This window comes from Phoenix dactylifera, unplaced genomic scaffold (genome assembly GCF_009389715.1).
Source record: "Phoenix dactylifera cultivar Barhee BC4 unplaced genomic scaffold, palm_55x_up_171113_PBpolish2nd_filt_p 000416F, whole genome shotgun sequence".
NCBI classification, from domain to species: domain Eukaryota; kingdom Viridiplantae; phylum Streptophyta; class Magnoliopsida; order Arecales; family Arecaceae; genus Phoenix; species Phoenix dactylifera.
In genome coordinates, this window is record NW_024067856.1 from 181,145 (window position 1) to 325,323 (window position 144,179).

General features: G+C 39.0%; 2 protein-coding genes and 1 non-coding gene across 5 annotated transcripts in view; 1 reads left to right on the top strand and 2 right to left on the bottom strand.

The window, feature by feature from the left end:
- LOC103723430 (zinc finger CCCH domain-containing protein 19-like) overlaps positions 1-10,819 on the top strand; it is a 15,684-nt gene extending 4,865 nt beyond the window's left edge. Inside the window, exons 4-10 of one of the 2 annotated variants that reach the window (XM_026800080.2) lie at positions 710-1,655; positions 1,769-1,896; positions 3,981-4,040; positions 4,130-4,180; positions 4,277-4,347; positions 6,751-6,905; positions 7,017-10,819. In XM_026800080.2, coding sequence (XP_026655881.1) covers positions 710-1,655; positions 1,769-1,896; positions 3,981-4,040; positions 4,130-4,180; positions 4,277-4,347; positions 6,751-6,905; positions 7,017-10,138 — 4,533 coding nt within the window. In that variant the 3' untranslated portion in view covers positions 10,139-10,819. Of the gene's footprint in view, positions 1-709; positions 1,656-1,768; positions 1,897-3,980; positions 4,041-4,129; positions 4,181-4,276; positions 4,348-6,750; positions 6,906-7,007 lie in introns of both variants that reach the window. The other variant, XM_008814339.4, reaches the window with a different exon arrangement.
- An 8,204-nt stretch (positions 10,820-19,023) lies between these two features.
- LOC113461204 (transmembrane and coiled-coil domain-containing protein 4-like) lies at positions 19,024-100,347 on the bottom strand. Of its 2 annotated transcripts, XR_005508244.1 has the most exons (17): positions 99,901-100,347; positions 99,664-99,804; positions 99,481-99,562; positions 96,498-96,992; positions 76,545-76,707; positions 76,311-76,463; positions 73,327-73,424; positions 73,063-73,154; positions 43,960-44,030; positions 43,738-43,873; positions 43,571-43,630; positions 43,398-43,480; positions 43,239-43,315; positions 20,663-21,285; positions 19,675-19,745; positions 19,543-19,600; positions 19,024-19,457 (listed from the first exon to the last, which is right to left on the bottom strand). XR_005508244.1 is itself a non-coding variant. In XM_039118808.1 (16 exons), the coding sequence occupies exons 1-16, from the start codon at positions 100,152-100,154 to the stop codon at positions 19,377-19,379; spliced, it is 2,115 nt and encodes a 704-aa protein (XP_038974736.1). In that variant the 5' UTR covers positions 100,155-100,347; the 3' UTR covers positions 19,024-19,376. The 2 variants fall into 2 exon arrangements, 1 of the variants encoding a protein (XP_038974736.1); XM_039118808.1 differs by lacking the exon at positions 20,663-21,285.
- Positions 100,348-122,024: 21,677 nt separating this feature from the next.
- LOC120105995 lies at positions 122,025-122,130 on the bottom strand. The gene has a single exon (XR_005508245.1). It is a non-coding gene; the product is annotated as a small nucleolar RNA R71 (small nucleolar RNA).
- Between the last annotated feature and the right edge of the window lie 22,049 nt (positions 122,131-144,179).

Genomic DNA, 144,179 nt, shown 5'->3' on the forward strand with positions numbered 1-144,179 from the left:
GCAAACTTGTTGTAGATTCACTTTATCAGAAACTTTTAAAGTATTACTTTTTTCTATTCTTTTAGTATTGTTCTATTGCTATTGTATTCTTTGATAATATTCTTCTGCTTTAGATACTAAAGTTTGTGTAATTTCTCACTTTATGTTGTTATTACTTATCCTCTGCACAACCTGCCTCATGTGACATTGTTCTTCTATTTTTGGACATTAAGATTCTGTAAATTCTCATTTTACATAGTTATTACTTGTCCTCTGCACAACCTGCCTCATGGAAATAGCAAATTTACTTTTCCAAAAGCACAGTTCATTGTGTTTCAGAGTTAGAATAGTTCTGGAGTATCTTGATTGTTCAAAAAATAGGGAACAGGAAATAGAAGGAAGATGCAAAGTGGCGGTTACGAAATGTCTTTGGATATCTAGTTGAGTGTAAATCAATCCCTGGTAACTAGTGATAAATGGAAAAGGCATGCCACTGGTCGCAACTAACAATAAATTCTTGAACTGTACTTTTTATGGGTGTGGAGCATTATATCAGGATTCTTTTGGGTATAATTTGATATCAGATTGTTATGGTAAAAGATGATGTTCGTGTTAATAGATATGTTATGGTATTTTCTGTAGCAAAACTGGTTGATGCTTGCTAGTCTCATGATTCTTTAGTATGTCATGACTAATCCTGTTATCTTGTTTGCTTGAATTTCATTTACAGGATAGAGTAGATTTTGATGATAGAAGCAGCTGGGAATTCTTGTTCAAGGACTACTGGTTAGATCTGAAAGGAAAGTTGTCCTTGACATTAGAAGAACTGAAGGGAGCTAGAAGTCCACAGAAGGATTCTAATTTAATCTCTCTCAAGGAGGAATCCTCTGATGATCTCTGTGATGCTAAAAATGAGCAACAAGCTAGTTCTGACAGCTCTTCGGGGCACCCTGAAGAAAGAATTTCTCCTGGGAAGAAGATTGAAGAAAACATCTTTGCAAAGAAAAAGGGGAAAAAACGATCTCGGAAAACCACTAACAAGGAAACCTTAATGAAAGAACCTGAAAATACAGGGACGTCTACCTCCAAGGACATTAGTTGGGCTTCAGAGGAGCTGTTAGAATTTGTGGCGCACATGAAGGATGGTGATATATCTGAGCTATCCCAATTTGATGTTCAGGCACTTTTACTTGAATATATAAAAAGGAACAATCTTCGTGATCGCCGCAGAAAAAGCCAAATTATCTGTGATTCAAGGCTTGAAAATCTGTTTGGGAAGTCACGTGTGGGACATTTTGAAATGCTTAAACTTCTTGAATCACACTTTCTGATGAAAGAGGCTTCACCACTTGATACAGATGACAATCAAGGAGGGGTTGTAGATCCTGATCCAATGGATGTTGAAGGAATTAGTGATGCCTCAATTATGACGACTTCAGATAATAGACGGAAATCACGTAGAAAGGTTGAAGAAAAAGAACCACAGACCAATATTGATGATTATGCTGCAATTGATGTTCACAACATCAGTTTAATATACTTGCGTCGTAACCTGATGGAGGATTTGCTTGATGATATTGATGCATTCAATGAGAAGGTTGTTGGATCATTTGTCAGAATACGGATTTGTGGTGTTGGTCAAAGACAAGATGTATATCGCCTGGTGCAAGTTAAAGGTAGGATACCCTTGTTACTAATTCTTTTTGATTTTTTTCCTTTCAAATAGTATGGACAAAAATTGAGCACTGTGATCTTTTAAGATATAAAATATCCATCTTTTCTTATTCAGGGACATGCAAAGCAGCAGAGAAATATAAAAGTGGAAAGAAGACAACAGATGTAATGCTGGAGATACTAAATTTAGACAAGACGGAGGTAATAACCATTGATATCATTTCAAATCAGGAGTTCACTGAGGTGAGTAATTGTCAATATTCATGATCACATGCTTATATTGCCCCTGTTCAGTTGCTCTTACCGTTATCTTTTCTGTACATGTGTGCTTTCTTCTTTCTATTTCACTATTTAAGCCTATATGAATTGCTTATAAGGTTGTAATGGTTCATTTCACTACACTTTATTCAGGTTACAGACTCGCAAGTGAACATGTTTAAGGTTCTTTGGTTCTTTTATGCACACATGTTGCAAAACATGCAAACTCCTGCTTATCAATATTGTGATCTAGTTTTAAATCATAGAGGGGGTCAGATCTAATTGGTTTGTGGATTGAATTGTGAGTTGCGAGACTCTTTCGGAATGTTTTCAAAAAGTTTAGATATGAATAAGTAAAAAGATTGAAATATAGTCAATTCTAATGGAGTAATGGCTCTTGCATATATGTATTATGAATTTTATTTCCATGACCATTAACCCATAAGTAACGTGATAAAAAATGTCTACTTAATTGAACCACTATATAAAGTCCACAAGGTATCGTAATTAGACAAATAACATATGAAGGCCGAGACTAATATAACAGATATTGTAGATATAGGATGCTTTCATTTGTCATTATAATTATCTGATTCAATACTTACAGGGTGATGCCCTGATGTTCATGCTATCCTATCCAAGACATGCTGTCTTGACTGCAATATTTGTTAGTTAATTTTTTGATATACTTCTCACTGCTTTTCCTTGATGTCAAGTGCCTTGCCTTGATACACATTCCAAAAGAATCATGTGCCCCACCAATGCGACTATACCATAGTTGGCACATGCTGATCAATCCAATACGTATGTCGCTTTATGGAAACTCTCACAAAGTCTCATCCCGCTTGCATAGCGAGGTAAGCAATCAAAGGGCTGACATTAGCGAGTGCTCATAGTGTCCTTGCTTTCTCGATATCAGTAGGATGTGACATGCTGATAATGTCGTTGGGCTGATTTTATCGAAAGAGGGGTCCATGCCTGTTGTTATGGTCTGGCATGGACGAATACAGGCCAATGGACACTGTTATTGTGTACAGTTACAATGCCACTGTACCATGCCTCCATTCTGCCAGCAGAATACCTACAAAATTGTACAAACTTAAAATTACTGGGACCTAAATCCATGGTTCCACTTTTGCTATCTTTCATCTCGGGTGACATGAATAATTAAGTGGAACAGTTCAATGATATTCTTATTTGCTAAAATTAGGTTCTTAAATCTGTTGCTGAGTAATTCAGCTTGGAGCCAATTTATATGCTTTTTTTTGGGTAAAATCAGGTTAATATGAGGAGTTAGAATGTGTTGCATGAAAAAAAATTATTATTTTTGCAAATACTTTGAAATTCTCAATAAATTTCTTTCCACATGTATTGTTATACATTGAAGTCATGAAGATGCAAACAGCCTTATCTAATTATTTGGTACCTTTTTTACCTTTTTAATGAATTTTATTGATGCTCTTATGAACTGAAGTTCAAAACGTAGCAGACATGTCTGTGTTTAATTGCTTTAGGGGCTTAATGATGGAACTATTAAATACCTAGGTGAATACAATCCATGACATTGTTAAACAAATTGTTCCTTTAATGAACATTATCAACAAGATCAAGACATGGTCATGCTCCAGCACTTGCGAGCTTTAAGCAATAAATTCACCTACTTGGGTGTGATGTGGAAGAAAATTTATGATCAAATTTGATGGTTTCTTCTGGGGGCTCTTTTGGTGGTTGTGTGTGAGAGATTCTTTAAAGATGAAACAGATGATTTTCTTTCTTTCTTTGTTTTTTCTGGTGGGGGATTGAGAGAGTAAGTGAGTGAGAGAGAGAGAAGTGATCCATACATGGGTTCCTGTAATTAGTACCAAAAAGTTCACACTGATGCATTATCCTTAATAACTCATGAAAATGATAACGAATAGATAGGTATCTTTTGTTTCTCTATGTATACCATGATGACATTAGTAATGACAGAATATTTTAGGATTCTCAAAGTTACTAAAATCTCCTTGAATTGTAAAAGATGCTTCTAAATTGTCCTTTGCTCTAACTGGCTACTATGCCGTTTCTAGGAGGAATGTAAACGCCTCAGGCAAAGCATAAAATGTGGATTTATTGGTCGACTGACTGTGGTATACTATTTTTAACTTCAACTCTTACACCTCAGCTTGATCTAATTTCAAGAAAATACCTGAAAGGGCTACCATTTCAATGTTCGTAGGGAGAAGTTCAGGAGAAAGCTCGGGTTTTACAGGCTGTCAGAGTCAATGATGTGAGTATTATACCATTGAAGTATATTTACTTCTATGGAAAAGTTACAGCTTTCCAGGATGCTTTCTTTACTTAAATGCCTGAAATTATCATGCAGTGGTTGGAAAGCGAGAAGTTACGACTTGCTCATCTTCGTGATCGTGCCAGCGAAAAGGGTCGCAGGAAAGAATATCCTTTCACCCTAAAACACAAAATGGTATTATTTGTAATTTTACATCAATCTTGTCATGCTATGCTGGTTATTTGGGTGGTTGATATTTCCATGAATTTTTATATTCATAAGAATTACTGGCTTAATTAGCTGTCTTTTGCCTGTCAAACATATGCCCACAGCATCCTGAAGGAGTTTTATGTACCGATTGATCTTTTATTGACAATAGTTATGCATTTACAGTGTCTATGTGCTCTAGGGTGCATACAAGCTAATATGTGAGTGGGTGGTGGGTGAGTTTGTGTATGCGTGCGCATGCTTTTGATGCATTTATATGGGCAGGCAACTCTGCAGAATTGTGCTGTTGCATTTGCTTGCTGCCATGCTCAAACAAAATTAAGATCATCTCTCTCTCTCTCTGTGTGTGTGTGTGTGTGTGCGTGTGTCTCCACCCGCCTCCTCCCCACCCACCTGCCTCCCTCCCTCCCTCCCTCCCGTTCTCTCTTCTCACACTTTTCTGGTGGATAAAGCACATTTTCTGATGGCCTTGGAATTTCTAATCAGGCTATGAAACTGATGTTCATTCCTATCTGTTCACATATCTTGTCATTCCACCATTTTGAGTTTTTGGTGCGATTGCTTGGGAATTGCGGCACTTGAATTTTACTAAAATAGTTAGAGGAGGATAAGTGATGTAAGGCACAGGTAGAGATGAAGATTTGTTCAGGGGCCAGGTAGAAAAGGTCGGGCCTCCATGTGTGTATTCCTTGTGGGCCATCCACTCCTGGTTTCCGTCCCTTATGACTATCGTTCTTTTCTAGGTTGCCTCCTACTTCCTTTTGTACAGGCTGCATTTCTTCATTGCTTTTAGAAATCTTTATCTTAGACATACGATATAAAAGGATATTAGTTCCTAATAGATCTGCCTGCTAAATTAAATTTTAAACTTGCTTTAGCAGATTCTGTCTTGACTATTCTTCATTCTCTATGCTTCCCACATTTTATTGAGATTTCAGTAACATACAATTTTACTATTGTTCTGATTGGATCTTAAAGTTTTGTGGAGGAAGCTCTTTCCCGGTTCAAGTATGGAGATTTAAGACACTCCAAAAAAGATATTTAGTAAAATTTTATTCGTCTTCATCATGCATTTTTCAAGGTCTCAATGCAAAACATTTTATTTGATTTTTTGTTCTTAGATAATTATCTATGAAATCAATGAAAGATAAAGTGCTTCAAGTGATGATATGCTGTTATCTTTGATGCTACATCTCTTGGTGGGACTGCTGGAACATGACCAGCTGCTTCCTTTAGTGACTTTTAATGCTGCCAAAAAAGGGCATGTGCAGAGTTAAATCTGGCATGTAATAGGGACATGAAATTGGTAATCAGTAGAGTGATGAAATCAAAGTTCTATTCAGAATTTTTTTCCTGATAAAAGACTTCTGATTCATAGTTAGCTGAAAATATATCTATGCATAAACTTAGCATGCTTTTATATACTATTAGCCAAAATGGTACTCTTCGTTATTATATATTGGCTTAACATTCAGGTTGGAATATATTCTCATGTCATTTCAGCTAAGGATGACCTGAGTTCTCCTACTCTAAGTATCATGGCCCATTTTGCAAGGAAGTTCCAGCGGCAATTGGGAGCATTGCCATGATCCACCATCGGATGATGCGATGAGGCTTTAAGTTTCCAAAAAAGTTTGGGGGAAAGGATATTTCAGCATACAGAAGAATCTTTTGCATGTTCTTTTGTGAAATAATGTTTAAGATTCACAAACCAAATAAGTACGGGAAATTGTTCATTACTAAACTGCATGAGTCATTCAAATCAGGTCTGGACAACTTTCAAACCAAAGGATTTGGACACTATTATATAAAGCTTTTCAAAACTGGCATGTAATTGTTTGAGTCCTTTCTTTAGTTTGCCACGTTGTTCACTAGTAAATTATTGGCCATTGTTATCATTAATTTGCGAATATTATACTAGTCTGCTAAATTTGATGGTATTTTAAGGTGGATGTACTATGCATATTACAAGTGTTGTGCAAGATTTTTCTTTCATGTCTATCAAAAAAGAACAGAGTCAAGAAATCAATAATATTAGTCCTTTTGGAAAGATTGATTGTTGATAGTGTAACTCCTATTACCTCCATGTGTCAAGGAGCCAAAGTTGATATGCTTTGGTGCTTTTGTGAATATATTTGCTAGGTCATGGTAACTCTAGCAAAGCAGACTTTTATTAAATGTTATTCTGCTTCTTTATGCCACATAAATTCTAGTTGCTGGCAAAAGAATTAGTTTTCATAGTTCTTTTGCATGTAGCCCGGTTATGTACCACTAACGTGTTCAATTGTTCACATTGAAATGACAATAAACCAATTCTCGAGCACTCCTTAACTGTGACTTACGCTTAGAGAATGCGTGGAAAAGTTGGGGCTTCTGAATATGCCTGAAGAGCGCAACCGTAGGCTAAATGGAGTTCCTGAAATACATGCTGACCCAAATATGAGTCCAGATTATGAAACAGCTGAGGAAGAGGAAGAGCCAGATAGTAAAAGACAAGGTCTATAGCAATTTGAAATTTTGACTGTCTTATTTGTGTAGCTTTTATGCTTTGCCTGTGTTTTGTTTTAATTATATAATTCTTATGATAAATTGCTTGCAGAACATGCAGATCACTATAGTAGATCAAGGGCCTCTGCCCTCCTTAGGAAAGGAAGGGAAGTAACATCTCCTGGGAGAGGAATTTCCATTTCAGGTGATAACTGGAATGGTTCACGGAAAAATTCAAACATCATGGAGTCAAATAGGAGTATACTGAGAGAAGGTGCTTCTTCTAAATCTGCTAGTATGGTTGGTATAACAAATGAGTTATCTTGGAAACAAGGAAATGATGTGCACGAGACAAGAAGTTGGGAACCTCCAAAAATGCCAACAAATGCAACTGGTTTGGAGACTGGTGCTTGGAATAATAACCAGCACGGTTTAAGACCCGCACAGTCATCTGGTGTTCAACCAGAAACTCCAACAGCATCTCTATCAACTGGTGTTGTGGTACCATCTAATGCAAATGAGTCCGAGAAGATCTGGCGCTATCAAGATCCGTCTGGAAAAACCCAAGGGCCCTTTTCGATGATGCAGTTGCGAAAGTGGAGTACAACTGGATACTTCCCGACTAACTTGAGGATTTGGAGAACTTTTGAGAAGCAAGAAGACTCTATATTGTTGACTGATGCACTGATTGGGAAGTTCCGAAATGACTTACCACAGCATGAACCTGCACATAATAATTTAACAGACAACAAGCAGAACATAGCAAATTGGAAAGCCAGTCAGAATGATGCTAATTTATCTACCCCTGGTATAAATGAGTCGGCGAAAGCTGATAGGTTGGTTACTCGGCCATCAGCTTGGTCTGCACCAAAGACAGAAGTTGTCAATCCTAATGAGGGAGGTCTTGGAACCTCTTTGAGAGACCAGGGATCATCAAAGGGTATCAATGCTTGGCCAGGGCAAATGCAAGGTTGGAATGGTGAAAGAACAGCAGCATCGTTCACTGGGAGCCCTTATCAACCATTATCCCATCCAAGTAGGGGCAGTCGAGGAGGAAATTCTGGTAGATGGAATAGGAGTCAGGACCATGGAAGTAATTGGGGTTCAAACACACCCATGGGGTCACAGCCTACTGGTCAGGTTTATGACAAGCCACATCCTCACTGGAGCTCTTCAAGCCAACAGTCTTCTGAAGATATGTCTAAGGTCCAAACAAGTGAATTTCCAAATCAGTGGAAAAATGATTCATATAATCTTCCTACTGCACCACAGTCGGGCAGCAGAGACTCGACAGGTGATCAAGGTGCTTTAAACAAATCTTTTCCTTCAAGTGCTTCTGTTCAACCCATGATCTATGGCTGGGGTACCACTCCAAGTAGCAGCGAAGCACACCGGTCTTTCTATGCAAGTGGGATGTCCAATAAAATTACTATGTTAGATTCTGTTGGGGAATGGGGTTCAAGTGCTGTAACTCCTATGCTTAAGCAAAGTGTCACTGCAGATGGTGGTAATCCTTATCCTGCTGCAATGTCCTCAATGCCAAATGCAGCTGAAGTGGTAGAAACCATGGGGTCTTCCCAGCTTCCAGATAAGGTAGATGATAGGGGAAATTTTCAGATATCCAGTCAGCAGAAAATTCCTCCTGTGCATGAGTCATCGATGACTTTGGAAAACCAATCATCTCTTGAATTGCCTTGTAGGGATGAAGTTATTTCCCCAACTACTGACACTCAGCTTGCTGGTGGCTTGGACAAGAACCAGTGCCCACAGAGTGATGACGCACGTCCAGCTCCAAGAAGTGAGCAGGTATCAGGTGACATCTTGTCTTCTGGATGTGGTGAGACAGTCCCTTCCCAATTGAATGACAGGCAGGACAATCGTGTAGTCTGGCAAGGTCAACCTGATCTTGGCAAAAAGTGGGCTGAAGCACATGACAGATTGGCTGATAAAAGAAAGTCATTGGTAGATGGCAGGGGGTCGGATCCTGGCTCTGTTGTTGATGCACATGATACTAATCTGATCACTGAATCCTATGCATTGGAGCCCAAATCAGCTCAGCAATCAGAAATTTCTTCAGGCCCTAATTTAGGGTCTGAATCTCTAGGCTGGACATCTCATTCAGCTCCAAAACAAAAGCCTGACAGTTCATGTCCCATTCCTGCATTTGCTGAGAATAGATCAGAACAAAATCAATCCCAAAGGCCAGAGTCAAGCCTCGCAGGTCCTGAGTGCATCAATTCTCATAATTCGGGAATACCATCAGATGGGAAGAGCACTGAGCATTTGATGCCTGCTCCGGCAATTAAAATGATTTCCTCTGAATGGAGTGGTAGTGGTGTCAATTCTAACGTTGGTAACAATCAAAATGTTCAATTTGTCTCATTGGATGGTTCTAAGCCTTTGGCATCTTCTCAGTGCGAGGCATCTGCTGAACTTGCTCAACCATCAAATGCAGGCCTCAGTGCTGCAGCGCATGGTCAGAGCAATTTCTGGGGAGTGGCCCCACAAAATCCAAACACGGGTACAGTATCACAGGGAAATGCAAATATGAATTGGGCAACAACAATACAAGGCAACATGAACATGGGCTGGGGTTTGGTTGCACAGAGCAATATTAACGTATCTCAGGGAACACCAGCTCAAGGGTTTGCAAATTTGAACATGGGTTTGGGGACCCCACCTCAGGCAAATATGGTTGTGAATGCAGGTTGGGTACCAGCAGCGCCGGGAAATACAATTGGAAATCCAGCTTGGGGAACACCATTTCAGGGAAACCCAAACCCTGGTACTGGCTGGGCGGCGCATGTGCAGGGAAGTATGTCAGTAAATCCTGGTTGGGGCACGGTCCCACAGGGCAATACAAACTCAAATCCAAGATTGGTAACACTGCCATCAGGAAATACAAACCAGAATGCTAGCTGGGGAACGCCGACGCAGGGAAATATGGATATGAACTCAAATTCTACTTGGGGATCAGGACAAGGAAATATGAATCCGACCTGGGATCCATCAGTTGGAGACCCGAACAGCTGGAACACTCCTCAAGCACAAGCTGGAGATAGGCATTCTGGTCAGAGTGGCAGCGACACAGGGAATGCTGCTGGGAGGCCTATGTGGAATAGGATTCAGTCTGGTGGTGGGGGAGGGTCATCCCGACCTCCAAGAGGGCAAAGAGGAATATGCAGATTCCATGAGAATGGGCACTGCAAGAAAGGAGCATCCTGCAACTACATTCATTCATGATCGAGTAAGGTGGAGAAAAACAGTATGGTTTCTTTTTTCTTTTTTGTACATAGTCTCTCTTTTAGTTGGTTTGAAAGCTATATTGGCTTGGAAGCTGGTTTTGTCTTGCCATTTGAAAGTTTGTGCAGTTAAAATAGTATTTTTGTAACCTTTTTATTGGTATACCCTACCCACAAACGGTAGAAATAAGCCATCCAGACAGATCTGCAGTTGATGTAACTGAGATGGTAGCCTGTTCCTTCTTGGAGGCACAATGTTGCGGCTGCCCATATGGTCCACAAGCTAAACACGGGGATTTTGTCCTGACAGAGTAAGGTGATCCATGTCCTAATATTTTGTGTTTATACATGTGCTTGTGTACTGGCAATCGTCTTCCAGCTGAGAAGTCAAAACAGATTCGAGTTAAGCTCCGAAGCCAATGGTTAGCTTGATGATTAATAAGGGCCTTGAAACAGAATCAATTTCTCTGAATCATGAACTAGTAGCTCTTACAAGTGTGTTGTGCTATTCTATAATTTCTCCCCTGGTAATGCAAAATTTTGGTCCTATTTTACATAATTCTCTCATGTTTTGAAGGGTTGCAAAAAGTTTATTGCGTTTCCAGAAGTTCCAAGAATTGTAATTAAGCATCAGCTGTCTATAGAAATTCTCAAAAGCTTCTGTAATGACCAGTTTGATTCATGTGAGTGTGTGGCGATCTCTCTGTCCTTATCAGTTTTTATCATCAACAGGCGAAAATATCAGCTACAATGGAGGACTGATGAATAGATAGCTTCAGTCACCAGGTAGTTTGTTACTTCAGCTATTTTTTTCTTCCCCTTTTCTTCGTCCTTGTTTATATCCAATCTTTGAAGGCAGCATGACAGTTCAGTGTGGAGCCTAGAGTTAAATGTTAAAAAAATCTAGTGCAATTCCTGTCCCTCTTTACCTAATTACCTCCTGGTATCAAAAGATAAAGACAGTATGATAACTCTCTATCAGATTGATGCATCAACAATTTGGAAGATTTCCAGTGGGAGAAATCTTTTTCCTGTCGTCCTGTAGAAGACTTGAATGCAAGCAGCTTTTGTGGATGGAACTTTATGTTATTGGTGGCGCATTAGACAATAAGCTTCTAATGCAGTGCCAACAATGGGAGAAATTATATCCTTCATATATGCTGCCAATCATAACCATTCGTTTTTGTGGGCTCATTCATCAAGCACTCATTTTGGTGTGCTGCTGCAAGAACAAGTGGCTGTGATTGGTGGCGTGCATGGCTATGTGCAGATATAATTTTCTCCCGCATTCGTGACTGAAGCAAGCATTATATGTCATACATATTATACTCTAAGCCACTCTTGGAAGCATACAATAGGCAAAATCGGGAGTTAAGGAAAAGTTAATGCCGGTAGTGTAGTTTATACTAGGTTTAGCGGGTATATGCTTTGTTTGCTGTGTGGAAAAATAAAGCTATTCCATGTAATGATTGAAATAGTCCTGTACTTGGACCTTTGAATGCAAAGGATAACAAGATGTTTGAATGCTATTTGAAGGTAAGGTTGGCTTTTTGGGAAACTAGAAAAGTTTGCCCTTTGGGTCTGGTTCGCTGTATTGGAGAATAAATTTGGATAATTTTCTGAGGTGATGGATTATATTAACATTGTTAACTATAGTTAAATTATAATAAACATTGTATTACATTATTGATTTTGAGTAATATTTGCGTAGCTATAATATAATACTAAATATGACATCATATACACAGTTGGCGAATGTTGATAAATAATACTATAGTTTATTGCATACTGGATTAATCATTTTTATATTATCAATATAATAAAAATTATATTATACTATTAATATTTGTATAGGATAATATAATATTAAAACATGATATACAATATTTTTGACGAGGTATGGTGTAGCAATGTTACAATAGGTGATATATTATCTACAATTAAAATATTATAATATTTTATATTCTAATATTACTTTTTAGTTAATATCTATGCAGCAGAATGTTATGCTAAAATTGACACACAATATAACAGGCTATGGTTGATATAATGATGGTATAACAAAAAAATATATTATATTATATATTATCAGCTAATATTTGTATATGATAATATAATATTAAAATATACAATATTTTTGGCGATGTATGGCCTAATAATAGTTTAGTGATATATTTGTTTATATTATTATCCATTACTAAGATATTATAACATTTCATATGATAATATTAATTTTTTAGTTAATATTTGTGTGGCGGAATATTATATTAAATGACATAGAATATGGCAGGCAAAGGTTGATATAATGATGCTATAATATATCGTAATATTGAATATTGGATTGTAATGTCAAATATGACATGTGAGCATTATTTTAAGTTTCAGGATAATTTAAAATATGTGATATGGTGACCGTGCATATTACATACAATACTGTTATTACTATGGAAAAATAAGTGGAATACTAAACTATATTACAATATATTATATAATGTACACGTAAAGTTGGATGGGTGTTGAACGGGAAAAATCAGCTAAATCCCGTGGCAATATATGATGACCGTTGTGAGATTATCGAATGATATGATATCTCAACAAACCTCAAGGAGCTTGGTCATGGTGGAAAAGTTGTCCCAGTCTGAACATGTTCAAAATGTCGATGTAAAGCCTTATGTTGAAGCATTTGTATATAAAAAATTCCATCCTTGAGGCCTTTGGATATGCTGAAGATTTGAAGGCTAAGTATCATAAGCATTAAGTAGGTTTTCCATGTAAAGAACTACCAAGTTGGCTAACGGCCAAAGGCAAATAATTATTTTTAGTCATACTATTGACGTATTGACTGAGATGGTAGTTTTTCTTTTTTTTTTTCCTTTTGTTAAATTAGATATGAGAGGCTAAGTGTAGGCTATGGTTTGAGGAACCCAACTATTGAATATTTGGTGGTGATATCATATACACGAAATTGTGAGGGGATACTCTAAGTAACTATCATAATGATGGAAACAAATAATATTTCCAATTGATTGATAAATCTACCACTTTCATAAAAGAGCTTATTATTTTGTTTCTTCTATTCGAAAATGAAATATTCCAAATGTTTTTGAAAATTTTCCTTTCGATCACGAGAGAGTTTGATTGTGTGTGATGTGGATGACCGATAAGGATCAACACTTTGCTTTGAGAGGCCGTGATCTTCCCTTCCGGATGTCCCTGACCTATCCACGTGGTTAGCTGGCTTTGGTCAACGTCACTGGGGAGTCTGAAACTTCTTGTTCAAAAGGGAATGTCAGATCCAATTTCACAGCCAAAAAAAGCGGAGGCGGAGATTGGGATCATCCTGTGGTTACCGGATGATGGGAATAACAAAGCAGAAATTTTGAAATGAGCACGAAATGTCTATAAATGAATTCTTTCATTATTCGTTATTTCTGGGTTTTTCCGAACAAAGAGAGGCATCAGTTGACTCCACTTTCGGCGTTCAGCCTACTTCTTTCTCGGCTTTCCTTATTCATTAGGTGGGGTATATGTGCCATTTCAGAGCCGCTAAACCGAGTCAATTCAAGAGAAGCTAAAGCGTGAGTGATGGAACGGAATTCACTTTCTTTCGCCCAGTTGCAAGCTACTCAACCTATGGAATAACCTATCTTGCAGATCCTGTTACGTCGAGTCTCTGTCTCTATTGCATATCCTTCGGCTAAATAAGCTCTTTTATACACCTCCAGTTAGTATCTATATGCACATTTTTAGATCTCTCATTTTGAAAAGTAGGAGGATCGAACCATTTTTTCTGACTCATTAAAGTTACAAATATGATTTAAGATGTGCATGAAATTATCCACACGAATGGATAGCTTGCAATGCCGAAATATCAGTTAAGAAATAGGATGCATAATTAAGGTTATGGATCGTCGAGATCATATTTGTTTTAAAAGGTAGCATCATGAAGTCCACAACATGCAGTCTGCTAGAGGTAATCCATAATCTGAGAGGTTATATTAGACAATTGTGTTAAAATTGAGACAACCAATGCATGCACAAAACGTAAATGTTGACAAAATAAGGAAGCATTATACCTATCTCCATATAATTGGCATCATCATTTGGTCCCACCAAACACAAATAAGAGTCTATAGTCCCCACATGTCAAAAGTCAACAAAGTCAAAACATCTTGCCGACTCCGGCACTCGAGAGTCATGTATCTTTTGCATGAAAAAAGAATTTAGCTATCTTTGTACGAATCTATTATTGGATCACTCACTGTGCAAATCTCAAAGCTCTCCAAACTTTGTTATTCATCCATGCATAGATCTCAAATCAATTAGTGGGTGATCCACTATGTAAGGGTTAAATGGAATGCTTTGGTTCTATCTTGTGACGATACTTTGATTCTACCTTGCTGGAGATAAATATAGTGCTTTGAACCCATTTAGAGTGATAATTTGGCCAATCACAAAGACCAAAGTAGATTATGGATCCTGCAAGAAATTTTTGTATCTATGTGAAATGTTAAATTCAAAAAAAGGGTTTACAAATTTCCTCTTAAACTCATGATTTCATAGTTGAAAGATGCCCATTGTTGCCACTACGAATTAGCTCGACCAAGGCACCGAGCTGGCTGAGTTGCTGGAGGGCTTGGATGATTAGCCAGCCAAAAGATGGCTCAAGGTCGTGTTGTTCCTCCGAGGCAGCGAGGAGGTGGTCGTTGTGCTCGAATGGCGATAACTCTAATGCTAGATGCTTCCGAGGTGGTGATGAAAGAGGAGATCATGCTCGAACCTAGATCCAATACAAGATCCAACCAAAAATAACAAAGATGAAAAAGTCCTCTGGTTAAAGAGTGTTTGGTGGGGGACCCTCCGATGCCTAATTCAGATGGACTCTAAGAAAACAATGGAGGTGTTGTGAGAGTAGGAAAGCAATAGCATGAAGGCGTAAGAAGGCTCGAGAGCATTTACCTATAGGGTCCTCCAGAAATGGATTGTATAGGTAAGGGTTGGTGCCCATCGCTGAGGGATTCGGGTATACGGATCAACCATTTTTTGTAGCCTATTGCATATTCTGAAGGTTATGTGGGAGCATTTCTCCCGCACATTGCGCTTTATCTCGCCCATGAGGTTATAGAAATTGCTCACGATCATGGCCGGAGTGTCACCAGTTGGGGAGAGAATTTGAAACTTAAAGGACTCTTCGCACGCGTCTAGGTTGGCCACATGGCAGGCTTTGACCAGTTGATCAAGGGCTTTCTGGCAAGCTCTAATTGGTCGGTCTTCCATTTCGGCTATCGTCATCTCTAAGGTGTATCGCTTGCCCTCCACTGCGAGGCTAAGCTAACTTGTTGGTTTAGGTGATGAAAGTAAACTTGTTGGTGAGGTCAACCAACCAAGATGAGCTATCAAGCTATGAGGTCAAGCTGTGAAGCCGTGCTACCCTAGTCATCCCTTTAGTTTTGCCACAAAGGTATTCTAGATATTGCATTTATGAAGGATGTGCCATCGTTTGCACTTTCTGAAGCAGTATCATTCACAACAGGAATATCGACGCAAATAATTAGACATTTGGGTTGATGGCGATATGAGTGATCGTTAGGGGGCGAATGTTTGAAAGACACATGGTAAAGATTAGCTGGGGTACGTGAACCGTTGTGCCGATCCGAGTCATCTAAGGCTCTATAAGGTAGGAGACCAATGTGTCTCCCTCATTTCGAACTCTTATGCTCTAGAGCTTAGAGAGAGACAAACCACGATCAAGCATCTGTAGTTGTTATCAAGCATCCGTGGTCATTTTTCTTTCCATGTTTCTGCCGGACTTTCGCTACCTCATTGGAGTTTTTCTAGCTTTGTAGGTCTTTGATAGGTTCTTCTTAAGCTTTCCTTCCAAACTTTTCTTCAGCCTTCTCGAGACCTTTCATTCTTCTTCCCCCATTTTCTTTCATTCTCCCATGATGGATCCATCTTTGGAGGAATGGTCCACGAACAATAAGAGATTGGGTTAGGGCTCTCCTAACTGAGCTTCCATAGCTTCAGGCAGAATCTAGTTCGAGATTGTCTCGGGTCAGGATACTGAAAATAGTATCTGGAAGAGTCCGACCTTGATCGGATCTGGAAACTTCTCCTTGGAGTTGCCTAGTCCTCCTGATTGAATGATGTCACCTCAGGAGAATCATCTCACCCTCTATGTGGAAACTCTAAGGGTGGGGATGAGCGATTCCTTTTATCATTGTTGATCTACTAAGCTCCATACCAGCTTGTCTCCAATGCTTGAAAAATGATAGTTGGGTTTTTCTATTTTTTGAGGCTCCATGGGTTTGTCCTGACCGTGGGATCATTCGGAGCCTTCTTTCAAGTGAAGATGCATCCCGAGAACAAGGAGTGGTGGTACTTTTCCTACATAAAAGGTTACAACATTCTTACATCCGGCCCTTCATCTCTCTATGGTTGAAAGGACCAATTATTCTTCTTAACCTCAATAGATTCGTGGCTACAAGCCTGCACTTGAAAAGATCCAAACCCTCCACCTTGGCTATATAGTGCTAAAAATGGGGGGCAAGTATCTCTATCCAGCAAGCCAAAGAGTGGACCTTCACAGCTCTCAACACAAAAAGCCAACCCTAGTGGCTTTTATAACAAAAGAAGGGTTCAATGAACAGTCGAGATTTGTGCACCTGATTGTACTCTCGACTCATGATTTTAAAAGATAGGTGCGGCAAAATAAGTTTAAACCTACCGACAGTTGGTTAACTTGACTACTTCCTTCAACCAAGCTAGAAAAAAGGGCATGGACTTAGAAGTTGGGGTTGGGGATGGGGGGGGGGAGGCAAGTGATGCAACTTAAATCTAATCTGCCTATCACAGGTCGACATATGGCGAGCATTTTAAAAAAAAATTGAATTCAAAAAAAATTAAATTCTTGGTGGGATCCAAATAAGAAAGGTGGTTACGACAATCCCCTGTTTTTGCCTCCAGATCATTAGGCCATGATCGAGTAGGATTTCGGCATCAACGCTCATCTAATTAAGTGATCCTTAGATTGGAATTTAATTTCAATCTAGATCATAGTACTATAAGTGCTGTAATTTTATAACGTATTTATCCAGGCTTAACCCACCCACCAGCCTTCATATCTCTCCAGAATGATTAACTCTTGTCAATATAGCTGGATCCTTCCAAGGCCCCTGACTAAGGCATCTAAGTCCTCTTTCTATCCTAGTCTCGCCATATCTAGTAGTGTTTCATTTGAGCCTTACAGATTTGTTGTGCCTAAATCCTACCCATGCACCTAGGTTCAGTCTCCCCCTGCCATCCTATTTATTTTATGCAGCTTTACTATACTGGAAATCATTTTTATCTTTATTTTGAGTATGTACTAGGCTTCAAACTCACTATTTGCCTACATTTCTTATTAGCATGGCAATTCTTATCTAATTGATATTGCTTAGAATGTGAGCTTAGATAGTTAGCTTGTGTTATTATTAGTTATGGTTATTTTATTAGTTATGGTTATTTTAAAGCTGGTATATGGCCAACCCAAGATATTAAAAACATAGATAATTTGAAAACTTACAATATCTATGTTTGTTGGGCAGTTGTTGAAATTGAACTATAGTAGTTGTTTAGGTCTAAGATCCATGAGTTTATGAGACATTCCTTGTAAAAATTACATGTGTTGCAACTAGTGCTCCAATGAGCCATATTGGCTGTTATACATATACGTATATTTGTATGCTTTGGCTTCATATTTTCCTGACGCAACCCTTTAAATTATATCTCGCCAGAACTAGTTCTATTATTCACAAAGCCCTCGTGCCTTGCACAGTATTTTCTAAATCAAAATGAAATAAGAATCATAGACCTTGAAAAAGCAACAAAAAAGAAGCCCTCATACTAATAAAAATTCATGATCTTTTTCCAAACCCTTATTGTAGAAGTCACGACCATAGTTGGCCCAAAAAAAGATAAAACAGATACAAGGATTAGAAAAATAAATCAGTGGAAAAGCAAACATTGGCCTTGTCGCAGATCTCGGCATCATCAGCTTGGGAAAATTTGCCAAACAATAATAATGAGAGGAACTACGATGCCGAATGCCCATGGAAATCAAAAAGCATCACAATTATTTTCCAAACCCCACAAGCAATCTTGGGTAACAAAATAGGCTAGAAAAAAGTAGTAAATTGATAGTCAATCATCCTATTAACCAGACTATAACTTTTAACCGGACTATAACTTCTAGTCGCTGTGGACCGGAACTTTAAGACCATCCTAAGTTTCAAAGTTTTTTTAATTACCCGTCCCTAACGGCTGCACACACCCATTTTTCAATATGTACACCCGGTTACCAATATATGCTTACACACAGATATAACTGTATCCAGGACACTATAATTGTATATAGAGAGAATATAACTGTGTATAAAAACTAGTATCAGTGTATAATATAAGTGTAAGTATGTGCAAATTTTGCATAAATATGTCCAGGACTAGAATTTAAATGATAATGGATCAGGGACCGAGTGTTGTAGTCCAGTCAAAAAACGACTGGATATTAAGTTCCCCACAAAAGGATACCAGCCAGGAAATCCAGGGCCTCATTACACAACTCAGCATCACCTCAGCAAATTTGCAGAACCACAACAATGGGAGCAGCTGCGAAGCTGCTCAGCCATCAAAAAGCCAGAAACCAGCATTTTTCGAAACCGCTGATCCCCAAACGGCTCACTCAAAAGACCAAACGAGTGACAGCTACAAAGCCCATGAAGGGCAATAGCACATCTGAATAGCAATATCATCAACCGGAAATTTTTTTAAAAAAAGAAATTACAAAAGAGAGCTATCCAAAACATTTGATCGAACATATATATAACAGGCAGAGCAAACCACCCAAAATGGGCCTCATCACAACAATTGCAGACCACAATTTTTTCCGTTTGATAATCATCTTACATGTAACTAACGCTTACAAGAGCCATCCATAATTTTATTTTCAGATGTTCATATTTTTAGGAGTCAACCTTTATTATAATATCAGCATTCAAGATAATTTTTTGCCATACAACCATCTTCTGAAGTTATAGTTAACAGGAAGGCCTTACTTCATTGAATAAAAAAAAAGAAGACTTTCACCAGAAATATCCGGACATGCAATTATGTCAGGAAGTGGCACATCTTCGTTTAACAACAAAAGCTGCAAAGAGCTAAGAACTGAATTTATTTTTGGCAGGATACTAGAAAATAGGGTATCAAGCATCAAACTTTCGCAGGATTTCGCTTGCAGCCCAAAGATATGAAGAGTGGCCATCAATGATATCAGTAACATCAACCTAACAATCACAAAACACTCATTTCATTAACATAACAAAACTAGCATGAATAAGCTAGGGCAAGGATAGCGAGTATTGTCCATACATTTTCAATTCCAGGCACATTGATGGCTTGAATTCCTGCCAAACCTTGGGTCATCAAGCTGCATAATAGGAATTGAGCAAAATTAACCCATCATGAAGGGGGTGAAGATTCTTCTCTCGCAAATTAATATACCTTGCACGGAAAGTAATTCCAAGTATCCAGTCATTTGTGGAGAAAACATTCACAAATCTCCCAGCAACCATCTGTGAAAGCAGCAACTATGAAAAGGTATCCCAAGTTCATAGAAATACATGAAAAAAAAAATAACATGCTTGTTGAGAAAGTTTGAAGAATTTGAAATAATTTTCTAAAATGAATATGCTATTCCATTTATAAGAGCCAGAGAAATGAATGAGTTAATAGGTCTGATTTCTGATTAGTTTATTGGAAAGATCAAAGTGACATTCACAATACTGAATTGGAAAGATAAGGAAAATTTTGAAGAGTTGCAAATAAGATAACAATGCCAGACGCTAAATATCTGATATATCAAGAGCCCCAGGAAAAATTAGATGCAGAAAATTAAGAATTTGATCTAAAATATTCTATAAAAATTGGTAAAATATGTAAGAAGTAAAATGGTTGGTCTAGGATTGATATTGGCTTGCTGTTGCAAAGTTGCTGACAACTCCCTTCATGGAGGTACTATAAGTGTTGGTTACTCCAAGATACGATAGCTTAGCAAGTTTGCATCCAGCTCCTCTGTATGCATGTCCATAGGGAGTGAAGGAATAGCTTCTCACCATCTTTGGGTTGCCAGGAAAAGGAGAAAAACGAAGGGAAGAAGAAACCTATCTTGATTTGGAAACAAGAATGAGCAAAACATACTAGGAAATTGAGAGAGTGGGGAGATTTTGATAGTTTTATCCGTTGGTCTCCCAGTCACAAAGGGTCTTTCAAACATATAAACCCATGTGAAGCAATTTTTTTTTTTTTTGGTAGACAATGTGAAGCAATATTAGGCCATGGTTTCCTTAACTGATATTGGGTGCCATACTAGTTAGAAACTGGGTCAGTACCATACAGACAAATGGTACGCATCATCAAACCCGTACCTCCACACTTCACCCAAGAGTGAGAGAGAGAGAAAAAGGAGAAAGAGAGGGAGGAATGGGGTTACCTGATGGCGGTGGTGGATGTTTCAGACCTCGATCTATGACCTCCAGCTCCTGATAGACAAGTTCTAACCCTGAGGATTTGGAGGTCCTGGAGTGGAAGACAGGAGGGTGGGGAGCTGGGATTGAGTAGGGAGAGGGGGTAGGGCGACCAGCGGTAGCAATTGAGGGTGACCAAAGTGGCAGCAAGGAGATAAAAGAGAGAGGTGACTCAGGAGATCAATGGTGCTGGTTGATCAGGGAGAGGGGGAGGGGAGGGTGATAGGAAGCAGTGGCCTAGGGTGATCAAAAAGAAAGGCGAGGAGAGAAGAGAGATTGGATTGGGATTGAGGGCAGCTGAGAAGCCGAGACGGAGGATTATATGGGGTCAGTTCAAGTTCAACCTAGGCGAATTGGGTTACATCATCTGAAATTGGCTAGAATTGGTTGGTTTGGCCCAATTTCCCCCAATATGGCCTGGTTATCCCATTTAGAAGGCCCAAACTTCAAGATGATTTGAGAATCCTTGATTAGGCCTCAAAGAAGTGGAGAAAGATTTTCTCCTACTGACCCTGCTTTTGCAACATACCCATAAATCTCTCAATGGACTCTTCAGCACTAAACATCTCACAAGTCACAACTAACCTGTCTGATATAAGAACGCCATCAAAGGAAAAGACTTTAAATTTTAGGAATTTGAGAATATAAGAAACTTGGAAATTTAGAAAAAGTGGATAAACATATAGAAAGCTCAAATATCAACAATTAGTACATCTAATATTGCCTCTTTATTCCTGAAAAATGAGATAACCATGCATTCTCTGACTTTCAGAGGGATCTACAGAAAAAAGAATATAGGAGACTAAGATTTTCCCTAAAGTTCTCTGCTTTCTTATGATATGATATATTATTGCTATGGAATTGGGCTATTGAAAGTTGGCAAATCTCCATCTAAGATACTTCCTTTTTCATAGTTATGATAAAATATTCTCGATAGTCTATACATTTTCTTTCTTAATTTTTTTTAGCTTTGCTCCCAAAGATCAGCTTTATCTAAAACAGATGTAAGAGATGAACACAATATCCAATTGAATTTATAATCCAAAGAATGATATTTTTCTTAGAGAATATGACGTATAGGATTCATATAATAAAAGAGTATCAAACCATTGTTTTTGATCATACTTATGACATCTCATCTTCACTATGATTTACAACACAGACACCAAATAGTCACTCTTGACACATTTGATGACATGTAGTACAGAGCCTCCTTGAATTTTGTGTGAACATAATGTTCTAAATTTAGCCCCCTTATAAATTAATGAATCTAACTTTTTTTTGGCAAAAGGAGGGATTTCTTGTTCCTTTTAATAAACACTGACCGTTCATTGTTATCATATGGAATATGGATTGTGGTCCATGAATCTGAATAATGAGTAAATGTTACATTTTACGGATAGTAATGTTTTCATATGATGTATAAATTATATTATTGTGATAACCCATTATAGCCTCTTTGAGTCCAAGTTGAGAGGGGTTGGGGCTGAAATTCCTTAAAGGTACAGAAAAGAAATTTTGAAAATTTCAATACATTTGTTTTCATTCTAACAGGGAATCTTTTACCTTTGGATGCATCTTGTGATTTTCATATGAAATTTGTCACAATTAGCAAAATAGCTACAAATAAATTTTTCACAAGAAATATTTCTTCATAGCAAGCTTTTTTAATAATTCTTGATGACTAAACACTTATCGTATTACTTTTAGAGGCATCAGAAAATCTGAAATGACAGTGTATAGATTACTAGAAATGTAATCTTTACTTAAACAAACCAATATCAGTAACTCAAATAGTTGTGCTCTAAATCAATGGTTCGAATCAAGAAATGCCGAACCAGGCTGAACCGGACCAGTAATTCAAACAGTTATGCTCTAAATCAATGGTTTGAATCAAGAAATGTCGATCTGGGCCTAAATCAGTGGTTTGAATCAAGAAATGCCGAACCGGGCCAAACCGCCCGGTTCAGCCCATACCGAGCTGACTCGGTGGAAAACCAAGTCGGCTCGGCCTTTGGATTCAGTTCCATCCCCGAACCGACCGAAACTGGCCAAAAAAGGTATGAACCAAACCTTACCAGTGAAAACCGGCCTAGAACCAGCCGGAACCATCCGAAACCAGCCGGTTTCATTTGAACTCCATGCGAACCGGCCGATTCGCACCAAGTCGATCCGGTTCTAAACCAGGCCCCTCTCTTTTCTTTGTCTGGTGTTAAAATGATGTTGCCTTCCCAACAACATTTGTAAGCGGCAGAGAACTCCATGCCTTCCCTTTTCTCTTTCCTACTAAGTCAAAAATCACGCAGATTCAGCACTTCGAAAGAAAGATCCAAGACTAAATAAAGTGTGCTTCCTCTCTCCTATCTCATTCTCCTATTTTTTTGGAGCTTAAAAAAATAGCTCAAAAATTATAAAATAAGAGATCCTGCCAAAATTTTCGATTTGGGCTTAATTTTATTATATGTTGTAGATCGATAGATGATCTACATGATGACATAAAAATTTAAATATATTTTTAGATTAAAAAATATTTTTAATAGATAATAATTAAAAACTCAATAAAATCATAAGCGTATTTAGGGGCCTGCAAGCTACTCTCTAAAGAATTTGGTATTCATTCATTCAAGTTTTGATGCGATCATGCACACAATGGCTTAAGCCTAAATTTGAAAAAAATTGAGAAATAAGTAACACTTAATGCATACACAAGGGCCTAAAAAAATATATGTAGTATCCATTGTTGGATTCTCCATATATCTGAGCTGAAATTAATTTTTTAAAATATTACTATTTAAAAAATATTTTTTAAATTTTAATTTAAAATATATAAATAATACCATAAATTATGAAAATAGTAGTACGTATTACATAATTCAGAAGTAAGTTTTGAAGTAGAAATTTTTTTTCTGAATTTATGATATTTAAACATATTTTTAAATTTAAAAATTATTAAAAATATATTAATAAATAATATAATATAAAAAATTAGTATTATGTATTAGATAAAACAGATGTATTTTTTGGTGTAAAAAATATTTTTTTCATCGTAACAAAATTTTGCTATTTTTAAAAAATTGATAAACTGACGTAGTTGATAAACCTGCAAGAATGGAGCCATCAAGAAAAAAGAAGTCAGAGTGCGACATTGGTTAGGATAATGGACACCATTGGAAGTGCAACTGGTGCAACACAAAGTTCAAGGAATGAGAAATAACCAGGTTGAAGCAGCACTTAGCAGGTGGTTACCCTGATGTATCTATATGCTGAAATGCCCACAGGAGGTTCGACAGCTGATGAAGAAGCGCTTCGCTGATTTCAGAGTAGCAAAGAAGAGGATTTTCAAAAAGGAGGTGGACCGCCGAGCGGCAGAGCCACCTTCCTATCACTCCAGAGAGTTAGAGACGTTTGCTCCAAATGATGAGGCACAAATTTAGGTTGCCATATAGGCGAGTTTAGATTAGCAGCAGGATGAGATGGCCAAGCATAGGGCTCGATTTGGGCCCTTGTACTGTGAGTCAGGCTCTGGTTCTGTGAGCAGCAGGGCAGATCCAAAGTTCATGAAGACCTTCTTAGTCAGAGAGGCCATCAGCAAAGGCGGTGGCCGAATTGCATCTATGTTGGAGGCTTTTGGTAGCAAAAAGAAGCCATCCAGAGAGATTCCACTAGAAAAAGCAATCCATGATTTAGATCCACATGCCTTCTCCAGAAGAGATTCAAAATAGTAGAGAGTTGACTGAATGCTAAAGAAAGATAAGAAGAAGGATATGTGGCGAGCTATTGGATCCTGATTTTACTTCAGCCACATCCCAGCGAATATGGCAGACAATACGTACTATAGGTCTGTTATTTCTACCATACAGCCTGCCGGTCCCGTTGTAGGTCCTCCAAGCTCGAAGAATATCTACGGTGAGCTTCTTGACAATAATAAGCTAGAGAAATGGATTGCCTTATATAAAAGCAAGTGGACCACATACGGACTAACCATGATGTATGATGGTTGGACTGGTCCTACTAGGCAAAGCATTATCAATTTGCTGACATATTGTGATACAAAGACTTTCTTCCACAAGTTGGTTGATGCTTCTGATCAGTTGCAGGACGCCACGTACATCCTCAAACTGATGGAGGTCATTGATCAGATAGGAGAGATATGCAGGTCATCACTAATAATGGGCCACAATATAAAGTTGGCGAAGAGATCTTAATGGAGCGATAGCCATATATTTTCTGGACCTCATGTACTATATATTGTATCGACCTCATGTTGATGGACATTATGAAGATTCGTAAAGTACAGTAGACAATGGAGACAGCCCAAACCATCACTAGACATATTAATAACTATACGTAGGTCCTTTCACTGATGAGGAGGTATGCAGATAGAGATCTTGAGACTAGGAGTCACACGATATGCTACCAACTATATTGCACTTGATAGCCTTTTTGAGAAGAAAGCAACTCTACGTCGGATGTTTGTCAGTCTCGAGTGACAAAAAAGTATACATGCAAAGGTCGACACTGAAGGGAGTAGTGTCGAGGATTTGGTGACGCGGCAGACATTCTGGCAGCAGACCACTACGATGGTGAAGGCTATCAGACCATTGTATGAAGTGCTTTGGGCCGTAGATAGTAAGAGATATCTCCAGATGGACTTCTTGTATCACATGATGGAGAGGGCAAAAATTCAGATCATGGAGGCAGATCCAACGTGTGCTCATAAGTACATCGACATCATTGAGCGACGGTGAGACTACCAGATGGGTAAAGACTTGCATCTAGCAGGTAAGCAAGAACATTAAAAATTAGTATGCTTCTGTACTTATACAATTTTACTAAGATAATAACAAACTCTATCTGTAGCATACTACCTTAACCCTCGGTTTTAGTATACCGTAGCTAGAATGGATATGGATGACTAACTTCTAGCTACTCTGAGCAATGTGATTTACAAAATGAAGCCAGATTCAGAAGTCACGGCCCTATGTATCGAAGAAATAAGTTAACTTAAGTGACATGTGTAGTTAACTCGTATCTTCAATTCTTAACATAGTATAACACGATTTTTTTTCATGGACCAAAATATTTAAAGAGGGCACCGACAGCTTTGGAGTCTCGGCAGTTGTTGTAAGTAAAAAGTATGAATCCAGAAATGTTACACATCAGGAGGACATTCACCTGGCGATAGATGGTTACTAATATGATACTATCTTATATCCATTTTTCTTCAATATTTTTGTAGCTGAATGATGAATTCATTTTGAGTTGTCCACGAAAAATCTTAAGCGGTTTGCTATCCGGATCCTCTTCCAAATAGTCTCCTCAAGTGGCTATGGGCGCAACTGATCCACCTTCTCCTCATACATAGCAAGAAGAGAAACTGTTTGACACAGAAGCGCCTTAACGATCTTGTATATATCCAATTCCACTACAATTTGAGGTTGAGGCTAAAGTGCATTCAAGAGGAAGTGAACCGTATGCAATCCGATCCATAGTGTTTTCGTTGATGATGACCATGATTCTATGATCGGATGGCTTGTGAGCCAGCAGCAGGGGCCGGAGCTTGATGAGCCAGAATTGCCTCCACGATCGGCCATCTTCGTAGCCAGTGAGGCTAGGATCGATACAGGGCAATGGAAGAGAGCAATATTCTATGCATCCTTCTAGCTGATCAGCCACAACAACAAGGTAGCTAGTTCCATATGCCTCCTTGTCTGACATATCCTCTTAGAGATACAATCGAGAGATGCTTAGACGAGGCCACTACGCTATCCAGACGACCCGGTCATGAAGGCAACATACATCCTTCCAACATAGCCAGGCAGAAGGGCACAAAGGGTAAGTAGGCAGCGAGTGGCACGAAGGGTAAGAAACCAGCTGCACAGTACATTAAAAAAAAGGCACCTACAATCCTAATGGAGTGTCGAGAAGTCAGTTCACTGAGACCAAGAGCAGCAGTTTTGGTAGTCATGGATCTGCTGGCCAAGGAGGGAGTGGAGGACAGAAAACCACAGTTTATTAGACAGTCGCATGATGGTCTTCAATTCACCGGTGAGTTACAGTTTATGCATGTTACACAGGATAGGGACCACAATGCATGATCTGGTGGAGCCCGCCAAAATTCGATTGCATATAGGAGGTGGGCTTCTCGAGGTCATTCAGGACATGATGCAGCAGCAGATATGGATATCGATTTGGTGCGTCTGAGGCATCTTTCGATGGCTACTACCCTACGCAGTCCGGAGAATTTTATGGGTAAGATTTTGCTACTGGCTTATTCGGATGGGCCCCTTCACAACCGTTTTATCAACTAGTTTATCAACCAGAGGACACCTCTTAGAGCTAGAGCTTAAATGAGAGATTCGAGAGTGCTTATAACTTGAAGCGCATTTCTTATGGAATGAACATACAAGACCACAATGCCGCTTGATTAAAGAGATGGGCTGATGTACCTCTTGACTGTACTGATGATCCAGACATCTACTAGAAGTGAGGATGATAGTGTTATTTTGATGATTAACAAGCAATTATCTAGAGCATGCTATAAGTTAAATTGATACTTCATTTATAAGTTCATTACTCTCAGTATATTTGTTTAATTGAAAATGGATAAATGGCCTTGTTCATTTGGATGAATCTAACCTTGAGAATGCAGCAAAGTGTGGTTTGAGTCGACCCATAGGTTGATTGGGTCGACCCCGGCACATCAAGAAGTCATCTGGCACACTCCTGCAAAAATGGCACAAATGAACAGTGAGTTGGGTCGACCCAAGGTAAGCATGAGTCGACCCAACCTCCAAAGAACCTCAAAACACAACAGAAGAATGCTCTCTGGATTTACTGAGAGGGTCGACCCACACAGTGGTTGAGTCGACCCAATCTTGAGTCGACCCAAACCCTGAGAGGGTCGACCCAAAGGCAAGACAGAAAGACAGACAGAAAATGGTTCTCTGGAATTACTGAGAGGGTCGACCCAAGAAGAAGTTGAGTCGACCCAAGTGAACTTTGAGTCGACCCAAAGAATGGTTGGGTCGACCCATGGGAAGGAAGGCTGAAATTGAGGTTTCTGTGGTTTCTGAGAGGGTCGACCCAAGGAATGTTTGAGTCGACCCAAGTGAAGGTTGGGTCGACCCAAGGACAGGTTGAGCCGACCCAAACACGGGCTGAACATAACGGCTAGTTGTGCAGAAATGCTTTTTGGACTCCCAACGGCTATAAACGGCTAGTTTCTTCAATCCAACGGTCAGAAAGGACTATTTGAAGGTTGGAGAAGTATTTAAGAGGGAGTATTCATCAGAGGAAGCAAGCTTTTGGAAAAATACATCAAGTGCATTCAAGAGAGAACCCTAGCAAGGCAAGCTACATCCAAGTGCTTCATTCAAGAATCAAAGAAAGGGATTGAGCAGTTTCAAAGAGGCATCAAGAGCTCCATCCTCCCTTGAAGAGTGAAGCATCCTTGACAAAGAAGAGCAAAGCCACTTCAAAGCGATAAATACTTTCTAACTCTTCTTTGTAGTTTATATTGTTTCATATGCTCATTTAGGAGTTTGAATCTTTTCTTTTTGTTTGTCAAACACTTTGTAAAGGTTCGTTGGTTAGCCCGCAAAACCAACAAAGGTTTTTGGTGAACCCGGAAAACCAAAGTGTAAAGGTTCGTTGGTGAGCCCGCAAAACCAACAAAGGTTTTTGGTGAACCCGGAAAACCAAAGTGTATAGGTTCGTTGGTGAGCCCGTAAAACCAACAAAGGTTTTTGGATTGTGAGCCCGAAAAACAATCCAACTGTAATCTGCGGGATTATAGTGAATTCCCAAGGGGACGCTTGGGGAGTGGACGTAGGTGCTAAGGAGAGCACCGAACCACTATATATTGTTGTGTTTGTGTTGTGCTTGTGCTTACGTTTATTCTTGCATCATCTTTTATCTTTGCACTAGTTTAAATCATTCAAATAGTTTAAGGAAGCATCCACCGCACTTAATTAAGAAAACGTTTAAAGCACCAAAATTTAGAAGAAACCAATTCACCCCCCCCTCTTGGCTTGTCACCTTGGGCAACAAGTGGTGTCAGAGCAAGGTGCTCTAATAGTACTCATTGATCTCACAATCAAGAGTTAAAGATCATGACAACCCAAGTGGGATATTCTATGAGTGAGGGACAATTAATTGATAGACCTCCACTATTTGATGGTATAAACTACACATATTGGAAAGCACGCATGCGCATTTTCATTCAAGCACATGACTACGATTTATGGAGTATCATAGTCAATGGGCTACACACAAACACTAATCATGATAAAGAAAGGGCTCAGCAAAATGCAAAAGCCATGAATATTCTATATTGTGCATTGGATGATAGTGAACTTAATAGCATATCTTTTTGCATAACTGCTAAGGAAATATGGAATATGCTTGAAGTTAAATATGAATGCACTAACGTTTCTAGTGAATTTGAAACTAGTTCCGAAGAAGAAGAGCATCAAACTGAAACTGAAAATCTATGCTTTGGAGCACATGAAGATGAGGTATGTACTCGAACACAAAGTGATTTCTCATTCAAAAATCAAGTACATACTGAAGCTCAATCTGATTTTACATTTGATGAACTTCATGATGCTTTTTCTGATTTATACTTAGAATATAAGAAGCTTAGTTTAAAGAATAAAAAGCTAAATCAGAAAAATCTATCTCTTGCTGAAAGCTATAATATAACTCAGAAAAATAATAAATTACTTTCAGAAGACAATGAAAGGCTAACTAAAGATGTTAACAAATTTAAGCCTATAGTTGAAAAATTTACTATCAGCTCTGAAAAACTGAACTTAATGATAAATAATCAAAGAGCTGAATTTGAAAAGGCTGGATTAGGATATCAATCTTGGTACACACAAAAATTCCTTAATGATATATGTGTTAAATCCTCCACTATCTATCCTAAAACGGATTCTAATTTATCTGATGAACCTAATGAACAAAAACAGAAAATTAAAAATCCATCATCCACTTATATTAAATCAATGTTTGTTAAATTTAATAAGAGTATGCAGAAATACATTCCTTATAATCCTAAATTCTGCAAGCCTATGGACAAAATAGCCATTAAGAAAATATGGGTTCCAAAAGGAACAATAATAGCTAACCTACAAGGACCCAAAAGAGCTTGGGTTCCTAAGTTGAAAATCTGAATATTTTCTGTAGGTGTGTCTAGCACTCAAGGCTCCAACAAAAGATGCTAATTTAGAAATTGGGTGCTCTAGACATATATTAAAGAATGAAACTTAAAATATACTTTAGAAAAATAATTGAAATGAAAAGAATAATGAAATTAGTAATCCTTGCATCTCATCATTCTCTTTGCCTTAGTATCTAATTAAAACATAAATTGGAGGTATTAATCAATTTTGTGATATAGGTAATATTTTTAAAAATATAATCAAATCACTTCATTTTATAGTATGCCTTACTTACTGCTGGATAAGTTGCTAAATGATTAATCAATTTATTAAGAATAACTCTATGAATTCTCTATCTACTTGATTGAGAGTTTTTATCAATGGTATTATCTTATTGATCATAGACATGAGAATGTATACTTGGTATGCCTTTAAATATATGCACTATAAATACCAAGATTAAAGAAACCACTTTTGGCATATAAAATCAACTCATACTAGTATGGACTTAATCTCAAAAGACCTTGTCATTGGTTCACTTAGATTAATTTTTGCAAGGTCAAAGTTTGCTATGTATGTCATCTAGAAAAATAAACTAGAATCATTTCTAAATTTGAAAATATTGTTTCCACCTTTTAGCCGTTGGAAATTCTCCATAAGAACTTATTTGGATCTCTAGGATTGTGAACCTAGGAGATAAGCTCTCTAATTTTGTAATTATGGATAATTTCTCGAAGCTAACATTGGTTTGGTTCTTGGCACTTAAATTGAAATATTTTTCTGCATTAGCATAAACTTACAAAAGGTTTCAAATAAAAAAAAAAAAGGGATTTGTAAACTGTGAAAGTATCATGGCACAGTTGTGAAAACCAATTTGTCAATAAGGTTTGCACAGAAAATGGTATTGAATACAATTATTTTTGCACCAAGAACACTATTGCATATAGGGGTTATAAAAATATAAAAATAGAACCTTTGTTTTATAAGGTTTCTATTAAATCTATTTTTAAAGAAAACCCCATGTGAACTCATGAAAAACAGAAAATCAAATGGTGCATACCTTCATGTTTTTCAGTTATACATATTATGTTCTCAAGAATGAAATATATGCCAAATCTGATAAAACAAGTATTTCTTTGGATATTACTCTTTAAGCAATGCATATAGAATATTCAATGACAAGATACTAGTTGTAGAAATATCAATTTATATTATTCTTATTAAAACTAGATCTTTTATTGAGAATATAGTTTATCATTTTGATTCTATGTAACAATCTGAATTTTGATAGAAACAATTGTTTAAGATAATTTGATTAAAACTTAGCTAGCATGTCTCATGATAATTATCTTAAACAAATAGAATCTAAGCTAAATTGATTCTGAAAACAAAAAAAATTGATTTGATCTTGATGAATCTTCCTATTGCCTCACATGCTTGTCCTTGAAGCATTTTGGTTCATGAAACTATCTCTTTAGTTCAAGTGATATGTGCTTATTTATATTTAGGCAATCTCTTGAGTAAAGTGGCTCAATATTAAATTATTGTCATATCTTATGTTGAGTCATCTAGTTAAGAAATATGTTGTATGAATGTTTTGTATCTTGAAGAAACTAATGATTTTCCTTCAAGAAAGAAAAGAATTTTGTTAATAATGCAGGATACTTAAGCAAGAAAATGAGAAATTTCAACTTGAAGGACACCTCGATGAAAGATACAATAAACATTCCCTTGGAAACAAAAAAAAAGGGAGATTTTCTTCAGCCAAGGGTGTAAAGAATCTAAAAGGTATTTGGATTGAAGAATGCTAAATGTACTGGTAATCTAAACTCTTCTCTTGTGAGTTAGTTGAGCAAAATCAATAGTCTGAAATTATATGGTAGCATGATTAAACCTTTAATTGCTGATCATCTTGATATCATGCTTCATTCTCATGCTAGTGATAATTGTTTCATGGTGTGATTAAATTGAAGTTTACTTTTTCCTATATAATGCATAACCATGAAATACACAAGTTTATGCCTCAAATCTCTAATTCAAAATAACTTGTGATAAGCTATGAATCATTGGGCATAATGAAAATGCTGTTTGCATGATATACATTTATATGCAGCATATTAGATTAATTCTTTATTCTGCTCTTTCATGTAAATTACTTGAGAATAACAAAAAGAGGAAGAGATAAAGAAAAGAAAATGAACAATTATTCAAGGAAAGTAAAATCTAAGTAAAGGCAAATGCTCCAATCTTTAGGAAAAGCAAAACAAGCATAATATATTTGGCACATTTGTAAGACTAATATGAACATTCCTTTGGAAGAGATAAAATCCGTAATTAATTACAAGAAAAGTTTGAAGTGAACATTTTAACCCTTCTATATTGCTCATCATAGGGATGGTGTCAATGGGGAGGCTAGTGGTAGTACCCGACACTATTTGACCCAACTATTCGGTGTAGGGCATATTAGGGACGGCACAAGAGGGAGGCTAATGGTAGTACCTCGTGCCCCTTCCAACTCCACCGGATAGGGAGCAAATAGAGTATAGAGCATAGAAAAGTAAAACCAAAAGAAATGAAGATTAGAATGTTCACTAAGTGGTTAAAGGAAGAAATTCAAAAATGAGGAAATGAATGACAAGATAAATGAAAGTATATAAAAAGCTTGTGAAAAGCCAAATAAAGTTTCGATCACTTGAAAACACACCTTTAGGATAAAATCAGTGTAGAATTATATATAAATAGGGAGAGTTTATTTAAAAAGAATAAATTTTGATCCTTGACATGCTTGCTCTTAATGTTTTAATACATGATGTTATGACTTAATGCATATTATGTTTTGCATGTAACATGATGTTATGAATTATGTGTTTTCAATATTCAAATAACAAAGATCTTTCCTAAATATAACTTGTAATGCTTCATGCCTATAAAATTTGATTGAAACATGTTATTACCAACAACAACATCATTTTGTTTTAATGAATATATTTTGAAAAATAAAAGAAAAGAATAATTTGAATTTGCAAATTAGGCAAAATGAATTGATTCTGATTTATCTTTTATCTTGTCTAACATTAGTACATAATGTCCTCCAATTTGTACCAAAATTCAATATGAATTACAAAGATTCTGGATGTGCTCTAATGTTCTTGAAATATGTGTTTTCAATCTTAATAATTTAAGATGAGCTACAATGTAAAAGATGCATATCTCAAATTATAATCCTGAAAGCCTCCTTGAAAATCTTTATGAAATTCAGAATCTGATTTTGTATAAAAGCTTAAACTTAATTTAAAAATGCTCCTATCGTTACATTTTTGTAACTTTCATTATATGCTTCAATGATTGCATCATGCTGGAGAATAATTTACTATGATTCTTAGATAAAAACTACAGCTTAAGAAAAATAGAATTAATTTTGATACCTTGGTTGTCTGCTCCGATACGCATCTGAAACATATCATTTTTTATCTTATAAGTGTACTGAAATTGGTCTAAATGATGTGTTTTTCAATGATCTTGATTGCGAACAAATGGTTCTAAACATATGATGTTATTTTGATATTAAAAAAATTTATGGTGCTTCATATATACATTGTTGGAAAACTATGACTAAGAAATTAATATTTTGAATATACACTCCTGCATAATTAAATGCTTCTATCATTAAAAAAAAAGAAAAGCTATTTTTAAGAAGAGAGTTAATGATCCTAAAGCTTAAAATATTTCAACTCACTTCAATAATTCTTATAGGAAAGAAAATGTAATTACTTTTGAAAGAAATTTGAGCTTCAAAAGAATTATTTTCTGATTAATATTTCCATACATATTCAAAAAAATAAGAGAAAATATAATTTATTCTTGAAAGATTAAAAAGAGTGATTGCTATAAATTTTGAAAAAATTCTGGATCACTCTACATTCTTGATATTATAGAAGAACAAAAAAAAAGTTTGAAAGAAAATACATCTTTTGAGGGGGAGCTTTAAATACTCAATCTCTTTATTGAAAATTATCTTCAAACTCTAAACTCTCAAATGGAATGATTAATTAAGAGGGAGAAAGAAAATTTCAGAGGAAGAGATCATATAGAACTTAATCGTATAAATTCGCATCTAAAGATGAGACAAAAAATACTAAATGTAAAGTGGTATTAAACTTTGTGCCTCATTGAATATCTTTTGAAAGCTGGATTTTCATCTGTACTTAATTGGTAAATCACTTGTTTTGAAAACTAAGTGAAAAGGATTCCATTTGTCTTAGTATTGGAAATTTACTTTGGAATCTACTAATGAGCTCTTATTGGCTTGCACTTTAGTGTTTCAATCATGAGCCAATTCATTTTAATTGATTTTGATGATATGATCTTTAAAGGAGTAAAAGAAAGTCTTTAAGAGAGCTTTCAAAGAACTTTCAAAGCCCTGAATTTTATATATCCTACATTGCATAAATTCATATTTTGGTATCTATGCTCCAATACTTTTATATCATGAAAGAACTTTGAAGTCATTAAGAATTAAGGATTCAACATAATCTTATGTTTTTCGAGTATATAAGTTTTGATCTTTATCTGCTCTTATACTATACTCTAAAAATTAATTAGATTGCTCTCATGTTGCTATATACTTAATATATTAAAAAAAAAAGTATTGAAGTTTCATTCGTGCTTTCTTTGAATATTATTCTTGATACTCCTTGAAATAACTTGAAAAAGATTCCATCTACACTTGATTTCAAAACTATCTTTGGAATCTACATTTAGAGATCACTTCTGGCTTATATCCTAAATATCTCATTCCTAAAGCCAAACACATAGAAATAAGATATGATTTTATTAGGGATCATGTGCAAAATGGAAACATATGTATTGAGCATATATGCACTGAAAAACAATTAGCCGACATATTCACAAAACCCTTGAGTGAAGATAGATTCTGCACGCTAAGGAGAGAATTAGGTATATGTGATCCTTTTTATTGAAGAAATATAAAAGGGAGCCAGTAGTCTCATGATACATTCCTCCAATTTCTAAAAATCCATGAAACATGAGTCAAACTTGTTATCTATAGATTCCTTACTCATGTATCATTGTCCCAGAAAGAATTTATAAGGATTGGAAGCAAGAAAAATTTTTAGAAGCAAAAAGGAAGAGAAAAGAAAAATTCTGCACTTGGGTCAACCCAACCCAGAATAGGGTCGACCCAACGTTGAGTCGACCCAAGAAGTTTCTTGAGTCGACCCAACGTCGGGATCCCACTGTTAAAAGGGGGACCCGTGAGCTATCTAGGGCACTGTTTGCCCTTGTCCTCTTCTGAAAACCCTATTCCCCACTCTCAAATCTTCTCCAATCATCTCCAAACAGTAGATTACTTCAAGATCTTGGAAAAATGGGACCCAAGAGAGTCGTAGCCAAGCGATCCGGGAGAGTCTCATGATCTTGTTTAGAGCCTAGGATATGTATCTAGTTCTCATATGTATTTTGTGTTTATCATGCATCTTTAAACTTTGATTAAGGAACATTGTATCTGCTTTTGTTTTTGGTCTGAATGTATGAAAATGATTCCTATTTTGATCAATGAAGTTTGAAGTTTATCATTTATTGCATTTTTTCCCATGTATCTTTTTGATGATAACAAAAAGGGGGAGAAGTAAAGAAAGAGTACTTTAGGAGAAGCAAAGATCATCTTGGGGGAGAAGTAAAGAAAGAGTATCTTAGGAGAAGTAAAGGGAGAAGTAAAGATATCTTTAGAGTAAATAGAGTAACAAAAAGGGGGAGAAGTAAAGAAAGAGTAATAAGAGGAGAAGTAAAGAAAGAAAGAGAAATAATTTGTAAAACAAATTGAAAATCATATAGGAAAGCATATACATCCAAGGGGGAGCAATTTGCAACAATGAAAATGATCAACTCAAGAATTTATATCAAATTTCAGAATTTGGCACACATAAATTCAGAATTTGGCACGCACCTCTCGCACCCCGATACATAGCCTGAAACTCATATTATCTCAAATTTTTGAAGTTTCATCGCTAATGAATTATAAATGAAAGGGGGAGCAATTCAAAGAGTCAAATTGGCAACATTTAAATGATATAGGGGGAGATTTCACAAGTATATATGAAAAGCTGAAATTCAGCAGTTTAATCCTTTTTATAAACTGATTTTAAAGACAAGTATCAATAGGCTTATACTCTTTATTTTGTAATCATCAAAAAGGGGGAGATTGAGGATGATAGTGTTATTTTGATGATTAACAAGCAATTATCTAGAGCATGCTATAAGTTAAATTGATACTTCATTTATAAGTTCATTACTCTCAGTATATTTGTTTAATTGAAAATGGATAAATGGCCTTGTTCATTTGGATGAATCTAACCTTGAGAATGCAGCAAAGTGTGGTTTGAGTCGACCCATAGGTTGATTGGGTCGACCCCGGCACATCAAGAAGTCATCTGGCACACTCCTGCAAAAATGGCACAAATGAACAGTGAGTTGGGTCGACCCAAGGTAAGCATGAGTCGACCCAACCTCCAAAGAACCTCAAAACACAACAGAAGAATGCTCTCTGGATTTACTGAGAGGGTCGACCCACACAGTGGTTGAGTCGACCCAATCTTGAGTCGACCCAAACCCTGAGAGGGTCGACCCAAAGGCAAGACAGAAAGACAGACAGAAAATGGTTCTCTGGAATTACTGAGAGGGTCGACCCAAGAAGAAGTTGAGTCGACCCAAGTGAACTTTGAGTCGACCCAAAGAATGGTTGGGTCGACCCATGGGAAGGAAGGCTGAAATTGAGGTTTCTGTGGTTTCTGAGAGGGTCGACCCAAGGAATGTTTGAGTCGACCCAAGTGAAGGTTGGGTCGACCCAAGGACAGGTTGAGCCGACCCAAACACAGGCTGAACATAACGGCTAGTTGTGCAGAAATGCTTTTTGGACTCCCAACGGCTATAAACGGCTAGTTTCTTCAATCCAACGGTCAGAAAGGACTATTTGAAGATTGGAGAAGTATTTAAGAGGGAGTATTCATCAGAGGAAGCAAACTTTTGGAAAAATACATCAAGTGCATTCAAGAGAGAACCCTAGCAAGGCAAGCTTCATCCAAGTGCTTCATTCAAGAATCAAAGAAAGGGATTGAGCAGTTTCAAAGAGGCATCAAGAGCTCCATCCTCCCTTGAAGAGTGAAGCATCCTTGACAAAGAAGAGCAAAGCCACTTCAAAGCGATAAATACTTTCTAACTCTTCTTTGTAGTTTATATTGTTTCATATGCTCATTTAGGAGTTTGAATCTTTTCTTTTTGTTTGTCAAACACTTTGTAAAGGTTCGTTGGTTAGCCCGCAAAACCAACAAAGGTTTTTGGTGAACCCGGAAAACCAAAGTGTAAAGGTTCGTTGGTGAGCCCGCAAAACCAACAAAGGTTTTTGGTGAACCCGGAAAACCAAAGTGTATAGGTTCGTTGGTGAGCCCGTAAAACCAACAAAGGTCTTTGGATTGTGAGCCCGAAAAACAATCCAACTGTAATCCGCGGGATTATAGTGAATTCCCAAGGGGACGCTTGGGGAGTGGACGTAGGTGCTAAGGAGAGCACCGAACCACTATATATTGTTGTGTTTGTGTTGTGCTTGTGCTTACGTTTATTCTTGCATCATCTTCTATCTTTGCACTAGTTTAAATCATTCAAATAGTTTAAGAAAGCATCCACCGCACTTAATTAAGAAAACGTTTAAAGCACCAAAATTTAGAAGAAACCAATTCACCCCCCCTCTTGGCTTGTCACCTTGGGCAACAAGAAGCATCGCCACTCGACCTGATTTTAGATATTGGTATGTATGTTGTACTTTAAATGTATGTAATTGATCGTATTATTTTATAATTTTTACCTCACTACTTGATTTGAGGATACTTCATGTTGCTCCTTGTAGCATGCATCATTTAGAACAATACGATGCATCATTTAGATTAAATCGAAATCATAGAAACATCAAAAAATATTAAAAAAATATCAAGTTGGACTTAAAATCATTGAAAAACTTCAAAAAGAGTGATTACCAATTAAATCAACTTGACATACTACAAAAAAATTGGGCATGCCGATTGGATCCGACATGACCTACGGTACCGTGTGTCGGTATGGGACCGACCATCCGCCGACCATTACGGGTCCCAGTACTGGTTCGGCGGACCTTGGTTCGAATCTTGTAGGATAGCATCGTCCCAGCTTTTCCACAAAATGGGGCACGCCATAGCCCGACACTTGGAGCCGAGGTTTTAAAATCCAATACTAAAGTTGCTACCAATTTTCTGGCTAGAAGATACGGTACCAGTCCATCCATGAGGCCTTGTACCATTCTTGTACCAGGATGCCCAAAAATGATTTTTTAAAAAATAGTTTTCAGGTTTTTTCGGTTTCTATGCATGATAAGGGTATTGAGATGATTTTATTTTGTATTTTTAGTGGCTTTTTAATTGATATGTGATACCAAAGTGTCGATATAACGACACTTAATGATCAATAAAGTAGAAATATTTATACGTGAATGATGAAAAATACAATATAATATTGTAAAAAATGGAAGTGTATAATAACTCGCTCATGACTTTAGTCCCATGTAGAGCATCGATGGCTCCCATATATATCCAAAACTTACTTGTAATCTGGATCTTGGATGTTATACCAACCTGGATATTGTTCACATCCCTAGTAGTCATAAGATGTATGATAACGACCTGTGCGTGGACATGTATTTATATCTGGTACACCATCCCTACTTAGTACGGGAGGAAGTAACACCATATTTTAATCCCTGGCTATATCCATATCCACAGGAGGGGTAATGCGCTGAGCCGGATCCCATAGGTTATGATGGGTGGAAGAAATTAAATATGAATAGAGCTTAATGTCCACTCTAATAACCCAATGCACAAGGAGATCTGCCTCCAGCATATGACAAGATCTGTTGTCCACTAGCTATCTGATGCACATTGTAACTGTCACTAATGTCTACTACCTTCAATCTATGTAACAGGTCTCATAGCAACGCTGATCTCCTTTCATTTGCCATCGAATTTTTCCATCAACTCAGCCTCTAATGTGCCAGGTGCTCATATAATCCTCCTATTCCTGAACATAGTTCATACAACTACGACTCCAGCCTCTTCTTCTATAGGATAGTGTCTCCCTGCTAGATCTAGCTTTTGTCTAAGCCTATGGAAGAGGCTTTGGTCTCGCTATCACTTTGCCATTCTTCTTTCATGCATGTGTGTAACTATTTTGCCATTGAATGGACTAAACCCTTTAAAATAACCACCACCACCACATCTAGACTGGCCACCCTACCCACCCTAGCCTCCAGATCATCACTTGAACTGTCATTATTATTATCATCAATGTTATTGCAAGAAGACCTATGGAAGCCAGGATCTAATGGCTTTGGTCTCGCTATCATTTTCCAGACTAGTATGTTCTTGGTTGCCTGAACCAGATCAATGACTAGCGCTTTCCCCTTAGACTTGCAATTCTTACCACCCTTACTAGCCTTGGAGGCCCATGCACTGTACTGTGATCCAAACATCTGGCAATCGAATCGTTGATCAAAATCCTTAGACTCCTCAAGCCGATGGCCTACTCATAAAGTTCCTCTTCTTTAATTTTCATTATGTGTCCTCTTCTTCTTCCTCTTGTTTCTTAACGTCAATGTCGTATCCAACTCATGCTGAGCACTAACTGTTCACTGTTCCTTTCTTCATCTTCTTTAAGTTGGATGTTTGTTTCTTTCCTCTAGATTATAAAAAAGTGATAATTTCTAATGACTATTAATATAGGAAAGTTCCTTGATTAATTCAGTTTCTAATGAAGCAATCAAGCTATATAACCAGTTAAATAGAGTAAACAGCATCCAAGCTGTTTAGGTAAAAATATTAAATCAAGGCTGTTTACATAGCTATATATGTTATCAATTTAAAATAGTCCGAGTAGGCCAGGTAATTTATGAATTCAATTTTATATCAATTTTGTGCATAAAGGTTGTCTATGCCTAAAGATAAATTTCTCTAACCTTTTTTATGTTTATTTAACCACATGAATCCACTTTAAGGAAGGCAGGCGGTTTTATGACCACTCATCCATTTTGACAATCTTTAGGAGAGTAAGATTCTGTAATTGAAGTGAATATTAGACTAGTAAGAAAAGGCTGATTTTCTAGCATAAGCCATGCATCCACACTTGCTTAAGAAGCAAAGAAGCTGAGTTGGACATGACTAAGAAGTTGGCTTTATGTGGCTTAAACTCTGCAAAGGCTGTATCAGATATTGGTAAATTATGCTTACAAGTGCTGGCTTATGTCAGCTTGTTCCAGCCAGCGCATGCTGTGTAGAGATAAAACTAGAATGCAGCACTAGGTTAGCATGGGATCAAGGTTTTAAGTCCTAATGGAACGGGGGGGCAACCCGACCGTCCCGTCCCGTCCCGTTTCTGTGAGAAAATGGGACCAAGACAGGGTTGAACTTTGAAAACCATCCAAACCGTCCTACCTTGTTCCTATTAGAAAATGGGATTGGGACTCCAAAACCCATCCATGCGGTGAGAGAAGAAGAAATAGGAAAGAAAAGAAGGAAAGGTGAGGAAAAGGAAAAAGTGAAAGAAAAGAAGAAGAAGAAAAAAGAAAGAAAGGAAAGGAGAACAAAAAGGAAAAAAGAAATAAAGGGATAATAAAAAAAAGAAAAAGGAAAGGCAAAAAAGGAATGTACAACAAAAAGAAAGGAAAGTAAGAAGAAAAAAGAAAAAAATAAAGAAATGAAGGAAAGAAGGGGAGAAAGACGGACAATAGGACGGTCATCCCATTCTATGGAAAAACTAAGACGAGGCGGGATAGCAAGGCATCCATTCTATGGAAAAACCGGAACACCCCCGTCCCAAGGGATTTAAAACCTTGCATGGGGCACCATATGAGCTGTTCATTATTAAGCAATGTTGGACCACATTGACAAATGCCAATCCGACACAAGTTGATATAGCTACATATAACTCAGAATCAAGCCAAAAGGGCTCTTAAGTCTCTCCCTCTGTGGTTTTGGCATGACAAGTGTTGGCACAGCATGACGACACACATTCTAGTGATACTTAAAATCCTTGGCGGGTACCTAGCAGTTGATGCTAAAAGAAATTAAAAAATCAGAAAATAGATAGTAAAGAGAAAATTAGAAACATATCATTAGAATTTCAAAACGTAAGAAAGATTATGTATAAACTTTTGACCTATCTGAGATGGAGAGGAAGCAAAGGAAGGAGAAAAGTGAAACAAAAATCACATTTCAAAGATCTGCAGTTTATCATCCTAGTCCAAGAGTCCCTCCCCACAACCCTGGCTGCCTTCTCTTAAACTTCCATAGTTAACAAAATTAGCTTGTGTGGTGTGGTGATGAGTGTGGGAATATATGATCAACGAGAAAGTATAAAGAAGGCATGAGAGGGTGAAAAGGTGGAAGATAACCATCAATTGTTTTACTGGCCAAAGCGTGAAAAAAAAAGGTGAACAACTATAAAAACAAACAATTAAGAGCTAAGCATCTACTTAGAAGTTAGAAGAACTTCAAACATGTGAGAACTGAGAAGAAGCCAACAAAAACTTTAATGATTGAGAAGGAATAACCATAGAGCAGCTATGTGAATGGCTTACAGAAAAGGAATGGAAAAATAAAAAAGGTTAAAAGGAGCTTAATGAGAGAGAAAACTTCAAAGCATTTGATTGGAAGCACAAAGAAGCAGCATGAAAGTGATGTTACATAAGCCTAGAGGGTTTTGATCCTGAAAGAAAGAAGCTGATGGAAATAGTATGATGCTGATACAGAGGTCTCATTTGAAAAAAGGAAGATATTAAAAAGGAACATATTTTCCAAGGGAAACTGTACTTGGCATGTTGTCTGTTATCGTATATGTTACGATATTGTTATCCTCTAAGTATATAATAACAGTATAATATCTTACATATATATAATAGTACAATATCATAAATAGTATGATTATTAATATATCATAACATAGAATACAATATATCACTCTTTATCTTAAAACAAGATATATTTATGTGGCTATCATAAAACTGATTTATAGCATCATAATATTACTAAAGATGGAAGAAAGGAGAAGGGAGAACTGGGAATAAAGTAGGATCCATAACGTGGTCAAGAAGAGCAGCTTAGAATAGTCATTCCTGAATTAATGACATTTTAGCCAAAATAGTTGTTCTCCTCTCATTCCCACCTGTTAAAAGCTATTTATTAGGAAAAAGGCATGTTCCAAGCCTATTGCAGCCTTAATGCAGGTTATGAACCAGCACATGAACACATATAATATGAACAGGCACATTGATCCAATTGGAGAGAAGAAAGAAATTTTTTCAACTCACTCAACTCAAATCTCTCATAATTGAAAAATAAAGAATATTAAAAAATTTTGAAAGTGGGATTCCAAACCCTTTACTTCCATTCAAGATGAATAAAACTATTATACAAGTCCTCTATTTATTGTAGTGAGTTCTGCCCTGACAAAATCCGAGATGCATACCTCTTCTAGTACAAAGCAGTTAGGATTTTTCTAAAATAGTAAGTGACTAGTAGGAACAATCATGCAAAGATAAAATCTTCCTAGACCTAGACCTCGACTTATGCACCAACTTTGTCTTCTGTCGTGTCGCCTAATTCCTCCCAAATTGGAAAATCCAAGAAGTCTAGAAACATGAGAAAAATCATTTGCCCAAATGTTTTGGATGCCTCACAAAATGGGGTCGTCTAGAGCCCAACAGGCCCAACAGTGGTTTGCCGCATTGTAGATTTTGAAAAGGTGCCCAATATTTTTTACAAAAACACACCCCAAGTAACCAGCATGTTTTGTTGAACAAATTGGCCGCAAATGTGGCAGATCTCACTCACGGATCCTATAAAACAAGTGGTCAAGGGGCCCACAAAGGGTTTGGTGATCCTCTCAGCTACACATGCTAATATATAACATGTAATCTTATGAGATATTTACATAACCAAAGACTATCTGTAAGCAATATCTCTGGCATTATTAATCTGCACCTTAGTTCAAACTCTCCAAACAATGAAATATTGTACATAGATGATTCTCCCTATTTATATGATGCATGCATAATGTTTCGTTCCCATGTTATAACGATAATGTTGTCTCTTATGTGATTTCTATAGTTTAGCGATAATAATTTCTAACCACTAAATTTTGCTTTATAAGAACAAAGAAAGCAATATATGAAAAGATGTGACAACATTGAAATATAAAAATTTAATGTTTCAAGAAAGAATATATTTTGAGAAAGTGTTGTATATATCATAAAGACGAAAATAACATCATTCAATTTCCATACCTTTCTAGCACTCTCCCATTGTTCGCCTTTGAGGGAAATTGGCGCACCAAGAAGAACAACCTTTTGTACAAGTCCCTCTACCAAATTGGTAGTCCATTAGGTTTGTTGATTAACTCATAAAGAGAGGTACAATAAACAATAAAAAACAGCTTAAATTACCATTATCTACTGATTTAGCCAAATGTTCTAAACATTTAAAGATAACTCGTGCTCCTAGAGAAAAGCCAACAAGGGTCACCGGCCTGGTAGATTCAAAGCAGCACCAAAGAGTTAATCAGTATGTCTGACTTAGATAACAGTTGAACAAATAATGATTCTTATTTATAACATTCCTGTTTCCCTGCAACCCCTTCAACAATGCTTCAGCAAGAAGCTTTCCTGCTTTATCTGATCTGCATAATACCAAGTAAAGTTAAAGGAAGCTGTCAATCAGTTGCTTATTAATGAAGCACTAGACACACAACTACAGATAATATTGCTATGTTTCTAAAAGTAGCACCTATCAATCGCGATCGACCATTTGCTATCTATGAAATCAGTAGCTGAAAGTAATGTAGTTGGCCAGGCTAATGCAGAAACAAGTGTGCTTAAGACAGTCATCATGGCACCTTGTTTCACCAATTCTGTTGTCATTTCTACAGCAGCAACCCATTGTGTGAAAGAAATGCTTGTGGCAGCATAGCAAATCTGCCGTACAACTAAAAATGGTCCAGCATATTACTTGTTGTAAGCCAATTTTGGATTGCAGTACTCACTGCAATTAAATGCTTTGACTCCCACTGAAGAGCATACCTAAAGATTCAAAAAAGGCACATTTAAAAGCAAATTCCGACTAGGCAAAGCAACAATAGAGCATATATACAAATTTTCTGCATGCGAAGAGTTCAAAACACATTCCAAGGAAAAATCGTAAAAAAACAAAGATACATATATCACACAATGATACTTATCAATTCGATAAAATCACTACTAATAACTAGACAAAACAGTGAAGCTTTCTTTTGTGAAATCTAACTACAAAATAGTAATGATGAACACACTCCACAATAATATACATACATATGTACGTATAGACATACAAACACACGTGTGTGTGTGTATGTGTGTGTGTGTGTGTGTGTAAGGAAAGGTTTCACTAGACATAGAAAGTTCTTGCACAACTTGTTCACATAAAATGCTAGTGCATTTGGAGTATGTGATAGTTATATCTACAATAGAGTTGGCTTGCAAGTATGAAGCTTGGCAGAGAAACTACATCCAATTTTTAAATTATTCCATATTTTCTTTGCAAACAAAAATCATCATAACATATTGGTAGTGTATCTAACCAACAAGGAAAAATTAAAATTTATTCATATTTTCAAGCATTATATGTTTGATATATTGAACATTAGTTTTCTGGTATTCTGTAGCAACTCCATAGATGAATTCTATGTACTGGGTCTACATTCATGCAGCCCTTGTGCAGTGCCTTGCACAGCATAAGCAAGTATGGAATTATGAACATTTAAATCCAGTACAATACTTGCTCATGTTATCTGGTAGCATAGAGAAAAATCATAGTAACTCTAGGTTTATAGAGTAATTCTTGAAGATGAACAAAAAAAATACATGATGATTCTCTTTCTGTTGTCATGAGATGGGGACTCGCCTAATGGTCTATTCAACATTTGGCAGCTGTTTAAGACTTGACAGCCTGTGGATGAATCACAAGAGCCAATCCTTCTATTCAAAACTTAGAATCAACAATAAAAAATAGATGTTTCTTTCAAAAGGAGAAAAACGAACAATGTAAATTTTTACAGACATGCACCTGTCTTCAATGCTGGCTTCAACAGAACTCCAACTCATATCCTTCTCCCCTCTACTTTATTTGCTCAATGAGTAACTGTACATAATTATTCTCCCTCCTCTGATGCAGTTAGATGCATCAACTATTATCTCTTGCTAGATTCTTTGCCTTCTTTACCGACAAGCCGACTGGTGACTAGTACAGTATGGTACCTGTCCGTACTATATCGAACCACAGCATACTGGAACTATGGGGAGGGAGAGGGAGAGAGTCAGAAAGGAAGAAGGAGAGGAAGGGAGAGGGAGATAGGGAGACCGGAGCCCAAAGATCGTTGAAATCACCTATGTTCTGGACCTGGTCAATGAACTGCCCCCATAGTCAACCTCTTCCCCTCTCCCTTGCCAGATTCTGTCCTGGATCTCCATCCTGACTACTGGACTGGTGCCTCATTGGTGAGAAATGCCAGTATGCACATGTGATGCAGAGGAGGACTGGATCTAGGATGTCGAATGAGAAGGTGATCAAGAGCTGGGATGTTTGGAGTAGGGTTTCGATCAGCACAGGTGGAGCATGAGTAGGGTTTCGAATGCAGGCGGGAACATGAGTAGGGTTTCAAAGCATCCTAGGAACACAATCCTTTTATTTGCTGAACCGAAGCATTGAGCTGTCGGTTTCCGACTGGTCCGGTTTGATATGCCCGAACCAGCCGGTTTGGCACGGTTCGACCAACTAGATGGATATAGATGAACAACTACTAATGTATATGAATATGTAAAATTGTTTTAATTCTAAGTCTAAAGAATATTCCTTCTCTAATACATATCAAAGAATTCTTGCCATTTTTAATGAATGTTTAATTTACGTGGTTATAGTTACTATCTTATGGAAAAAATATTCATTGTTTAACTGTAGTATTCAGAATCTCAGATATTCGCAACCCTGTTTTGGGAAAGTTTCTGTTATTTTGCTATATTAGGCCCTTTTTCAATTGTTATACATTTGTCTTTGCACACAAATTCCATCCCTAAGGTCCACTACTTTGCAAATTCACAAAATCCGCTAGGGGAATTGCATCACTAGCATGTAGAGGTTTCCTTTGCAGAACATCCTTGTTTCACCCTTTTAGCCTCTAAGGTTTGTAGTTCCACTAGTCATTTTATAGGACCCACTTCCTCCCAATCCATAGCAAGAATTTGAGTACCACCTATACTGGCCCGTGTTGCCTGGTATGTATCATACTGGCTCCGGAGCAATACAAGGTATTAATGACTCCCAAAGCTTAAGCCAATAGGAAACTGGTCGACAATGTATGTCAGGGCTAAGGTTCCCCATCACATGCAACCCAGACCATGCACGTAGAGAGAACAATGAGTGAAATGAATCAAGATAACAACCATAATTACCGGAATTATACAAGAGCATAACCAAGTTAATTAAATCAATAATTTTGGAGGGGATTTGAACTTGTGACCTCCAACAAAATCTGAGCTCTAACCATGTTAACTAACTGCTTGAGCCCACACACTTAAGCTGATAAGAAATGGATCAACAATGTATGTAAGGCATAACACAGGACCACACAACTCAAATCACACCGGGGCAAAGTAGTTCCAAATCAAGCAGATACTGATTGATACCTTGCAGAAACCCCTTTAAATCCTTCTTTTCTTCCTTTTTTTGTGTTTTACCTCACCTGAAGGTAGGAGAAAGGTTTTTCAAGCAACAACAAGAACTCAGAGTGAAGCATCTATGTTGACTGATGTAGCATTATTATGACTCAAGAATAGAAAATAAATTTAAGGACACAAGTGATGACTCTTATTATGACTCAAGAAAGTTGATTGCCTAACTAGACCTTTTAACAAAATAAAGAGACGAATAAAAAGGAAAGAATCACAAAGTTTGGATCCCCATGGAACTTCCTATATCAAGATACCTAAAACTTTCCAAATTAAATTCCAATGTCTATAAAACTTTCCTCCTTTCATTTTATATAATCATTTAAACACTGAAATACAAGACAAGGAAAAAGAAATCAAATTAAATCTGAAAATTAGTTGTGTCAAGGGTGCAGTAATAGGCCCTAGTCATGTTGGTTGGCACATGGTGTCGATACAGTATGTGTTAAAAGTAGTTACCAAATTGAGAGCTCGCAATAAGATGTCACATCAAGAATTTTCAAATCTTTCTCCGAGGAAGTCACCGTTGCTTTCAACATGAGGTGGCTACCACTACTAGCTACATAATATTCTTGATTTCAGGGAGAAGTATAGAGAAATGTAGAAATATGATATACCTACGAAATTCCCCAAATATATGCATGAATATGACAAGCATGATCACTCATATGATACAAAAACAACGCATGAAGAACATAGGTCTGCAACGAAGTAGACCATGCAATGCATATGATGCACAAATGCAGACATCCAATACCTTTTGGTCTTGCTCCAATTTATATATGACAAAGTATATTGACGTATATTATTTAGATTAGGACAAATTTGAATTGTATCTGACGTATATTCTTAGAATTAATTTTAGTTATCAATTTTCTGAAATTTTATTTTAGTTTTATTTATTTTTAGTTCGTAGTAGGTTACTTAAATCAAAATCTGAGATTAGAAGAATGTTACTGTAGTGGTATTGTTCAAGCTACAGTGACTCTAAACAGTAACTATATTTTATGGGGGGTACTTTAGGGAGATGAGAAGTCCTTAGGGTTTTCTTTTACATTAAATATGAGAGTTATGTAATGAGAATTTATAAGATGAAGAAAATATTAGCTTTTATTTCCCTCTCCTATGGTGTGATGTTGTAGCACAAGTGTGAGACTTGCAACCCTAGGTATGATTCTTCGGTCCCGGAGTGAGTCCAGTTTATCCCTTTTGTGTTTTGATTATGCAACTCCCTTTTCTTCTTTACTTGATTTTGCACCTGTTTCTCTTGTTCTTCTCTCTTATCGATCTTTCTTCCAAGTTTCACTTCTTGTAGGCTTTTCCCTTAGTCACATACATATCAAATTTTTGCTAGAAAATCCATAAGTCGGTTGATGCTTTCGATCTGGTGTACGATGCTACGTACATCCTCAGATTGATGGAGGAGGTGATTGATTATATAGGAGAGAAAAATGTCGTGAGGTCATCACTAATAATGGGCCATAATATAAGGCCGCCGGAGAGATCTTGATGGAGCAGCGGCCACATATTTTCTAGATCTCATGTACTGTACATTGTATCAACCACATATGGATGGACATTGCGAAGATTCATAGGGTGTAGCAGACCATCACTAGATAATTTATAACCAAACATAGGTCCTATCACTGATGAGGAAGTATGCAAAGGGAGAGATCTGAAAACCGAGTGAGACACGATTTGCTACTAACTATATTGCACTTGATAGCCTTCTTGAGAGGAAAGCAGCCCTATGTTAGATGTTTATCATGTCGAGTGGCAACAAACCAGATTTGCCAAGGTCGGCACAAAGGAGAGCATTGTGGGAGATTTGGTGATGAGGCAGACATTCTAGCAGCGGACCAAGAAGATAGTGAATGCTATCAAGTCATTGTACAAAGTGCTTCGGGCCGTGACAGCCAAAGGTATCGCTAGATAGGCTTCTTGTATCATATGATGGAGAGAGAAAAGAATCAGATTAGGGAGGCAGATTTTTTTCAATGCATGCCCAGATGTACATCGACATCATTAAGCGGCGGTGGGACTACTAGATGGGTAGGAACTTGCATCTAGCAGGTAAGCAAAAATATTGAGTATTAGACTACTACTATACTTGTACAATTTTACTAAAACAATTATGAACTCTATCTGCAGCTTCTACCAGAACCCGAGGTTCTAGTACACTACACTTGAAATCAATATAGATGATAAACTTTTGGACGCACTATGTAATGTGATTTATAAGATGGACTCTGATTCAGAAGTCGCGGCCCTATGTCTAGAACAAGGTCGGAGAAACCAGTACCGGACACTGTACCGATTTTCGGCGGGCTGACTTGGTACGGCCCGTGCCAGGGCTGTATTGAGAAAGGGACCGTGGGAGAGAGAAAAAGAAAGAGAGCAAGCAGGGGAGGTAGGGCCGGAGAACAGCCGCGGAGGCCGGTGGAGGCCAGCGGAGGCCGCAGCAAGCGAGGCCGCAGCCGATTTCTCTATTTCGAACGAAACAGGGGTCCGATGACGGCTACAAATTTTCGTATATTTTAAGTGAAGTCGACAAATCTCTTGTCGAATTTTCATAAATCGCAAATCTTTTTAAGGCCACGGCCGGACCCTATTTCGTTCGAAATAGGGGCAAGCATCACGGCCTCACTTCCCCCGGCCGAGGCAGGCCTCCGACGGCCTCCACCGACACTCCGCGGTGTCCCGCTCTCTCTCTCCCTCCCTCCCTCCCCTGCTAGCTCTCTTTCCTTCTCCTCTGGCCCGGGCAGCGGGTTCTGTTTCCGTTGCCGGAACCATACCGGTGAGCCACCGATAAGGCTTAGAACGGCGGGAACCGTCCAGTTCGGGACGATTTCGCCGACCCTGGTCTAGAAGAGGTAAGTTAACTTAAGTAACATACGTAAGTTAACTTATGTCTTCAAGGATTAATATATTATAACAGTTTTTTTCACAAACAAAAATATTTAGAGAGGTCACTGACAACTTTGGAGTCTTGGCAGCTGTTAAAAGAAAAGTATGAATCTATGTATATTACGATAACTATTACCTGATGTTAGATAGTTACTAACATGATACTATCTTATATATAATTTTCTTCGATGTTTTTACAATTAAATGATAGATTTATTTTGTTTTTTCTGCAAAAAATCTTAAGCAGCAAGCTATCTGGATCCTATCCCAGACGATCTTCTCGAGTGGCTATGACACAACTGGACCACTTTCACCCTCATCCACAGCAAGTAGAAGAACCGTTTGACAGAAGTGCCTCAACGACCTTGTATATATTCACTACAATCTCAAATTAAGACTAAAGTGTATTCAAAAGAAAATGAAACTAAAGTACATAGATTCAATCCATAATGCTTTCATTAACGATGAGGATGATCCTATAATCAGATGGATTGTGGGCCAGCAGCAGGAGCCGAAGCTTGATGAGCTAAGATCGCCTCCACAACCGGCTAAATTCATAGCCAGCAAGGCTAGGATTGATGCAAGGCAATAGGCAGATTGCAACAATCCACGCATCATTCCAGCTTGTCAACCACAGCCACAGCCACAGGGGTCATTAGAGAGCCGATCACATGATTCCTTGTCCGAGACATCCTCTTAGAGATATGATTGATAGTTGCTTAGATGAGGCCACCATGCTACCTGGTCGACTTGGGCAGAAAAGTGACATCCATCCTCCCAACGTAGCCAGGTAAAGAAGGGCACAAAAGATAAGCAAGCAGCTGCTCAACACAAAAAAAAAAAGGCAGTTGCAGCCTTGATAGAGAGTATGGAAGGTTGGTTCACTCAGGTTCAAAGATCTGAAACAGCAGCAATGACAGTTCTAGTGGTTATGGATGTACTAGCCAGGAAGGGAGTGCAGGACATGAGACTACCGTTTATAATATAGTCGTAAGGTAGTCTTCGATTCACCAGTGAGTTCCAGTTTACGCATGCTACACAGGATAGGGATCACGGTGCACGATTTAGTAAAACCCGCAAGGATACGATTGCATACAGGCAACGGGCTTCTCGAGGTCATTCAGGAGGACACAATACAGTTGCAGATGATCTCAACGTAGAGTAGGATCCATAGACGTATCAGATTTCGAGTCGTATATTGGATCCTGTTATCCGCGGCTGCAAGCAGCCTTTGACACATGGATAAGAATATAAATATGGTGTGTCGGATGTCGGTCAGATATGTGTGAGCTGGGTTTCCATATTTAGATAGATTCTATAGTCATCCAATTGCTAACAATCAGGTGCATATTACGTTATAATAGCTGTTGTACATATTGTGTATAGGTTTTCATATTTAGACAGATTCCGTAGCTGTCTGATTGCTAACAATCAGGTGTGTATTGATCGATATTTTTCTATTTATGAGAAACAACTCTCACAAGTGGGGGCATTCGATGCAATCTTGATAATGGTATCAGAGATATACCTCTAAACCTTCCTATTCATCGAGTCTAAGGATTTTTGGTTTTCTCGATTTTCTCTAGGTGTTTAGCCCTTGGTGTTCTGGGCTCTCAGCCTCTTGTTCTCTTCTTGGTTTTCTTGGCAGCAACTCTCTTGGTTGAAAGTTTTTCATCATGTCTATGGAGAAGACTGATAATTTGTGTCAAATTCACGGGCAAAAAATTACTCTACATGGAAATTTCAATTCCAAATGTTCCTCAAAGGCAAGGAACTATGGGGCCATGTTGATGGGTCAGACGAGACACCTTCTGAACCAACAAAGCTCTCTCAATGGGAGACCAAAGATGCTCGAATTATAACCTGGATTCTGGGGTCAGTTGAACCGCACATTGTTCTTAACTTGCATCCTCATTGCACGGCTAAGGCAATGTGGGATTATTTGAAGTGGGTCTACAATCAAGACAATAATGCTAGGAGGTTTCAATTGGAGTTGGAAATCACAAATTATACTCAAGGGAATCTCTCCATACAGGATTACACTCGGGTTTCTTGAATTTGTTGACCGAATACTCACACATAGTATATGCTAAGTACCTACAGAAGCTCTCTCTGCCATTCAGCAGATGTGATCAATTTCTGATGAAACTTCAACCTGAGTTTGAAGTCACTAGGTCTTCTTTACTGAACTGAGACCCTCTTCCTTCTCTGGATTTCTGTTTGGGAGTACTACTTTGTGAAGAACAGAGGACCCATACTCGGGCTGTTTTGGAACAGGAAAAGGTGCCTTCCAATACTGTCAATGTTGCTTATGCAGCACAAGGCAAGGGAAAGACACGGGATATGCGAAAGGTAGTGTTATAGCTGCAAGGAATATGAACATATTGCTATCAATTGTGGCAAGAAGTTCTGCAATTATTGTAGGCAACCTAGGCACATCATTAAGGAATGTCCTTCTCATCCTCAGAATCGTCAAGCAAATGCTTTTCAAGCTGCGGTTGGTTCCTCTTCCTCGAATGGTCAGTGTTCAACTGGTCCTACAAACCTATCATCTGTGGCTGCCCTAGCATTGTCCACAACTATTTCTTCAGTTGCTGCACCAGCTGTTTTCACCCCTGAAATGGTACAGCAGATGATTGTTTCTGCCTCTCAGCCTTAGGGCTTCAAGGTAATCGAAATACACCATCTCAGCCTTGGTTTGTTGATTCTAGAGCATCAAAACATATGACAAGTTCACCTACCATGCTTAGCAATGTTCGTCAGTATAATGGTTCATCACATATTCAGATTGCTAATCGAAGTAATCTACCTATTACTGTTGTTGGAGATATTTATTCATTTTTCAAAGATGTTTTTGTATCTCCTAGACTTTCTACAAGTCTTATTTCTGTTGGTCAATTGGTTGATAACAATTGTGATGTCCATTTTTCCGTGATGGTTGTCTTGTGCAGGATCAGGTGTCGAGGATGCTAATCATGAAAGGGCCTAAAGTTGGAAGACTCTTTCTGCTGCACTTTCCTATTCCTTCTGCTGTCTCATTTCCTGGTTTATTGTCTCTTGCTTGTACTACTATTAAAAATAAGAGTAAAGTGTGGCATAAACGTTTAGGCCACCCTAACTCTCAAGTCTTGTCTCATTTGTTGAATTCTGGTTTCTTGGAAAATAACAATCAATTTTCTTCTCATGCCATTAAGTTTGATTGTTTTACATGCAAGTTAGGGAAGAGCAAAACTCTTCCTTTTCCAACTCATGGTAGTCGTGCAGAAAAATGTTTTGACATTATTCATAGCGATGTCTGGAGTATTACACCAATTATCTCTCATGCTCACTATAAGTACTTTGTGACATTCATAGATGATTATAGTCAGTTTACTTGGGTGTACTTTCTTCGTTCCAAATCTGAGGTCTTGGCTATGTTTAAGATCTTTCTGGCTTATGTTGAGATTCGGTTTTCTACTTGTATTAAGGTGTTAAGATCTGATTCTGGTGGAGAATATATGTCTATGAGTTTCATGCATTCCTGCATCAGACAGGGATTGTATCTCAACGTTCTTGTTCATATACACCTCAGAAAACGGCGTGGTTGAACGGAAAAATCGCCATCTTTTGGATGTTGTTAGGACATTATTGCTTGAATCTTCTGTTCCACCTAAATTTTGGGTTAAGGCATTATCTACTACAGTTTATTTAAGTAATAGGCTGCCTTCTCAAGTTTTGCATCTAGATTCTCTGTATTATCGCCTTTATCAACACCATCCTAGTTTTCATGACCTTCACACTTTTCGTTGTGTTTGTTTTGTTCATTTGCCTTCCGATGAACGTCATAAACTTTCTGCTCAGTCTGTTAAGTGCGCTTTTATGGGTTAAAGTGTCACTCAAAAAGGTTTTGTATGCTATGATTCATGCTCTAATAGGTTTCGTGTGTCAAGGAATGTTGTTTTATTTGAGAATCAGTATTTCTTTCCTACCCAAGTTGAGTCATCACCTACTTTTACTGCTTTTCCGAGCTTTGATGACTTATCTCCTCCTATAAAGCGGTTCAAACCAGGGTTAGTGTATGCAAGACGTCGAACAGATTTGCCCCTTCCCAATGCTGATCCGCCACCTGAGACTGCTCCTTTTGCTCCTCAACGATCTACGAGAGTCTCACTCTCACATCCTCCCAAGAGGTATGGTCTTCTATTAGAGGTTGTAGCTTCTTCACATAAATCCCTCACTGCTAATTGTCATCTATTCGATTCGCCCTTGTTATTGGCAAGCTATCAAGCATGAGTGTTGGCAGAAGGCAATGCAAGAGGAACTAATCACACGTGGGACATTGTTCCTTGTCCTCCTACTGTTGCACCCATTGGCTGCAAGAGGATTTACTCAGTTAAGCTTCACTCAGATGGGACTTTGGATCGATATAAGGTCCGGCTGGTTGCTCTTGGTAATAGGCAAAAATATATGGTGGACTATGAGGAAACTTTCGCTCCTATGGCCAAAATGACTACTGTGCGTACAATCCTTGCTATTGCTGCCTCTCAGAGTTGGCCACTTCACCAAATGGACGTCAAGAATGCTTTTCTCCATGGTGATCTCAAAGAGGACATTTACACGGTGCCTCCTGGTTTATTCTCCTCATCCACTTCGAATGTGTATAAGTTGAAAAGTTCTTTGTATGGCTTGAAACAGGCTCCGCGGACATGGTTTGATAAGTTTCCGTCCACCTTGCTTCATTTCTCTTTTGTACAAAGCCAGCATGACTTCTCTATGTTTCTACGCAAGACATCTACAAGTATTGTGGTGCTACTGGTCTATGTAGATGATATAGTCATCACAGGGACAGATTCTACATTAATTGCTCAACTTCAGCAGCATCTCCAAGATTCCTTTCATATGAAGGACCTTGGTCCTCTTACGTACTCTTGGGACTGGAAGTGCATGCAGAGTCTACTAGTGTTCTTGAATCAGCACAAATATGCCCAAGATTTGATTGCTTTAGCTGGTCTTCAGGATACTTCTTCAATGGATACTCCACTAGAAGTGAATGTTAAGTATCGCCGAGAAAAGGGTGATCTCCTTCCTGATCCTATGCTTTATCGTCGTTTAGTTGGGACTTGGGAGTTTAGTCTACTTGACTATCACTCGGCCTAATATTTCCTTTGCAGTTCAGCAGGTCAGTTAGTTTATGCAATCTCCATAGCATCTTTACCTGGCTGATGTCCGTCACATCATTAGGTATATTCAGGGATCTCTTAACTGTGGTTTGTTCTTTCCCACTGGTTCGCCTATTCATCTTGTTGCCTATAGTGATGTTGATTGGGTGGGTTGTCCTGATACCCGTCGTTCCATTACTGGTTGGTGTATGTTTCTTGGGGATGCATTAATCTCTTGGAAAAGTAAAAAACAAGATCGAGTTTCCAAGTCTTCGACTGAGTCTGAATATCGCACCATGTCTGTTGCCTGCTCTGAAATCATTTGGCTTCGCGGGCTGCTAACTGAACTTGGATTTTCTCAACATCATCCTACTCCTCTTCATGCTGACAATACTAGTGCCATTCAGATTGCCGCTAATCCTGCCTATCATGAGCGCACCAAGCACATCGAAGTAGATTGTCATTCTTTTAGAGGCAGTTGACACTCGTGTTATTTCTCTTCCTCGTGTCTCCACAGATCTTCAAGTGGCTGATGTGTTTACCAAGGCCATGACCCAGCAGCGTCATCAATTTCTTGTTGGCAAATTGATGCTTATTGATTGCCCAGCATCAATTTGAAGAGGGATGTCCGTCAAATAGGTGTGAGCTGGGTTTCCATATTTAGACAGATTCTGTAGCGGTCTGATTGCTAACAATCAAGCGCATATTACGTTATAATAGCTGCTGTCATATTGTGCATAGGTTTCCATATTTAAATAGATTCTGTAGCTGTCTGATTGCTAACAATCAGGCACATATTATTCCATATTTAGACAGATTATGTAGCTGTCTGATTGATAACAATTAGGCATGTATTGATCGATATTTTTCTATTAAGACATCGGTACGAAAACATCGTCTTCCAGCGGTTACTACTCTACGCAGCCCAGAGCATCTTACAGGTTGGATTTTGCTGCCAGCATATTTGGATGGGCCTCTCATTATCAGCCAGAAAACATCTCTCAGAGCTAAAGCTTCAGCGAGAGATCTGAGAGTGGTTATAACTGAGAGCATTTCCTTATGGGAAAAGCGTACAGGACTACAACGCCGCTTGGTTAGAATGGTGGGCTAATGTGCCTCCTAATTATGCTAACGATTCGTATATCTACAAGAGGCATTGCCACTCGATGAGATTTAGATATCGGTATGTATGTTATACTTTAAATATATGTAATTGATTGTATCATTTTATATTTTGTATCTCACGAATTAATTTTAGGAAATTTCATTTTGTTTCTTGTAGCATGCAACATCTCACTAATTATTTTATGTTTTGTATCTCTTTAAAACGACAAGATGCATCATTTATACTTAAAATCATAAAAAAAGTTATATCAAGATCATAGGAATATCAAAAAATATCAAATTATACTTAAAATCATGGTCTGTCGTACCGTACGTACTGGCCGGTACGGACCGTACGTACCGGTCCGGCCTAGGACCGGTACCGGATCAGCGTGGAATCCGGTACCGGATCAGCGTGGAATCCGGTACCGGTACGGGACCGGTTCAGATCGGTATGAAACCAGTTCGGACTGGTACGGGATCGGTACGGACCGGTATGGGACCGGTACGGAACCGGTTTGGACCGGTACGGGACACCACCGGCATGCCGACCGGTACCGGTACGACGTACCTTGCTTAAAATCATTGAAAAAGTTGAAAAAAAATGATTACGAATAAATCAAACCTAAAAAGCTTAAAAAAATTGGCATGTCGGTTCGAAACCTACATACCTCGGTGTACCGTGTATCGGCACGGGTCTCGGTACGGGTTGGCTGTCACGACCCCCGCCCCGTTCCGGCGGGCAGCCGCGACGGTCCTAGGGTGCAGGTAGGCATAAGGCCACCAGCCACCACGTAAAACCCTACTACCTATCAATCATCAATAAATCTTGAAAATTTTGGCATTATGCATGCACAAAATGAACACTTTTCTTATATTGACATGTCAGGATTATCTCAATACATTCAACAACACTACCTGTCAGAGCAGCAATCATATAATCTTTCACATAATAAACCTAAACAATATATAGCAATATATTATCACATGCACACAACTGATTTGCACATATATATATATACCTGCTTCCCAATCCTTCCATGGTCAACCTATATCCACAACAGGATCTATGACTGTAACTATACACTATATACAACAGAAGGTTTATAATACACCAAAAAGTATAAACCTCTATCTACATTATACTATGTAGCAGCACAGCTAGCAGGCAATCTCTAATCCTACTCTCTATACAACACCTGCCCAGCAATCAAAAACACCAAACTGGGGAGTGAGTATATGAATACTCAGTGAGTGGAGTAGAGAGTACTATGCACATAAGACAAGATATAATCATGGCTCGAGATGAAATCTCAAGATCAATAACAAGATGAACAAGAACTCAACATAGAGAATATGGAGTAAATCATCAATATCACCACAATCACAATCAACTCATCTGTAGCAAATATGGAATAATCAAGTAAACATATATGCTACTCATGAATATGCTCGACAGATCATAATGCTGGAACATACAAATCAGGTGTCAATATGCTGAAACATCGATAAATAGCTATCGGAAGGTGGATCTTATGCCCCAAGCGAACCACAACAACTCCCTACTGCCATATGCATGAATAGAATATGACACCACACCAATATGTAAATCAGGATGTCAATATGCGAAGTCATCACTAGACAGCTGTCGGAAGGTGGGTCTTACGCCCCAGGCGAACCACAACAACTTCCTACTGTCACATGCATATGCAGAATAAGACACCACACTGATCATGTAAATGCCGGCAAGTATCCAGAACAGAAATCCATAAAAACACATGAGAATCATCTCACATCTGACTACTAAATGGCACCTCGCGGAAATTCTACATCCGCGGAAAGCCATATTGCACCTCGCGGGGTCTTACTATGCCTGGCGGCAAGCAGAATATAAGTTGTAGGACCGGCCGATCCTACGCCTAGGGCCGTGTTCCCCCTAGAAAGGGACTGGGCTCCGCCCACCCAGAAGGCTACTATGTGCATACAGGCCGATGTCTAACCCCATCGACTATAGGTATCCTGTAGATACTGCCAAGCAATGCATAATGTCATAATGCACCCTCCCAATACTCTACTAAAAAAAAGTATAATCAAGACTACCACTCACTCGACCACGACCCAATCATAACTAACATCAGGGTTGGGAGTAACGAATCAAGGGAGTGCAATGCAACTCAATATATCACTGAAAAGGGCTCTACAAGTCTTTGAAATAGAGAAAATGAAATCAATTTACAAAAGAAGTCATTTCACAATTTGGAACCAATTTAACTACTCATCTACCCCTTGTAATTCCTCACCATGTTCTCTCAAATGCATGTACAAAATAATCAAGCATGGAGAAACAAGATTATAGAGGAATCTACTACAATATCAATCAATATGCACAAGTAAAATCAATTCACACTTGGCGACATTCATGAAAATAAATTAAGAATGCTCATGGTGCAAAGTACATGACTCCCACTCACCTGCCGATCCGGCATGGCCTCGATACGCCTCCCAAACTTTATGGTAGGCAGTAGGGAGCTTCTTCTTGCTTCCTAACTTCTTGCCCAACTGTCACATGCATTTACATTATATTTAGTCTTGTATCAAGAGCCATAATCTACATGCCAAATCATAAATATAGAAAACTTTAATTGATTCAACTCCCCCCTTTTTTAAATCCTTTCCTTTCTTTTTTTTCTATCAATTAATCTTCCCCTTATATGTATTATGATGCAAAAACATCGCACACACACCTTAGGCCACTGCTATAGGGTCAAGGTGCGAGAAAGAGTCAAAATCCTCCTTCACTAAAAATTTCACTAAAGCATGAGTCGACCCCAACCTCATGAGTCGACCCCGACCACAGAGCCGCAAAACTTCATTTTCTGGACTCTCAGAGAGAGTCGACCCCCAACCTCATGAGTCGACCCCTCTGAGGCATGAGTCGACCCCAATCTGCTCCGAGTCGACTCCAGTTGACCTCGAGTCGACTCCGGCGCGTTTTGAGGCGACTCCCACTATTTTCTCACTTTTTTTCATCTCGGATAAACAGTAACTCGGACTGACAGTGGGTTACTTCATCCTGGTTTTGATCCACTTTCCGAACTCCAAATTTTATGAAATTTTTATCTAACATTCTACACTTATAGGGATTTCCAGAGAGGTAACATGCATCACCATCGGAGGCTGATTGACCCCCGAAATAATTCACCGAAGTTGGGACTTCGACATAGGTTTTCCACAGTGCCGAAAAAAACTTGTCGAAATCCGATTCTTCCTTTTTTAACCACCTCTACAACCCTTATCCGACCCCTCTAGACTACATCCACCTTTTGTATAGCCTAATTTTATTATAAAAAAAAAAAAAGGTAGGGACGGGTATTTACCTCTTTCTCTTCGGAGGATTGGGTCCTTGCACCGAGGGAAAGAAGACCGATACTTCTCTTTTTATTTCAGCCGGCACACAACCGAAATCCCCCATTCCCTTCTCTTCTTTTTCTTTCGGACTTTTCCTCTCCTCTTCTTCTCTCTTTTCTTCTCCTTTTCTCTCTTTTTCCTTCTCTTCTTCTCTCTTTTTCTTCTTCTTCTTCTTCTTCTTCTTTTCCTTCTTTCTTTCTGTTACCGCCTAAGACTCCCCCCCCTTTTCTTCTCTGTTTCACTCCACCGATACAGCCAAATCCATGAATTAAGTCACATCAAAATGCTAAATTTTCCATTTTGCCCCTAACACTTCAACGCATCTACTGTTATGCCATTAACTTTTGATTCCTTCCAATTTTACCCCATATATCAATTTTAAAGGACTATTCTATCCCTTTTTTTTATTAAAAAAAATTAGGGCTATTACATCCTCCCCCTTATATAAAATTCGTCCTCGAATTTAAAAGAGTAAATTACCTGATTACTCAATGAGGTGAGGGTATTTGCTCTTCATACTTTGCTCCGACTCCCAAGTGCATTCTTCAATATTGTGCCGGTGCCATTGGACCTTCACCATACATATTTCCTTATTTCTCAGCTTCCTTATCTGAGTATCAATGATAGCTACAGGAAGTTCTTCATAAGAAAGGTCTCCCTCTACTGTAACTTCCTGCACTGGTAGCACATGGGATGGATCTGGCACATATTTCCGGAGCATAGATATGTGGAATACTGGATGCACATGGCTGAGGTTTGGAGGCAGTGCTAATCTGTAAGATACAGTGCCAACCTTGTCTAATATCTCAAAGGGGCCAATGTATCTAGGACTAAGCTTGCCTCTCTTTCCAAACCTCATTACTCCTTTCATAGGAGAGATCTTTAGGAACACATGATCTTCCATGCCAAACTGCACATCTCTCCTTCTGACATCTGAGTAGCTCTTTTGCCTACTGAACACTGTCCTCAACCTTTGCTGTATCACTGACACCTTTTCTGATGTCCTTTAGGTGCTTCTCCCCAATCTCAGACTAGCATAAGGGAGATCTACATTTCCTCCCATAAAGTGCCTCATAAGGTGCCATACCAATAGTGGAGTGATAGCTGTTATTATATGCAAACTCCACTAAAGGTAAGTATCTGTCCCAGTTACCTCTGAAATCCAGTACACACATTCTGAGCATATCCTCGAGGGTCTGAATGGTCCTCTCCGATTGTCCATCTGTTTGAGGGTGAAATGCTGTACCGAAATCAAGCTGAGTTCCTAATGCCTCATGGAGTTTCTGCCAAAATCTAGAGGTAAACTGTGGACCTCTATCTGATATAATAGAAACTGGCACTCCAAGCAGAGACACTATTTTATCCACAATCTGAAACCTTTCTGTCTGTCCTGATTGCACTTCTCCTTTCAGTTTCATAAAGATTGGATCTAAATCCTGTGAAACCTTGATTTCATCTATCAACCTCAGTTTCACCTGAAACTGTGCAATCAAAGGACGAACCTCTAATACCTCAAAAGATAGTCCCTGAGCAAATAAATCTGCCAGATCTCTGACTATCTCTCTCCTCTGGACGGAGATGTGAGATAAACTGCCCATTGATTTTCGGCTCAATGCATCTGCTACAACATTAGCTTTTTCCAAATGTGAGTAGAGCAGCAATACTACCAGAAGCTTTTCTGATTAGTGCATCTACCACAACATTAGCTTTTTTCGGGGAGTAGTGTATAGACAAAGCATAATTTTTATCAATTCCAATCATCTTCTCTGTCTCATATTGAGTTCCTTTTGGTAGAAAGGTATTTTAGACTTTTATGATCCGTATACACCTCACAAGATTCATCAATCTGAGACAGAAGGTATTTGTTCTTTATTGTTACCTTGTCAATCCTCGATAACCGATACATAACCTCAAATTTCCATCTTTCTTCTTTACAAACAATACTAGAGCTCCCTAAGGTGACACACTAAGTCAAATGAAGCTTTTATCAAATAGATCTTGCAACTGCTCCTTTAATTATTTCATTTCAACTGGAGCCATTCTATAGGGGGTTTTTGAAGGTTGGTGTGGTATTGGGAATCAAATCAATTACAAATCCAATCTCTCTCTCTGGTGGCAAACCAGGAAGATCTTCTGGAAAAACATCAGGGTATTCATTCATTACTGGAATATCCTTCAATTTGATCTCCTTTCAGGTATCCATTACACAGGCTAAATAAGTCTTATACTCCTTTCCTATTGCCTTCCTAGCTTTCAGGGCAGAAATTAAATGTAATGATGAATTATATTACACAGGTGCATCGCTTTGAAAGAAGAACCCTGGTTCTTCAGGTATCTAGAATATCACTCTTTTACTGTAGCAGTCAAGAATTTATGATGAGTTTACATAAATTTTCTCTTAACATAGCAAAAATAGCAAAAACCATCAGAGAAATAACATAGTTATATCATAATTAATCTGAAAATCTACAATATTCACCTTCTCTTATTAACATAAATCTTTATTATTGAAAAATCTAGAATCCCATCACAGTCAATATTTCTGACCAATTTAAATTGACTCGATCCACTATACTTTCGCTGCACAACTCTGATTAATATCCTTTGAATTTATTAATTGACTTTCTATTAAAATACAAATCTTGATTGTAAACTGAATAATATAAAATTTTATATCAAGTAGAGCCAAAAAGAACTCTTAAGTCTCATCCCCAAATATATTTTACTGAATTGTAAATGACTCATAAAATAACATACAGAAAACCCCTATGCTCCATAACATAATCCTATACTTAATCCTGACTCACCCTATTGCTCCGACAGGACTCTTATTAACCATTGCTCTGATACCAAGCTTTGTCACGACCCCCGCCCCGTTCCGGCGGGCAGCCGCGACGGTCCTAAGGTGCGAATAGGCATAAGGCCACCAGCCACCACGTAGAACCCTACTACCTATCAATCATCAATAAATCTTGAAAATTTTGGCATGATGCATGCACAAAATGAACACTTTTCTTATATTGACATGCCAGGATTATCTCAATACATTCAACAACACTACCTGTTAAAGCAGCAATCATATAATCTATCACATAATAAACCTGAACAATATATAGCAATATATTATCACAGGCACACAACTAATCTGCACATATATATATACCTGCTTCCCAATCCTTCCATGGTCAACCTATATCCACAACAGGATCTATGACTGTAACTATACACTATATACAACAGAAGGTTTATAATACACCAAAAAGTATAAACCTCTATGTACATTATACTATGCACATGAGACAAGATATAATCATGGCTCGAGATGAAATCTCAAGATCAATAACAAGATGAACATGAACTCAATATAGAGAATATTGAGTAAATCATCAATATCACCACAATCACAATCAACTCATCTGGAGCACATATGAAATAATCAAGTAAACATATATGCTACTCATGAATATGCTCAACAGATCATAATGCTGGAACATACAAATCGGATGTCAATATGCTGAAATATCGATAAATAGCTATCAGAAGGTGGATCTTACGCCCCAGGCGAACCACAACAACTCCCTACTGCCATATGCATGAATAGAATATAACACCACACCAATATGTAAATCAGGATGTCAATATGCGAAGTCATCACTAGACAGCTGTCGGAAGGTGGGTCTTACGCCCCAGGCGAACCACAACAACTTCCTACTGTCACATGCATATGCAGAATAAGACACCACACTGATCATGTAAATGCCGGCTAGTATCCAGAACAGAAATCCATAAAAATACATGAGAATCATCTCACATCTGACTACTAAATGGCACCTCGCGGAAATTCTACATCCGCGAAAAGCCATACTGCACCTCGCGGGGTCTTACTATGCCTGGCGGCAAGCAGAATATAAGTTGTAGGACCGGCCGATCCTACGCCTAGGGCCGTGTCCCCCCTAGAAAGGGACGGGGCTCCGCCCATCCAGAAGGCTACTATGTGCATACAGGCCGATGTCTAACCCCATCAACTATAGGTGTTCTGTAGATACTGCCAAGCAATGCATAATGTCATAATGCACCCTCCCAATACTCTACTAAAAAAAAGTATAATCAAGACTACCACTCACTCGACCACGACCCAATCATAACTAACATCAGGGTTGGGAGTAACGAATCAAGGGAGTGCAATGCAACTCAATATATCACTGAAAAGGGCTCTACAAGTCTTTGAAATAGAGAAAATGAAATCAATTTACAAAAGAAGTCATTTCACAATTTGGAACCAATTTAACTACTCATCTACCCCTTGTAATTCCTCACCATGTTCTCTCAAATGCATGTACAAAATAATCAAGCATGGAGAAACAAGATTATAGAGGAATCTACTACAATATCAATCAATATGCACAAGTAAAATCAATTCACACTTGGCGACATTCATGAAAATGAATTAAGAATGCTCATGGTGCAAAGTACATGACTCTCACTCACCTACCGATCCGGCATGGGCTCGATACGCCTCCCAAACTTTATGGTAGGCAGTAGGGAGCTTCTTCTTGCTTCCTAACTTCTCGCCCAACTGTGACATGCATTTACATTATATTTAGTCTTGTATCAAGGGCCATAATCTACGTGCCAAATCATAAATATAGAAAACTTTAATTGATTCAACTCCCCCCTTTTTTAAATCCTTTCCTTTTCTCTTTTTCCTATCAATTAATCTTCCCCTTATATATATTATGATGCAAAAGCATCGCACACACACCTTAGTCCACTGCTATAGGGTCAAGGTGTGAGAAAGAGTCAAAATCCTCCTTCACTAAAAATTTTACTGAAGCATGAGTCGACCCCAACCTCATGAGTCGACCCCGACCACAGAACCGCAAAACTTCATTTTCTGGACTCTCAGAGAGAGTCGACCCCCAACCACATGAGTCGACCCCTCTGAGGCATGAGTCGACCCCAATCTGCTCCGAGTCGACTCCAGTTGACCTCGAGTCGACTCCGGCGCGTTTTGAGGCGACTCCCACCATTTTCTCACTTTTTTTCATCTCGGATAAACAGTAACTCGGACTGACAGTGGGTTACTTCATCCCGATTTTGATCCACTTTCCGAACTCCAAATTTTATGAAATTTTTACCTAACATTCTACACTTATAGGGGTTTCCAGAGAGGTAACATGCATCACCATCGGAGGCTGATTGACCCCCGAAATAATTCACTGAAGTTGGGACTTCGACACAGGTTTTCCGCAGTGCCCAAAAAAACTTGTCGAAATCCGATTCTTCCTCTTTTAACCACCTCTACAACCCTTATCCGACCCCTCTAGACTACATCCCCCTTTTGTATAGCCTAATTTTATTATAAAAAAAAAATTAGGTAGGGACGGGTATTTACCTCTTTCTCTTCGGAGGATTGGGTCCTTGCACCGAGGGAAAGAAGACCGATACTTCTCTTTTTATTTCAGCCGGCACACAACCGGGATCCCCCATTCCCTTCTCTTCTTTTTCTTTCGGACTTTTCCTCTCCTCTTCTTCTCTCTTTTCTTCTCCTTTTCTCTCTTTTTCCTTCTCTTCTTCTCTCTTTTTCCTCTTCTTCTTCTTCTTCTTCTTTTCCTTCTTTCTTTCTGTTACCGCCTGAGACTCCCCCCCTTTTCTTCTCTGTTTCACTCCACCGATACAGCCAAATCCATGAATTAAGTCACATCAAAATGCTAAATTTTCCATTTTGCCCCTAACAATTCAACGCATCTACTGTTATGCCATTAACTTTTGATTCCTTCCAATTTTACCCCATATATCAATTTTAAAGGACTATTCTATCCCTTTTTTTTATTAAAAAAAAAATTAGGGCTATTACATCCTCCCCCTTATATAAAATTCGTCCTCGAATTTAAAAGAGTAAATTACCTGATTACTCAATGAGGTGAGGGTATTTGCTCTTCATACTTTGCTCCGACTCCCAAGTGCATTCTTCAATATTGTGCCGGTGCCATTGGACCTTCACCATACATATTTCCTTATTTCTCAGCTTCCTTATCTGAGTATCAATGATAGCTACAGGAAGTTCTTCATAAGAAAGGTCTCCCTCTACTGTAACTTCCTGCACTGGTAGCACATGGGATGGATCTGGCACATATTTCCGGAGCATAGATATGTGGAATACTGGATGCACATGGCTGAGGTTTGGAGGCAGTGCTAATCTGTAAGATACAGTGCCAACCTTGTCTAATATCTCAAAGGGGCCAATGTATCTAGGACTAAGCTTGCCTCTCTTTCCAAACCTCATTACTCCTTTCATAGGAGAGATCTTTAGGAACACATGATCTTCCATGCCAAACTGCACATCTCTCCTTCTGACATCTGAGTAGCTCTTCTGCCTACTGAACACTGTCCTCAACCTTTGCTGTATCACTGACACCTTTTCTGATGTCCTTTAGGTGCTTCTCCCCAATCTCAGACCAGCATAAGGGAGATCTACATTTCCTCCCATAAAGTGCCTCATAAGGTGCCATACCAATAGTGGAGTGATAGGTGTTATTATATGCAAACTCCACTAAAGGTAAGTATCTGTCCCAGCTACCTGTGAAATCCAGTACACACATTCTGAGCATATCCTCGAGGGTCTGAATGGTCCTCTCCGACTGTCCATCTGTCTGAGGATGAAATGCTGTACCGAAATCAAGCCGAGTTCCTAATGCCTCATGGAGTTTCTGCCAAAATCTAGAGGTAAACTGTGAACCTCTATCTGATATAATAGAAACTGGCACTCCAAGCAGAGACACTATTTTATCCACAATTTGAAACCTTTCTGTCTGTCCTGATTGCACTTCTCCTTTCAGTTTCATAAAGATTGGATCTAAATCCTGTGAAACCTTGATTTCATCTATCAACTTCGGTTTCACCTGAAACTGTGCAATCAAAGGACGAACCTCTGATACCTCAAAAGATAGTCTCTGACCAAATAAATCTGCCAGATCTCTGACTATCTCTCTCCTCTGGACGGAGATGTGAGATAAACTGCCCATTGATTTTCGGCTCAATGCATCTGCTACAACATTAGCTTTTTCCGAATGTGAGTAAAGCAGCAATACCACCAGAAGCTTTTCTGATTAGTGCATCTACCACAACATTAGCTTTTTTCGGAGAGTAGTGTATAGACAAAGCATAATTTTTATCAATTCCAATCATCTTCTCTGTCTCATATTGAGTTCCTTCTGATAGAAAGGTATTTTAGACTTTTATGATCCGTATACACCTCACAAGATTCATCAATCCGAGACAGAAGGTATTTGTTCTTTATTGTTACCTTGTCAATCCTCGATAACCAATACATAACCTCAAATTTCCATCTTTCTTCTTTACAAACAATACTAGAGCTCCCTAAGGTGACACACTAAGTCAAATGAAGCTTTTATCAAACAGATCTTGCAACTGCTCCTTTAATTATTTCATTTCAACTGGAGCCATTCTATAGGGGGTTTTTGAAGGTTGGTGTGGTATTGGGAATCAAATCAATTAGAAATCCAATCTCTCTCTCTGGTGGCAAACCAGGAATATCTTCTGGAAAAACATCAGGGTATTCATTCATTACTGGAATATCCTTCAATTTGATCTCCTTTCAGGTATCCATTACACAGGCTAAATAAGTCTTATACTCCTTTCCTATTGCCTTCCTAGCTTTTAGGGCAGAAACTAAATGTAATGATGAATTACATTACACAGGTGCATCGCTTTGAAAGAAGAACCCTGGTTCTTCAGGTATCTAGAATATCACTCTTTTACTGTAGCAGTCAAGAATTTATGATGAGTTTACATAAATTATCTCTTAACATAGCAAAAATAGCAAAAACCATCAGAGAAATAACATAGTTATATCATAATTAATCTGAAAATCTACAATATTCCCCTTCTCTTATTAACATAAATCTTCATTATTGAAAAATCTAGTCTCCCATCACAGTCAATATTTTTGACCAATTTAAATTGACTCGATCCACTATACTTTCGTTGCACAACTCTGATTAATATCCTATGAATTTATTAATTGACTTTCTATTAAAATACAAATCTTGATTGTAAACTGAATAATATAAAATTTTATATCAAGTAGAGCCAAAAAGAACTCTTAAGTCTCATCCCCAAATATATTTTACTGAATTGTAAATGACTTATAAAATAACATACAGAAAACCCCTATACTCCATAACATAATCCTATACTTAATCCTGACTCACCCTATTGCTCTGACAGGACTTATTAACCATTGCTCTGATACCAAGCTTTGTCACGACCCCCGCCCCGTTCCGGCGGGCAGTCGCGACGGTCCTAGGATGCGGGTAGGCATAAGGCCACCAGCCACCACGTAGAACCCTACTACCTATCAATCATTAATAAATCTTGAAAATTTTGGCATGATGCATGCACAAAATGATCACCTTTCTATATTGACATGTCAGGATTATCTCAATACATACAACAACACTACCTGTCAGAGCAGCAATCACATAATCTATCACATAATAAACCTGGACAATATATAGCAATACATTATCACAGGCACACAACTGATCTGCACATATATATATATATACCTGCTTCCCAATCCTTCCATGGTCAACCCATATCCACAACAGGATCTATGACTGTAACTATACACTATATATAACAGAAGGTTTATAATACACCAAAAGATATAAACCTCTATCTACATTATACTATGGAGCAGCACAGCTAGTAGGCAATCTCTAATCCTACTCCTCTCTATATAACACCTGCCAGTCTACGAAGCGAAGCCTATTGCCACGCCGACCATCAAATACGAGATTGGGCCCCTTCTCAAATCTTTGATGGAATGGCCTGCAATCAAAAACACCAAACTGAGGAGTGAGTATATGAATACTCAGTGAGTGGAGTAGAGAGTACTATGCACATGAGACAAGATATAATCATAGCTCGAGATGAAATCTCAAGATCAATAACAAGATGAACATGAACTCAACATAGAGAATATGGAGTAAATCATCAATATCACCACAATCACAATCAACTCATCTGAGGCACAAATGGAATAATCAAGTAACCATATATGCTACTCATGAATATGCTCGACAGATCATAATGCTGGAACATACAAATCGGGTGTCAATATTCTGAAACATCGATAAATAGCTATCGGGAGGTGGGTCTTACGCCCCAGGCGAACCACAACAACTTCCTACTATCACATGCATATGCAGGATAAGACACCACACTGATCATGTAAATGCCGGCCAGTATCCAGAACAGAAATCCATAAAAATACGTGAGAATCATCTCACATCTGACTACTAAATGGCACCTCGCGGAAATTCTACATCCGCGGAAAGCCATACTGCACCTCGCGGGGTCTTACTATGCCCGGCGGCAAGCAGAATATAAGTCGTAGGACCGGCCGATCCTACGCCTAGGGTCGTGTCCCCCCTAGGAAGGGACTGGGCTCCGCCCATCCAGAAGACTACTATGTGCACACAGGCCGATGTCTAACCCCATCGATTATAGGTGTCCTGTAGATACTGCCAAGCCATGCATAATGTCATAATCCACCCTCCCAATACTATACTAAAAAGGAGTATAATCAAGACTACCACTCACTCGACCACGACCCAATCATAACTAACATCAGGGTTGGGAGTGAGGAATCAAGGAAGTGCAATGCAACTCAATATACCACTGAAAAGGGCTCTACAAGTCTTTAAAATAGAGAAAATGAAATCAATTTACAAAAGAAGTCATTTCACAATTTGGAACCAATTTAACTACTCATCTACCCCTTGTAATTCCTCACAATATTCTCTCAAATGCATGTACAAAATAATCAAGCATGGAGAAACAAGATTATAGAGAAATCTACTACAATATCAATCAATATGCACAAGTGGAATCAATTCACACTTGGCGACATTCATGAAAATGAATTAAGAATGCTCATGGTGCAAAGTACATGACTCCCACTCACATGCCGATCCGGCACGGCCTCGATACGCCTCCCAAACTTTATGGTAGGCAGTAGGGGGCTTTTTCTTCTTACTCCCTAACTTCTTGCCCAACTGTGACATGCATTTACATTACATTTAGTCTTGTATCAAGTGCCATAATCTACGTGCCAAATCATAAAAATAGGAAACTTTAATTGATTCAACTCCCCCTTTTTTTAAATCCTTTCCTTTTTCTCTTTTTCCTATCAATTAATCTTCTCCTTATATGTATTATGATGCAAAAGCATCGCACACACACCTTAAGCCACTGCTATAGGGTCAAGGTGCGAGAAAGAGTCAAAATCCTCCTTCACTAAAAATTTCACTGAAGCATGAGTCAACCCCAACCTCATGAGTCGACCCCGACCAAGAGCCGCAAAACTTCATTTTCTGAACTCTCAGAGAGAGTAGACCCCCAACCTCATGAGTCGACCCCTCTGAGGCATGAGTCGACCCCAATCTGCCCCGAGTCGACTCTGGCGCGTTTTGAGGCGACTCCCACCATTTTCTCACTTTTCATCTCGGATGAACAGTAACTCGGACTGACAGTGGGTTACTTCATCCCGGTTTTGATCCACTTTCCAAACTCCAAATTTTATAAAATTTTTACCTAACATTCTACACTTATAGGGGTTTCCAGAGAGGTAACATGCATCACCATCGGAGGCCGACTGACCCCCGAAATAATTCACCGAAGTTGAAACTTCGACACAGTTTTTCCGCAGTGCCGAAAAAAACTTGTCGAAATCCGATTCTTCCTCTTTTAACCACCTCTACAACCCTTATCCGACCCCTCTAGACTACATCCACCCTTTGTATAGCCTAATTTTATTATAAAAAAAAACTAGGTAGGGACGGGTATTTACCTCTTTCTCTTCGAAGGATTGGGTCCTTGCACCGAGGGAAAGAAGACTGATACTTCTCTTTTTATTTCAGCCGGCACACAACCAGGATCCCCCCTTCCCTTCTCTTCTTTTTCTTTCGGACTTTTCCTCTCCTTCTCTTCTTCTCTCTTTTCTTCTCTTTTTCTCTCTTTTTCCTTCTCTTCTTCTCTCTTTTTCTTCTTCTTCTTCTTCTTCTTCTTTTCCTTCTCTCTGTCACCGCCTGAGACTCCCCCCCTTTTCTTCTCTGTTTCACACAACCGACATAGCCAAACCCATGAATTAAGTCACATCAAAATGCTAAATTTTCCATTTTGCCCCTAACACTTCAACGCATCTATTGTTATGCCATTAACTTTTGATTCCTTCCAATTTTACCCCTTATATCAATTTTAAGTGACTATTCTATCCCTTTTTTATATATAAAAAAAAAATTAGGGTTATTACATTGGCAGACCTTAATGTATAAACATTTACACTAGGCATACATGCCACCACAGTAACTTGGTTATAGGACAAACACACTCAAGGACCCCTGCATAGACAAATATCCTAAGCAAATAATTACATATATATAATGAAATAGAATGTACTAAGATATATATGGCGAAGACTAGCATGTTATATTGCTTATATGCTATAGGTGAAAGCAATATCCATGTAGTAACCATACTTTCTGAACCTACTTTACAAACCTAATAAAAGGATTCAACTTGAACCTGAAAAGTATTCGCACTCAACAAAATAATCGAATAGATTTATTTAACAAAATTACAGAGAGTCGTTTCAATAAATTAAAGAGTTTATCTTAGATTTATCTTCATAATTCTTCCTTACTCCTGAAATGATCACAAGGGCCAACAGTATAATAGAAAACTCAATTTTCCCAAAGAAAATTAAAAAATAACAAATACAGATTCATTATAATTCGACATCCTTTAACAGCTTTACTCTGTTCACTATAGCAACTGGTCTTTGTGAAAGAAAGATTACTCAATGAATCTTAGATACCGAAATGGCTCTTATGGATATGCAAAAAATGACAAAGTGTATTATCAAGAACTCATGTCCCCAAGGTACGTCGTACCGGCACTGGTAGAGATACCGGTCGCCGACCGGAGCGGTATGATTTCGGTTCGGACCGGTTTGAATTGGTACCGAACTGCAATGCGCTCATGGAAAAAATTTCGCAAAGTGCGTAGTGCAAGCGCCAGCGCGCCCTCCGCGTTAAATGCCGCAGAGTTTATCGCTCCTGGGCGCAGTGGCCAGCACGGGGAACCGTGCTCAGGTGCAGTTCCCCACTCGCCCATGCGAGCGCGCCGCCCAGCACGGGGAACCGCGCCCACGTGCAGTTCAACATACCATGATATTGGCTAGATCATTCTGATAAGAGAACAGTACCTAAGACGAGCAGGAGTATAGGACACTAGTTTTCTGTGAACTGGAATGTCATGGTTATCCTGGTTGGTACCATTCGGGATAGGCTGGTTCGCTAGCCAGCTCAGTCGATACCAACCAACTAGGATAGCAGAGTCCCAAGACTAGAAAAAGAGAGCCTTTGATGGCTCTTTTTCTCTCTTTGGCTCAGACACAAAAAGGGCCCAGAGACAGAGATGAGGAGAGAGAAAGAGGGAGAAGGAAAGGGAGAGAAGAAAGGACCAAAAATAGTACTAGAACCATAAACCCCACAATTCACTAAAAAAAAGGATGTTAAAACATCTAAAATTCATTACAAATTCATTTTAAAAAAGTTAAACAAACTTTTAAAAAAAATTTGTTTTTCAAAAAAAGGTGTCCTGATATGGTACCAGGATGCTAGACCATCACAAGTGTCAGGATGGTAGCACCCCAGTACCCTTACCAACCCAGGACCTGACTGAAACAACTGGAGAAAATAACATATTACAAGATTACTTATTCAAATTCATGAAGTACAAATTTCGGTGACAATTCATTAGGAAATTTAGATGTGAAGGTGGCAATTGATCATTCTAATGCTGATAAATATACTTCTATGTGTAAATTCAGGCATTAATTGAAAGGCATGATCATAAGAAAATAGAAGGGCCAAGTTTGCAAATATAGGTCTGAAACAAATGCGCAAGTTATAAGGTCCTTCTAGCATCAAATTAAGCTCTAAATTCCTATTTGTAGGAGAATCTTAAATGGTAAGGTATTTTGAATTTCAATACATTTATAAACAATGGAGATGAGTAAAGGGGAAAAAAGAGGTCTTTTGTTTAGCACATAGAGGGATCAAAGAAAGTTGTTACAATCACTTTATATCTTCAAACCCATCCTTCGTAAGAGAATCTGTGACGTAATCAGCAAGCCTGTAAGATGCTTCTAAGTGTAGTTCCTGGTACTCTCAAATCATACTCGAGACAATACCAATTCATACTGTATAAGTGTAGTTTCTTAGTGCATACCAGAACTACAGTTAAGTTATTAATCAAAATCAATGCAGTTGGACATATGATTTTATGACCCGACTCAGAACACATCATGGCATTCACCATAGCAATATCATATGAGCCCATCATTTAAAAGATTATTGAGTACATGTGTTGATTTTGTCCTGATAATAAGAATTTATTTTCTTATGATTATGTGAAAATGATGACAGTATTATCGACCTGATCTCCAAGTAATGAAAACTTTGGTTAACGATTTCTATGAGATACAAGTAAAAGAAAAAAATGCGGAAGATATATTCCAGAATTTACATTCTAAGAATAAAATTGTAAAAATATAAGATCATAAATGTATATGCTAATAGTTCAATGCAGGACATAAAAGAATGCAGGACATAAAAGAACAACTACAAGAAAAATGGCAGCAAAGAAAAGAATCATCATACACTTGTCTCTAAAATTGCATTTATGATTCTAGAATGGTCTACCTTTCCAAGTTATCTTCAATTTCTTCCCAGGGCCTTTTAAAATCTTCCTCTTCGAATATAAAACCAGAAACAAAGATATCGACTGCTAGACGCTGAAATAATAGAGGATTAATTAAAATTCATTGACAGAATTCAGAATTTACGAAAGCCCCAAGGTGTTTAAGCTGCCTTTTGGGCATAACAAAGCCGTTGCACTTATAACACGCAACAAAGTAGCCTCCTTCAGAATTCCACATGAAAAACGGCAAAGGGAGGATAACTCACACCCTGGTTATGGTTTTCTCCCATTGGTATGAATTCGAACTCTTCGATGTCTGCAATTCTTCTAGCCATTTTGCTACCTGAAAGTCCAGCTCCAGCAACTGTGTTTTGCAAATCAAGCATACTATCCACGATCACTTAATGAGTTCTGATGAAGAATGATTAGATGGTTGGCAAGGGAAAAAAAAACACACGACCAAGCATGCTGTATTTACCAATGCAAGTCTATACGAGAGATATAGATATATATTGTATCGATTGATATTATCATTTGGAAGAATTTAGAGCCCCACCAATGTTTACAAGTATCAATGCCTGGCAAGATGTAGCTATCTGCATTAGCAAGATTTCAGAAGCATAGGCCATCTATTCACGAAGCAGGGATACATGCAGGTTCGCAAAAAGAAAATTAATAGCTGCTATGAGCACTATAGGACTAATAATGAAATTTCTATTATTGGTCTTCTTGAATTTAGCTTTTCACATATGACTGCTCATAGAAGTCTTGAATGCTAGCACAAAATCCTGGATGATCTTATCTAGAAAACAACAAGAAAAGGAACTACATTGAGGAGGTCACAGGTTCAAATCATAGTTATTGCTCAAAAAATAGAAAAAGAACTATATGAAATAAACATTGGCAATCTGGAGAAATAAGAAAACATCATTATATTTGCAGATAGATTTCCATTGATTTATAAACGAAATGAGTTAATCCAGTTATTGAAGGTTTTGTTAAAATGTAAAATCATGTTAATGTTTGATCACTTCATGATGTGAGAATAACCAGATCATGGACCATATGTGAGTAATACTTGGAAATTAATTTATGTAATGTCCTTCATAGGAATTTGATCATTGGCATAGTCTTTCCAAAAGACCAAATCATCACTAAACAAAGTAATTGCACATCAAAAGCAAGTGATAACATGGCTCTTATTCCCCTGATCAGGATTTGGAAACAAGATGGTCAAAAATCTACAATGATGGGGAATATAGCGGACTTTAAAAAAAGGAGGTCAAAGCCCCTATTTCATTTCGAAACAGGGGCTCTGCCCCTGTTATGCCTTGGTTAGAGGAAAGGGGGCTCGAAAGCCCTCTCCATCTCTCGGCCTCTCTCTCTCTCTTCCCCTCCCTCTCTCCCTCCTTCCTTCCCTCTCTCTCTTCCTCTCCCTCCTTCCCTCCCTCTCTCTCTCTTTTCCTCTTTCCTTCTCCATCTCCCCCTCCCTCGCCAATTTCTCGAATTAAGGGACTTCCGAGGTCTGCAGTAGTAGAATTGGCACTCAAGCCGATAGGGTGGCAGTACAGTACAGTATCATGCTGTTCTAGCACGCAACGACAAAGGGGAACCGACAAGGGAGGGGTAGGGGGGAGGGGGGAGAAAGAGGAAAAGAGAGAGAGGGAAGGAGGGAGGGAGAGGGCGGCAGAGAGAGAGAGGCGGAGGGAGGAGATAAAGAAGGAAAGAGAGGAAGAGAGAGAGAGAGGCGGAGGGAGGAGGAGATAGAGAAGGAAAGAGAGGAAGAGAGAGAGAGGCAGAGGGAGGAGGAAGGGAGGGAGAGGGAAAGGGTGGCGAAGAGCGAGAGAGGCGAAGGGAGGGGGGAGAGGACTTTGAAAGCCCTCTCTCCTCTGCAGCTTCGAAATAGGGGTAGAGCCCCTATTTCGAAATTAAATAGGGGCTTCGGCCCCTTTTTTATTTTTTTAAATGAAGTCAGCAGTCGCCGCCTTCATTTTAACTAGTTCACAATTCCCTAAACTCTTTTCTGTTGCCTGGGAGAGAGAATGTAAAATGGCTTCAAAGTGGCACCATGGTAGCTGAGATTTGAAATTCAGAAGAATTCTTGGTAAGAATCACAGATGAACTCGACATTTTAATGCAGATTCTTCAAGGATTTTAAGTGCTGATGATATGGACAAATGCCTAAGGATATGGAAATGCAGTGATGTCTTTACTGTGCGCTCTTTCTATAGATTGTTAAATTGTGGTGGAGTTTTAGGGGGCATTGTCAATCAAATTTGGAATTCTATTGCTCCTCTCAGGATGAAAACATCTTATTGGCTTACCTTGTGCAAAATTTTGGCGAAAATTAATTTTCTAAAGAAGAATTGGATGCATGTCAGATGTCCATGTTTTCCTTTCAATGAAACAGGAGATATTTTTTTATAAACTACATTTTTTTTAGGATGTTTTTAGGTGGCTCAAGGAATGCTTCAAATTTGTGTGAGGACCAGGTTCTCTTACGTCAGGCTGGACTTCTTTGAGACAAAAAGAATATCAAGAAAAATGTCTTACAAGTGTGGGATGGTGCATTTACTACTTTGTTTCAGCTGTTCCAAATGAACAGAACTCTAGATTTTTTCTTAAAACAAGTGTGCTGACTTGATGAGACTTTGGTTCTTCAATGAAGTTTCTTCTATCTCAATGGCTGGTAGGTACTCAATTAGAAGAAAGGAAAAGCACTTACAAAAATGTTACCCAAGAGTAACGGTGATAACCTTTTGGACATGCCAAATAATGACAACCTTGTAGTTAATTCCTCTTAAAATGGTTTCCCTATTCTTTTTGCCCTATCTCGTTTTCTTGGTCATGTTAGGAATGGGTTTATATTTTTGGGGGGCTTCTACTTTTGTTCTTGCTGTTGGGTTTCTTTTGTTTCCTTAAGACTTCTACAAGCTTGTTTCTTTTAAATTTAGTGAAATTAAACAATGTGGAACAGCCACCTCTTTCTTTGGAAAAAAAAAATGAAAAGAGAAAATGGGGAAAGACACCAAACCAACATTGTGGCAAGCAATACACAGCCATGTGAGCCAAATGTAATTGACAGGAAAGAACCTTATAAAGTCTTGCTCAAATTGCAGCAGCACAAAAGGCAAGGAATAATTAAAAAATAATGTAAGAATATGCTCAAGCTTGTTGCCTTTACGGTTTTTGTGATTTAAAAATTTGTGGTTGCTTAATGCAAAGAATTTTAAGATCAATAGAAGTTCACCTCCAAAGGATGCAGCAACAGCTATAGAGCCAGCAGCTGATCCTGCAGCACTCGCTGCTGCAGCAAAGCCACTTGCTCCAATAGCAGGGACCAAGGTTCCCAGTGTGGGAGATAGAGCACTAAATCCTGAAGCAATTGCTGGAGCAGCTAGACCTGTTATAAATGAGAGGAGGAAGGGCTAAATCACAATGCATGGAAATTTTGATATTTCTTTCAAATTGATGAGTTTGTTACCTCCAGAAATGGCCAACAACGTTCCTCCGGCAAGTGCAGCTGCACCAATGATGCCGCTACGTTTCCATCCAGACCAGCTGTTATCTGTTGATTCACATTCTTCTGACTGTACTTCTTTTGCTGCAGTCATTGCAGAGCAAGCAACCATAATCTCCATAGCTTCCTAAAAACCAAGGTATCTAATCAAATATGGAAGTGGGAAGCAAACCCAGGGAGAGAAAAATACAATACAAACTTCAACATTTTCATTATAATTTTCCCAAGCTAAAATTTAAATAAGAAATTAGTAAAATGCATCTCTTGTGGTACGACTAAGTTCACAAGTTTTGAAAGATTGCTATGTGAACTTACAAGAGCAGTAGAATGAAACTTTTACTTAGCAACTCAAGGCATACTAAGTTTAAACTAAAACATGATGAGTTCCTTGGTAATTTCTATTGTTCATCACTTAACTATCATAGCCAACATCACCTCTCCTATTGTTCAATGATTAAGTCATAGAGCTCCAACTCAAGGTTCGCCAAATCAGTACCGAAGGTCGTACCGGCCGGCGACTGGTTTGGCACGGTATAAGTCTGTACCATGCCATTCCAAGGCATACCAAAATAGGGAGAGCCAGAGAGGGAGAGGGAGAGAGAGGAGAGAGGAAAAAAGAGAGAGGGAGAGGAAGAGGGAGAGGGAGGAAGGGAGAGAGTCCGAAAGAAAGAGAGGGAGAGGCCATCATCATTGTCGAGGGGGGATAGAGCCAGGGAGGGAGAGGGAGAGGGAGAGAGAGGCCATCGTCGCCGTCAAGAGGGGGGAGAGAGGGAGAGAGAGACTTACCCAACTGGGGATGTCGTTGTTGTCATCATTTGGTGCCATCGTTGGACCGATAAGGTACAAAGGCCATTAGGGGAGAGCTTGTTGTGTAGGTGCTTATAGATAATGGACCATAGTACATAGCCACGGGGAGATTTTGATGATCACGAGGCCGCATAATTTTAGGACCCCATATTCTGCCCATTGCATAGATTTGATTCTAATGGACATCAATAAGATCTATAGGGTGAAGTTGTGGAGACAGCCCAATCCATTACAAAATTCGTATATAACCACACATAGGTATTGTCTTTGATGAGAAAGCACACAAAATTCGTATATTGAGGCCAGTAGTCACCCGCTTTACCATGCACTACATTGCACTCTAAAGCCTTATCAAAAAAGGCATGACTGTGTCAAATATTCGCGAGTGCCAAGTAGCAAAAGAGCAAATATGCCTGTAGTGACATGAAACACAGTCACATTGAGGCTTTGTAACAAACCAACAATTCTGGAAGCAGGCTGACAAAATGGTTAAAGCGATTGCACCATTATATCGAGTGCTTAGGGCCATGGATAGTGAGACAGATAAGCTCCTATCTCATATGATAAGGGTTGTTAAAGTCAAGATTGCGCAGGCAGATCCAATGCATGTTAATGAGTATATATTGAGATCATTGGGCATAGGTGGAATTAGCAAATAGACAGGACCTTACATCTAGCATGTAATCATTAATTTACTCTTAATAAACAAGTATATTTCTTATGCTAGTTTATTCTTATAAAATAAAATCCAAGCTCAATCATGTGTTTGTTAATTACGTACAAAATATCTTGGTAGCCTACTATCTGAATCCAAAATTCCAGTTCAAAATCCCAAGAATGGAAATGGAGAAGGAACTTTCGACCGCCTTTTAACAAAGTGATTTATAAGAGGAAGCTTGATTTGGCCTTTGTCGCTCGATGTCTGGATAAGATAAGTTAATTTTAATGAGATACAGAATCACTATTTATCAATGTAAGCAAATTATTAACATCATATGACATGTATGTTTTATAGACTAAAGTATTTAAGGAGGGTTCCCACAACTTCGATGCGAGGGCGGTTATGGAAAGCAAAAATGACATGAATCCAGGTATTTTTCAACATAGACAAACTGATCTAATATCTTACGATAAATAGTATCTAATATGCACTTGAATCCATTTGCAGCTAAATGGTAGTTTCCCTTTGCCTTATCATTGAAACATCTTAGGAGGCTAGCGATCCAGATCTTCTTGCAACGGTCTCCTCTAATAGCTATAAGCGCAACTAGTCAACCTTCACTCCGATTCACAATAAATAGAGGAACCTCTTGAAGCAGAAGAAGTGGAATAATTTGGTAATCTAAGTCTTTGATTGAAGTGCATATAAGAGGAAGGGGATCTTAAGTATAATAATCCACTTCACAATAATTTTGTATGCAATAAGGAAGATCTGATAATTGGTTAGCTTGAGAGCTAGCAGCAACAGCCAAAGCTTGCTAAACCAGAATTGCCTCCTCCTTATTATTGTCAAGAAGCTCACAGTAGATGCCCTTCGGGCCTGGAGGATCTACACCGAGACCGCCAGCTTGTATGATAAAAATAGCAGACCTATAGTACGTATTGTCTGCCACATTTGCTGGGATATGGCTAAAGTGGAACCAAGATCCAATAGCTCACCACATATCCTTCTTCTTATCCTTCATTAGTATTGTGTCAACCCTCTGCTGCTTTGAATCTCTATTGGAAAAGATATAAAGATCTAAATCATGAATTGCTGCTCCTAGTGGAATCTCTTTAAATGACTTCTTTTTGCTACCACAAACGCCAAGCATAGATGCAATATGGCCACCACCTCTGGTGACGGCCTTCTAGACTCAGGTAGTCCTCCTAAACTCTGAATCTGCCCTACTGCTCACAGACCAAAGCCCGACTCCTAGTATGAGGCCCAAATCGAGCCCTATGCCTAGCTACCTCATCCTGCTACCACTGATCATCTAGCCTCGCCTGTATAGCAGCCTAAATTTGTGGCTCCTCGTCATCTGGAGTGGACGCCCCCTTTAAATCCATAGAGTGATAGAAAGGTGGCTCTGCCTCTCGGCGGTCCACCTCCGCCTTCTTTTTGAAAATTCTCTCCTTCGCTGCTCTGAAATCAGCGAAGTGCTACTTCATAAGCTGACGAACCTCCTGTGGACATTTCCGGCACATAGATACCAGCTAAGTGCTGCTTTAACCTGGTTATCTCTCCTCTCTTAAACTCTGTATCGTACCAATTGCACTTCCAATGGTGCCGGCCCGAGAGCATTTTTCCATGATCCCAACCAATATCATGCTCTAGGTCCTCCTGTTTTCTTGATGGCTCTATTTCTGCAGATTTATCAAGTATGTCAACTTATCAATTATTTAAAAATAGCAAAATTTTATTACGACGAAGATAAAATTTTTTTCTCAAAAAATACACCTGATTATCTAATACACCTTAATTTGTTTTATTATTATTTATTTATATTTTTTAAATATTTTTTAAATTTAAAAATATGTTTAAATATCATAAATTCAAAAAAATATGATTTCTACCTCAGAAATTACTTCTGAATTATGTAATATGTACTACTAATTTTTCATAATTTTTAGTATTATTTATATATTTTTATTTTTTTGAAGTTAAAAATAATTTTTAAATATTAATATTTTAAAAAATTAATTTCAGCTTAGATCCATTTGAACCCAACAATGGATGCTACATATATTTTTCTAGGCCCTCGGACATGCATCAAAGACTACTTATTTCTCAATTTTTTCTAAATTTAGGTTACTATGCGCATGATCGCATCAAAACTTGAATGAATGGAGACCAATTTTTTTTGGAGAGTAGCTTGCATGCCCCTAAATATATTTTAAAATTTGAATATACTCCAAAAATTAAAAAATTTTATGTCATCATGTGGATAATCCATAGATCTACAATATAACAAAATCAAGCTCAAATCAAAAATTTTGGCATGATCTTCTTTTATTTTGCAAAATTTGAGCTATTTTTTCAAGCCCAAAAAAATAAAGGAAATGAGATAAGAGAGAGGAAGCACACCTTATTTAAGCTTGGATCTTTCTTCAATCAAGTTGAATTGGTGTGATTTTTGCCGTGAGGGAAAAGGGAAAAACTCTCCAACTTAGAAACATAATAAGGATGTTAAGAAGGCCTTCTCGAGCCTTCCAACATCCTTTTGTCACAAAACAAAGAAAGAAAGAAGCAGCCCGGTTCCGAACCAGGTCGACTTAGTGCAAACTCCGAACCAAGTCGACTCGGTGCGAACCGGACGATTCGCACCGAGTTTGAACAGAACCGGCCAGTTTCGATAGTTTCGGTTGGTTCCGGGCTAGTTCGGGCCTTTTCAGGTTGGTTCGGGCCTTTTTCGGCCGGTTCAGGCCTTTTCCAACGATTTCGGTCGGTTTGGAACCGGTTCTGGCCGATTGGGGGCCTAAACCGAATTCAATAGGCGAACCGACCCAGTTTCCCATCGAGTCGGCTCGGTACGGGCCGACCTGGGCAGTTCAATCCAGTTCGGCCTACCTTGACTATAACTTTCTATTCAAGTAGTAAGCTTGAGCAACTACAGATGCCTACTGAAGATAATTGCTTAGAATACAATTATAAACACCACTCCAAGGTCTGCCAAACTGTGTCAAATCGCCAAGTTTGGGCAGTGTCGAACCGATATGGTGCGAAACCGGGTCGGTTCGCCTAATACATTCAGTTCTGGCCCTGTACCGCCTTGCCTAATGCATTCATTTCTGGCCCTGTACCGGCCAAAACCTCTACTGAGCCAGCCGGAACCGGTCCTTTATTAACCAAAACCGGCCGCAACTAGTTGGTTCAGTGCAGACTTGGTGCGAACCAGCCGGTTCGCACCGAGTCAATCCGGTTCCGAACCAGGTTGACACTGTTGACTGTTCACCAGTAGGGAGGCCGAAGGCCTTCCCAACAGCATTTTGAAAGCGACGGCTCCCTCCACCGCTTCCGCTTCCGCTTCCGCTTCCGCTTTCCAAATACTCCAAAAAAAACCGATTCCGGCTATCAGAACGAAGATCCAAGGCTAAATAAGGTGTGCTTTCTCTCTCCTATCTCACTCACTCTTTTTTTTGGAGGTTTAAAAAAATAGCTCAAAAATTACAAAATAAGTAGACATCATGCCAAAATTTTAATTTGGCTTGATCTTTTTATATGTTGTAGATCTATGCACGATCAACACGCTGATATAAAACTTTTTAATTTTTAGATTATATATAATTTTTAAAAATTAAAAATATAATTTTGGATTAATTTTTTTAAAATAAATCAAAATTAAAAAAAAGGTAAAATGAGAAACGTATTTAGGGGCATGCAAGCTACTCTCCATAAAAATTTGGTATACATTCATTCAAGTTTTGATGCGATCATGCGCACAGTGGCCTAGGCTTAAATTTGGAAAAAATTAAAAAATAAGTAGTAGATGCGTATCTGAAATCGATATGGATGATGAATTTCTGGTCGCTCTGCGTAATGTGATTTACAAGATGGAGCCAGAATATAAGTCGTGGCCCTATGTTTGGAAGAAGTAAATTAACTTAAGTGACATATTAAGTTAACTGGTATCTTCTATTATTAATATAGTACAATACGATTTTTTTCACAAACCAAAATATTTGGAGAGGGCAGCGACAGCTTTAGTATCTTGGTCGTAAATAAGAAAAGTATGAATTCAGGTATGTTACACATCAGGAGGGCATTTACCTGACATTAGATGGTTACTAATATAGTACTCTGATATGTAATTTTCTTCAATATTTTTATAGCTGAATGGTGGATTCATTTTGGGTTGTCCGCGAAAAATTTTAAGCAGCTAGCTATCCAAATCTTCTTCCAGACAGTCTCCTCGAGTGGTTGTGAGCGAAACTGATCCACCTTCGCCCTCATCCATAGCAAGTAGAGGAATCGTTTGATACAAAAGTGCCTCAACGACCTTATATATGTAAACTACAATCTAAGATTGAGACTGAAGTGCATTCGAGAGGAAGTGGAGCTCAAATATACAAATCTGATCTATAGTATTTTTGTTAATGATGACGATGATCCTATGATCGAATGGCTTGTGGGCTAGCAGCAGGACTCGGAGCTTGAAGAGCGAGGATCACCTCCACGATCGGCCAGTTTCGTAGCCAGCGAGGCTAAGATCGATAAAGGGCAATGGGCTAAGCGCAAAATTCCATGCATTTTTCCAGCTGATCAGCCACAGCCATAGCCACAGGGGAGCCAGTCACCATATGACTCCTTGTCCGAGACATTCTCTCAGAGATATGATCATGAGATGCTTAAACTGTTGCCCAGATAGACAACCCAAGAGGGGAGGGTGAATTGGGTTTTAAAATAATCTTACAATTTAAAACGATGTGGATGACTAATTAAAGCTATTGCAAGTTGTTCGATTAATTGCTATGTGCTGTGAGTGATATGAGAGTAAGAGAAAGAGAGACAATCAATCACAAACACCAAGTTTTATAGTGGTTCGGAGCTAACCCTTGCTCCTACGTCCACTCCCCAAGTCTCACTTGGGAATTCACTATAACCCCTTGGATTACAGCCGGTTGTTTTCCAAGCTCACAACCAAACTTGTTGTTTTACGAGCTCACAACGAACTCGGTCGGTTTTCCCAGGCTCACCGACTAGAACCAACCCCGATTGTTTTCCCGGGATCACAATCGAACCCTTACACGTTGGTTTTACACTCGGCTCACCAACCAACCTCTATACCCTTGATTCAATCCCCCGATTGAACCAAGCAAAGACAATGTGTAGATGAAAAGAACAAACAGAAAAATACAGCTTCTCAAAAGCAGATAAATGGCAATATGAACAATAACGAAGTTAAGAGCCCTCAAACGCTTTTAAGTTGGAGAAGAGGAAGGGCTTCTTGAACTTCGGGTCTCCTCTTGAATGTGTAGTCGACTTGAATGCAGGAGGAGGCTCTTTCACTGTTGGGAAGAAGTAGGTGGATGCAGTTAATGCTGCTCTTCCCTCTTTTTCGTTGAAGAACAAGTTGCAGAGATTGAAAGCTTGATTACTTGGAGTGGAATGGTTGTTCTCTGCTTTGCTACAGTCCTCTGTGGCTATTTAAACCAACCCCTACGGAACTAGCCGTTAGAGAGCTTTTTCTGCCCGTTCTGCACACTCTGTACACCCTGACAATGTGTCCGTTGGTGGGTTGGAGTCGACTCGCGCGATCAGGAGTCGACTCGGCTGTAGCGGGAGTCGACTCATGCTTTTCTGGAGTCGACTCGGCAACTGTTTCGGATTTGAATTAAAGTAGCCTCTTAGGCTGGGAGTCGACTCGTCTTGACCCGGAGTCGACTCGCCAACTTCTGGAGCTGACTTGGCTTTCTCGGAGTCGGCTCATCCCATGGAGTCCGTGGATCTATTTTTGAATTTGGTCCACTCGAGTCGACTCGACAATCCTGGGAGTCGACTCGGCGCTCAGAGCCCGAATTCCCTATCTTCTGTCTTTTGCCTCGTCCAGTCTTGGAGTCGACTCGAACTTCCCCGGAGTCGACTCGGCTCTCAGTTTCCGAAACACCGTCTTCTGTCTTTTTGATGTAGAGCTGCCTTGGAGTCGACTCTAGCTGTCTGGGAGTCGACTCGAATCTCAGAGACAGTAAATTGGTCTTCTGTCTTCTTTGTGGTTGCGGAGTCTCGGAGTCGACTCGCGTATTGCGGGAGTCGACTCGAATCTCAGAGTTCGAAAAACGTTCTCTGACTTTTTTCTTGTGTTCCTCTGAGAGTCGACTCTCACTTTCTTTGAAGTCGACTTGCCAACCATCGGAGTCGACTCGCGTTCCACGGGAGTCGACTCGAATCTCAGACCCGAAAACTGCTCTCTGACTTTTCTGCCTGTGGCTCCTTGGAGTCGACTCTTGCTACCCTGGAGTCGACTCGGTGAACATCGGAGTCGACTCGCGCACTTCAGGAGTCGACTCGCTGACAGGTTTTGAGTTGATGCTTTCTGTTCGTCTGTCTGTTCTAAGTCGGAGTCGACTCGTACTTATCCGGAGTCGACTCGAGCTCGTGCCAGTGAACTTGATACGCTTGGAGTCGACTCGTGATACTCTGGAGTCGACTCGAGTCTCAGACTTTGGTTCAGGCTGACTTCTTAACTTATCCAAAATATTATGAACCAAGTCTAGAGACACTTAGACAAGATTTTCACTGAAACACTTAATTGAATTCATTAGTAAGCAAGAGATATACTCAAATGCTTTGAGCTCATCAAAATCAAATAGGGTTTTAATCAATCACTCCACAATCTCCCCCTTTTTGATGATGACAAAACATTGAGTATATGTAAAGTGAATTGCTCAATAAACAATGAAATAAAATCCATAATTGAATTCAAATGTCTGGTAATTCAATTTATCCAAGCTTGAAAGGAGTGAAACAATAAATTTCGGAGTTAAAGCTCCCCCTTTCATTTGGAATTATATAAGCCTTCATATTATACAATCAATTGTTTGGCTTATATATCTTTAATGATTTAGCTTGATTAATATTCAGATTCTCCCCCTCAACATATGCATTCTACTATGTTTTGATTCTCTGAATTTTCTTTTAATGCTTTGAAGTTTTTGAACTGAATTTTTTGTTTTTAGAGGGAAAATTTGTCAATTTGTTCTTGAGTAGGATTCAGCTAATCTCCGAATATCCCTTGAATAGATTCTGGAGATTACTCCATTAGGAGCCCCAAAAGAGAGATAATGAGCCTCGAGGTACCAAATCCACTTAGAACAAATTTTGTGTGTTTTAACAGTTTTTTTAATTTTCATTGATTCCTTTTACATATTTTATACATATTTCTCCCCCTTTTTGTCATCGTATCAAAAAGAAGGTAAGCACACACAATCAATGGCACAACCAATCAATCATCAAATGGCACAGAATTGAAGAAAATATGGCTACTCATTGTATTGATTTGCATGTAAATACATTTGAGAGTACAAAAAAAAATAAGGCAAAACAATACAGTCAAAACAAAACACAAAAAGTAGCTATGGTCTCCTCGAGGATCTAGCTCCTCCTCTCGATCTGCTCTGCTCCATGAGGAGGGTGACTGCATCTGTAACATGCCCGAGCTGAGTGATAATGGACGAAGTGGCTCTGCTATGTGTAGTAGAGAGCTCAGTCACCGACGTCTGAAGTGCGTCCAGCTTGTCGATGAGCACATTCGACAAGCACTCGGCCCCCTCGGTAGTGATGTGCATGTCACGACCGATGTCCTCCCTCATCTGTCGAGTGGTGCTCGTGACCTCACTCATGCTATGAAACTGGGCCTGGAGCAAAGTCCTCATGTTGTAGATCTCTTCCCGCACATGAGCCGTCATGTCAGTCACGGCCGTCAGGGAAGGGACCAACGCTGAAGATGGAGCGGGAGAGGGAGCAGGCACCGAACCTCGGAGCTCCCGAAGCAACTCATCCCTCAGATCTCGGACTATCTCCTGCCGCAGCTCCCGGAGCTGCTCAGGAGCGATGCGGACCTCCATGGATGGTGGAGACGAGGAGGAGGGTCCGGAGGAGGTGGTAGGAGCAGAAGTGGATGGAAAGTCTGGTAAGTCGGGAAGGTCAGAGTCTGGCTCAGGACTGGGAGAAGGTCTGGTGGTCTGTGTGGTGATGGAAGACTTCCTAACCCATGTCCCCTCTCTCTTCCGAAACCCCATCCTGTGTAGGGTCCCTGCACGCGTGCGATCAGTCCATCGCAATGCGCGAAAGGGTTCCCCCTCAGGGATAGGAATCTCGTACTCCCTAAATAACAAGGTGAAGACCATACCGTAGGGCAAAGTGAGCCTAGGTCTGTCTAGTGGCTCACACATGTATCGATATATGAGTTTGGGGAAGTTGATTGGGGTGTCATGAAGCATGTAGAACATGAGAGCTAGGTCTCTCTCAGATACAAAGTCAAATCTCCCGGTCTTAGGGAAGATGGACCTAGACAATATACTTAGGAGGATCCGCATCTCAATCGGAAGTGAGCTAGCGGATACCTCGTCTAAGGGTGACTGGGGTGGATGCCCTAGAACGGCCGTAAGGGCCTCAACCCTGTCCTCGGGATGTGTGGGAGCCACCCCTACTAGTGGAAGGTGGAGGATGTGGGCAATAAGATCCTCCGTAATGAACAGAGGGACACCGGCTACCGTGCCCTCGATACCCCCATCTCCCCGATGGACGGTACCGTAAAACTCTCTAATGAGCCCTGGATATGTGGGGAGATCTAAGGTGAGGAAGTACTCTAAGCCCTGGGCCCTAAGTCTATCACTTATAGTGAACCCTTCCCGGGAGAGATAGTCGAAGTCGACATATCTCCCGGTGGTGACGGCCTTCCCGGCTAATGGCCTCGCGGGAACCGCCCTTGGCGGGGAACGAGCCGGAGGTTGTGGCCTCGCGGGATCGTGCCGAGCCTTGGAGCGCCTCTCGGGACCGGCCTCGGGTCGGGACCTCTTCCGGACTACGGTTTTACGCGGCATAATGATCTAGAACGGGATGAAAACCTAAAGGATGGTGAAAGGTCGACGGAGAAGGCTTGGGAACGACCGGGGACGACCTAGGAAGGGAGGAAAACCCTAAGGGACGGTGAAAAATCGACGGAAAAAGGCCTTTGGGACGACCGGGGACGACCTAGGAGTCGGCTCTAGGGCTTGTGAACAGTGGCGGCTGAGAAAGAAGTGTTTTCGAAACGACAAAGTTAGGATTAAAAAGTCGGATCCCGACTGCGAGTCGACTCCACTGAGTCGCGAGTCGACTCGACCTCGAGTCGACTCCAGAATATGCGCGAGTCGACTCTCCTTATGCGCCTGTAGACCTCGAGTCGACTCCCGACTATATGAGAGTCGACTCCCCCTCTGCTGCCATCTTTGCTAGTCGACTCCCGCAAATGCGCGAGTCGACTCCCGCAAATGCGCGAGTCGACTCCCCCTTAGGAGCCGACTCTGAAACTTACTCGAGTCGTCTCTAACTTTGGCACGCACCTAAAAATCATGTTATGTTCGTGCCGAATGAGGGAAAATCACTAAATTATGATCTGATTTGATGATCATTGAAAAGAAACTCTATTTTAACCACAATCTAATCATCAAAATCAACGAATCTAGTGGAAACTACCACTAGGATGGATCAATCACTCCTAATCCCCTCCTAAGCACACTAAACCTCTCTTCACTTAGGGGTTTTGTAAAAATGTCTGCTAATTGATCATCAGTACAAACAAATTGTAGTGTCACATCACCATTCAGTACATGATCTCTTATGAAGTGATGTCTTATCTCAATGTGTTTAGTTCTTGAATGCTGAATTGGATTTTTAGTTAGATTAATGGCACTTGTATTATCACAGTTAATAGGTATTTTATCTTGTTTAATGCCATAATCTTCTAATTGTTGTTTGATCCACAAGATTTGAGCACAACAACTCCCGGCTGCAACATATTCAGCTTCAGCAGTAGATAATGCAACCGAGTTTTGTTTCTTGCTAAACCATGAGATTAGGTTTTCTCCTAGAAATTGACAAGACCCGCTGGTACTTTTTCTATCAAGCTTACATCCAGCGAAGTCTGAATCTGTGTATCCTATTAAGTTTAGGCTAGATTCTTTAGAGTACCATAATCCTATATTCTTAGTTCCTATTAAGTATTTAAAAATTCTCTTAACTGCAACTAGATGTGATTCCTTAGGATTAGCCTGATATCTAGCACACATGCAGACACTAAACATAATATCAGGTCTACTTGCAGTAAGATACAATAAAGATCCTATCATACCTCTATACAGTTTCTGATCTACAGATTTACCTGATTCATCTTGGTCTAATTTGCATGATGAGCTCATGGGGGTGCTGATTGACTTGTTTCCCTCCATATCAAACTTCTTGAGTATCTCCTTGATATATTTGGCTTGATTGATGAAGATGCCTCCTTCAGACTGTTTGATTTGAAGCCCAAGGAAGTAGTTCAGCTCTCCCATCATGCTCATCTCAAATTCACTCTGCATCAAATCAGCAAATTCTTCGCAGAGGCGATTGTTAGTAGCACCGAAAATGATATCATCAACATAAATCTGTACTAGTAGCATATCTTGGTTTTTCTTTTTCAGAAATAGTGTTGTATCTACATTACCGCTAGAGAACTCATGTTCTAGTAGGAATTTGCTAAGCCTCTCATACCATGCTCTAGGTGCTTGTTTTAAACCATAAAGTGCTTTGTTCAGTTTATATACATGATTAGGGTATTGATGATTTTCAAAACCAGAAGGTTGTTCTACATATACCTCCTCATTTATATACCCATTTAAAAATGCACTTTTTACATCCATTTGAAATAGTTTGAAGTCCTTAGAGCATGCATATGCTAATAATAATCTAATAGCCTCAAGTCTAGCTACAGGAGCAAAGGTTTCATCAAAATCTATACCTTCTTCTTGATTATAACCCTTTGCTACTAGTCTAGCCTTATTCCTTATAACAATTCCATTTTCATCAAGTTTATTTTTATAAATCCATTTAGTACCTATAATCGGATATTCAGAAGGTCTCTCTACTAGATTCCATACCTTGTTTCTAGTAAATTGGTTTAATTCTTCTTGCATTGCATTTATCCAATTTACATCATTTTCGGCTTCTTCTATATGTTTGGGCTCAAAGTGTGAGACGAAAGCTAGATGGTTATTTAAATTCCTAAGAGATGCTCTAGTCCTAACCGGTTGAGATGGATCATCTAGAATTAGTTCCTTAGGATGCCCGTGAGCATACCTCTAAGCTTTAGTTAGCCCATGATTCACAATAGCCTCTTGGCTTGATGATGCTCCTTCAATCAATTTTTGATTATCATCTTGTAATGTCATCTCATCTATCTTTTCTTCAAGAATTTCAGCATCATCATCAAAGTTAACTTTCTTACTAGAGGAGATGTCACTAGAATCATCAAATACAACATGTATAGATTCTTCTATAACTAAGGTTCTTTTATTAAAGACTCTATAGGCTTTACTAGTTGTAGAGTAACCTAAGAATATTCCCTCATCAGATTTAGAGTCAAATTTACCTAGATTATCTTTCCCATTATTATGAACAAAACACCTACATCCAAAAACATGAAAGTAATTAACTTTTGGTTTTCTGTTTTTCCAAAGTTCATAAGGTGTTTTCTTTATGATGGGTCTCAATAGAACTCTATTTAATATATGACAAGAAGTATTAATGGCTTCTCCCCAAAAGTACTTAGGGAGGTTACTTTCACATAACATAGTTCTAGCCATTTCCTCTAGAGTTCTATTTTTTCTCTCCACAACTCCATTTTGTTGTGGTGTCCTAGGTGCAGAAAAATTATGGGTTATCCCCTTTTTACTACAAAACTCATCAAATGACTGATTTTCGAATTCGGTACCATGGTCACTTCTAATGGCTATTACTGAAGTATCTCTAGCATTGGTTACTTCCTTATGAAACTTTTTAAATACTAAAAAAGCTTGATCTTTATGTGCTAAGAACATAACCCAAGTGTATCTAGAATAGTCATCTACAATAACTAGACCATATTTATTTCCACCTAGGCTAGTGGTTCTAGTTGGTCCGAATAGGTCCATGTGTAATAATTCTAGAGGTCTAGATGTAGAGACACATTTTATGGATTTAAATGAGTTCCTAGATTGTTTGCCAAATTGACATGCTTCACATATTTTGTTCTTCTCAAATTTTAATTTTGGCAAACCTATCACGGAATCTCTTTTAACTAGTTTAGTTATTGTGTCCATGCTTGCATGACCTAACTTACGGTGCCATAACCAGCTAGCATCATTATCCTTAGTTTCATTAACAACTAGACATTGGTTATGTTTGGCAAGATCTTCAAGGTCTACAACATACACATTCCCACGTCTAATTCCTTTAAAAACTAAACTATTGTCATTAGGGTTTGTTATAATGCATAGTGATGGTTTAAACATAACATCATACCCTTTATCACATAATTGACTAATGCTTAATAAGTTATGCTTAAGACCATCAACATATCTAACATTATCAATAAAAGTAGAAGGGGTAATTTGAACTTTACCAATACCAATGATGTGACCTTGGTTGTTGTCTCCAAAAGTCACAGCACCTCCCTTCTTAGCTTCAAGGGTGAAAAATTGATCCTTGTCACCCGTCATGTGTCTTGAGCAGCCACTATCCAAATACCAGCAGTTTTTGTTGACCTTGGCTGCAAGACACTCCTACACAAGCAAATCATATCATCTTAGGTACCCAAGTTTTCTTGGGTCCTTCATGGTTAGTCAAGTTGGTTCCTTTTGGAACCCATACCCTTTTAATTTTTCTTTTTGTTTTACCTTTCCTAAAATTACACACATTTGCTTTATGACCTATAGTTCCACAACAAAAGCAGGTTATTTTCTTAGTTTTACTTTCCCCAGCTTTAACAAAGAAGTTACTAAGAAGTTTTTGTTTATTTCTTGGTTTATATCTTAAACCCGCTTTATTAAATACTGCTCGTTGACTATTTAGTATCATATTTAACTTTTCAGAACTATATGTAAATTTTTCAACCAAAGGTTTGTATTTGTTAAGTTCTTTAGTTAGTGTTTGATTTTCTGCTTTTAGATCATTTAGTTCTTTTGTGAGATCCTTGTTTAAGATTTGTTTATGGTTTTTAAGTTCTGAAAATTCCTTAGTTAGTTCTTCGTTATTTTTACTTAAGGTGTTAGTTTTCTTAATTAAGAGTTGGTTGCTTGTCTTAAGTTCTAGATTTTCTTTGGTGATACAGTCCTTATCCTTAACTAGTTTATCGCATTTAAGTATGTATGATTGATTAGCTATTTTAAGTTCTTTATTCTTAAGATTTATGGCCTTATATTCTATCATTAATTCATTAAATGCATCATAAAGTTCATCAAAAGAAAAATCGAGATGTGATTCAGATGTTACCTCATTTTCATTGGCCATGAAGCACAAATTGGCCTTTTCTTCTTGTTCTTCATCCGATGATGAAGATGATGCGTCGGAGTCCGATAAGATGGTGACGAGGGCTTTCTTCTTCTTGTACTTGTTGCCCTTCTTTAGTAAGGGACACTCAGCTCTGATGTGTCCCGGTTTTTTACACTCATAGCAGCCAATCCCCTCATTTTCCCTTTCCTTACCTTTGTCCTTGCGGTAGGAATTTGAGGGGCCTCTCCTTTGATGATAGGACTTCTTGTGGTTGATGAATTTTCTGAATTTGCGCACAAGAAGAGCCTCACCATCATCTTCCTCATGTTCTTCTTCTTCACTGCTGCTACTGCAAGACAAGTCCTTGTTAGATGAAGTAGATTTAAGAGCTATTACCTTTTTCTTATGGGAGGACTCTTCCTCGTTGTGTTGCTTCATGGTTAGCTCGTGCGTCATTAGGGATCCAAGAAGCTCCTCAAGTGGTAACTTGTTCAAGTCCTTGGCTTCTTGGATTGCCGTCACTTTAGCTTCCCATGACCTTGGTAGACAACGAAGGATTTTCCTGACAAGCTCACTGTTAGTATAGTTCTTGCCAAGGCTTTTTAGGCCATTGACAATGTCAGTAAACCTAGTGAACATGCATGTGATTGTTTCATTAGAATCCATTTTAAATAGTTCATACTTATGAACCAAAATATTTATTTTGGATTCTTTGACTTGATTCGTGCCCTCATGGGTCACTTCAAGTCTGTCCCAAATCTCTTTTGCAGAATTGCAAGTTGAGACCCTATTGAATTCATTTCTATCTAAGGCACAATAAAGCACATTCATAGCTTTAGAGTTTAGTTGTGCCTTTCTCATGTCATGTTCATCCCAATCCTTTTCTAGTTTGGGTACCGTGACACCCTCTACATATATGGATGGGATGTATGGCCCATTTACTACAATGGTCCACATCTCATAGTCTTGGGCTTGGATGAATATTCTCATCCTAGCCTTCCAATATGAGTAGTCGGATCCATTAAAGAATGGGGGTCTTTGGGTGGACTGACCCTCAATGTGGGAAGATCCAAATGGGGTTGTCATTTCGATCTTTTACTCTTGGGTGGAAGAGTTTAGACTCTGATACCACTTGTTGCCCAGATAGACAACCCAAGAGGGGGGGGTGAATTGGGTTTTAAAATAATCTTACAATTTAAAACGATGTGGATGACTAATTAAAGCTATTGCAAGTTGTTCGATTAATTGCTATGTGCTGTGAGTGATATGAGAGTAAGAGAAAGAGAGACAATCAATCACAAACACCAAGTTTTATAGTGGTTCGGAGCTAACCCTTGCTCCTACGTCCACTCCCCAAGTCTCACTTGGGAATTCACTATAACCCCTTGGATTACAGCCGGTTGTTTTCCAAGCTCACAACCAAACTTGTTGTTTTACGAGCTCACAACGAACTCGGTCGGTTTTCCCAGGCTCACCGACTAGAACCAACCCCGATTGTTTTTCCGGGATCACAATCGAACCCTTACACGTTGGTTTTACACTCGGCTCACCAACCAACCTCTATACCCTTGATTCAATCCCCCGATTGAACCAAGCAAAGACAATGTGTAGATGAAAAGAACAAACAGAAAAATACAGCTTCTCAAAAGCAGATAAATGGCAATATGAACAATAACGAAGTTAAGAGCCCTCAAACGCTTTTAAGTTGGAGAAGAGGAAGGGCTTCTTGAACTTCGGGTCTTCTCTTGAATGTGTAGTCGACTTGAATGCAGGAGGACGCTCTTTCACTGTTGGGAAGAAGTAGGTGGATGCAGTTAATGCTGCTCTTCCCTCTTTTTCGTTGAAGAACAAGTTGCAGAGATTGAAAGCTTGATTACTTGGAGTGGAATGGTTGTTCTCTGCTTTGCTACAGTCCTCTGTGGCTAATTAAACCAACCCCCACGGAAACTAGCCGTTAGAGAGCTTTTTCTGCCCGTTCTGCACACTCTGTACACCCTGACAATGTGTCCGTTGGTGGGTTGGAGTCGACTCGCGCGATCAGGAGTCGACTCGGCTGTAGCGAGAGTCGACTCATGCTTTTCTGGAGTCGACTCGGCAACTGTTTCGGATTTGAATTAAAGTAGCCTCTTAGGCTGGGAGTCGACTCGTCTTGACCTGGAGTCGACTCGCCAACTTCTGGAGCTGACTTGGCTTTCTCGGAGTCGGCTCATCCCATGGAGTCCGTGGATCTATTTTTGAATTTGGTCGACTCGACAATCCTGGGAGTCGACTCGGCGCTCAGAGCCCGAACTCCCTATCTTCTGTCTTTTGCCTCGTCCAGTCTTGGAGTCGACTCGAACTTCCCCGGAGTCGACTCGGCTCTCAGTTTCCGAAACACCGTCTTCTGTCTTTTTGATGTAGAGCTGCCTTGGAGTCGACTCTAGCTGTCTGGGAGTCGACTCGAATCTCAGAGACAGTAAATTGGTCTTCTGTCTTCTTTGTGGTTGCGGAGTCTCGGAGTCGACTCGCGTATTGCGGGAGTCGACTCGAATCTCAGAGTTCGAAAAACGTTCTCTGACTTTTTCCTTGTGTTCCTCTGAGAGTCGACTCTCACTTTCTTTGAAGTCGACTTGCCAACCATCGGAGTCGACTCGCGTTCCACGGGAGTCGACTCGAATCTCAGACCCGAAAACTGCTCTCTGACTTTTCTGCCTGTGGCTCCTTGGAGTCGACTCTTGCTACCCTGGAGTCGACTCGGTGAACATCGGAGTCGACTCGCGCACTTCAGGAGTCGACTCGCTGACAGGTTTTGAGTTGATGCTTTCTGTTCGTCTGTCTGTTCTAAGTCGGAGTCGACTCGTACTTATCCGGAGTCGACTCGAGCCCGTGCCAGTGAACTTGATACGCTTGGAGTCGACTCGTGATACTCTGGAGTCGACTCGAGTCTCAGACTTTGGTTCAGGCTGACTTCTTAACTTATCCAAAATATTATGAACCAAGTCTAGAGACACTTAGACAAGATTTTCACTGAAACACTTGATTGAATTCATTAGTAAGCAAGAGATATACTCAAATGCTTTGAGCTCATCAAAATCAAATAGGGTTTTAATCAATCACTCCACATAAACGATGCCACTACACTATTCGGTCGACTCGGTCAGGATGGCGACATAGATCCTTCAGCATAGCCCGGCAAAAAGAGACGAAGGGTAAGAAGGTAGTTGCCCAATACTCCAAAAAAGAAAAACAAAAGGCACCTACAGCCTCAATGGGCAGTGTTGAGGAGTAAATACACTCAGATTTAGAGACTAGAAGCAGCAGTGATGGCAATTCTAATGGTCATGGATCTGCCGGCCAGAGAGACAGTGGAGGACAAGAGACTACTGCTTTTAAGACAGCCGCAGAGTAGTCTTCGATTCATCGATGAGTTCCAATTTACGCATGCTACACAGGATAGAAACCACAGTGCACGATCTAGTAGAGCCCGCGAGAATAGGAGACAGACCCCTCGAGGTCATTTAGGAGGACACGATGCAGCTGTAGATGACCTTGCACGTAGAGTAAGATCCATAGACGTATCAAATTTCGAGTCGTATACTGAATCCTATTATCCGTAACCACATGCAGCCTATAATCCATACGGATACAGATATGAATATGGTGCGTCTAAGGCATCTTTCAGTTGCTACTATCCTACGCAATCTAGAGCATCTGAGCATCTTACTAGTCGAATTTTGCTGCCGGTATATTTGAATGGGCCCCTCTACAGCCGGATTATCAGTCAGAAAACACCTATCATAGCCAAAGCTTCAGCGAGATATCTGAAAGTATTTATAACCTGATGCATGTTTTTTTATGGGATAAACGTATAAGACTACAACGCCGCTTGGTTAGAGGGGTAGGCTAATGTACCTCCTGACTATGTTGATGATCTGAATATCTATGAGGGGCATCGCCACTCGATCCGATTTTAAATATCGGTATGCATGTTGAACTTTAAATGTATGTAATTGATTGTATTATTTTTAAATTTTCACATCACTACTTGATTTGAATATATTTTATGTTGTTCATTTTATAATTTGTATCATTTTAAAGCAATAAGATGCATCATCTTGGTTAAACTGGAATCTTAGAAACATCAAAAAGCATCAAAAAAATATCAAGAAAACATCAAATTAAAATCATTGAAAAAGTTCAAAAAGAGTGATTACCAATTAAATATTTTTGAAAACTCCAAAAAAAATGGGTGTGTCGGCCCATGAACCGGCACGCCCTACCCGTACTGATTCGGTATGGTACCAAACCATACCAAGGGCCGACCGGTACGGGTCCCGGTACCGGTTCGGCGGACTTTGCACCACCCTATGTTCTTATTTTCAATAGCATTAGCATGAGAATTCTGATTGTTAGGACCTGACATACATTGTTGACCACTTCCCAACAGCTTAAGATTTTGGAGTCTAGTGGTCAGTTAACACTGATAATCTAAATTATGCCAAAATGAAAACAGCATTAACTGTTGAAAGTAATTATTTCCATAAAAGTTGGAAATACAAGTCTATAAAAGAGAATATCAATTTATCTAGCTAGTACAAGATTAAACAACAATAAATAACATGATTTATAAAGACATCTACTGGAGTCTCAGGCTTCTACATCTTTCAAGACAATGTTGAAAGCACCTGGTTACCCCAACTTTACTTGGGCTCGAGTAAACCAAAAATCTACAGTGAATCAAAATCTCATGGATTGAAGATTACATAAAGCCAGATAGGTTGGAGTGTAGTTAATAAGCTTCAGTTGTTGCAGGTTAAAAGTTAGAATGCTACAATGTGGCCTTAAGAACCTGGAATCTTGGTGTTTTAACACTGCTGATGCCAGTGTCAAGACTGAACAAAAATAATAGAGGTTGATCTTATGAATGACAAGCAGTCAGAAAAAGCAAGGCCCAAACTATGAAATTAAGCTTGACATCATCAAGTAATTATATGTTACTTCAAAGCAGGGGAAGAAACATAGTAGTTGCATCACATCATCATGCTTGAGGAAAAAGTGAAAGATATACATATTTCTAGAAATTCAAGAGAAATAATATGAATAGAGTCATATCAGAGAAGCTCTTGTTCTATATTAAAAGCAGTTTCAGTAGACAAACAAACCATTTTTATCCACTCGACATTGAGCCACTTTGCCAACAATTGTAGAGCGACACGGTGACGGGCATCATAGCCTTTCCTGTGTTGTGAAGGTTTCTTACACTCTTGAGGTATATCAGCCACACAGGCAGAAAGAAGTTCATATAGAACTACCACTTTCCGCTGATGTTTGACTAAAATGTCCTCTAGGAAAGATTTTTCACCATGCTCATTGTTAGATTGACTGTGTGCCTCCTCTCTACTGAATAAGCTCTCCAGCTTTGTCATTTCAAAGATTTCATATGGCTTACATGTCACTTCAGAAATTCTACACATCACATCAGAAGTGATTCTTTCATGATATTTATCTTTGTGCTTGTTGTGCTTCTTTACTGCCTCAGCTGAGGCAGAAGAAGTTTGCAAATCCTTTACCATATAATCAACTGCTTCTGTCAATGCAAATTCTTGATTTGATCTTTCTGAGCATGCTTCCTCGTCATCAAAAATTGTCTTCAGGAACTAGAAAAGAACGAACAAACAGTGGGAATAAAAATAATATCAAATACACTCATAAGTGAAAGAACAGAGTTAGAGCAAAGTGACAAAAAAGTAGAATTCAATGAATGAAATGCTTAAAACTTCAGAATCTATGTACAACATAGTAAAAGTGCAAGGATTATTATTATTAACCTTTCTCAGAACTATATGTGCCTATAAAATAGTGATGTAGAATCTTCCTTACGACGATGGTTAGAATGGTTATATGAAATCTTCACCACAAAGGAAGAAGCTTTTGCTCATGAAGGAGGTAGCTTGGTTTGTCATACAACTTGGTATAAACCAGGTAGTAGCTTCACCTATTATTGAGTATTTCAAGAAATTCAGAAGCACTTTCCTAAAATTGATAAAGCCAGTGAGCATACCCACTAGGTAAATGAATAAGTTAAAGATCAAGTTTGTGTAACCTCAGAAAGTAGAGTTAAATATCTTTAAGTGGGATATCATAAGATATGGACAATAAATTTCAGAAAGTTCGTTCACAAGAAATTCTAGTCGATGAATTTCAAAGTTCCAATACTTCAAAAAAAATTTGAGTTCATCGGAATGAAAAAAATACCACCAGCAAATTGCAGATTTATCATCAAGATGTCAGATATTATAGAATAATAAAACACACATAGCAGAAGAAAAGACACGGCAGAAGCTTAACGATATAAATAGGTGAGCAGCATGCCTGTTCTATTGAGACCACCACATGTGTATCTCTGCAAATAAGTGTCTTGCCCATAAAGGACAAGTGTAGCTGATATAAATAATTTTTCCAGTCATGTTTATTTACATAGCAGAACCTTAATGATAAAAATAGGTGAGCAGCTTTCCTCCACATGTGTATCTCTGCAAATAAGTGTCTTGCCCATAAAGGAAAAGTGTAGCTGATATATATAATTTTTCCAATCATGTTTTATTTACTGTAAGGCCCATATGACACCCAATATGTCCCAGGAACCCCCTGGAGCCAACCTAACATGAGTACATCTCAGGTCCCTATATATCAACACAAATATGCAATATTATCAGCAAGATAAACAAAATTTTCAAAACTTTGCAAGTTTTTAAAACTCAGATTCGGTGCCTCTCAGCCAGAGATTTGGTTTTCAGCACTTTCAGCGGTTTCACTAGTCTCACTCCAAGTTGCAGAGTTTCAGTTAAAAAAAAGTCATGAGAAAATCCAAAAATAAAGTAAAATAAAAACATAAAGAATAAGACAAGTTATTTCACATCATTTAACTTTGTTTTAAGTTATCAAATATCATAATTTATGTAGCTCTGAGGGTTTCAAGCTGAACTTAGGCTATGTTGAAGCTTAATAGCTTTAATAAATCACATGAACGCACTGATCTCCTAAGAAAAATACCAATATCACTTAATTAAGCATAAACTAACCAGACAAGTAGTAAGAGTATAAAACAAATTAGATTACCTATTAACTACCGCATATTAATACTATTGCAAGGTGGGTCATGCATCATCATCATCATTACCACCACCAATCCATGTAGTTATAGAATGTTTTATTTATTTATATAAAAAATTATTTTTATATTGTATTGAAATAATCTTTGTAAAGTACTATAATAAGAATTATTTTAGAGGCCTTTGCATCTGAAGGGTTATATTATTATATATCCCTCTTTCAACTCAAGAAAGAAAAAGAAAACCGATCGAAAAGATGCACCATATAGCCTAAGGATTTAAATTTCTAGCAAGTTTTTAGAATTGTTAGAATTTAAAACCTTTCTTAGGAATGTTATGATTCTCCATCATGCTCTTGCAAGTTGAGGGAAAAATGATGGAGGAAAAATTGAGATGGAGATAGCATGTGCACATGCAGAAAAAGACCAGAGGAGGCTCTAATACAAAAAAAAAAAAAAAAAAAAAAAAAAGCTCCATTTTCTATCAAAAAGTTGCATAATCTAAAGCAAACATCTAGAGAACACTCGAGAAAATTGGGCACCATGATTTGAAAAAGCTTGTAAGTCAGCCATCTTTAAGTAGCCCTTAATTGGAATGCTTGGAAAATAAGGTTTCATATTTGGATTGGGCTTGATGGTGATCCATGGTCATGGTCTCATTTTCTCCTTTTGACTCTCAAAGCTTTGATGGTGCTTCCTTTACCATAAGCTTGACAGATTTCAAATTCCATTTTGTGTCCTTGACCCGACATGCATTCCTGCTGATGGCTATTTTCTTTTAATCCAAAAATCAGATTACCTTGGCATTAATTCTTGTCTCGCCTCTTTAACAAATTTCTTGGGTGATACATTTTTAATCAAACATCTCATGCCTTTTCACATGAGCTTTACTTACCAACATTATAATTACACAAACCTAATTCATTTCAAGCTCCATAACCGTGCAGACATTTATTCTTCTCGCAAGCAGACATCATCTTGCAGTAAACCTGATAGAACAGGGGAGCAGAAAGGAAAGGAATTGGACGGCATACCATCACAACTTGTTCCCTAGCTGGAGAAGAAACAGCCGCTTTCTCCAACACGGGCCAGGCCTTGGAATCAATCTCCAAGAACCTACAAAGTTTCAGCGTATCAGAGCAAACCCAAGAACCTCAATTCCATGGAACTGGAAGAAACAATTATAAAAGAAGAGAGCGGGGGGGTGAGAAAGAGACCGAAAAACGGGACGAAGAAGGCCATGCGATTCATGGGTCCAGAGCTGGGAGGAGTGGCTATCCCCTTCCTTGCCATCGCCCTTCATGTGCGCTACCATTTCACGCAGTCCAGGCCAGTCCATAGATTCAATATCCAGCAACCTATAAAAGAATCAGCGAATAAGAGTGATCCTAAGAATAAACAAACAAACAAACAAACAAACAAGAAGAAGGCACAGCAAAGAGGGGAGAAGCGACTCGAAAACGGGACGAAGGAGGCCGCCAGACTTGTGGATCTTGTGATGATGACGATGATGATGGGGGAGGGAGGATTCGCCATCCTTGTCGGTGGTGCTGCTGCTGCTGCTTCGGCCGTCGTCGGCGCTGGTAAAGATGGAGAAGGAGGAGGAACCGAAGGGGAGGATTTGGAGGAGCTGCGCATGGCGGAGGGCGAGGGCGAGCAGCCCTCCCGCGGCGACTCTCTGGTCGGGGGTCAGAATCGAGAACGTCATCGCTCACGGCTTTTCGAGTCGCTGCCTTGAAGCGGGCGTGGAGGGGCACGTCGGCCTGTTGGGCTGAGAGAAATGATTCGTGGGTTGGGCGTTTCATGTGCGCCGGGTGAGGGAAGAAAGGGTCCATCGTTCAGCGAGGTGAGCGGCGGTGGCACCGGAAACGCGCGCTCTTGCATGCTGGGGATGCATCCGGAGCCCGCTTCCATCTAGTAGTGCACGTGATAACGTATTTATACATCGCACGACACAAAGGTCTCCTTTAGCCTCCAAAATTTATTTTTTCAATATTTCATGTCAATGCGATCCAGTCCATTCTCTGCTCCAAAAGGTAAAATCGTCCTTTGATCTAAGAGAAAAACTCTGGCCGACATGAACGATCAAGATCCGTCAACCAGCAAACGCCTGAAGCCAGTACATTGGTGTGGTAATTTTCTAGAACTCCAGGATTGTTTTCATACTGACACGAGTGGCTAGTGTAGTAATTTTTTGGAAGTGGAGGCCATTTTCCCAATGCTCCGAGGGAGGCAGCTCGTGGCCCATCTGTGAGAATAGGCTTGAATGGGCTGAAGTCGGTTGCGGATGGAGACACCACAGCATCCTCCCCCCTTCCCCTCCATGCTCCAAGGGTGGCGGTCGGTATCCCATCAGTAAGAGTAGGCCTGAATGGGCTGAGGTCGGCTAGCCCCCGCCCCCCCCCCCCCCCCCCCCCCCCCCCCTCCTCAAGGGAGGCAGCTAGTGTCCCATCAACAAAAGTAGGCATAAATGAGCTGAAGTCGGCAGGCCCAACCGACTTTAGCCCATGACCCCAAAGCCAAAACAGAGGAGCCTCTGCTTCGTCTTCCTCGGAGCAACGAGACCGCGGAGTCGTGGTCGACTCCACTAGCAATAAAACTTCCCAACTACGTGGGGAGTTAGAACAATCGCTAGCCGTCCCATGGTGCCATTGCCCACGATCCTCGCAAGCGGAGCAACCGCCCATAGGCTTATTCGTTCAAAAGCCCTATAAAACCTCCAATTCCTTTAAGATCACCACCAGAGAACCTTCTCCTCCCTCTTCCTCCCTCTCCTCCCTCCTCCTTCTCCGATGGTCGACGTGCCACCCTGCTTGAGCGCCACCTCATGGAAGCCTTGTTGTTCTGCTTGCTCTGTTCTGTGACTCCTTTCTTCGTGGGAAGCTGTCGCCGCTGCAAGAACCACCGCATTGCCTCGATGAGCTTTCTTCTTCCTGTTCCCTCGCTCTAGATGGTTGTCGGAGCCCCCATCTGAGATCGTGAAAAAAGGGGTTGAAGTATCTATTTTCGGCCCTTTCTTCCTTTTTCTCTTCCATCGCCTGCTGTGATGGGGACATCAGAGCCGTTCGCTCAGACGATCTCGCTATCAGAGTCACTCGCTCGCGTTCGCACCGGGGGTTGACATCATTATGGCTAGAAGATGATCTTGAGCCACCAGATTGAGTCGGGCTCCAGATTGGATCCCATCTAGTCTGCGTCATTTTTATTTTCTACATTTTGTTTTTGTTTGATTGAGTCAATTTGGTCATTTGCTCTTAGTCAAGTCAATTTAGTCAGTTGTTTTGTTATTAGACAAATCAATTGGGTTAGCTGTTAAGTCATGTAATTGGGTTGAGAGATTAGATCGATTTTGGTATGTTATCAATCGATTGACTTAGTCAATGGATTGAGGATCCAAGTTTGGTATGTCGTCAATTGATTGACCTGATATAAGGCCTATATAAAGGCCATCCCTCTCATAAATTAGGGCATTGAAGAATTGAATAAAATCTAGCCTCCCTTTCTTCTCTGTTTTCCTCCTCTTCTCTTCTTCTTCCTTCTCCTTTTTTCTTCTTCCTCTTCTCCCTGTAGTGGTCCTCCACCAGGCTGTTTTGCCACCTCTGCTAGCCGCCACAACTATCACTACTGCCTTCGTCACCGGCTCCACCATGCCGGACCTCCGGCCACCTAGGCCTAGCCACCCCTTCCAACCTCTCTTCCCTCTTCCTTCTCTTTTCTTTCCTTCCTATCCTTAACTGTGTCGGGATGAAAAATGCCCATCGTTGGCCGAGCTGGGCAGAGCTTAGGCCCTGTTCAAATGTGGGCCCACTTCAACCATTTTGGCCCTATTGGGTCGTGCCCAATATGGGCCGAGTTCTGGTCCTATTGGGTCGTGTCCAATATGGGCCGAGTTCGGGCCCTGTTGGGCCGTGTTCATTGTGGGCCAAGTTTGGGCCTCGTTCACCCTTATTGGGTTGTACCCATACAAGGCCAAATTTGGGCCCAATTCAATCATATTGGGCCTTGTTGGGCCGTTCCTATTTTAGGCCAAATTTGGGCCCGGTTCGGTTATTTTGGGCCTTGTTGGGCTGCGTCCATTGTGGGCCGAGCTCGAGCCCCGTTCATCATGTTAGGTCATGACCATTGTGGGCTGATCTTGAACCCTGCTCACCTTGGTGGGTAGTGTCCATCGTGGGCCGACTTCGGACCCTATTCATCCAATTGAGGCCACGCCTATTGTGGGTCGTATACCTTTTAGGCCCTGTTCACCCTGTTAGGTCATGTCCATTGTGGCTGAGTTCGGGCTCTATTTATCCTGTTGGACCGCGTCTATTGTGGGTTGTATACCTTTTGAGCCCTATTGAGCCATGGTCACTCTGTTAGGCTGCATCCATCATGGGCCAAGTCCAGGACATGTTCATCATGTTGGGTCGTGTCATGTGGGCTGCATTCCTCTTGGGCCTTGTTCATCCATTGTAGGCTGAGTCCATTCATTTTGGACCAGTTACATTGATTATCTAGTCGACCAAGGCCAAATCTCTCTTTTTTTTTTATTTTTGTCAAACCAAACTAAATAGGCCAGGCCTCTAATTGGATCAACCAAGTGGATTAAGCCCGAAACTAAGTGGATCAGGCCCAAAAGCTTAATTATCTTAGATTGTGTATCTCTTTCTCTCTCTAAGCAAGCCCGCATTCTGACTAGATCTAGACCTTTCATCTGATAGCCGATCAGATCCACTCGGACCAAGCCCAAGACCATGATCAGACTAAATCTTGACCCGAGCTGAGATTTTCTCTCCTCCTTTTTCTCCCTCGAGATGAGCTCGGGGATCCTAGTATAAGCCATGTTCTTCTTGTTGCTCGGATCTAAGTTGACCTAGGTTGGAGACACTAAACCGTCCCAATACCTAGCGGTAGACCGGCCATTACTTGAACCGCAGCTAGATTTGACCACTTTTTATCTTTATCTGATCCATTGAATCCTTCTAGCTCGGACTGACCAATTGGGCACAATCACCTGACCAACCTGATATAGGGGCATGAGACCGTAGTATTTAATTTTGACTTCTGAAATTATGTTAAAATTAATAATATTTTGATGATTTTGAGAAAGAACATGATAGGAACCATAGAGAAGTCTTATAGTGAGCATTACAAAAGAAAGCGAGTCTCCATTAATTATATTAATATGATTACATATATGTATAATAGAGCAATTACTAATATGAGAATGGCTAGTGGTAAGACTAGTGAGTTTTCCATCATAAGATATTTATACCAAAGAACTACTCTAAATCCTTAACTATTGTGCATTAATTATGGATGAGCTTATTAGACATATTCAAGAAGATTTTTCTTCGTGTATGCTATTTGTGGATAATATAGTCTTCATAAATGAAACTAAGGTGTGAGAGCTAATTGTAAGTTGAAATTATAGAGGAGGACATTAGAATCTTATAGTTTCAGTTTAAATAGGACCAAAATAGGATATATGGAATGTCGTCTTAGTAAAATTAGAAAAACAGACGAAGGTACAATAAAAATTGAGGATCATGAAGATCCTAAGAATGATCATTTCAATATTTAGGACCGATTATTCATAAAGAAGAAAAGATTGAAGAGGATTTTATCCATAAGATTAAAGCAAGATGAATAAAATAGAGAACTACAAGTTGAATATTCTATGATTCTAGGATACTTGTCAAGTTAAAGAAAAGATTTTATAAAAAAATCATACGACCAGCTGTATTTTATGTTATAGAATATTGGGCAATTAGAAAATAACATGTGCACAAGATGAGTGAGGCCGAAATGAGAAAACCCAGATGGATACGTAGTAATATGAGAAAAGATAATAAAAAAATGAAGTCATTCATAAAAAGATAGAGTTAATACCAGTTTGGGATAAATTGAGAGAAGAATGACTTAGAGAGTTTGAACATGTACAATATAGGTCAGGGGATGTACGGGTATGAAAGAGTAATTTAATAAATATATGGGTTGTGTTTTCTCTCTCCTTTCCATTGAATTGGTATAGAGAATTGAATAATAGTGATAGTTAAAATAGTTTTGTTTCCTTTTGTTGCGCCTACTATGATCACATTACCTGCATGACTTTTGTTCTATAATTTTTTAGTGGAAATTGCTTGCTTCAAGTTGAAGATGATGTCTTGGGATTTGTATTCTTGTTAAATGAGACTAAGCAATGATAGAATCTTCTCATCTTCATATATTTTTTACCAGTACCTGGCTACATTATGGGATAATCCGAGATAGAAGCTATGAAAGATGGTTGGAGCCTGTCAAATTTTAAATATAGGCGTTCTTGGATAACAAAGATAAATTTGCTAACAAGCGTGAGATCTAGGCATTGTGTGGGCATTGAGATTTTTCATTTCTTAATGCATGCATCACTCGGTTGAGATATGTCATCTCCGATAGTAATCATCCACTCCCCATTGTTGTTGTTTATGGACAATAGTAGAAATTATGGTAATAGTGGCTAGTGGTGGATATTATCAATAGCGAGTGGTGGTGGAAATTATCGGCGAGGATAGGCAATGGTGGAGATTATCATGATGGTGGGCCCCAATAGAAATCATCATTGATTATGGGCAGTGGTGAAGATTGTCATCATTGATTGGTGATATTAGAGATCATCAATGATGGTGGATTGTGATGGAGATCGTTATCAATGGTGTGTAGTGATAGAGATCTTGGTTGGTGGTGGGCAATGATGGAGATTGCTCGCAGTAATGACTATGGTGGAGATCATTAGCCATGGTGGGTGGTGGCAAAAACTAATAATAGTGGTGGTACTTGTGGAGATCACTATCAATGGTGGGCAATGATAGAGTTCTTCAATGATAGGTGTTGCCAAAGGTGATAACCCAAGAGGGGGGGTGAATTAGGTTTTCTAAAAATTATGTTTTCTAATTTTTATTTTGAATAGAATGTAGCGGAATGATAAGATGTTATTTACTTAAGCTCTAGGCAATTATAAGTAAAGCAGTGGAAAATTAAGCTAGAGCAATTATACTATGGCTTTAGGGTGCAATTGATCTAAAATTAACTTATAGTTGTATGATCAAATTTAATCTATGTGTATGGTAAGAACGGAGTGGAAGCTAAGCAAATTCTAAACAATCACTTGTAACTCTATAGAAAACAAAGCTAGAGATATTACACAATCAAGCATGAATGTAAGGCAGGAAATACAAGAGATAAGGCATCACAAACACAAAGATGTATAGTGGTTCGGTGCACCCCAGCACCTACATCCACTCCCCAAGACCTCTTGGGAATTTCACTATAATCCCTCAGATTACAGTCGGTTGTTTTACAAGCTCACAATCCAACTTGTTGTTTTGCGAGATCACAACGAACTCGGTCGGTTTTCACAGGCTCACCGACTAGAACCAACCGATTGTTTTCACGGGCTCACAATCCAACCCAGTTGGTTTTTCCAAAGGCTCACCAACCACAACCTTACAACGATTGTTTTCCGGGTTCACAATCAACCCAGTTGGTTTTCTCAAAGGCTCACCAACCACAACCTTACAACGTTGGTTTTTTTCTTTGGCTCCCCAACAAACCTTAACCTCTTGATTCAATCCCTTGATTGAATCAAGTTACAAGATATTAGAACAAGAATTTAAAACAAATACAAGCTTCTTAAACAAGCAAATATAGCAATGTAAACAAGTAGAGTAAAGAGAAGAAGCCCTCAAACAAATTTGTAGATGAAGAAACTCGGCTTCTTCTTTACTTGACCCTCTTCTGATTTTGCATGAAGTAGAAGATCACCGAGGCAGCACACAGTTGGTGAGGAAGCTTTGGAATTCACTTGGATGCTCTTCTTCTCTCTCTTTTACTTTGAATGGCCCTTTTGTGCTTTTGGAAGATTTCTCTTGTAATCTCTTTGAAATCTCTTCCCTAAATGTTCTCTCCCACTTCCATACTTCTCCCCTAGCTCTCCTCTTGATTTTATAGCTTTAGACGGCGTGGAAACAAAAATCTAGCCGTTAGAGACAAAAATAGAGCCGTTGGAGTCAAGAAAAAACTAGCCGTTATGCCTCCCAGCGTGCTAGAGTCACTCGGCTGAAGCAGGAGTCGACTCGGCTGAAGCAGGAGTCGACTCGGCTGAAATAGGAGTCGACTCGTGAATAGTAGTCTGCCGGCACTGTAGCTGGGAGTCGACTTCGCACTGTAGCGCTGAAGTTGGAGTCGACTCGAGCACTGTAGCGCTGAAAAACAACTCTCTGTCTTTTTGCCTGTTCTTAGTCGGAGTCGACTCGTAGAGTCCCGGAGTCGACTCGAGCACTGTTCCTTGAAACTCCAGAGTGCCAGAGTCGACTCTAAACTTTCAGGAGTCGACTCGAGGACTATTCTTTTGAATCTTTCTTTAAATTTGCTCCTCCAACTTGAATTCTTTGAACTTGAAACTTGGGCCAATGAAGTGTAGGTTTCTTCCAACTTTTTTTGAGAGCTTTTGAGGCCTTCTTGTATTTTTCCAACTTGCTATGTTCCTTGCAAAATAAATTATCTTTCTTCTTGCAACACAAACATTAGTATTTATACTTCAAGGTTTTGTGATCATCAAAATCAATCTTTAAATCAATCTTTGGGTCATCAGTCTCCCCCTTTTTGATGATGACAAAACTTGGAGTATATGTAATATAAAATATATTGTGTTCTAGAAGTAATGCATAGCTAAGTTGTTTGAAGTAGAAAATATATATCTTTAAATATACTTCATGATAATGCTTTAGATTTAATCAACTTAACATAATCAACACATAAAGCATTATGAGCATATACTTAGATATTTCTCCCCCTTTTTGACAACATAAAAAAGGTTGCAAGATAATGAAACATTAAGCACAAAGATAAGAATACTCAAATATTTCTTTTCTTTTTGTACTCTAATTTGCATGTCAAATTATTGCAAGAATATGAATCATATAACTCAAGGCAACAATGTTAGAAAAAGATTAATGAATATGAATTTTTTTTTTCCAAAGATAGTTTTCAAATTAAGTGTAGGTAGAATCTTTCTCAAGTTAATTCAAGAAGTACCAAGAATGATATTCAAAAAAAGCACGAATGAAAATCTAACCATTCTTTAATAATAAGTATGAAAGCTTGTTCATTTAAGATCTTTTGCCCAATATATTAAGTATTTTAGCAACATGAGAGCAATTGAACTAATTTTCAGAGTATAAGAACAAAACCCTTTTTTCAAAAAAAATATATAACATGTTGACCGCCTAATGGATTTTGATGAATACAAAATACTAGAGTATAATTCCATTTATCTTAACAATTTACTTGAGGATTTCAGGTGATTAATTAAGAATATTGTTAAGAAATGTCTAGGCAAGTTCCCATATTTTTCAAGAATTTATTGAAGAATTTTTGAGTTGAAGAAAACAGATTAGGGACAGCCAAGACGTCTCCAGGTCGTCTCAGAGACGTCTTTGGCACAAACAGGAAGAATTAGCACGTCTGGAGACGTCCCCGGCACCTGGTGAGGCGTCTCGCAGGGTCGGAGTCGACTCCCGACACTGCGGAGTCGACTCTCTCAGAGGCGGCAGAAAGGCCGATTTCAAGGGATGCGCGCGAGTCGTCTCCACAGGACGCGGAGTCGTCCCCGCGAGTAAAAAGCAGACCTTCCGAGTCGTCCCCAGAGAGCGCGGAGTCGACTCTCTCAGGGTATTCCAGAGGATGTGTTTTTCGTTGACAGAACTGCCGAGATGTCCCCTGAAAGCGCGGAGTCGACTCTCTCAGGGAATTCCAGAGGACTTGTTTTTCAGAGATAAAACAGCGGAGTCGTCCCCGAGGCAGCGGAGTCGTCCCCATGCAAAAAGCATAAACATCCCGAGACGTCCCCGTAAAGTGCCGAGGCGACTCTCTCAGAAAAACAGAAAAACAAGAAGTCATAGAGTCCTTCTGCGGAGTCGTCCCCGTAAAGTGCAGAGTCGACTCCAAACATCGTCAAAAGAAAATTTACACAGCCGAGACGTCTCGCGTTGAAGCGGAGACGTCTTCGGAGCGCCTGGGATGCGACTGACACACTTTTTCAGGTAAATTTGAATTTCAAACGGTCATATTTTTGTGTCTAACGGATCTATTGCTTTTTGGGCTATAAAAGGGAGCTTTTAAGTGCCTTCAAACAACTTCTCACCAACCCAACACAAGATCATTCAAGAGAGAAGAAAGAAAAAGAGGTTCAAGGGAGACAGAGCTTTCAAGAGGAGAAATCAAGTGCATTCAAGTTTTTCCAACTGATTTCGTGCTCAAATATTCACTCCCACTCGGCATTCAAAGCTCACATTCAAGCCAACGCGATCCACATCGGAAGAATCACCATTTCCCACGCTTCCAACGGCAAAAGGATTCTTCCGGATTTTTTATTATTTCTAATTGTCATATTTGCTTATTAAGAGCTTTCAAATCTTTTGTAAAACCTTTGTTTATTGTGCTTGTTCCAGTCAAGGGACTTGGAACAAGAGATAGGCGTCCCAAGCCTAGGTTAAATTGGGAGATTGTAGGGTTCGTTGTTAGCCCAGGGTAAAACAACGAGTTGGGTAGTGAACTCGCAAAACTACCGTACTGTAATCGCAGATTATAGTGGAAATTCCCAAAGGTGTTTGGGGAGTGGATGTAGGAGCAGTGGAAGCTCCGAACCACTATAAACCTTTGTGTGTTTGCGATTGACTGTGATTGCTACTCTAGTTTTATTTTTGCACACACACTTGAGTATTTGATTTTAATTAGTCAAAAAGTTTTTAAAACACCCAATTCACCCCCCTCTTGGGTGACCATCTCTGGGCAACAAGTGGTATCAGAGCAGGTGCTCTGTGTATTTCTTGAAGACCTAACCGTCTTAGCCAAAGATCTAGATGGCAACACCCTTCAATAATATTCCTGCTGAGGGGCAGGCAACCAATAGACCTCCACTCTTCAATGGGACAAATTATACCTATTGGAAGACTAGAATGAGGGTTTTTATTCAAGCACAAGATTATGCCTTGTGGAGGGTTATAATCAAGGGACCACACGAACCATCTCACATGGTTAATGGCATTCAAGTTCCCAAACCTGAGGAGGATTGGGATGAGAATGATAATAGGATGGTTCAACTCAACGCTAGAGCCATGAACTCATTATTCTGTGCTCTAGATGTGAATGAGTTCAATAGAGTTTTCACCTGTAATTCCGCTAAGAAAATATGGGATAGGCTTGAAGTTACCCACGAGGGTACAAATCAAGTCAAAGAGTCTAAAGTGAACATTCTAGTTCACAAATATGAGTTATTTAAGATGGAACCCAATGAAACCATTTCATGCATGTTCACACGCTTCACGGACATAATAAATAGTCTAAAAAATTTAGGTAAATCTTACACTAACCCAGAACTTGTGAGTAAAATTCTCAGGTCTTTGCCAAAAGCATGGGAAGCGAAGGTCACGGCGATCGTAGAAGCCAAAGACCTCAACACATTGGGGCTTGAACAACTATTGGGCTCATTGATGACGCATGAGCTCACAATGAAGCAACATGAAGAAGATTTGCCAAAGAAGAAGACAATCGTACTCAAGGCTACTTCGAGTGTGTGTGAAGAAGAAAGTAGTGAGAGTGAAGAAGAAAGCAAGATGAGGATTTGGGTTTAATAGTAAGAAAGTTTAAGAAATTCATGAGAAGAAAGAAACCCTTCCCAAGAAAGAAGTTTGGAGGGAGAAATGATTGGGAAAAGGAAAAAGAAAAGGAAAGAGACCCAATCATATGTTATGATTGCAAGAGACCGGGACACATCCGTTCCGAATGCCCTCAACAGAAGATGCACTTTGGAAAGAAGAAGAAGAAGGCGTTGAAAGCAACGTGGGATGATAGTGACACATCCTCCTCCGAGGAAGAGAAGGAGGAGACCGCCAACTTGTGCTTCATGGCATTCGAAGACGATGAGGTATGTCAAAGCTCAACTACAAATTTTACATTAGAAGAATTATATGAAGCTTTTCAAGAACTCATGAGTGATTGTAGTATGCTAGGAGCAAAGAATAAAGAATTAAAGGCCTCCAATCAAAAACTAAAGGATGATATTAAAAACCTATTGATTGAGAAGGAGAGCGTTAAAAATGTTAACACCATTGACCTAGAAAATAAAAATTCAAAACTTAGCATTGAAAATGAAACGACAAAAACACTAATTAAGGAATTAAATCTAAAAGTTAAATCCCTACTGAATAGTAATACCTCACTTGCGCAAAATGTTGAATCCCTTAAAAATGATAAGAAAGAATTGGCTAAAGAAAATTTTATTCTTAAAAATGAGGTACATAAGTACAAACCAATTGTGGAAAAATTTACACAAAGCTCTGAAAAATTAAATCTTATTCTATCCAATCAAAGAGCTGTTTTTAATAAAGCCGGATTAGGATATAAAACTAGCAAACAACAAAAGTATCTAAAGAATTTCTTTGTGAAAGCAAAAGATGTCAAAACTGAAAAACCTACATGCTTTCATTGTGGAAAAAGTGGACATAAAGTCTATTCTTGCATTCAAAGAAAGATTCAAACTAACAAGAATACATTTGTAAAGGGTAAAAACACAACTAAAGTATGGGTGCCTAAGGAAACTAACTACACTAACCAAGAAGGACCCAAGAAAACTTGGGTACCTAAGAGCTTCACATGATTATTTTGTAGGTATGCCTGGCAGCCGGGAGTAAAAAGAGAATGTGTTATCTTGATAGTGGTTGCTTAAGGCATATGACCGGTGACAAGAGTCTCTTCGTCACCTTGAAATCAAAAGAAGGAGGAATAGTCACATTTGGAGACAATGCTAAAGGTCAAATCATTGGTGTTGGTAAAATCTCCATATCACCCTCCTCATTTATTGACAATGTATTGTTAGTTAATGGACTAAAACATAATTTATTAAGTATAAGCCAATTTTGTGACAAGGGCTTTAAAGTGTCATTTGAATCTTCACTATGCATAATTAGTAATCCAGTTGACAATGAGATCATACTTACAGGACATAGGCATGGAAATGTTTACATGGTAGATCTTGATGATCTCACCATGAAGGATGGCCAATGTCTTGTAGCCATGAGTACCAAAGTCAATGAGACTAGTTGGTTATGGCATCGTAGGTTAGGGCATGCTAGCATGGATTTAATTTCTAAATTGATTACAAAAGATCTAGTAAAAGGACTACCAAAAATAGACTTTGAAAAGAACAAAATTTGTGCTGCATGTCAATTAGGGAAACAAACAAGAAGTTCTTTCAAGTCTAAGAACATAGTCTCAACATCAAAACCCCTAGAACTAATTCACATGGATTTGTTTGGACCCACTAGAACTGCTAGTCTAGGGGGTAAGAAATTTGGTCTTGTAATTGTTGATGATTTTTCACGTTTTACATGGGTTTCATTTCTTGCACATAAAGATGAGTCCTTTCCCACTTTTATCAAGTTTCATAACAGAATTTCGAATGAACTTAATCTTAAACTAAAAGCAATTAGGAGTGATCATGGTACCGAGTTTGAAAATCAGCACTTTGAAAAATTTTGTGACGAAAATGGTATCAATCACAATTTCTCGGCCCCTAGGACACCCCAACAAAATGGGGTGGTAGAAAGGAAGAATCGCACACTAGCAGATATGGCTCGTACCATGTTGTGCGAATCGGATCTACCAAAATATTTTTGGGCTGAAGCAATAAATACTGCATGTCACATTCTAAACCGTGCATTAGTCAGATCTATTTTAAAGAAAACACCTTATGAGTTGCTGAATAATAAGAAGCCAAATATATGTTATTTTCATGTTTTCGGTTGTCGTTGCTTTATTTTAAACAATGGAAAGGACAATCTAAGTAAATTTAGTGCTAAATCAGATGAGGGGATCTTCTTAGGTTATTCCTCATCTAGTAGAGCATACAGGGTCTTCAACAAGAGAACTCTCATTGTTGAAGAATCCATTCATGTTGTTTTTGATGAAGCTAATGGAGATTCTTCTAGAAAAGAAGAAGATGGTGATGCAGGTATACTTGAAGACAGAATGAAGGAGTTCTCCATACAAAACAAACAACTTGAGGATGAAGTCAAGGAAGATGCAATTCAGCAAGATGAAGAAGATCCACCCCAAACAAGAAATCAAGATCTTCCGAGGGAATGGAGGTATGCACATGGTCATCCAAGGGATTTAATCCTTGGTGATCCCTCACAAGGGGTAAGAACAAGATCCTCTCTAAGAAATACTAGTAATTATCTTGCTTTCGTTTCACAAATAGAGCCTAAATCACTAGAGGAAGCCGAAAAGGATGAAAATTGGATAAATGCTATGTAAGAGGAATTAAATCAATTTGAGAGAAATCAAGTTTGGACTCTAATGAAAAGACCCCCTAATGTTTCAATTATAGGCACCACGTGGGTATATAGAAATAAACTAGATGAAGATGGAATAGTTATAAGAAACAAAGCTAGACTAGTTGCCAAAGGCTATAATCAGGAGGAAGGAATAGATTTTGATGAAACTTTTGCTCCTGTTGCTAGGTTAGAAGCTATTAGACTACTTTTGGCATATGCATGCTTCATGGATTTTAAACTCTATCAAATGGATGTAAAAAGTGCCTTTTTAAATGGTTATATAATGGAGGAAGTTTATGTAGGACAACCTCCAGGTTTTGAAAACCACTTACATCCAGATTACGTTTATAAATTGCATAAAGCATTGTATGGACTTAAACAAGCCCCTAGGGCGTGGTATGAAAGATTAAGTAATTTCCTAATTGAAAATAAATTTAAGAGAGGAAATGTAGACAAAACCCTCTTCATTAAAAGAAAAGGGAATGACTTATTGCTTGTGCAAATTTATGTGGATGATATAATTTTTGGTGCTACTAATGATAGTCTTTGTCAAGAGTTTGTGATGAGAGCACAAAAGTGCGATCTACACATTACTTAAATTAACATTATTGCTAACAAATAATGATAACAGTACTGCATTAATATTTTATTTTTGTTGGGTGCAGGTGATCGTAAATCAAGTTGAAATGCGCATCGGGTCCAAAAATATGCATCACCGCAGGTGACCAGCCAACCGCATGGGTCGACCCCAGTTGCATACTAGGAGGAGGTCAAGTTCAGCCGTCTACTTCGTTGCAGCTTCAGTCTTTTGCAAGCCGGCATCTATTCAACGTCTCTGCCTGCGTGGAAGAAATGAGCATTCTCTTCTTTCCCCCATTTCAAAGGCTTTTGGAGTTCACTCATCCCAGCCGTCACCCCCGCATCAGCTGCCACGTCCGAAGACCCTTTCTCCCAGCTCTTGGAACCCGCAATCAGGTCTTTCTCCTGTGCGTCCACGAAGCATCCAGCAACCCAAGTCCAAAGCCATGCATCCCAGCTCCCATCCCGTGTTCGTGTGATCGGTCCAAGCTTCCTTCAGCATCTTCCTCGCAGTCCACGCGTCCCAGCTCTTCCCGGATCTCCTTTCTCTCCAGGTCATCCCAGTTCACAGCGCCAGCGTGGAAGAGCGCGATCCATCCGGGCGTCTTCCGAATTTGCGACCCCAAGGAACTGTTTTCCATCTTCTCTGCGCCAGCAACCCACAGCACATCATCCGAATCCATGCATTCATCCTCGCGAAGCTTCCCAGCGTCCGCATGCAGCTCATCAACTCGCGATCAGTCCACGCGTCCCAGCATCCCTGCTATCCGTTGCGCTTCTCCCATCCGAGTCCGAAGATCCCAGCATCCCATGATCTTCAGCTTCTCCCAGATCCCGCACGCGTCCGCATCCAAGATTCCAGCAAAGATCTCAGCTTCCTTCCGCTTCTCCCGCGTGCAATCTTCTCTGCAAATGATTCAGCAGTCATCCGCGAATCTATCCATCGCGTCCGTTTGCGAATCTCCCGCGTTCAGCTCCCAGCTCTTCCGTTCGCCAGCATCTCCACGCTTCAGCCCTTCCCAGATCCCGCAGGCGTCCGTGATCCCAGCTCCCTCATCCGTCCGCGTGTAGGTCGGCATCCCGTGATTTCAGCATCGGCGACCAAGCTTCCGCGCGAGCATCTCCGCATTCCAGCCGTCCCTCCGCGTCCGAAGATGATCAGCATCCCGGGATTTCCGCGATCAGCTCTCATCCGAGCGTCGATCCCTCATCCAGCCGTCCACGTCCGAGCTTCCTCTTCCGCATCCAGGTATCCTGCAGCTGGCATGAGAGATCCATCAAGGGGGATATAAGAGGGTTCTCTCGGTTGGCAAAGAGGAGGGCAGTTCATTCAAAAAAAAAAAAAATAGAGCCTCATTCTTTCCCATTCGGCAGGAAAATAGAGGAGGGCCCTCTGTCAAAAGAAAAAAAAAGAGAAAGGGAAACAGGGCCTCCCCTGTTTCCGAAAAGAAAAGAAAAAAAAGGGGAAAATGAAAGAGGGATTAAAGTTTTCAATGAGTGGCTAAAGACCTAGGGAGGGAGATGGATGAACCTTTGATGTATTGCTCTTTGAAGTAAACTCTAAACTTTTGCCTTGAATGAATTATATTTACTGATATGTTTTTGATCCATGCATAGTTATTTCGTAGATAGTTCTTAAATGGATTATGATTATTGATATATGGATTGCTTTAGTATTTGATTCGTCGTAGACGTAGAAAGCACGACGAATGCTTAGAAATTGAGTTCATATGTTCATGAAACATATACCATGATTAGATCTATCCTACATTAAATCTTAAATCAAGAACCATAGAGTTTATCCCTTGGATGCAATATCATCAAGGGGGATTCCAGATCCCTACCATTTTTATTTCATTGAATTGTGTTTATTATTCTCTGCATTTTAATTTCTGAAAATCAAAACATAATTTTAATCCACAAATTTATTTAACTGAAAATTACATCTAAAAATTACGCTAATAATCTATAGATCGTTCCCTGAGGATTCGACCTCAGACTTCCGAGATTTTACTACTTGTGCGATTCTCCTGCACTTGGGGGAACAATTTTATTTTTGCATCAGTTTGCCAAGCTTATGCAGGGAGAATTTGAAATGAGCATGATGGGTGAGCTCAACTTCTTCCTTGGGCTACAAATAAAACAATCAGAGGAAGGCATCTTCATCAGTCAGTCCAAATATATCAAGAAAATGTTGGAAAAATTCAAGATGAAGGGTGCAAAGGAAATCAGCACACCCATGGGCTCAAGTTGCAAGCTTGACAAAGATGAAAAAGGTAAAAGTATAGACTGCAAATTGTACAGAGGTATGATAGGCTCTTTACTTTACCTTACTGCTAGTAGGTCAGATATATTATTCAGTGTTTGCATGTGTGCTAGATACCAAGCATGTCCTAAGGAATCACACTTGCAAGCTGTTAAGAAAATATTCAGATATCTAGTAGGGACATCTAATGTAGGCTTATGGTACTCTAAACAATCTGATATAAACTTAATTGCTTATCCCGATGCTGATTTTGCCGGGTGCAAACTCGACAGAAAAAGCACAAGTGGCACATGTCAATTCTTGGGTGCTAATTTGGTTTCTTGGTTTAGCAAGAAACAGAATTCAGTTGCCTTATCCACAGCTGAGGCTGAGTACATTGCAGCTGGAAGCTGTTGTGCCCAAGTTCTTTGGATTAAGCAACAACTTGAAGACTTCGGTATCAAAATGGACAATATACCAGTTAGATGTGATAATACAAGTGCAATTAATTTAACAAAAAATCCTGTCCAACACTCAAAATCAAAACATATAGAGATTAGGCATCACTTTATAAGGAATCATGTGCTGAAAAATGATGTGATGATTGAGTATGTATATACTGAAAATCAATTGGCCGATATCTTTACAAAGCCCCTTTGTAAAGATAGGTTCAACTTCTTAAGGAATGCTTTGAGCTTGTATGATCCTAGCAAATAAATTGAACTTGTATTGCAATGCTTTGCTACTCAAACTAGTAATCCACCTCAAAGTCACAAATAGCAAACCTAGTATCTATTAAGTGAAAGCATGAATCTATCTAAGTTAAATGACGAACTGTTTGACTTTCCGGAGGATGGTTACCCTCCCTTGGACTCTTCATGGAGATATTTTCAGAGCCTATTTCATAGGTATTCGAAATTTGGTCAAACATTCCTCATTTCAATATTAATAATTCAAAAATCATTGTCAAACTTTTATAGGGTGTGTTATTGAAGGGGAGGATCACAAACAAACTCACTCTATATTCACCAAAAGAAATCATGTTGATTAGTGTGGTTAAATAAAATAAATTGGGAAAAGATAGAAATCATTCAGAAAATTTTCAGTGCCGGAGACGTCTCTGGCAAGTCACAGAGACGTCCCCCCGGCGAGACGTCTCGCGTTAGTCGTGGAGACGTCTCGGGGACCGAACGAAAGTTTTTAAATTAGGTCGAAACAGCTCGAGCCGACCCGAGCTATCCTCTTTCGTCCCCAACGAAAACACAAAACCCTAGCTTCCATTTTCTCTCCACCACAAACCCTAGCCTCTTTCTCCCCATTTTCCTAGGGTTTCCGAGCCATGGCACCTAAAAGAGCTAGGAGAACCTGTGGGAGGCGTTTTAGGGTAGCGACCGACGACGAGGAACGGAGGGAAGAGCCTTCCGCGCCGTCTCCTCCGGTTGCTCCGCCAACCACGACCCTTTTCTGTGCAAATCGCACAGTAACCACTGGTAGGTACATTGACTTCCAATTTCTAGATAGTGAGGGGTTCTCTATTGGAGAGAGACTCCGTGCCCAAGGTTGGGAATACCTTTGTACCCTAAACACATCAACCTATCCCGGCCTAGTTAGAGAAATGTTTAGCAACATGGCCTTAGGGGACTCGGGGTACACTGGATATGTCCGAGGGACATTGATAGAGATTAATGAGGATATCCTATCTAGCATATTGCAAATCCCTAAATACGGTGAGGCTCCGACCTCACATCCCCAAAGGGAGATTGCCCTAAACCTAGTTTTAGGACGAGAGGACTGTGGCCCTCTTGATGTAGTTAACTTCCAAGACCTCAATGCCGAAATGAGATTGCTTTTGAGCATTGTGAACCGGGTCTTGTTTCCAAAAACCGGCCGCTTCGATTTCGTTTCGGAGCGAGACTTAGCTATCATGCACCATATCTTACTAGGGATTCCCCTAAACCTCCCTAGACTTATGTTAAACTACATCTCTATATGTCATAGGTATTCTAGGTTTAGCATACCCTATGGAATGATCTTTACTTTACTATTCAAACATTTCAAAGTTCCCATTCCAGAAAATGAGCCTGCAAAACCTTTAAGAAACACCGACTACTATAATGAAAGCACAATGCGTAGAATGGAGTTTCACAAGGTAGATGGGTCTTGGGTTAAGGTCCCTAAAAGAAAACCTCAAACCTTAGAGCCCGAGATCCCACATCAGGAGCCTGACCACCACTCTCCTCCACATAGCCATATGGCCTTCCCTGATGTACCCTCCAGCTCAGCTGGACCTTCCACCTCTATGCCTCCTCCTCCTCCAGTCAGTGGGCCTTTCTCCCTATCAGATGAACAGATGCACACTCTAGCATCTGTGATATGCCAGCAGATGAGGGAGGAGATGAGATCGATGATCACTGCTGAGTTGGCCCCCATCCGTACCTCACATGAAGCTCTTCTACAAGAATTGAAGGAAATCAAAACTCAGGTAGAAGCTACAGCATCAGAGTTGGTTCATGTGAGTACCATCCAAACTATAAGATCAATTGAGCTACAGGAGAAATTGAAGATCATATCAGATGGTCTTCAAGAGTTGACAAGCCCTGGAGGCAGTGTAGGCACCGTGGCTGCCCAACTTAAAGGAAAAATTGAAAGGGCGAGTCTTGAGTTTGAAGCACTAGTAGCAGCCTTCCATCAATCTCAGGGAGATCAGTTTAAGACTCTACTAGATTCAATAAATGCATTTATAGAGGCAGCGACTAGAGCTATTGAGCAACGTCGCCGGTGAAGGACATCTTGTAGACATCTAGGGTTCTTCTTCTGATAAGTGCTTAATAATTTATAATTTAGTTATCTTTCCATAGCACTTATCAATGTTTTTAAACTGATAAATACATATTTTACCATGAAATTGAATAAACATTGAAATAAATTTAAATTATGGTAAGAGGTAAATAATTCTTTTCTTAAACCAGATTCTGAACTTGTCTCTCTCTTGATTGCAATCTTTCATGAAAACTACAGAAAAACATATAAGGAGATTGTATTGACCCGGCTAAGGTTATAATTAAATGGGCTTTGGTCTTGATTAGATTAAAAGTTATAATTGTATGGAAAAATATTTGATTAACCCTTTTATTAAGTCACGGTCCTGCTTTTAGCCTTGTTGAGTCCGGTCTGAAGCAGTTTAACAAAAATTAAACGACATTGGGCTCGAGAGTAAGTTCAAGCAAATCAACGATCATGACCCACCTCAAACCCAAAGTCAATTTCCAACCAATTCATTATTTGCCTTCATATAAAATTTATAAATTTAAAACAAGAAAAAAATAATAATGAATATAATAAAATTAATAAAAATCAGTGGATTTACTGTTCATATGAACAGTGTCCCGTGAAAACACTGTTCATATGAACAGTGTTAAAAAAAATTATTATATAAAACTAAGTTCACTATTTATCTTCTTCCCCCCCTCCCCCGCATGGCATCTCGGCCGTCCACCTTCCTCCCATCGATTCCACGGCTTCCTCCGCGTCTCAGCCGGGATCCAGCATCACCGCGTCAGCTCCGTGCCAGCCGCAATCACCGCGTGCCATCCGCCGCCCGTTCCACCTCCCAGCAGTCAGAAATCAGCCGAGCTTCACCCGGATTCGTTCCAAGAAGAGATCCCATCGATTCCCAGCTCCGATCCCTGTGATTCAGCCTTCACCGCGATCCCAGCCGACTGCATTCAACGAGCCGGTAACCCAGCTCCTTCCGGATCGGCACCGTTTCGAGCTCCATCCCTATCTTCGCCCGAGATCATTCCCAGCAGCCGGTAACCCAGCGCGGCATTCATCTCTAGCTCCGTCCCCGTCTTCTCCGAGATTCAAACATTCCGCATTAGCCTCCCAGCGATCCCGCGGCGCCCTTCATCCGGAGCCTCCTCCTTCCGTTTCTAGCCATCAACGAACGCGAGATTCAGCCATTCCCACGGATTCACGCCCTTCTCCAGCGATCCCGCATGCAACAATCAAGCCTCCGCGAGATCATTCCCAGCATCACGCCCCCCTCCTCTCTCAGTGGATCCATCAAGGGGGAGAATGGGTATAAAGAGGGTGGCCATCGGCTTTGAGAGGGGAGGTCGGTGGAGAAGAAAACAGGGGAGACCCCCTGTTTCGGTGAAAAGAAGAATCCAGCCGAGAGAGAAGAAGAGAAAAAAAAGAAATAAAAAAAAGAGAAAGGAGGGGGAGAGAGAGAGTATTTTAGATATTTTGGGAATAGCCTTTCATTTGAAGATGGCAAAGGATTTCTTCAGCCAACCAATGGAGATGACGAGTACCATGAGCAGCTAAGCCTCGGTTTAGGGGTTTGATGAAGCCGTGGATGAGTATTTATGTTGCATTTCTTTGATTTTTAGCATTGTAAGACAGTTGTATATTTAATGAAATTCTGATCTTGAAATGTCTTGTTTAATTTGTGTAAGATGTTTATCTTGTAGAAAGCCTCTGCATGAATTAATATAGTTTATCGAAATCGAATCCAATATCTGTGGTTTGGAGGAGACTGTTATGCAACTACCAGATTTATCTTTGAGAAATTAATCATCAGATGAATCATGCTAAGTAGGACAGACCATGCCTATCCTTAGAGAAGATGGTTTGTACCAGGCCTAGATGACTCATACTGTGGGTTAGATTTCAACTTTTTGTATGATTGTCCTAACTTGTAGTTAAGAGCAATCAGATCATACACACATCTAAATCATTGAAAGCATCATATTTACGAATCCATCGGTGGATTCTAACCCTAAACATCTCTTCCCATAAAATACTCCTACTATTGCATTCATCTTACTTTTAGCTCTTATTAATCGATAACTCAAAAGTCTTTTTACTTTAGCTTATGCCCTTTGAATTAATTTAGTTAAATCAAGTTAGCAAATTCTCCTTCTTAATTTACTTTTAAAAGAAAAATAACTTATTCTTCAATCCCTGTGGACCGACACCCGTAATCACTATCCTACAGGATACGTGCTATTGCGTGGTTTATTTTTGAAATTGAAAGAACCGATCAATTTTTGGCGCCGTTGCCGGGGATTGCTAGCATAGTTATTTTTCTTATTAAAAAAAATATTTAAAAATTAAAAAAAAAATTTTAAAAAAAATTTCTATTATTGTTACTTTTCTTATCTTCTTTTTCTCCCTTACTAATTTTTATTTATTTTTTTATATATTATTTGATCAGGAATCGAGGAAAAAAATCTGGGATGATCAAAAGGAGAACTGCTGGAAAAGAAATGCTGTAGAGGTTTAAAAAAAAAAATTAAATTGCTGGGGAAATTTCCTTTGGTAACCTCTAAACTTTTTTTATTTAAATTAATTATTGGCTTGAAATTTTGTGGGGATTGTTTGATTTTAATTATAGCAAAATTGTGAATGCATGCCTGATACACATACACAAATCAATCTGCACATAGTAAGGGCAATCACCCCAACAAGATAAGAGCCGGATTTCATCACCGGACTCTTGCCCAACTTCGGTGAACTCAATCTCACATAGTGTCACTTTAATTAAAATTAATTAGACGTTGGCTCCTAGGGACATTCGAGCTCAATAGGACGAAGATCACCGAAGGTTGCACCAATTTCGCTCTGTGGCTTAGTTGATGTCTAGGCAAGCTTTGTCCCTATAAGGAAGACAGTTCATCTGTTCGAGGCAAGTGGGTTTTAAGTGGGACCTTTGCGAACGCATCGTGACCCCTCCACTTACCTGGGAGCTTACCTGGTCAACTCGGTTCATTAAACCGGATTGGAGGCTTAGGTGCCCTCTTCAAACCAGTTAGGAGCTGTCTAGTGATTTTAGGTCAAAGACTAGGATTGATATGCTTTTCTCTTTTATTGCATGCTTGATTGATCGAGTACTAGTGTATGCACGGTAGTCGTTCTAGAGTACAAAATCTATTACCTTTCGACCCTGAAATAGAACGAACCCTTAGGAACATTCGAGCTAAGATCAAAACATTAGGATCATCCCCACCTCTTAAGATGGCTGAAGAACAACCCAAACTCCTGAGGGAGTACTTTACTCCCACTATTTACACTTCCCCATCTTGCATTCGATTACCTGAGGTAGCAGCTATACAATATGAAATAAAGTCTAGTGTGATCCAAATGCTCCCATCTTTTTATGGGCTCACCAACGAAGACCCATACAAACATTTAGATGAATTTCTTGAGATTTGCACCACTATCAAGATTCAAAACTTCACTGATGATGCCCTGAAACTTAGGTTATTCCCCTTCTCCCTTAAAGATAGAGCCAAACAATGGCTGAATTCTTTAGAAGCTAACTCAATTCGTTCTTGGGATCAAATGCAACAAGAATTCCTTAAAAAATACTTTCCTATAGGAAGAACGAACCAGTTTAGACGTGCCATTACAAGCTTCTCCCAAACCGAGGGAGAAGAATTTCATGAAACTTGGGAGAGATTTCGGGACCTAATCCGTAAATGCCCTCATCATCAAATACCTAAGTGGCAGCTAGTGCAATGTTTCTATGACGGTTTGACGGAACGAAACCGTCAGATGATCGATGCTGCATGCGGGGGGACTTTCATGCTTCGAAATGAGCATGAAGCATGGCAACTATTTGAAAATCTTAATGAAAACTCCCTCCACCATGCTTCATGTTCTCGTCAAGCATCCCCGAATTTTCAAAGAAAAGGGGCCATTTGTGAAATAAGTCATTCTATGGACCTGTCTAGCAAGGTAGATGCATTGTCCCATAAGATTGACCAACTAATGATAGGAGGACATGTCGTTAGCTCTTCCCAAGCACAAGTGTGTACTATCTGTTCTACCCCATCGCATCCAATTCATGAGTGCCCCTCAGCACCCCAATATTCCGAACTCGTGCAAGAACACATCAATGCTGCCCAAATACAGCCCAAACCGGGTAATGATCCATTTTCCAATACATATAATCCGGGATGGCGGAATCATCCAAATTTTTCTTGGAGGCAGCAAGCTTCTAATACCTCCCAACCCTTCTCCCAAAATTTTCAAAACCCTCAGAATTTTCATCCCTACCGTCCCTCAACCCAATTTCAGCATCCTCCTCTTCCAACCCAAAGAAATACAGCCTTTGAGGAGAAGGTGTTGACTGCCCTTCAAGGTTTGGAGGCAAACACACAACTATTGCACTCTCACACGCAATCAATTGCTAAGCTAGAATCCCAAATGGATCAACTAGCTAATGCATTAAACAAGCGAGAGGAAGGTAAGCTTCCAAGTCAACCAATGAGTAATCCTAGAGGACAATATGTGACTCAAGAAACTCGACTAAATCATAAGCAAGCTAATGCTTTGACTACCCTAAGGAGTGGACGTATAATGGATAATAAGGTTGGGGAGGGTAACAATAAGGAAGGAGAAGAAGAAGAGAAGAATGTATCACATGAAAACCCAAAACCTTCTTCAGCTAGTCCACCATCTGCCACAACCCACATTCCAAAGGCTCCATTTCCTGAAGCACTTAATGCACCCTCCCCCTTTAACAAGAAGGGAACTTCATTAGAAGAGATGATGGAGGTCTTCAAACAAGTTAAAATCAACCTCCCACTCCTTGATGCCATCAAACAAGTTCCCTCCTATGCCAAATTTCTCAAAGACCTTTGCACCCAAAAGCGAAAATCTAGGACATATGTGCCTAAAAAGGTCTTACTTACTGAACAGGTAAGTTCCATTCTCCAATACAACACCTCTCCAAAATTCAAAGATCCTGGCGCTCCCACTATTTCCTGTGTCATAGGAGATAACTCCATTGACCGAGCACTCTTAGATCTAGGGGCAAGTGTGAATCTTCTACCCTATTCAGTCTATGAGAAATTTGGGTTAGGTGAATTAAAACCTACCTCGGTGTCCTTACAATTGGCTGATCGATCTGTGAAGATACCACGGGGGATGATTGAAGATGTTCTTGTCAAGGTAGACAAATTCTATTTTCCAGTAGATTTTATCGTCCTTGACATTGAACATGTGCCCAACCTAAAAAAACAAATCCCTGTGATTCTTGGTCGTCCCTTTTTAGCGACAGCCAATGCATGCATCAACTGTAGAACTGGGGCAATGGATATATCATTTGGGAACATGAAAATTAAATTGAATGTGTTTCATGCCGCTGACCAACATGTGAGGGAAGACGAATGTTGCCTAATTGACGAAATGGATGATCTTGTAGAGGAAGCCCTTCCCTATATCTTAGTAGATGACCCCCTAGAGGCATGCTTGGCCCATTTTGACATTGACAACTTTGACATAGACAAGGCCATAGAAGAAGTCAACATCTTACTCGACAATCAATCTCCCACGAGTTCCCTTCCTTGGAAGAGCCGACCTGAACCTCTTCCTCCCATTGCTAGCGCGCCACTTTGTCCTTCCATTGATTCACCACCTAAACTTGAGTTAAAGCCACTTCCAACAAATCTTAAGTATGCCTTTCTAGGACCAGAAGATAGCCTCCCTGTAATCATCGCAGCCAACTTATCTACTGAACAGGAGGGTAAACTTTTGAGGGTGCTAGAAGAGAATAAACATGCCATAGGATGGTCTGTAGCCGATTTGAAAGGGGTTGACCCCTCTGTTTGCATGCATCGAATTCATCTCGAAGATGATGCAAAGCCCACCCGAGAAATGCAAAGAAAACTCAATCCTAACATGAAGGAGGTAGTCAAGAAAGAAGTGGTGAAGTTATTAGATGCCGGAATTATTTATCCAATTTCTGATAGTAAGTGGATGAGTCCGACACAAGTGGTACCCAAGAAATCAGGTATCACTGTGGTTGAAAATACGGAAGGAGAATTGATACAAACACGCACAACCACGGGTTGGCGCGTGTGTATTGACTACAGAAAACTTAATTCGATGACTAGGAAAGACCATTTCCCTCTACCTTTCATAGATCAAATTTTGGAATGGTTGGCTGGTCAAGGTTTCTACTGCTTTTTAGATGATTATTCTGGATATAATCAAGTACCTGTTTACCCGGACGATCAAGAGAAAACCACTTTTACTTGCCCATTTGGGACATTTGCATATAGGAGGATGCCTTTTGGACTATGCAATGCACCCGCAACTTTTCAACGATGCATGATGGCCATTTTTTCAGATATGGTGGAAAACTTTCTAGAAGTGTTCATTGATGATTTCTCAGTTTTTGGCCTATCTTTTGATGATTGTCTGAACAATTTGACCTTAGTTTTGAAAAGATGTAAGGAGACCAACCTAGTATTAAGTTGGAAAAAGAGCCATTTCATGGTTCAAGAAGGCATAATTTTAGGACATGTCGTGTCCAAGAGGGGCATTGAAGTAGATAAAGCCAAAGTCGATCTTATTTCCAATCTCCCTCCACCCAAAACTGTGAAACAAATCCGATCATTCCTTGGCCATGCTGGTTTCTACCGTCGCTTCATTCAGGATTTCAGTAAGATTTCCAAACCCTTGTGCAATCTTCTGGCCAAGGACACTCCCTTTGTCTTTGATAAAGCATGCGAGGAGGCATTTGAAAATCTTCGCTCGAAATTGACCACTGCACCTATCATACGGCCCCCTAATTGGACCCTTCCATTTGAATTAATGTGTGACGCATCCGACTATGCCATTGGGGCAGTTTTAGGGCAACGGCTAGATAAGGTACCTCATGTCATCTACTACGCTAGTAAAGCACTCTCAGATGCACAATTGAACTACACCACCACTGAGAAAGAATTGCTAGCTGTAGTATTCGCGCTAGACAAGTTTCGATCTTACCTATTAGGATCCAAGGTTACCGTATTCACTGATCATGCTGCCCTTCGACACCTTCTTGCAAAGAAGGACACCAAACCCCGTCTGATTCGATGGATTCTTTTACTACAAGAATTTGATCTAGAAATTCGTGACAAAAAAGGAACTGCAAATGTCGTAGCAGACCACTTATCTAGGATTCTTCTTGAACCCTCTAAGAATACCTCACCCTTACATGATGCTTTCCCAGATGAACAATTATTTGGGGTACAAGGAATGAAAATGCCATGGTTTGCAAACATAGTAAAATTACCTTGCCATAGGACGAATTCCTGATGATTGGTCAACTCAAGACAAGAACCGATTCTTTTCACAAGTAAAGTTCTATTATTGGGATGATCCTGATCTATTCAAGTATTGTCCCGATCAAGTAATCCGTCGATGTGTCCCCGAATGCGAATTTCAAAAGTATTCTTTCATTCTGCCATTCACAAGCTTGTGGGGGGCATTTTGGGGGTAGAAAAACTGCAGCAAAAGTTTTACAGAGTGGATTTTATTGGCCCACTCTTTTCAAAGATGCCCATAACTTTTGCCAAACTTGTGAACGGTGCCAACGGATGGGTACCATCTCCCGTAGAGATATGATGCCTCTCAATCCTATTTTAATTGTAGAAATATTTGATGTCTGGGGTATTGACTTTATGGGCCCTTTCCCACCATCCTTTGGTTTCGAATATATTCTTGTAGGGGTTGATTATGTTTCAAAATGGGTAGAAGCTGTCGCCACTAAAACTAATGACCACAAAGTTGTGATTAAATTTTTACATGAAAACATCTTTTGTCGTTTTGGCACACCCCGAGCCATCATCAGTGATGGGGGATCTCATTTTTGCAACCGGTCTTTCGAGGCTTTGGCTCGCAAATATAACATCACCCACAAAGTTGCTACCCCATATCATCCCCAAACGAGTGGACAAGTCGAGGTGTCCAATAGGGGAGTTAAAACACATCTTAGAGAAAACGGTACATCCCGATAGGAAAGATTGGTCTCAAAGGATAAATGATGCACTCTGGGCCTATCGTACTGCCTACAAAACTCCTATTGGCATGTCTCCCTACCGATTAGTTTTTGGAAAAGCTTGTCACTTACCGGTAGAACTTGAACATAGAGCTTTCTGGGCTATCAAAAAGTTTAACTTAGATATGGCAGTAGCTGGTCCTCACCGAAAACTCCAACTAAGTGAACTTGAAGAATTGCGCAATGAGGCTTATGAAAATGCTAAAATTTATAAAGCAAGGACTAAGACTTTTCATGATAAAAATATTAACCGTAAGTCCTTTGAACCTGGTCAAAAGGTTTGGCTATTCAATTCAAAGTTGCGACTCTTCCCGGGTAAACTTCGCTCTAGGTGGGATGGACCATTCGTAGTGAAAAAGGTTTTTCCTTATGGTGCAGTAGAGATCCAACACCTCAATGGTGAACATATTTTAAAAGTCAATGGTCAAAGGTTAAAACCTTATGTGGACTGTGTTACCGATGGACAATTGATCGAATCCCTTAATTTGACGAACCCTATTTATCAAAATAATTAAGGATGCACCATGCCTGGCTGAAGACAATAAACTTAGCGCTTGTTGGGAGGCAACCCAATTCTCTTAGATTTCTTTAAACATTGAGGACAATGTTAGGTTTAGGTTTGGGGGTATTTTTAAGTTTTTTTTTTCATTTTTTTTGTTTTGTTTGCATCTCTTGCATTCGTTTTCACTTCATAATGTCAGGTTTATCATAAAAAAAAATATAAAATAAAAAATAAAAATATCTTTTAAAAAAAATGTGTTCATTTTTATTTTTTTATAAAATAATAATAATAAAAAAATTTAATTTTTTTTTTTTAAAAAAAAAACCTCATTTCTATACATTAATGCGAGAATGCTAAACACACAAGGTATAAATCTAAAAGCCCAATGACTAGTCGGAAGTAATACAAATTTAAGTTCTTTTCATTAAGTCTCTCTTAGGGAGTTGTAAGCTAATTAATAACTTCGGAATTTCACTACATACTGGCCGACACTTCTAAGGTCTAGGCTCGACATTATATTGATAGTATAGTAGCAACCTTGGACCCTGATGAATCATACTTATCTAATCCACAAAAAAAAAAAATATCATTAATAATAATGGATTTAGTCAGGAACATCGAAAAGGGGCTACCTATTGTTAAAGGTCAGGTGGGCTTGTGATGAGGACTCTGAGCATAAGTCCGTAGGGGAGTCTTAATGCCCGACACCTGTTATACCAACTGGTGTGAGAGTTGTCGACTGATTGCTCGTTACACGGAGAAATCACCACAAGAGTAAAAGTGCACAATATATATATAAAAAGGAACAAAAAAAATAAATAAATAAAAAACTCTGTATTGACCTTTGAAAAAGACAATAGTGTGAAAGCCGTCGTTGTAAAAATTCGAGGTAAACTGGAATATTACAGATAAACGCCCGTGAGGTACTAAAGTAAATATCCACAACTCTCGAAAATCCTGAAGATAAAATGATTTTGAATCAGGTGAACAGGGTCCTTTCGACCAATCCTTGGAAACTACTAGTCTTTGCAATATTTTGTTGATCCGCAACCCTTAGCTTGTGTACGGCCCAGATTTCACCAAGCACTCCAGTAATAAATAAGTCTTACAACTCCCTAACGGAAACTTAATGACTTCAACTTGAATTGCATCTTGACCTAGGATTTGGGCTGACTTAGTAAATAAAACCATGTGTGTTGGTTGAAATTCTTTATCATTTATGTATCTTAAATTAGATTTTAATAATAATAATAATAATAAAGAGTTTTGAAATTCCTTACTAGTATTGCATTTGGATTTGATTTTCACTTCAGAGATCATTCGATCTTAAAAAAAAAAAGAAAATTAATAATAACAATAATGCATAAATGATTTATTGAAGTTTGTGGGTATCTTCACTGACAAATCCTCACGAGACTACAACTCGTCCACTAGGGTAACCTAGGGGTTTAAAGCCTTGTTACAGTATGGTAAATGTAACCGCGGATGTCCTGCGAAAGTGAGTTAAAATTCTTCTTTTCTAGTTTTATTTTGCTCGAGGACTCGCAAAATATAGGTTTGGGGGTGTATAAGTGGCTTAATAATTTATAATTTAGTTATCTTTCCATAGCACTTATCAATGTTTTTTAAACTTGATAAATACATATTTTACCATGAAATTGAATAAACATTGAAATAAATTTAAATTATGGTAAGAGGGTAAATAATTCTTTTCTTAAACCAGATTCTGAACTTGTCTCTCTCTTGATTGCAATCTTTTCATGAAAACTACAGAAAAACATATAAGGAGATTGTGTTGACCCGGCTAAGGTTATAATTAAATGGGCTTTGGTCTTGATTAGATTAAAAGTTATAATTGTATGGAAAAATATTTGATTAACCCTTTTATTAAGTCACGGTCCTGCTTTTAGCCTTGTTGAGTCCGGTCTGAAGCAGTTTAACAAAATTAAACGACATTGGGCTCGAGAGTAAGTTCAAGCAAATCAACGATCATGACCCACCTCAAACCCAAAGTCAATTTCCAACCAATTCATTATTTGGCCCTTCATATAAAATTTATAAATTTAAAACAAGAAAAAATAATAATGAATATAATAAAATTAATAAAAATCAGTGGATTACTGTTCATATGAACAGTGTCCCGTGAAAACACTGTTCATATGAACAGTGTTAAAAAAAATATTATATAAAACTAAGTTCACTGTTTATCTTCTCCCCCCTCCCCCGCATGGCATCTCGGCCGTCCACCTTCCTCCCGTCGATTCCACGGCTTCCTCCGCGTCTCAGTCGAGATCCAGCATCACCGCGTCAGCTCCGTGCCAGCCGGCAATCACCGCGTGCCATCCGCCGCCCGTTCCACCTCCCAGCAGTCAGAAATCAGCCGAGCTTCACCCGGATTTCGTTCCAAGAAGAGATCCCATTCGATTCCCAGCTCCGATCCCTGTGATTCAGCCTTCACCACGATCCCAGCCGACTGCATTCAACGAGCCGGTAACCCAGCTCCTTCCGGATCGGGCACCGTTCTTCGAGCTCCATCCCATCTTCGCCCGAGATCATTCCCAGCAGCCGGTAACCCAGCGCGGCATTCATCTCTAGCTCCGTCCCCGTCTTCTCGAGATTCAAACATTCCGCATTAGCCTCCCAGCGATCGCCCGCGGCGCCCTTCATCCGGAGCCTCCTCCTTCCGTTTCTAGCCATCAACGAATGCGAGATTCAGCCATTCCACAGATTCACGCCCTTCTCCAGCGATCCCGCATGCAACAATCAAGCCTCCGCGAGATCATTCCCAGCATCACGCCCCCCTCCTCTCTCAGTGGATCCATCAAGGGGAGAATGGGTATAAAGAGGGTGGCCATCGGCTTTGAGAGGGGAGGTCGGTGGAGAGAAAACAGGGGAGACTCCCCTGTTTCGGTGAAAAGAAGAATCCAGGCGAGAGAAGAAGAAGAGAAAAAAAGAAATAAAAAAAAGAGAAGGAGGGGGAGAGAGAGAGTATTTTGCGATATTTTGGAATAGCCTTTCATTGAAGATGGCAAAGGATTTCTTCAGCCAACCAATGGAGATGACGAGTACCATGAGCAGCTAATCCTCGGTGTTAGGGGGTTTGATGAAGCCGGTGGATGAAGTAGTTTATGTTGCATTTCTTTATTTTTAGCATTGTAAGACAGTTGCATATTTAATGAAATTCTGAATCTTTGAAATGTCTTGTTTAATTGTGTAAAGATGTTTATCTTGTAGAAAGCCTCTGCATGAATTAATATAGTTTATCGAAATCGAATCCAATACCTGTGGTTTGGAGGAGACTGTTATGCAACTACCAGATTTATCTTGAGAAATTAATCATCAGATGAATCATGCTAAGTAGGACAGATCATGCCTATCCTTAGAGAAGATGGTTTGTACCCAGGCCTAGATGACTCATACTGTGGTTAGATTTCAACTTTTGTATGATTGTCCTAACTTGTAGTTAAGAGCAATCAGTTCATACACACATCTAAAATCATTGAAAGCATCATATTTACGAATCCATCGGTGGATTCTAACCCTAAACATCTCTTCCCATAAAATACCCTACTATTGCATTCATTCTTACTTTTAGCTCTTATTAATCGATAACTCAAAAAGTCTTTTTACTCTAGCTTATGCCTTTGAATTAATTTAGTTAAATCAAGTTAGCAAATTCTCCTTCTTAATTTACTTTTAAAAGAAAAATAACTTATTCTTCAATCCCTGTGGACCGACACCCGTAATCACTATCCTACAGGATACGTGCTATTGCGTGCGGTTTATTTTTGAAATTGAAAGAACCGATCATCTTCTTTTTGTAAACCCTATGCTCATTTTGAAACTTCTTTTGTATTAGGAATCAATACTTGTAATGATTTCCTTTCTTAACTGTTGTAATGACCTCAAATGATTGCAATGATATATGAATGTCATTACAATTCCTTTGAAACTTTGTGTATGTTTTCAAATTCTGTGGAATCAAACTTTGTGTATGTGATTCGTGTGATGTGCCCATAAAAATTGTGTATGTTTTATCAATGCATATAAAACAGGGGGAGCACATCCTTGTGATAACTATTTTAAACAAAAAAAAGGGTCTGAAATGAAATTCCAAAACAAAGGGGGAGTGAAATGAATGCCTGCATTCATTAATAAACAATAACTTGGGACAGAGGGAGCATAACTTGAATATCCTTAAGTGAATCATGGTAACATGCTGAATTCCACTAGAAATTGTGTTTTAAGTACCTAAGGATAATTTGTCCCCTTCATTGTTGATGACAAAAAGGGGGAGTAGATATATAAGAACCTATATATGGAGTATATGAGTATATGGAGTAGAAACCTAAATATGGAATGCAAAATTTACACTCATACTTAAAAGTTGAATTAGAAAAGACAAAAATTGAAGAATATTGGCTTTAAGATAATTGCCCTTCTGGAAAAGAAAAGGTGGGAGTCAAAAAGTACTTAGCCTTCAATTGTCTTTAGCATCAATATTTCAGTAATTGATAATTTGACTTGATTCAAATTCAGTTGATAAACCCAAATTGCTCAAGAGCTTACTAAGACCAATACTTATGCATAAAGGAAGAACTGAAAGTTGACTATTTTGACTTATGCACACTGTATCTAGCTCTAACCAAACACAATAATTGTACATCTGATCAAATACTGTGTATATGTTTAAATTTTCGAATTTTGCATATACTCAGTGTTTGTCATCATCAAAAAGGGGGAGATTGTTGACCGCCTAATGGATTTGATGAATACAGAAACTAGAGTATAATTCCATTTATCTTAATAATTTACTTGAGGATTTCAGGTGATTAATGTAAGAATATTGTTAAGAAATGTCTAGCAAGTTTCCATATTTTTCAAGAATTTATTGAGAATTTTTGAGTTGAAGAAAACAGATTAGGGACAGCCGAGACGTCTCCAGGTCGTCTCAGAGACGTCTCTGGCACAACAGGAAGAATTAGCACGTCTGGAGACGTCCCCGGCACCTGCGAGGCGTCTCGCAGGTCGGAGTCGACTCTCGACACTGCGGAGTCGACTCTCTCAGAGGCGGCAGAAAGACCGATTTCAAGGGATGCGCGCGAGTCGTCTCCACAGGACGCGGAGTCATCCCCGCGAGTAAAAAGCAGACCTTCCGATCGTCCCCAGAGAGCGCGGAGTCGACTCTCTCGAGGTTTATTCCAGAGGATGTGTTTTTCGTTGACAAAACTGCCGAGACGTCCCCTGAAAGCGCGGAGTCGACTCTCTCAGAGAATTCCAGAGGACTTGTTTTTCAGAGATAAACAGCGGAGTCGTCCCGAGGCAGCGGAGTCGTCCCCATGCAAAAAGCATAAACATCCCGAGACGGTCCCCGTAAAGTGCCGAGGCCGACTCTCTCAGAAAACAGAAAAACAAGAAGTCATAGAGTCCCTTCTGCGGAGTCGTCCCCGTAAAGCGCATAGTCGACTCCAAACATCGTCAAAGAAAATTTATACAGCCGAGACGTCTCGCGTTGAAGCGGAGACGTCTCCGGAGTGCCTGGAATGCGACTGACACACTTTTTCAGGTAAATTGAATTTCAAACGGTCATATTTTTGTGTCTAACGGATCTATTGCTTTTTGGGCTATAAAAGGGAGCTTTTAAGGTGCCTTCAAACAACTTCTCACCAACCCAACACCAGATCATTCAAGAGAGAAGAAAGAAAAAGAGGTTCAAGGGAGATAGAGCTTTCAAGAGAGAAATCAAGTGCATTCAAGTTTTCCCAATGATTTCGTGCTCAAATATTCACTCCCACTCGGGCATTCAAAGCTCACATTCAAGCCAACGCGATCCAATCGGAAGAATCACATTTTCCACGCTTCCAACGGCAAAAGGATTCTTCCGGATTTTTCATTATTTCTCATTGTCATATTTGCTTATTAGAGCTTCAAATCTTTTGTAAAACCGTTGTTTATTGTGCTTGTTCCAGTCAAGGTGACTTGGAACAAGGATAGGCGTCCCAAGCCTAGGTTAAATTGGGGGATTGTAGGATTTGTTGTTAGCCCGGGGTAAAACAACGAGTTGGGGTAGTGAACTCGCAAAACTACCGTACTGTAATCGCAGATTATAGTGAAATTTCCAAGGTGTTTGGGGAGTGGATGTAGGAGCAGTGGAAGCTCCGAACCACTATAAACCTTTGTGTGTTTGCGATTGACTGTGATTGTACTCTAGTTTTATCTTTGCACACACACTTGAGTATTTGATTTTAATTAGTCAAAAGTTTTTAAACACCCAATTCACCCGCCCTCTTGGGGTGACCATCTCTGGGCAACATAACATCAGGTTGGATCATTTAATTTTTAATGGCTTCAAAGTTCTTTCATGATAAAAAAATATTGTGCATATATATCAAAATATGAATTCATGAAATTTATGATATAGTCTTAGAGCCATACATAAAATGCAAGCTTTGAAAGTTCTTTTAGAGTTCTTTTAAAGACTTTCTTTTATTGCTTAAAAAATAAGCACAATTTGATACATAAAAATATGAATTGGCACTAAATTGAAGTCTAAAAGAGCAGCCAATTAGGACTCATTAGTGAATTTCAAAATAGATTTTCTAAGAGATACTCAAGAAAATTCAACCACATTATTCTCCCCTTTTTCATTAAGTTAGAGGCTCTTAAGATCAACCTGTTTGAATTTACAATTTGGTTCATGATTTATGCATAAGATATATTAACCAAATAACAAGCCTCGAGGTGTATCATAAAGATTTTTTAGATTTAAATTTCAGATGATACATATTGGAGAGTATTAGGATCACTTTTCATTTAGTATTCTTTCTCTCTTCTTTAGTTATAGATTTATGCCGATTAAGTGTCCATAAGATCTCTCCTCTGAAATTTTCTTTCTCCCCCTCAATTGATCATTCCATTTTAGAGTTTAGAATTTGAAGATAATGTTCAATAAAATTGTCAATCTCTCGAAAATATATTTTCTATAAGTTTCAGCTTATTTTTCATAAAACTCAGGGTTTGAGATAAGACAACCTTTATAGAACTCATCTCAAGGGTATAAACTTATTATATAATTAAAGCAAGTCTTGCAATATAAGGAGGTTCATCAAAATCAATTCATAACGTATAGAAGATATTTATCAAATGACGTGATATTTTGCATTTAGAGTTGAATATCCAAAGCTCTCCCTCAAAGATGCATTCTTCTTTAATCATTTCTTTTCTTTGTGTGAATTTCAAATTTGATGATAAGCGTGAATAGAACTGGAAATTCTATGATATCGAGAATGTAGAGTGATCTAGAATTATTCAAAATTTGTACCAATTACTCTTTCTAATCCTTCAAGAACAAGTTATGCTTTCTCTAAATCTTTGAGGAAATATATAGAAATATTAATCAGAAAATGATTCATTTGAAGCTCAAATTCTTTCAAAAGCATTTACATTTTCTTTCTTTTTAAGAATAATTTGAGTGAGCTGGAAATGTTTCTAGACTTAAGATCATTCACTCTTTTAATAATATATATATATATTTTGATGGAAGTCTTTAATAATGTAGAAGAGAAAAACATATAGATGATTATTGAAGTATATATATTTATAGAACTCAATATCTTAATCATAGTTTTTCAGCAATGTATACATGAAGCACAATAAATCTTTTTAATATCAAAATAAAATCATATATTTAAAAATATTGTTTGCAATTAAGATTATTGAAAGACACATCATTTAGACCAATATTAGTACACTTTAAGGATAAGAAAAGATATGTTTCGGATGCGTATCGAGACAATCAACCAAGGCATCAAAATTAATTCTGTTTTCTTATGTTAAAATTTTCATTTAGAAATCATATTGAGTTATTCTCCTGAATGACGCGATCATTGAAGCATATAACTAAGGTTACAAAGATGTAACGATATAAGCATTTCTAAGTTAAGTTTAAGCTTTTATACAAAATCAGATTCTGAATTTTCATAAGAATTTCCAAGAAGGCTTTCAAAATTATAATTTGAGATATGTATCTTCAACATTATAGCTCATCTTAAATCACTAAGATTGAAAACACATATTTCAATAACATTAGAGCACTTTCAGAATCTTTGTATTTAATATTGAGTTTCGATACAAAATGGAGGATATTTTAACAAGTATTAGGACATTATGTATCAAAGTTAGGCAAGTAGAAAGATAGATCAAGATCAATTCATTTTGCCTAAATAGAAATATCCTTCTCTTCTTCTTTTTATAAATCTATTTAACTTTCAAAGATAATCGTGAATGATAAAACTGAAATTTCTTTTTAATATTACTTACAAAAAAAATTTTATGCAGTATTTCAAACATTCAAGCATTGGAACACAAGTTAGTTTGAGGCAAGGGTGAAGCAAAGACTTGTGAGCAAAGTTAAGACATATTTCAATCAACTTATCCAAGCATGGAGCATTACAAAATATTGAGAACCCATAATTCAAACATCATGCCACATGCAAATATATTATGTGTTAAGTCATGCATTAAATATTAAGAACAAGCATGTCAAGGATCAAAATCAATTCTTTTCAAATAAACTCCCCCTATTTAAATATAATCTTCCACTAATTTCATCCTTAAGGTGTGTTTCCAAGTGATTAAAACTTGACTTGATTCTTCTTATATACTTTCATTTACTTGTCATTCATTTTCTCATTTTTTTTTTGAATTTCTTTTCTTAACCAATTAACGAACATTTTGATATTGTTTTTCGTTTTTACTTTCTTATGTTCTATACTCTATTTGCTCCCTATCCGGTGGAGTTGGAAGGGGCATGAGGTACTACCACTAGCCTCCCTCTTGTGCCGTCCCTAATATACCCTACACCGAATAGTTGGGTCAAATAGTGCCGGGTACTACCACTAGCCTCCCCATTGGCACCATCCCTATGATGAGCAATATAGAAAGGTTAAAATGTTCACTTCAAACTCTTCCTATTTAAGTGTAATTAATTACGGATTCTATCCCTTTCAAAAGAATGCTCACACAAGTCTCACAAATGTGCCGAATATATTATACTTGTTTTGCTTTTCCTTAAGATTGGAGTATTTGCCTTTACTTAGATTTTACTTCTCTTGAATAATATCCATTTTCTTTTCTTTATCTCTCTCTCTTTTTGTTATTCTCAAGTAATTTACATGAAAGAGCAGAATAAAGAAATAATCTTATGTATCATATAGATGTATATCATGCAAACAACATTTTCATTATGCTCAAGAATTCATAGCTTCTCACAAGTCAATTTAAATCAGCATTTTAAGCATATACTTGTGTATTTCATGGTTATGATATAGGTAAAGAAACATTTTAGTTTGAGCAAACCATGAATCAATTTCTAAAAGCATAAGTCAATTAATACATATATAGACATGATATCAAGAAATTAATAATTAAAGATTTTAACCATGCCACAATAAGATTTAAGTTATTGACTTTGCTCAGCTAATTTATGAGAGAGGTATCTAAAATTACCTATTCATTCTATATTCTTCAAGTCAAACTAGATTTCTTATGTGTGAACTTTTGTTTGCATGCGAATGTTTATTGTATCTTATGTGGAGGTGTCCTTCAAGTTGAAATCTCTCATTTTCTTGCTCAAGGATCTTGCATTATTAACAAACTCCTTTTCTTTCTTGAAAGAAAGTCTTTAGTTTCTTCAAGATACAAACCATTCATCCAACATATTTTTAACTAAATGACTCAATATAAGATATGACAATAGTTGAATGTTAAGTCACTTTACTCAAGAGATTGCCTAAATATAAGCAAGCACATATCACTTGAACTAAAGAGATAGTTTCATTAACCAAGATGGTTCAAGGACAAGCATGTGAGACAATAGGAAGATTCATCAAGGTCAAATCAATTTCTTATTTTCAAAATCAATTTAGTTTAGATTTTATTTGCTTAAGATAATTATCAATAAGACACGCTAGCTAAGTTTTAATCAACTTATCTTAAATAGTTGTTTCTATCAAAATTCAGATTATGATTTATTTGTTATCAATAAAATATGATTCATTAAAGTTAGATTGAAGTCTTGCACAAGGGCACATAATGAGCATACAATCTGGTCTACTAGCTGTATGATAAAATACTTATTCTATCATGCTTCAATACAGCTTTAAAACAATAGATCTACTTTGCTCATCCTTTTTTAAATTCTACAAGATGGGATCATAGACATACCTTCTTCATGCCAATCTTCTATAAGAGTTTTCTTGTGGACTAACTTTGGTCAATAAAGATCCCCTTTCTTGTTTGTCTTAATTTGGAGTTCAAGAAAAAATGTTAATTCATTCATTATACATATTCAAACTCACTTTGCATGAGCTTAGTAAAATCTCCATATAAATCTTCATTAGTAGAACCAAAAAGGATGCCATCAATGTATGCTTTGAGCAAGCAAGATATCACAAATTCTTCTTTTTAATGTATAGATTTATTACTTTTTATCAAAAAGTTACTCAAGCTTTTATATCATGCTTTTGATGCTTGTTCCAAATCATATATTTTTTTATCATATTTGTAATGAGTGTTTTCAAATAAGGTGGTTATTTTACATAGATCCTTTTTTAATGAAATAACCACATAGGAGTGCATTCTACACATTCATTTGACAAAATATAAAGCTCATAAAGCAAGCAAATGATAATGGTGATCTTTACTTCTAATCATGCAAGAGTTTCATCAAGATCTATTTCATCTTTTCTTGATTTAGTCTTTTAGTAGTCATCAATTTTTCTTCACTAAATGCATTTCTGAAAAACTCAATTTGGTTCTAATTATTAACAAGTTTTCAGATTGTTATATGTCAAAAATTAACCATATACATATATAATTTAATTTTAGTATCTTGATAATAAATCATTAGTCTCATAAAGAATAAAATGAATTGATATTTCTACAACTCGAATCTTTTCATTGAATGTTCTATATGCATTGCTTGATGAATGATATCCAAGAATAGAAATATCTTTATCAGATTTGACATTATTTTCAAGAGACCATATCAAGCATAACATAAACTACTGAAAAATATGAAAGATATGCAATAGATCATTTTCTATTTTCAGAAGATCAAATGGAGTTTTCATCAAAAATAGATCTAATAGAAACCATATATATGACAAGCAATGATGATAGCTTTAAAAAAAAATCATTTAAGTAGATGACGATCATACAACATTGCCTTTTTTATTTCTTCAAGGATTCTATTAATCCTATTTACTTACGGTGTTCTTGGTGCAGAAATAATTGTATTCAATATTATTTTCTGTGCACAACTTAATAAGAAATTGGTTTTCAAAACTATGCCATGATACTTCTTTTACTTTCATAGTTTGCAAACCTTTTTCATTTGATCCCTTTTTGTGAGTTTGTGCCAATACAGAAAAAATTTCAATTTAAGTGCCAAGAACAAAGCCAATGTAAGCTTTTGAAAACTTAGTGTTGGAAACAACATCTTTAGATTTAGAAATTGGTTTTTGTTTGTTTCCTTAGTTAATATGCATAGCAAATTTTGACCTTGCAGAAGATAGTCTAAGTAAACCAATGACAAAGTCTTTTGAAATTAAGTCCATACTAGCATAAGTTAATTTTATATGCCAAAAAAAAATTCTTTAATATTAGTATTTATAATGCATAATTTTTAAGAGCATATTAAGTACATATTCTTATGTCTATGATCAATAGAAGATAATGCCTTGGATAAGAACTCTCAATCAAGCATATAGAGGACTCAAAAAGATAATTTAAGGAAATGATTAATCATTAACAAAGTATCCCTCAATATAGAAAAGTATAGAAAGATGAAGGACTTGAATTCATTTCTTCTATTTAATTACTTTTCTTGATTATATTTTAAGTTTCACTCTTTAACGTGTGTCTAGAACACCCATTTGTATGAAAGTTCTATTTGTTTCATGGGTATCTTGGCACACCTTCATCTACATCCTCATATTTTCATTTGGGTACCCAAGCTTGCTTGGGTCCTTGAGAGTTAGGACATATGGTTCCTTTTGGAATCCAAATCTGTTTAATAGTAATAACTTTACCATTTGATTTAATTGTACTAGAACTATAGGTAAGGTTGTTATGTCCATTCTTTTGATGTTTGAAATAAGTTATCTTATTTAATGGTTTGCTTGGTGAATTGATAACTTTTTTCTCTAGAGATTTATTGTTAAGTAAAGGAGTCAAGCCAAATTTTGATTTATCATAAGCAACATATTGGCTTTCAAACATCATTTTTAATCTTTCTGAACTTACAGTGAATTTGTTAATAAAAGATTTTAATTGGTTAATTTCTTTACTTAAGTTTTGATTTTCTTTAAATAAACTCTGATTTTTTTGAATCAATTGTTCTAAATTTAACCTTAAGCTTTCATTTTCAGAATTTAGTTTATCTTGTATTTCATCACTAGAATTTCTTTCTTTTGAAATTTCGAGATTTAGCTTTTTAAGATTTTTATTCTTCATAGCTAATTTTCTACATTCACCATACAAATCATGAAAAGCATTTAATAATTCATCATAAGGGAATTCTTCATGAAAATCATTTGATGTAGAAGTAGATTCAGATTTTACCTTATCTTCTTGTGCCATAAAGCACAAGTTAGTTACCTCTTGTAGTTCTTTGGAGCTAACATCATCATTGTTGCTCCTAGCTTTCATTTTCTTGCTTGACTCTTCCTTGGTCAAGGCTTTCTTCCTTTTTATCTCTTTCTTTCTTTCTTCTTGCTTCCTCTTCTTCTTTGTCTTTAGGAAGCTTTTGAATTTTTTTGTTGTTCTTTCTTCCTCGAGTCGACTCGGGTTTACTTGGAGTCGACTCGACTGACTTGAGAGTCGACTCGAGATCTTCGGGAGACGTCTTGTTCTCAGAGGCCTAAAAGATGATTCTCTGTCTTTTGAACTGTTCTGCCTCGGAGTCGACTCGGGTCTTATTGGAGTCGACTCGGCTAACTTGGGAGTCGACTCTGAAATACTTGGAGTCGACTCGTTCACAGGATCTCCAAGACTGAGTCTCTGCCTTTCAGACTGTTTTTCTCTAGGAGTCGCCTCGGACAAACTGGGAGTCGACTCGGCTAATGTGGAAGATTCTGCAGTCTCATTGTTAGTATGCAATTGAAGCACATGTGAGCTAATCTGAGATTTATCATAAATATTTCTTAAAGTATCCCAGATTTCTTTAGCAGATAAGCATGCAGAAATATTATGAAATATAGATTCATGGATAGCACAATATAGAAAGTTCATAGCATTAGCATTCAATTGTGCTAAGTCTTTTTCATTGACATTTTGAGAGAGTGTGTGAGGTCCATTTATAATGATATTCCATATTTTATAGTTTTGTGATTGAACAAAAATTTTCATTCTAGCTTTCCATTGAATATAGTAAGTTTCATCAAATAGTGGAGGTCTGTTTATGGAAAGTCCCTCGGCAAATAATATGTTATGTGGGGTTGTCATAATCTTTAGCTCTAGTCGGTTAAGACTATAATTAATAGAAGAGCACCTGCTCTGATACACTTGTTGCCCAAGGTGACAACCCAAGAGGGGGGGTGAATTGGGTTTTCTAAAATTATGTTCCCTAATTTTTACTTTGAATAGAATGCAGCGGAATGATAAGATGTTATTTACTTAAGCTCTAGGCATTACAAGTAAGCAGTGGAAATTAGTTAGAGCAATTATACTATGGCTTTAGGGTGCAATTGATCTAAAATTAACTTATAGTTGTATGATCAAATTTAATCTATGTGAATGGTAAGAATGGAGTGGAAGCTACAAATTCTAACAATCACTTGTAACTCTATAGAAACAAAGCTAGAGATATTACACAATCAAGCATGAATGTAAGGCATGAAATCAAGAGATAAGGCATCACAAACACAAAGATGTATAGTGGTTCGGTGCACCCCAGCACCTACATCCACTCCCCAAGACCTCTTGGGAATTTCACTATAATCCCTCAGATTACAGTCGGTTGTTTTACAAGCTCACAACCCAACTTGTTGTTTTGCGAGATCACAACGAACTCGGTCGGTTTTCACAGGCTCACCGACTAGAACCAACCGATTGTTTTCACGGGCTCACAATCCAACCCAGTTGGTTTTCCCAAAGGCTCACCAACCACAACCTTACAACGATTGTTTTCTGGGTTCACAATCAACCCAGTTGGTTTTCTCAAAGGTCACCAACCACAACCTTACAACGTTGGTTTTTCCTTTGGCTCACCAACAAACCTTAACCCCTTGATTCAATCCCTTGATTGAATCAAGTTACAAGATATTAGAACAAGAATTTAAAACAAATACAAGCTTCTTAAACAAGCAAATATAGCAATGTAAACAAGTAGAGTAAAGAGAAGAAGCCCTCAAACAAATTTGTAGATGAAGAAACTCGGCTTCTTCTTTACTTGACCCTCTTCTGATTTTGCATGAAGTAGAGGATCACCGAGGCAGCACACAGTTGGTGAGAAAGCTTTGGGATTCACTTGGATGCTCTTCTTCTCTCTCTTTTACTTTGAATGGCCCTTTTGTGCTTTTGGGAGATTTCTCTTGTAATCTCTTTGAAATCTCTTTCCTAAATGTTCTCTCCCACTTCGATACTTCTCCCCTAGCTCTCCTCTTGATTTTATAGCTTTAGACGGCATGGAAACAAAAATCTAGCCGTTAGAGACAAAAATAGAGCCGTTGGTGTGGAGTGATTGATTAAAACCCTATTTGATTTTGATGAGCTCAAAGCATTTGAGTATATCTCTTGCTTACTAATGAATTCAATTAAGTGTTTCAGTGAAAATCTTGTCTAAGTGTCTTTAGACTTGGTTCATAATATTTTGGATAAGTTAAGAAGTCAGCCTGAACCAAAGTCTGAGACTCGAGTCGACTCCAGAGTATCACGAGTCGACTCCAAGCGTATCAAGTTCACTGGCACGGGCTCGAGTCGACTCCGGATAAGTACGAGTCGACTCCGACTTAGAACAGACAGACGAACAGAAAGCATCAACTCAAAATCTGTCAGCGAGTCGACTCCTGAAGTGCGCGAGTCGACTCCGATGTTCACCGAGTCGACTCCAGGGTAGCAAGAGTCGACTCCAAGGAGCCACAGGCAGAAAAGTCAGAGAGCAGTTTTCGGGTCTGAGATTCGAGTCGACTCCAGTGGAACGCGAGTCGACTCCGATGGTTGGCAAGTCGATTCCAAAAAAAGTAAGAGTCGACTCTCAGAGGAACACAAGGAAAAAGACAGAAAGCATTTTTCGGACTCTGAGATTCGAGTCGACTCCCGCAATACGCGAGTCGACTCTGAGACTCCGCGACCACAAAGAAGACAGAAGACCAAGTTACTGCCTCTGAGATTCGAGTCGACTCCCAGACAGCTAGAGTCGACTCCAAGGCAGCTTCACATCAAAAAGGCAGAAGACCAAGTTTCGAAAACTGAGAGCCGAGTCGACTCCGAGGAAGTTTGAGTCGACTCCAAGACTGGACGAGCCAAAAAGACAGAAGATAGGGAGTTCGGGCTCTGAGCGCCGAGTCGACTCCCAGGATTGACGAGTCGACTCGAGTGGACCAAATTCAAAAATAAATCCACGGACTCCATGGGATGAGCCGACTCCGAGAAAGCCAAATCAGCTCCAGAAGTTGGCGAGTCGACTCTGGGTCAAGACGAGTCGACTCCCAGTCGCGAAGGCAACTTTAATTCAAATCTGGAACAGTTGCCGAGTCGACTCCGGAAAAGTATGAGTCGACTCCTGCTACAGACGAGTCGACTCCTGATCGCGCGAGTTGACTCCAACCCACCAACGGACACATTGTCAGGCTGTGCAGAGTGTCCAGAACGGGCAGAAAAAGGTGTCTAACGGCTAGTTTCCGTGGGGGTTGGTTTAAATAGCCACAGAAGACTGTAGCAAAGTAGAGAACAACCATTCCACTCCAAGTATTCAAGCATTCAATCTCTGCAACCTGTTCTTCAACGAAAAAAGAGGGAAGAGCTGCATTAACTGCATCCACCTACATCTTCCCAGCAATTAAAGAATCCTCCTCCTGCATTCAAGTCGACTACACATTCAAGAGGAGACCCGAAGTTTAAGAAGCCATTCCTCTTCTCCAACATAAAAGCGTTTGAGGGCTTCTAAACTCTTTTCAGATTATATTGTTTTCCATCTGCTTTTGAGAAGCTTAGTTTTCTGTTGTCTATTTTATTTACAACTTGTATCTGCTTGGTTCAATCGGGGGATTGAATCAAGGGTATTGAGGTTGGTTGGTGAGCCGAGTGTAAAACCAACGTGTGTAAGGGTTCGATTGTGATCCCGGAAAAACAATCGGGGTGGTTCTAGTCGGTGAGCCTGGGAAAACCGACCGAGTTCGTTGTGAGCTCGTAAAACAACAAGTTTGGTTGTGAGCTTGGAAAACAACCGGCTGTAATCCAAGGGGGTTATAGTGAATTCCCAAGTGAGACTTGGGGAGTGGACGTAGGAGCAAGGGTTAGCTCCGAACCACTATAAAACTTGGTGTTTGTGATTGATTGTCTCTCTTCTTCTTCCTCTCATATCACTCACAGCACATAGCAATTAAATAAACAACGTGCAATAGTTTTAATTAGTCCTTCACAATGTTTTAAATAGCTAAATTATTTTAAAACCCAATTCACCCCCCCTCTTGGGTTGTCTATCTGGGCAACAAGTGGTATCAGAGCCTATACTCTTCTACCCTAAGAGTCAAAGATCAAAATGACAACCCCATTTGGATCTTCCCACATTGAGGGTCAGTCCACCCAAAGACCCCCATTCTTTAATGGATCTGACTACTCATATTGGAAGGCTAGGATGAGAATATTCATCCAAGCCCAAGACTATGAGATGTGGACCATTGTAGCAAATGGGCCATACATCCCATCCATTTATGTAGAGGGGGTCACTGTACCCAACTCGAAAAGGATTGGGATGAACACGACATGAGAAAGGCACAACTCAATTCTAAAGCAATGAATGTGCTTTACTGTGCACTAGATAGGAATGAATTCAATAGAGTCTCTACTTGCAATTCTGCAAAAGAGATTTGGGAGAGACTTGAAGTGACCCATGAGGGCACGAATCAAGTCAAAGAATCCAAAATAAATATATTGGTTCATAAGTATGAACTATTTAAAATGGATTCTAATGAAACAATCACTTGCATGTT

What these genes read in the sequence shown, in the direction of transcription:
- LOC113461204 (XM_039118808.1), bottom strand. Translation starts at nt 100,154, where the DNA reads ATGACGTTCTCGATTCTGACCCCCGACCAGAGAGTCGCCGCGGGAGGG. An exon ending in GGCTAAATCAGTAGATAATG is followed by an intron (nt 43,316 to 43,397) that starts GTAATTTAAGCT and finishes CCAATTTGGTAG; the next exon opens with AGGGACTTGTACAAAAGGTT. An exon ending in GGAATTACTTTCCGTGCAAG is followed by an intron (nt 19,601 to 19,674) that starts GTATATTAATTT and finishes CCTATTATGCAG; the next exon opens with CTTGATGACCCAAGGTTTGG.